Here is a 144,179-nt window from a genome sequence, read left to right as displayed (position 1 = left end):
GCTCACACCACAGCAAAAGGATATGTAACACATCAGCACTCCACCATGAAAAGTGTAACATGTGGGGTGCCTCAGGGAAGTATTCTTGGCCCTCTTTTGTTTCGTATGTACATAAATGATTTACCAAATGTTATACCCGAGGCAAATGCAATATTATATGCCGATGATACAAATATTATAGTAACAGACACTTCCAAAGATGCTCTACAATCTAAGGCTAATAACGTATTAAACAAATTAGATGACTGGTTTTTAAATAATAATCTACTCCTCAACAGCAAAAAAACAAATTACATTACATTTTCTACAATCCAAACCAGAAACCAAATAAGCCTGAATCTAATATCTGGGAATACACAACTAGAGCCTAAAACAAATTCAAAATTTCTGGGTATCATTCTGGATGACTGGATGCAAAAACATGGTGCGAAGTAAAAAAAATCGAATTTTGCTTAATATCCACCATAATAAAACACCGTGAAAGTGTCACGAGATATTTTTGCCGAACCTGTGAAAGGCCAAGACGCCGGAAAAGTATCGGCCGATATCGACAAATAAATTCCAACCAATACTTTTGGAATCCAATGTGTCTCAACCCTTGCTTATACTAAAAGATTGATAAAATATATCTCAAGCAGTTTTCCCTTCCAAAAGCAAAATTGAAAGACCGTCGCTTCTATGACATCACAATAATTCACATATATGGAGATAACACCGAAGGCAGACACCCAAGTAATAACGGTGGGGGTGTGGCAGCAGTGGTTTTCCTGGAATTCCGGTAAAAATTGAAATGTTCTCGGAATTTCTTTTCTCATCTTGTTTACAATTTTATTTAAAGCAAAAATGCCATTTTTTGCCTCCCTGAGTCCATTTGCCTAGTATTTACGGTGGGGGTGTAGCAGCAGTGGTTTCCCCGGAATTCCGGTAAAAATTGAAATCTTCTCGCATTTTGTTTTCTCATCATGTTTAGAATGGTATTTAAAGCCAAGATGCCAATTCTTACCTCCCTGAGTTCATTTGCCTAGTATTTACGGTGGGGGTTTGGCAGCAGTGGTTTTCCCGGAACTCCGGTAAAAATTATAATTTTTCGAATTTTCTTTTCTCGTGTTGTTTAGAATGGTATTTAAAGCCAAAATGCTATCTTTTACCTCTCTGAGTCCATTTGCCTACTATTTACGGTGGGGGTTTCGCAGCAGTGGTTTTCTAGGAATTTCGGTAATAATTGAAATTTTCTCGGATTTTCTTTTCTCATCTTGTTTAGAATGGTATTTAAAGCCAAGATGCCAATTTTTACCTTCCTGAGTTCATTTGCCTAGTATTTACGGTGGGGGTTTGGCAGCAGAATGAATCTGAATCTGCACACCATTCTGCACATAGCCTAAGTTAATTACATTGAATGTTATTGGAATTTCAATTCCTGTGCAATGGTAAAATGACCATTAAGATGGTGTCCAAATGTTATTTTTTTAAAAAATATTTTGAGTTCTTTGAAAGAGACACTTTTCATGAGCTGTAAGTGGATAGTTTGATTACTCAGAACAAGGAATATTAGCCCCATCTAGTTGGCTGCACTTTTTGACTCGATTTGAATCTGTTTGCACCGAAGCATCTAGTTGGTTGCACCGTGCAACACCGAGTCATCTAGTTCATTGATTTGGAGTCAAGTAGTGTATTTGGTGTCTGCACTACCGTCTGGACCAGTGTATGTTTGGCGTATGGTCACGTGGTACATGCTATCTAATAAAATTACCGTTTAAAGTAGCAGACAGGCATTTGTTGAATATTCTGAACTTGAACACCGCTTTCTGTCTAGTTGGTTGAACGTCATATCCTTGCACCACCATTACACCAACCTGACACTGGATACACCTAAACTGCACCGAGTGTCAAAAAGTGCAGCCAACTAGATTGTATGATTCATGTGCCATGTAACAGTTGTTGCTCCTAAAACTACGTAATGTATATTTCGAAGCTACATATGAGCATTTATTTTTGCTCTTGGCGTGACTTCTTTGTTAGGTTAGGCATGTGAGTTTAAATTCTGATTTGGATTTGTTTTGTATTGTACTCCGGTTTCATAGTGTTAGCATTTGTTTGTTGCATGTGTTTGCATATAATGAGATCTTCATGAGTAAAGAAACAGTGGAACTACTCCAGGTTACATGAGGGTTATTTAGGTGACCACATATCAGGACCAAATGTCTTATTTGTGATTTTATGCACCTGTACACAAAGCATTAAGATCTGACAATTAAAGGAAAAAGATAAGAAATGTTAAGTTGTATACTCGGTCACAGGCTCCACTGGAAATGAGTTCCTTGAACTGTAGCAAGATATATTTACATTAAAGACAGTTAGCTACTTCATATCATAGCATTCAACTTTAGGTTTACACATGTGAATGTCCAGGAATACATGAATAAATGCAGTGTGATAGAACTATGGATCATTTTTACCTTATGCACCATTACTGGGTGTACTGTCCGGAGTCACAGGGTACACAACATGATACCCCACGAGGGGACAACTCACAACTCACATGGCACCAGTGGTGCAGCAAAGATTGTATGTATATTACTTTTTATTTGTTTCATGATACTCCTCCTTATATGTACCTCAAAATTTTATTGTTTCGCGCACTGTGTGAATTAAGGGGGGGGAGAGATACCATGGGATTTCCAACCACAAATAATTTTATACCCGACTAAAAACAACAACTTATTTTTATCCCTGCCAGACATGTTTATATCTCCTTAGTTTATTTTAATGGCTTGTAAGGTATACAAATTTGCATACCACCCTCCCCAAATCTACCCTCTAAAGTGAAATTACAAATATGTCGCTGAGTGGCAGGCATATTGATAGTGACATCAAAATTCATACTGAGTTGCATCCCCCCCCCCCCAAAGATTATAGCTTCATTCGCAAAGTGGTTTCTAGTATATATGAAGTTCATCTACTTTTATCAAAATTAGCCATACAAAAGGTTTCACCAGCACTGAAAATGAACCCTCTCTAACTCTTAAAACTGGATTTAATTTTATTATTTGAGCACCTGTAGTGGGTTTGTTGCTCATATATGTGGAGATGAGGCTTTATAGGCACTTTTGAAATGTATACACAGAATTAAATGCCCATTAATGGTAATTTTGTAGTGGTGGTGTATTTCAGGCAGAAATCATGGTATACTTATTGGTTTCTTTCAAGCATGATAATATTTAATAGCGGCACTTATAGTTTTTAAGCACTACCATTCAATATCGCACATCCAATAGTAATTTTATATTCTGCATTATACACCAAGAACTTGTGCTTCTCTTTTTCTTGTCTGCCACACCGACACCTTTTGCGTGGCAGAGAATCAGTATTCAAACATATGTTATTAATTATATTTAATGCATGTCATTTTCAATATTGTGCAAATTATTTAAAATTTTCATAAGTTATGCCATATGAGGCCACAAATTTTGGAAGAAATCCTAGAAGGAATTGTTTTCACATTTCTACAACATAGGCATTTTATTTTGTGTGCAGTTATAATACCATTTATTGGAAATGTGAAAATTAATTCCAAGTGAACATTTTTATCTTTTGCTAGATTGTTTATGATTAATATGAATGTTTCAACTTAATGCCTGCTATCTTCTGCAGGTTTGCATCAATTATGCCTAGACGTTGTAGTGTGGCTGGGTGCAGATCAAATTATCATGGTGAAGGAGAACATGTAACAACATTTGTTGTCCCAAAGACTGAACCACTTCGCAGCCAATGGCTATGGAAAATTCCTACAGACTTAACCAAATTAAAGTATCCAGTAATGTGCTCAAAACATTTCCACGACTCCTGTATTGTGAGGGTAGATAAATTTTTAGTCAACGGTGAAATTAAAGAATTTGAAAGGAAAATACCAAAACTGATAGATGGAGCATTACCTACAATCTTTCCCAATCTACCTTCATATCTCACATCCAACCCAAGTTGTAGTCGCCGGCTTGTTGATGCAGAAGAAGAAAACTTTCAACGAGCAGTTCAAGAGAGTTTGGTTGATTACAGGGTACATATGGAGCAAACCACATTTCATACCCTATCAGACATAGTTTCATATCTTAATTCACAAGAAAACAAGCTGCAACAGAAATGGCTCAGTGTCACACAAAATTCCAAACTGCATGTGTGTTTGTACAAAATTTGTGATACTTATCCAATTATTGTTGGTTGTATAGTTATTGAAACAGGCCTTACATTTGACTTGTATGTCAAGAGTTTTTCTCTTCCATTCTGACATCAATATATGTAATGTATATAGTAATAAAGATTTATATAAAATAATATAATTTTGCATGTTTTCTTTAATGTATTGATACCCTCTTCTACATTCTGTCCAACATTTGAAATCAATAAAACTCTTGGAAATCATTCATGTCAAGTACATCTGCACTATGTGGAAGTAAAGATGTTATTCACTGGAAGTACATGCTTTCATGAATATTAATAGTTTTTATTTTAGTGTGTGTACATGTTCAAACCTCAATAAGTTTGTCATTTACCATTTTGTGTATCCCCTCCCTCAAAAGGCCATACATCATTAGGGGTAAAAATTGAACATTTGCAGAATATATTGCCTAGTATTCATTTACATCTAGGTGTAACAACCTTTCTGTTTCAGGTTCTTATAAATTTCAGCCCCTATCAGATTGAAAATATTTTAAGTGAAAATTCACATGTGGCTCTTAGTCTATGAAAATGTTAATAATGAAGCCAGAGATTTTGCTATAATCTGTATCAACTATCTCTGGAGCAAGGCTGGACATAGCAGTAAAGAAGGGAGTGAGCAGAGCGAAGCAGTACATGCTGCTGGGAAGCCTCGTAACTGCAGCCACTTTCCCCCCTCCATACAATTCTGTTCCTGTCACATGTTCATTGGTGGAGGAGTCTTGCGCATAAATTCGTTTTTCATTTGCCTGCTCCAGAGATAGTTGGGACAGGGTGTAGGTTCAAATATCAGCATGGGTATTCTTTGAGTGTCCCATCATCAAACTCCACATATCACATCGCCATCGACACGATTAGCCAAAAGTTACAGGAAAGTTATGCAAAAAATCAATTGTATGGTTTCAATATTTTTTTTTAAAGTGTACTTTGAAATATTAATCATTCATCCTTAAATTAAATCTCATGCTTTAAAGAAATAACTTTCAAGTAGAATCTCAAATTTAATAGCCACTTTGCAGTCAGAACTTTGACATGACTGTCTTGAGATGTCCATAATTTCAGCACTTGACTTGAAAATTCTGATTTGTGCGTAGAAAATTCCATTTTTTTCCTCAGAGTAGGTAAGTAATTTTGAATTTTACAGATTATATGGAACACTTCCATGACATATTTGCACTTTGATATTTGTATAGATCTTTTACAAGCATATAACTGGCTGGTTCAAAACTACTTTTTATTAATGTTAATTTTCTTCATTTGTGAACATGATTATTTTCCACAAGTCATTTTCCCAAGAATGAGTTCTTACTTGCCTGTGTGTACACCCAACAGCGAAAGAAACAGTAGGCAAATTGTTCACGACCATCTTCATTCGGTATGAATTACACAATATGATGACAATAATAATAATAATAATCCGTTGCGCAACAGCCCATGAAGGGCCTAGGCTTACCTACCGACTGCCGGTCTCCCTCCCACGCTTTCCTTCGTCACCTCTAAGCGTGGAGATCTTCAACCAGTATTGGAATAGTCGGGGGGTCGGCCCGACGTATCCCCAGCCGTTATAGTAGGTCTCCGTGACCGGATTACGCTCACTCACTCGGAGCTCCCCAATTTCCTCACGATGGTGGGTTGCCACCGGCCCTATACGTAGGCCGAATAAATTCCGACCAGAGCCGGATTCGAACCTACGCCGTCCCGCAGCGAACGATCTCAAGACGAGTGAACGCCTTAACCCGCTCGGCTACGGAGGAGGACATATGATGACAATGAATTGAAATAAAGACGTCAATAAACAGAGAACAATGCCTGTTTCGAACCAACATAGTTTCATTCCTTATAACAACACAGGATGTAGAATAAAAAGTAGCAAAAATAGCAGTGGAAAATTTGCCTATCATTATCTTTGCCGTTGACTGTACCAAAGTGCATAGGCTCAAAGTAGATAGTATTTGTACTTCTGAGGCCAACTTTGATTTCTTGACCAAACGACCACAAAAAGTTGAAAAACTCACTTTCTCTCCCCGTTCCGCGCCTCATTTAGTGCGCTGACGATGTTTCACGGGCGCAAAAAGGCAGTGATGAGTGAAAGATGAGCTCTCATTCTCTCATCCTTCTCATCTTTCTCATCTTTCTCATTGTTCTCTCATTCTCTTTTTATTCTCCTCTCATCCTCTCATCTTTTTTTTATTCTCTCATTTTTTTATTCTCTTATTTTCTTATTTTTTGAAAGATGAGTGCACCTTATCGTAATTTTCCAAGTCTGGGACCAAATGTTTATATATCGTGACCTACGTAAACCTCTCCTCTCATTCTCTCATTCTCTCATTCTCTTATTTTTTGAAAGATGAGTGCACTTTATCGTAATTTTCCAAGTTTGGGACCAAATGTTTATATATTGTGATCTTCGTAAACCTCTCTTCTCATCCTCTTATTCTCTCATCCTCTCATTCTCTCATTCTCTCATTCTCTCTACCTTTAGAATATTGTCGTCAACATTAGAGATGAAGTTGGAGTGCTAGAATCAACGGGGCCAAATGTTTATATATATCGTGATCTTCGTAAACCTCTCTCTTGGGGGAACGATGTGGCATATACACACGCGCGCGCTCTCATCCTCTCATCTTCTCATCTTCTCATCTTCTCATCTTCTTATTTTTTGAAAGATGAGTGCACCTTATCGTAATTTTCCAAGTCCGGGACCCAAATGTTTATATATATCGTGACCTTCGTAAACCTCTCTCTCGGGGGAAGAATGTGGCATATACACACGCACGCACGCACGCGCGCGCATATGTATTGTAACACAAACAAACAAACAAAATAATAATTGTTGTTTTTAGGATGCCTGGCCCCTATAACCTCGCCAGGGTGCGTGGTAACGGCGAAATCATCACGAGTTTAGATTTGTACTGCGAATGTTGTCAAAAATTTAATCAATGTTGTTTATTCTCGATGCTAGAATCTTACATAGATTATTCTCTAAAACGAAAATCGATAATCCTATGCCAAGCCCCCAAGCTATTCAGGCAATTTCTAATGTTCGCGTGGATAGCGATGCTCGGTAGAATTTTTCCTGTCCCTGTGGAGAAATTGTGTTTCGTCGCTCAATGTAACATTTTCATCACGGACCAAACTATCCACAGCAACCCCTCCCCGAACCCATTCACCTTACATCCTCTTTCGCCCGAAGAGATTCTATTTTTTTTTCAGCTTTCCCACGGTTCTGAATAAAGAATCTATTACATCCCCGATAACAATAGAATCAGAAGCGGATGCGGCGGAAGCAAACACAGCAGCATCTTCCGCTTTTTGAGTTTTGTGCTGGGAATCGTTTGTTTCACACACCACACCCTGACGGGGCGTGGAATAGAGGCCGAGGGGAAATAATCGACAATACATGCATGGGTGGAACTATCAACGTCCCGTTTATTGTTATTTGTCCCCTACAGGATATTGTGCACATCACAAAAATCTTTTGTTGAAAAAATATGGCATGAATGAATTAGTTAACAAGGGTTTTATTTGCTAGGATATTGACCATAGCCCTTATTGTGTTTTCACCAAAGAGAGTCGCGTGGAGTAGGGAGGAGAGAAGGAGAAAAAAAAAGAGGAGTTCCTATATAACGTACTAGTTTCTTCTTTTGTACATCATTATCATAGTGAACGTCAATCGTGGCAGTTCAGTATTTTTTAATTTGTTTATCTGGCAGTATACATATATATCATCGTGGAAGTTTTAGTGAGCTACAAGTTTTATTTTGAAGTCTCTCTATCTCTCTTGAAAGGTGAACGTCAATCGTGGCAGTTCAGTATTCTTAATTGTTTGTCTGGCAGTATATATATATATATATATATCATCGTGGAAGTTTTAGTGAGCTACAAGTTTTTATTTTGAAGTCTCTCTCCACCTCTCTTGAAAGGTAAGTTTTTATTTTCATGATATATTAATATTTTTGTTTTGCGTCTGACATACACATATTCAGAGGAGCCATAAAAAATTGACACACACTTACATGTCCCATATTTTTAACCTCCTACAACAGTGCACACACACATACATACATACATACTGTTCGCGTCTAATATATATGTGGAAGGAAAAAATATCTAGCATTTTTCAACTTTTTTTCCTTCTGTTTCAGTGCGCTTTCCACTACCATCACCACAACCCCCCCAAAAAAATTTCTCTGTATATATATATATAAATAACAGAGAGAAAAAATGGAACCGCAACCAGGTCCCTCCGGTCTTGGCGAGAAAGTGGCATGTTGCAACTGTGGAAAGTTGATTTCTAAACCTAATATTGCTAGGCATTTGAAAAAATGTCGTTTACCGGATCATGATGACGTAGTCTCGCCGGCAAAAAAACCTCGCATTGATGAGCATGAAGGCGGTGCTTTGAATAAAAGTGCACGCATCATAACGTATAAATCTGGAAGGGATGAAAAATGTGACTCAAGCACCTTCCTCAACAATGCGAAATCTCAGGTAGTCGATAAATTACGTGATTGCCTCCTCAATGTTGCAATTAAAATTCATCTCGTCTTGACCCTGCTGTATGAGAAAGTTGTCTCGTCCGAGTCAAGCACTTTTAGCTTTTACGTAGGGTGTGAAGGCTTACACGATGACAATAACGAGGATCTTGACGAGATAGTGACACGGCTATTTGAGCACTTGACACAAAAACAAGAAGAGTTTGAAGGTAGAGGAAGTGGATGGAGTCTTTGCGGTCACAACCACATGTTAGAACTTCGAGTCTGCAATTTCAAACCATTACGCAGCACTAAAAAAAACAACAAAAAAACAAAAAAAGCAAAATGCAGTGTTGAACATACAAAGTAATGATCAGAAGAGTTTCCTATGGTCTGTCATCGCCGCATTACACCCAGCTAATAATCACCCCCAACGCCTGTCCAATTACAGAGGATATGAGGGGATATACGAGAATATGATGAGAGGAATTTCCTATCCTGTGCCCCTGAATAAGATCAATCAATTTGAAAAAAACTATAGAGAGGAAAAAGAAAAAGATATCAATATTTCTGTGTTTGGGGTTGACGATTGCGACAACATTCGTGTGTTAAGACCTGCGAGAAGCCAGAATAATGTAATTCGACTCTTGCTTGTAGATGGCCGTTACAGTTTGATACGGAATTTCTCAGGATTAGTAGGAAGACAGATCAGCAAGCATCACGATAAGATCGAAATTTGCGATCGGTGTTTGAGAATTTTTCGCGGAGGTAAAAAGATGAGAGAACAGCACAAGTGTTTTGGCTCTGTGAATGCAGAACCCGAAGATGTCATGCCGGAACCCGGAACCAAGATGAAATTTCAGAAACACCAGGCTCTTCTCCACCATCCCGTCGTTCTTTATGCCGACTTTGAAAGCTTCCAAGTTCCCATGACGTTTTGCGACCCTGATCCCTCTACCTCAAGCACGACCCAAATTTTTCACCACGAGCCTTGCAGTTTCTCCATCTACGGAGAAAAATTGAATGATGTCATCTTGTATTGCGGACCCGATGCGGCAAAACATTTTGTTGAGAAGATAGCGGAATGCGCGAGAGAACTTGCACCCAGCCTGAAAGGCTCTTACATTTCTCCACCTGCTCTCACAACAGAACAACAACAGAGACATGACGCGGCGACAAGATGCGAGGAGTGTAACCAGGCTTTCACCGCCGAAAATTACAAGGTCGTCCACCATAACCACCAGAATGGATTATTTCTAAGCACCATCTGTAATTCGTGCAATCTTAAAATTAAGGAGTCGCATTTTGTTGCCGTGTTTCTGCACTACACGGAGAAGTACGACACACATCTCTTCGTCAAAGAGCTCCACAACATAACTTCTCGAATCAGCATCATCCCGAGAACGAGCGAGAAATATATTGTGGTGAGAGTGTGGATCCCTCTCCAAGAAGGAGGAAGTGTGGAAGTGCGAATCCTGGACTCTTACAATTTCCTGTCCTCCAGCCTCGCAAGCCTTGCATCTCAACTTGGCGACGAAGATCTTGTGGCCACCAAGCAAAAATGTTTTTCGGGGAGAGATGAGAATTTGAATCTGTTGCGTCGCAAGGGTGTCTACCCCTACGAGTACGTCAACAATTTCGACAAATTTGACGAGACGGAACTTCCACCCCGGGAGGTATTTTATTCTTCTCTCACGGAGGACGTCTGTTCCGAAGAGGACTACGAACACGCTCGTAGTGTGTGGACGGCATTCAATTGCCAAACTTTTCGCGATTATCACGATCTTTATCTGAAATTGGACGTGACACTTCTGATGGATATTTTCGAATCGTTTCGTAAGAGATGCATCGCGATATACAAGTTGGATCCTGCGTATTTCTTCACCACGCCGGGATTGACTTGGGAATCGATGATGAAATACACCAACGTGGAACTGGGCCTCATCGCAGAGAAGGAACAGTATGCTTTCATGGAGAGTGCGATACGGGGTGGCATCGTCCAATGTCCCCGACGCCATGCTCAAGCAAACAATCCTCATACGCCTGGTTACGATGCATCGAAGCCCAACACCTATATTGTCTACTGGGATGTCAACAACCTGTACGGCCACTCCATGTCCCAGTGTCTTCCCATCAGCGACTACGGGTGGATGACCGAAGAGGAACTCTCCTGCGAAGATTTTCTCAACTGGAGCGAAGATAATGAATGGGGCTGTTTCTTGGAAGTGGATCTCGATTATCCCGAAACGCTTCACGAGAAACATCACGGATTGGCCCTGGCCCCCACCAAGGAGAAGCCACCTGGAGGATCGGAGCCAAAACTCATACTAAGCATGGAGAACAAGCGGAATTACGTTCTGCACTACCGACTCCTCCAATTTTACATAAGTCACGGCTTGCAGTTGAAGAAAGTTCATAGAGGATTGAAGTTCCGACAGAGCAAGTGGCTCGAACCGTACATAGCCGAGAACACGCGCCGCAGAGCGCAATCGACATCGCCTGCAGACAAGGATCTGTACAAACTGTTCAATAACGCCATCTACGGCAAGACGATGGAGAACGTGCGTAATTACATCGACGCAACGTTGGTCACGGACGAAAAGAAATTTGAGAAGATCGTCGCGTCACCCTACTTCAAAAACTTCACTATTTTCGACGAGAATCTAGTATTTGTTGAGAGGAACAAGAAGCAAGTGATGCTCAACAAGCCGATTGCCATAGGTGCCACTGTCCTTGAACTATCAAAATTGCACATGTACCAATCGTACTACGATCAGTTTCAACCCTTTTATGGAGATAACATCCAAATATGCTATATTGATACGGATAGCTTCATTTTTCTAATCCAAACACCAAGCCTCGAACATGATCTGACTAAGATGAAGCATCTGTTTGATTTTAGCAACTTACCATCAGGCCATCACTTGCATTCGACAGAAAACAAAATAACGATTGGAAAGTTCAAAGATGAAGCGGCTGGTAATTACAGCAGGGAATTTGCGGGGCTTCGTGCCAAAATGTACTGTGTAAAGATTACAGAAGAAAAAGAGATCAAGAAAGCGAAGGGGGTGGGAAAAATAAGTACCAGCAAATTTAGCATGCAAGACTACAAGGAATGCCTTTTTCATGGTAAAAGGCAACTCAGCACCGATTATCGCATTGCAAGTAAATTGCATGATTTGCACACGACGCGCGTAAGCAAGGTCGCATTGGATGCAACGGACAACAAGTTACGTGTTCTCGATTGTCAAATCCACACGCGAGAGTGGGGCCACTACAATAAAAGCGATAAATGTGACGTGTGTTAACCGTAACCTCATAGCCATGAAGTCCGCTGTGTCTTTGCCATTCTTCTTCAAAAACAGACGGAGGAAAAGAATAAAAGGGGGAGCCCTCGGGCGATGAAAAATAAGAGTTGAATTTAATGAGCCTCGGTTTGGAGCGGGCTTAACAACATAATAACAGGTTGCAACTTTTCATCGCCCGAGGGCTCCCTCTTTTATTCTTTTCCTCCGTATGTTTTGAAGAATAGCAAAAAGCACGATGTGTTAAATAACTAACAAGGACAATGAATCTCTTTGGTTTTCGCAAACAAAGCAACATGGACGCTGCATCACCAAATTCCAATAACCTCTTACCTTCCGTGTTATCTAAACTCAATGGTCTACTAATTGTACATCTTAATAGTATATGGACGGAAATAAATAACGATGTGGGCAAGATGTTTTATGTTTTTAATAACAATTTACATTTCTATGAAATTCCGATCGACGGGAAACTTCAAATCACCGTGAATCCGGAGAACACAGGCGAAATCAAAATTTCTACCGGCAAGAACATTTTTCGAATGAAGCACGACAAGATACTTTCTAACATGTCGTACGATGTGTCTGCAGGAGATTATCTTTACGTGGAACTCCTCGGAGACTACGACAAACTTATTCCTCTCTTCGTAGAATTACGAATCGTCTATCCTATTATAAATAACCGTTAACCAAAAATGCCTAACGATATTTTCGGCAACACCAAGCGTGTAGACCATGCAGAAGAGATTCTCATGTTGGACGTTCGTGTTAAGAAGTTGAGGACCGATTTGATCGCTTTGCAGGAGACCTTAAACAAAAGTTTAGAGTCTGAGATCGCTACGCTCCAAACACAATGTCTCGATCCCATTCTGAAAATCGATTCCGAACTGAAAACACTGATAAAAAATTATGTTGACGTACCTTCTTACCACAACATTCAAAATATACAGTTGAGCATGGATTCGCTTCAAAATGATTTGGCCAAATTACAGCAATTTCAATCGAAAAATGAAGATTTGGAAAAATTGAAACTCGAAATCGAAGAGCGAACTTCCACAATAGAAAAGAATTTCTCTGAACTTCAAACCGTCGTGAATGATATTGATGTAGAACGCTTGCAGGTCGTTGTTTCCAAATTACAAGAAGAATTCACCGGAACGTTGGAAGAAATTAAATCCAAGTTGCAGATTTTGGAAGATACCATGACGAACCTACCATCGTCGGACGAACTGCAGGTCATCGGTAAAAGCGTCGCGAACATAAAAATTCAATTGGAGGCCTATCAAGATTTCGAACACATTCAAACCACCATCGCTACGCTTCAGGCGTCTCTGGAGTTGATCAACGAAGAAATTAAAAATATTCACGCTGAAGCAAGTGTGTTGACGAGTATTCAGGACACGTTAAGCACGGTTCAGCAGAAGATCCAATATTTGGAAAATTTGAACGTCGAATCCAATCTTACTCATTTTCATCACGTACTGGACAACATACAGGGTGACTTGGAATCGTTACGAACGAGCGTGCCTTCGAGCGAAGATTTGGAAAAATTGAAAACGGCGGTGACGGCACTATCCGATTCGAGCGACATCAAAAGTTCGTTGAGCGATCTCGAGAGTAAAGTGGCCAATCTCCCTACCTCCAAAGAATTACACGCTTTGAAAAGGAACATATCACGTATGCTGAAACGATTGGAAACGGAAACGGCGAACGTGGAACAGATTCGAGACGAACTTGCTTCGCTGGTGTCGACGCTGCCCACTTCGCAGAGCGTCGCCGACCTTCACACGCAGTTTACAGAGATGCGAATCATCGTGAACGATCTTACCGAGAAGAGCTCGAAATTGAATCAAATCGAGAACCTTCAGAACATTGTCGTCAACATCAGAGATCAAGTTGGAGTGCTGGAATCAACGCAGGAATCAACGCTGGCCTCTTTCGGTGCCAAGTTGCAAGAACTCAACGAAAGCTACAAGCAGTTGAACGTGGAAGTGAAAATCAAACCGTTATTTTCTACCGTAACGGATACCATAGTCGAGCATTTGGTGCCCGTACAAAACACACTGGGTCAGCTTCACAGCAACCTCGTTAGCATCGATACTAAATTCGCTAAACTGCATTCTCTGCAAGCTATCGAAATCAACAGCATTCCCAATCAACAGAGAATCTCCACCTTCGTCGAGGGTAACAAACTGTACATGCTACATCCTTATCATCCGTACTACAAGTTTCTCCTCGATGGCACGATTCAGATAAACGAATTTTCGTACTGGTCTCACGGCAGAAAAGCTAGCGTTCCCACCATGACTTTGATATCGAATCGTGGTGTCCAGAAAGCAGGAAACATTCCTCTGGCACGTTGGAACGAAACGCGCAACATATATGAAATACACGAAGACGAAGATCTTACTGTTTTCGACGTGAGTGCCGGCGATAAGCTGATCATTCAAAACACGAGCGAAGTGCCACCCTCTTTGAATCCCATCACGCTTGTGCTTCTTTTGAAACGTAATCTCTAAAAATAATAAAAAATGTCTAGGCAAGCCATCGTCCAAGAATTGCATAAACCTGCACGCCGCAACTACGAACGTTTGGCTGTGGTAACCAAGGGAATCGACGACCTCTGGGAAAGCGACCTCGTCGAAATGAGTAGCGGCAAGTTAAAAAACGTGCATAAATTGAACAATGGCAACAAGTACCTCCTCACCGTCATAGACACATTTTCGAAATTCGCATGGGCTCTACCTTTGAAGGCGAAAACAGGAACGTGCGTCACGGAAGCATTCAAGACAATTTTTCGCGAAAGCGGCGGCAGACGACCTCGGTTTCTGCACACGGACAAAGGGAAGGAATTTTACAATGCCGTATTCCAAAAGTTTATTCGGAAACACAACGTTCATCATTACTCGACCTTCAGTGACGTCAAGGCCAGCATTGTGGAAAGATTCAATCGCACTCTGAAATCGCGCATGTGGTCACGCTTCACGCTTCAGGGAAGCTACAAGTGGGTCATTATTCTTCCGGAACTTGTTAACGACTATAATCACACACGGCACGCAACGATAAGCATGAAGCCAGCTGACGTTACCAAGTCTGACGAGCAACGTTTAATTTCTAGCGTTTACTGTCCAAAGTACACGCCCACGACAAAAAAAGCTAAATACAAAATTGGAGAACAGGTGAGGGTCAGTAAATTGAAGCGAACGTTCGACAGGGGTTTCACACGAAACTGGAGCACTGAACTTTTTACCGTGGTTCGAGTTCTACCCGGGAACCGTCACACGTATATAATAAAAGACAGTGGCGGTGAAATTTTATTGGGGCGCTTCTACGAGGAGGAACTCTCTAAAACTAAATACCCCGACACGTACCTTATCGAAAAAGTTTTGCGCAAGAGAGGCAACAAACTTTTGGTGAAATGGCTGGGACTTCCGGAAACAAGTTGGATCGATTCAAACGAAGTGATTCTATGAGTACGTGGAATGTTGTGAAACGTTTACCTAATTCGGAAAGTCAAACGAAGAAAAAAAACGGTGAATTGCTTCCCGACAGCATCCGCTGTCTGATCGTAGGACCTTCGGGGTGTGGAAAAACGACACTGCTCGTGGACAATTTTCTCCTCGCACCGAATTGGTTAGATTGGAAGAACAGGCACCTGTACGTGTTCTCGAAAAGTTTGGAGCAATCCAAATACCAGCAACTGATGAAACTGTACGATGGCCTGGACATTGCAACGTTTGCTTCGGAAATAAAACCACTCGACGATTGTCGTGAAAATTCAGTCGTTGTGTTCGACGACGCCATCCTGGAAAATCAAAATGAAATTCGCAACTTTTTCACGCAAGGTCGTCACAAAGGAATGGATTGCTTCTACCTAGCTCAAACGTTTTCCAAAATTCCAAAACAGTTAGTACGCGACAACGCTAATTTCATATGTTTGTTTCGTCAAGATCACACCAACCTCAAGCATGCGTACGATGACTACGTAGGCGGAGACATGAACTACAATCAATTTTCGGAAGGCTGCTGCTCTACTTGCTGGAACGGTGACGATTTCGGATTCGCTACGATCGACATGACGAGGAAACCCAACGACGGAAAATACAGAAACAAAATCAACGACTTTCTAAACGTTGCAACGTTGTGAGAAACGACGTATATAAATAACGTCATGACGAAACGAAAAATCGAAGACGAAAATCTCAAGCTTCGCGATTACCTTGCGAAACGCTTCAAAGGTTGGAAATCCGAAAATCGCGGATTCTACGAAGAGAAGAAACGTCAGGATCAACCTGTGATCGATGCCATCAGCGGTCTAGGTAAAGAAATTAAAAGTGTCACGGAACAAAATAAAAATTTGATTAATGAACTCGTACCGCTCGCAGCTAAAAGTTACGCTGTACCCACGCCTATTTCAAGCATTCCTTCGACGCCGTTCGAACTGAAGGATGCACCGGCACGACGTCGAGCCATAGGCAGCACGTCTTCGGATAAGATCGAGTTGGGACCTTTGGCACGAGACTACCTGAGCACGGGGAAATTCGACAAGGATGAAGTGTTCGGATTGTATCCCAGCATGGAAACCAGCGAAGGCGGCGGTGTGGTGTGGAAGATTGGGAAATCGAAGGTGACCTTCGAAGGCAACGACATTAAAGTCAATTTAGGCGACAAGGATAGTTGGAACAGGTATCCGGGTACGGTGGGACTGTGGGAACTCGTTGCCAAAAAGCAGCCGAAAGATTACACCGACGAAGATTACCAGAGTTACAAGGAAATTCTGATCATGACGGATGCCTTGTACCAAAACAACGACGCCTCGCAGAATAGGGTGAAATCGAGCAGCGGCGAGAAGTACAGGAATCTCATCAAACCGATTTGGAACCAGGTCAAAACAGGCAGCGGCGTCAAACGCTACAACACGTTACCCAAAGAATTCGTTTGGGTGGACGACGTGAGGAAGCTCGTGGACCGATTGTTGGTGATAGCCGGCGAAGAGAATGCAGGCAACCGTAATTTCTACAACGAGAAGGTTGGCATCGTGGACATGATCAGCACGAAACTTTCCAACTTCATCGTGAACAACGACAAGGGCATAGGTTACCTCATCAAAATCATCAACACGCTGCCTCCGAAATTCTGGAACGTGGCCGAAGGAAAGGGACTCGTGAACGACATCATCAACAAGTTACCTTTCGAGATGCATCTACCTGGCTACCAGTACTGCGGACCGGGTACCAAACTCGAGAAAAGATTGGAGAGAGGAGACAAGGGTGTGAATCCGTTGGACGCCGCATGCAAAGATCACGACATCGCTTACAACACCACGCAGACGGATCTGGATGCACGTCACGAAGCAGACAGAAAGTTAGAGCACGCAGCTTTCGAAAGGTTCGTGAGCAGAGACGCATCGTTGGGTGAACGGGTCGCCGCACTGGGTACCACCATCGCCATGAACACAAAACAAAAATTGGGGTGGGGTATATAAATAACATCTAGTAAAAAAAAACAACATGGCTTGCATAACTGATTTGCCGCACGAACTACTATCTAAAATATTCAAAAAGGTAGTTAACGGAGATGTTAATAAACTTGTAATCATGGCAAGAACGACGCCGGAATTTCGCATCCCTTGTGAAATGGTTCTCAAGGACCATCTTCGGGAGATCAGCGGCCTGAGGTGTGGTGATCTCAACATTCTGCTTTCGGCTGCAGGGGAAAAATTAAACGAGAGGTTGGACGAATTGCACGAGGCAAGGCAGGGAAGAAGATGGTACACAGTAGATTGGTACAAGTCTATGCAGGAGACGGAAGAAATCATCACGCAAATCATCGCGTTCTCCGAAGCACGAACTTTCTTCCTCTGTTAAAAAATAATAATATATATACGCATCAAAAAAACTTGATATATAAATAACGCACATCGTGAAAAATATAATCTTCGGTATATATAAATAACACACATGGTGAAAAAAAACAATTAAATTTCCCTAACACACACACTGAAAATTTCTCTTCTTCGATATGACAACTGAAAAAATAAGTGATCTCCAAGCATTAAAACAAATGCTAAATTTGTCAGTCGAGTATGTAAAAATTCGGGAATTGGAAGTCGACAAATCTTACACGATAACTTCCGGTTCAATCGTTTCTACCCAGTATGGTCCCAAGGTACGCCTGTTGCTCAACGCACAATACAGTTTATTTTTACCAGATCGATACGCTAACATGTTATCGGACGAGAAGCTATCTATTTTAATCGAGAACAAAACTCGGATCGTGTACAAGGGGACAAAGGAACTTTTTGGCAAGAAAACGAAGCACGTAATAGAATTTGTGTAGCGACTGCGAGGCCTTGAAAATATATAAATAACATACCGTAAAAACTACACAAGAAAAAATCTCAGAATATATATAAATAACATACTGCGAAAATAACGCATAGAGCATCAACATGAAGCCCAAGGGTGTCGTGTACCAGATACCATACTCCAATCTGAAAAATCTAGGTGCCCTCGATGGGTTACTCACCAAGAAACAACGCGAGAAGAAACGTTCTTGCTTGTCGAAAGGACATGGAATGAAATTGCTGCTCAGCACACCTCAATTGAAAAGATTGCAGCGTTCGCGGAAACAGCAAAAGATCGGAGGTTTCATATTCAGCATCCCGGCCATCCTAGCAGCATTGGGGGCCGTTGGAAGTTTGGCTGGCGGAAGTGCCGCCATCGCGAAAACCGTCATCGACTCGAAGAAGAACAAAGCGGAATTGGAAGAACAGAAACGTCACAACCTGGCCATGGAGAAGAAAGGGAAGGGCGTGATGAGAAAATTTAAAAAAAAGAAACAGAAGCACTCACCAACCGAGACATTGAATCTCTGATCGAACCGTTACGAATCAAATACTTCAGAGGAGTTTTTATGTCCGACTCGCTACCTTCAAGCGTTAAAAGAAGAGAATGCGGAGTAGTCAACTTGGACGGTCAAGAAAATCCAGGCACGCATTGGATATGTTACCACAAAAACAACAATGATAAAGCATTCGTTTTCGATTCTTTCGGAGGTGTTCCACCTACAAATTTAATTCATTATCTGAAGACGAACAAAACCTCTATATACTACAACGACGAACGCATTCAAGATTTCGGAGACGTGAACTGCGGTCATCTCTGCCTCTCCGTGCTCGCGTTTCTCTCTAAAATAAATAACCCTACGATCGAGGATTTCCAGAAAGCATTGTGGAACCTCAAACAGCATCACTAGGATGGGCGTGTTCCATCTCACGAGCGAATCTTCAATCTTGAAACTCACGCTGCACGACGACATCGTCTATCCTAAATCCGTGGCTCTGCGTGCATTCTACAGCATGTACCTCATACCTAACGTCACGCAGCACAACAACAAAATTAGCGTAGGAAGCGAACACATCGTCGTCACACCAGGCCAATACAATCTTTCTACTTTGCAAGCTCAATTACCCAAAGGCACGTATCTTTCTCAAAATTCGGTCACGCACAGAGTGGAAATCCTATCCGCGACGGAGACCGTGGACCTGGGCACCATGGGAGAGCTTTTAGGTTTCGAGAACGACACCAAACTCGAGGCTGGCATTAAGCACGTAGCAACCAACATTCCTAAATTCTTGGCCATAGAGACTCTGAACGTACACTGTAACGTGGCGGAAGGCATGATCACGAAATCCTCGGACGGATTACTGGGAAGTCACAAGCAGACGGGAATCATCGCCACGTTCAAACCCAGTTCCGAGTTCATGGAACCGATCATCTACACGCCCTCTTCGCCGATCTATTTTCCAGTATGTCGCAACCGCATAGACGACATAGAGTTGGTGGTGACGAACGAGAAAGGAGACGTGGTGGATTTCGCAGGTGCAACAACTACTGCCATCGTGGAGATCAACCTATAATAAATAACCATACATGTAAAATGGAGCAAATCGAAAGTTACGAATTGCAATCTTTCCCTCCCAACCGTCGCACGTTCGCCAATCTTAACGAGGCAAACAGGGAGATCGAATACGACGTTGACGTAGGCGATGGGTTCATTCATCCTCACAGAGCGGACCTCTACCTTCAATTCGACGTGGTGAAGAAAGAAAGCGGAGACACGTTTCCCGCAGCAGCAAACTTGATACTCGTAGACAACTTCGTGCCTCACCTGTTCTCGCAGGTGGAGGTGAGGAAACACAACACCGTCATCGACAGAATAGATTATCCAGGCATCACGTCGACGGCAGTGGGAACGTTGAAATTATCCAAAACGGATGCAGCATACTATCAGGCGGGAGGATTCGAAGCGGGGACCAAAATATCGACAACAAGTCACACAGTGCTCTTTCCCATGCGTCTGCTTCCGGGATTCTTCTCCGATTACAAGGAGATTATGTGGAAGGGAGGACTGAGAGTAACGTTTCGAAGAGCGGCCAACGATAACAACGCAATAATGCGATACACCAACTTGAATGCCGACGGCACGCCGATAGCCAACACTTTACCCGAAGCGGCCAAGTGCATCATCCGGAGCATGGAATTGAGAATGCCGGTGGTGGAATACGAGACAAACTATGCCCTCAAGTACAAAGCGGAGATCTTGAAAAGTCCGCAGGTACCGATTCACTTTCACGGTTACCAGTGCGTGCAGAAGATGGCGTCGGGAAGTCACATGGAATTCGACGTGACGACGCAGTTCAACAACATACAGTTCGACATGCCAGATTTCGTCGTTGTGCTTTTTCAAACCGGGCGTGATAACAACCAGGAGAAAGATTCCAGCAAGTTCGACGACTGCAAGATCAAGAACGTATATCTCAAGAACGGAAGGAACGAAGTGTTCCCGCGCGAGAATTACAACCTCGACATGACCAAAGATGATTATCTCAAACTTTACGAAGCGTTTTCGGCTTACAAACGCGTGACCGAGGGAAGTGTGGACATGTACTACACGCCCAGCGAGTTCAAAACACGGAGACCCATGACCGTCATCAACACATCTAAGAGAAAGAAGGTTGTGGTCAACGATCGAACCAACATCAAGGTCGTCTGCGAGTTCCACGATGCCTTGCCCGAGGATACCCTATGCAGTGTCATCCTGATTGCAGAGAAGTCCTTCGCCTACGACGTGAAGAATGAGAGGGTCACAGAGCAGTTTTAACAAGTTTTTATCATCTATTTTCTTGCACAATAAGAAATTTTTAGTGCTAGCACAATCAGTTACAATGGCACAATACGAATTTCACTAGTTCAGATCAGTTACAAATGTCAATTTCATTAGTTATAAGTTACAATATCTTTTTTGCACTATAGCACGAGAGACAATCAGAAAATTTGCACAAAAAAATTTGTTGTTGTTTTTACACGTGAAAATTAACAATAAAATTTCTTTCTTATCGTTTCAGATGCTGTCGAAACATCAAAACACATATACACATACACACACTAGAAAAAAAGCATGCAACTTTATTTGTAACACACACACATACATTCTCCATCTTCATCAAGAAAATATTATAATAAACATAATTATTTTTATCTATATCTCACAATAAAACTCTATATCCAAAAATATCACAACATCAAATAACACTAGAGTCGTTAGTACACGTTGCATGCATTACGGAGGTCCTCTGTAGGGTTTCATGGAAGTTTGGGGGAAAAAAAAAAACACGTGAAACTCTACAGAGGTGCGGTAATCTAGAGCCGTAGCCGTTAGAACCTTTTTGGGTTGGGCACCACGCACCCTGGCGAGGTTAGGGACCAGGTATCCTAAAAAACAACAATTATTATTTTGTTTGTTTGTTTGTGTTACAATACGGAAATAATAAGAGGCATACGCGCGCGCGCGCGCGCGCGCGCGCGCGCGTGTGTGTGTGTGTGTGTGTGTGTGTGTGTGTGTGTGTGTGTGTGTGGTACATCGTTCCCTCCCCGAGAGAAGAGGTTTACGAAGATCACGATATATATAAACATTTGGCCCCGTTGATTCCAGCACTCCAACTTCATCTCTAATGTTGACGACAATATTCTAAAGGTAGAGAGAATGAGAGAATGAGAGATTGAGAGATTGAGAGATTGAGAGATTGAGAGAATAAGAGGATAAGAGAAGAGGTTTACGAAGATCACGATATATAAACATTTGGTCCCAAACTTGGAAAATTACGATAAAGTGCACTCATCTTTCAAAAAATAAGAGAATGAGAGAATGAGAGAATGAGAGGAGAGGTTTACGTAGGTCACGATATATAAACATTTGGTCCCAGACTTGGAAAATTACGATAAGGTGCACTCATCTTTCAAAAAATAAGAAAATAAGAGAATAAAAAAATGAGAGAATAAAAAAAAGATGAGAGGATGAGAGGAGAATAAAAAGAGAATGAGAGAACAATGAGAAAGATGAGAAAGATGAGAAGGATGAGAGAATGAGAGCTCATCTTTCACTCATCACTGCCTTTTTGCGCCCGTGAAACATCGTCAGCGCACTAAATGAGGCGCGGAACGGGGAGAGAAAGTGAGTTTTTCAACTTTTTGTGGTCGTTTGGTCAAGAAATCAAAGTTGGCCTCAGAAGTACAAATACTATCTACTGCTCAAGTTGCAAGATGCAATTTGTATTTATTTATTTTTACAAGGGACAGCTAGTGCAAGAAATTAGTGTGTATTCCATAGAATGCAGCAGAATTGAATGTAGCTGACAAGCAGGGCTGGTGTTGAAAGGGTAAATTGCAGCCAAAATGACCAAAATTGGGGGGATGGGTTTCACTGCTGGGTCATTCCATGTCCAATCAACCAATGGTCTGAACTTTGACTTCTCAGAAATGGATATTTTTTGGTGCAGTGATAGTACCCGAAAAGTAAAGAAAAACTAAAATTTCAGATTTTTTGGGCTATTAACTTTCAAACACTCAACAATCGCAAAAATTTAACATTTTGGAATTTTTAAACAGCTGTAGAAAAAAAAAACTATTTGACCTAGACGGCTCAAATTTATGCCATTCTCTTTTGTTTTAATGAGCTTTGACTTGAAATGTAACATGACTGGTATTTGAATTTTGTAGTTTTTCAAAATCTCAAGAACCCCCTTTGAAATTTTTGGAAAAGGATAGAAATTTCAAAGATATTAATTGACTGTGTGTGAAATTTTATAATGGGACGGCAATGGGTTTGTATGGAAATTAATTTTATATTGTGTATTAAATTTCCTAAATTGTTGACTTCCAGGTTAAAACTTTTACTTAAGCCGAGACGTTGATGGAAAAGTCTTTATAATAATTAATTAAACAATTTTTGGACTACAAATAACATGAAAATATCTCATATTTATCAATTTTAATGCTTGGTAAGCAAATTGAAAACTGCATATGTGTGTTGATATATTAGAATAGGTTCTCGATTTCTTGCAATTGTTGAGTTTTTGAAAGTCAATACCTCAAAAACCAAGAGCCGCGAAAATCTATTTTTTTTATCATTGTGATATGTGTAATGTATAAACAAAAAAATCTTTAAAAATCCGAATACTAAAGGTTCAAAATTATTTTTGTATAGGTTGCTTTGACATGGAATGACCTGCGGACTTCTCATTCATATATTCACACTACCATCTCGATTTTCGAGTGTGTTGCAATGCAATTGGAATGAAAAACTATATCTGAAGTTCTTATATTTTATCCAGCCTGAGTGAAAGGATATTTTGACGTTTTCCATGCCCGTTAATAAAGGGTGTACAGAAGAAAATAATGTAATCGTAACGTGGTTTAAAACTGAAAAGTAAATTAATTTTTGAGCATCACATTTAGTCAGTCAACAAGGTCTACAAAGTTCAGGTTTCTACTTTTTAAGAGCACTATTAGTTAGGTTCGTTATCATTGGCGTGTTTTATCGTCAAAAAACCTATTAGAACGTATTTATTTTAACTGACAAAGAATGAAATAATCCTCTCCTTGTGAATTGATTTGTAATTTCGTCCTCCGTCAGTCCCTGGATGAAGAATTTATGTAGCATGTAATAGCACAAGAAGCAATCCTCCCGTCGTCTTGCTTGGGACTCACTTCATGACGTCAGCATCACTGGATGACGTAGCTTCGGGGCCGGTCTTTTACGTCGGCTACGAAGGCGCTGTAGTGACGTCATTCTTATGCCGTCACAACCGCGCACGCGCATTTCGGGTGTGTGGAAGCATTGGTTTCAGACAACCCGTTGCTGCCACACCGGGTGTGGTAGCATTGCCGATCTACAGTGAAATACCTGTAATCTTTGGTTCTTTCTTTCAGTATGCTATGGTTTTTCTCTTCTTTACCCAGCATTTCTTTAACATTTTCTGCAGTGTGTCGACAGGCAAAGGGTAGTACAGCAGCATAATTTTGTCTCAGGTGTTTACTAAAAAATAAATATTATACCTACTGTTATACAACAGAGGAGTAATTGTGCTACATTCAGTTTAACAGGTTAATGTTTTGGCAATATGAATACTCATTGTTTACTGTCATTTTGTGTGACAGGGTGCATCCTGGTTACATAAAAAAGTACCACGGTGACACTGGCAAACTACACCTCTGGGCAAGGCTGTATGTTTTTACAGGTATCTTCTCGCACGTTTGGTTCAGCTTTCCAATGGGACAAAAACAATACTTTATTCATGTTCTGTTAAGCCCGTTCTTTGGTACATATATTGCAAGGAAATAACTTTCGGTTATACTGTTGTAATATCAGAATGGTTACAACAGTGATGAATGAGCCACCACTGATGATCAACAGGTAATAATTTCATTGAATACTCCAAGGAAAGGTAAAGTTTATTTTGTCAAGAATGCTGTTAATATGAGAGGGCATATGAACTTTTCATCTGTCTCCCTTATGACTTGTTACTTTAGCATATTAGTTTCCATACAACGCCTTATTGTTTCACAATATAAGGTGCGTTGCAAAATGATAAGAACGGTATGGTATTTGAACATATCGTGGGAACGAAAAGGAAACAGGAAACTAAAGTGATGTAAACTGACAGAGAGAGGAAAGCATGTTATGAGAAACGTGGTACTGTTCAGGGAGACGTGTATGTGTAACAGCAGGCAAGGTCGAAGTCAAAAGGGCGTTACAAAATGATAAGAACGGAGTGCGGTTACCCCAGTAGATGTCCTTGCCAGTGGCTACAGAGGGCGCTGTTGCAGCTAGCGTGCAGATCGCGAGGTATGCATGCCCTGTTGAGGAGTACGACAGCATTGATGAAGGTGCAGAATGGGCCGTCGAGCAGGATTGTCGGAACGTGAAAAGGGGCAGATATTGGCATATAAGGAAGAGGGAGGGTCTTCGAATGAGATTACACGCCGAATTTGTCGCAGCGCCTGTGTGGAGACAGGTATGGAATGAAGAAAGCACCGGGACGGCCGCGGAAATTGACGCCCCGACAGGAACGTGACGTCCTGAGGAAGCTGGCTGCTGGTGGAACATCCCTCAGGCAGTTGGCTCGTGATCCTCATATTCATGTGCATCAATCAACGCTATCACGGACTCTGAAACGCAGCAATCGTCTCCGATATCGCAAGGCCAAACGACAGCCACGACTCACAGCACAACACAAGGAGTGTCGCTTGTCCTGGGTCAAGATGCACATGGCGTGGAAGGAAGAATGGCGGCGGGTAATTTTCAGTGATGAAAAGAAATTCGATTTGGATGGTCACGATGGCTGGAGAAACTATTGGCATGATCTCTGCAAAGAGGAAAAGATCTTCTCCAAGAGACAACAAGGAGGACAGTCTGTAATGGTGTGGGGTGGGTTTGGTTATCATGGGAAAACGAATCTCGCCTTTCCCACACGCCGTATGAATGCGCTCCGATACCAAAACGTCCTAACGGACAATCTATTGCGTTTTGCCAATGGCATTGGTGGCGATCAGTGGCGTTTTCAGCAAGACAATGCCACTATGCACACTGCTGAGTCTACTATCTTCTGGTTTCTTGACAGGAATGCGCATGTCATTGATTGGCCTGCGATTTCCCCTGACATTAACCCCATGGAAAACCTGTGGGGTCTTCTGTGCCGTTCAGTGTACGTAAATGGATCCCAGTACAACAACGTTCATGATCTGAGGAATGCTATCGTTGCTGCATGGGATCCCCTTGATGCTAATCTATTGAAAACGCTGGTGGACAGCATGTGCGATCGGGTCTTCAAAATGGTGTACTGCCATGGTTCGTGTATTGACTATTAAGGCAGGTCTGGGATGCCGTTCTTATCATTTTGCAACAGTAAACATGGTCACTTTTAAGGTTCGTTGCTTTCTACCTTCTCCTTGCCTGCACATGACTTCTAGTCAACACGTTTTCTCTTTCTGTACAATAGGTGAGCATTGTAATGTGCTGTGTGCTTGTACCTGTAACTAAGTACACGTGTCACACTTACTTTTTGACTCGTTCTTATCATTTTGCAAAGCACCTTAAAAGCTGTTATCACATGGAGAAGGAAAATAATTTCTTGTCTGGTTTTATTTTTGATTGATTGATTGATTTGGTGTTTTAAGTCCACTTTATGCACAGTAAGGCTAATCGGGACTGGACTTAGAATTTAAAGTGGGATCCGAATAAATATGTGCTTCCACCGGGTATCGAACCAGGGACCCCTTAATTACAAGGCAACGACACTACCACTGCGCCATTGGGGAGGCCCTTTGCTTGTTTTTTTATGTAGGCAAACATGTGTTGTATATGCATTGCTAATAAACATATCTCCTGATCATGTAGGATAGGCGCACTGAATTATTCGATAGTGTTTAATGAACTAATATTTAAAAGTAGCAATTCATTTAGGGCCTCTGAATACAAATGCGGATGGCGTAACCCCTGTTCGGGATTTTGCTCATCGCAAGCGACACCTTTGTGTTGTGAGGCAAGTTCAATATGCCATCGTTGTTAGGTTTTTTAATCCTCTTAGCATAAATGCACTGCACATCTTCAGGATTTGTTAGATTTAGTTCTTTCACCATAAATAATACAACGAAGGGAGGGGCCTGATCCAAAAAAGGTGTCAGATTTGCGTGCAATGAACGGGAGAAAGGTGTTTCATTTGCTTGCAATGAGCGGGAGAAAGGTGTCTGACTTGTGTGCAATGAGAGACGCATTCATTGATACGCACTGCCATCACTTGCCTACAGAGAAACACATCGAAATAGTCGGGTGGACTGCTCATAGATAGCGCTAGCATCGTCATTGACGTATTAAGGCCACAGAATATAACACGGAGTTAATAATAGTCTATGGGCCAAGTGGCCAAAATCAAGAATTCGGTATAATACGCGTATGGGGGGTACTAATTTTCCTTTAAACCACAGTCATATGGGTGTGTAAGGATAATAGAAATGGCGGCCAAACCAAGATGGCGGATGCTGATCTTTGAAAAAAATGACTATCTCTGAAATCAAGAGTCCGATCTCAACGAACTTCTTTTTTAACTAAAGCTTAATGTTTAATGTTATCTTTAGTTTTTCGATAGGAGCAACCGTTAAGTAGTTAAACACTTCTTAGTAAACAAAAATCGTATTTTTTACTATTAATTTTATATTTATCATTAATTTATTAATAATCTAGGCATCTGAGAAGAAAATGTTTCAAACAAACATTGTAGCTTATCTTGAATTTGACATATTACACTTGTTGGTTTTCACCTTAGAATTCATATAAAACAAATGAATTATGTAGTGTGTGCATCGAATTCTTCTAGCAGCATGTGTCCTTAGTCATATTTAATTACACGTATTGTAACTGGAATTGACTATTGAATAGCATATTATGGTCATATACATGCAATAACATATAATAATAATCATAATTGATATTAGTATTAATAATAATAATAATAATAATAGTTGTTTTTGTTGTTGTAGTATTAACTAGCCACTAATTTTGTTTAATTTTTACCGATGTTCATGGAAGAATGTTATTGATTGATTGAAATTAACATTTTGTATGCGTCAGCACTTAGGCTATTTTCACCCGCCATTTTATATGAAGCCAAGCCCCTTACAATGTATAAAAAATCACCATGCGTGTCTCTAAAATCTCCTACCCAGGGTAAAAACCGAGGCGGTACTGGAGCACTCAGCACATATATTCCTATGAGCAATACACAGGAGACCATACATACAACCATACAAAGGTAGCCTCCCCGATGGTTTAGTGTAACGTCCGTCGTCTTGTGATCAAGGGGACCCGGGTTCGATACCCTGGGGAGGCACAAAGTGGTTCGGATGGATCCCACTTTAAACTGTAGGTCCACTCCGGATTTTCCTATCTGTGCATAAAGTGTACTTAAAAAGAAAATCTCAAATCAAACAACACTACAAAGGATTGTGCTGGCTGTAGGTTCAGACGCCAGAGCCTCGTTGGTCTCCAAGACTGCAGTTGCTGAGGTGAAGTGCGTGGAAATGAGGTTAACATTTGGGAGTGTACAGAAGAACATCATAACATACGTGTATACTCGTTATGTCTGCTTTCAAGAAAGTAAAAATCTGTAAAAACAGAGGACGGACAAGAGAAGTTATATTATATGTGGTGGAAATGCATTCATCAAAAGACATAGACGGTTTTATACATTGCTGCCGTGAGCAGAAATTTTGATTGAGAATAAAGATGCGTGAATTATCGGCTGAAAAATTTAATCGCATGTGTCTAGCCAATTTTACCAAGATCAGGTCCTTAAGAAGACTAGAAGCAGATGCTTCATCCTCCCATTTGTTTTCTGAAAGTCGTCCTTGCTCATCAAAGAATGCTGAGAAACGCTTGAAACGGACACTCACAGATGAACACATCATATACATCAAGATTTTTCTACTTTTGCTCAGCTTTCCGAGAAGCACTAAGAAGCTCAGCTTTACTGTGAGGGTTGAGGCCCGTTTCCCCAACAAGATTTCACGCTTCGCCATATATTCCATTGCGCGCATAGGATTCCCCGTGTCGGTAGTGTTGCCCACGAGACGAGACTTTGGCCTGTCTCGTCTCGTGGAAATGCTGTGAAATGCTGTCTCGTCTCGAAAATATTCGTTTATTCTCGGGACACATGATCAATCTCGTCTCGTCTTGAATTTTTAAAAGCCTGTCCCGTCTCGTCCCGTGGGCAACACTACGTGTCGGCGGCGCAAGCAGAGAATTTGCTGCTTGCAGCGGGCTGCTGATGGAGTTTGAGGCCGTGAAATCTTGTGAAATCGATTGCGAAGGAAACTAAATAAGGCTAAAACATTAAGTACATTAAATAATATTTTAATAGTGCAAGCAGTGCTTGCATTGCTTGTACTATATCTTCGCCGCTGGTGACTATGTACTCCCTGCAAGAAAGTGGATAATTTTGTTAAATATCCAATATTAATGACATCAATATTGGATATTTATTATAATTTGATGATTCACCACATGTGAAACGAACGGAATGCTCCGTGAAATGCTGGTATGCGACTCAAAAAATGGAATGTATATTTTAAAAATCTTAATAACATACTGCTTTACTTAGGAAAAATAACGTTGAATACACTAGCGAATACAATTTGAGCGAATGAAGTGATTACGGGATGAATAGGCTACATAAAATTATTAGTTTTTTACGTCTGTAAGTTCATTCTCTAGTGTTTTTTTTCCGAGTAACATCGGCCAGCTGATGTCACGGTTTACAAGGTTGCCAAATTGAAGGCTCCGGCCTGTAATGGAGCTGGCCGTGTGCACTGCAAACTGGTCTCCCATCAACCCTTATGACACAATACGATACCAACTTCGTGTTCTGACGTCAGACGCGGAATGCCTATGTTCTTAGGTTATGTTCTCTTAGCATAAATACACTGCAAATGTATTATTTATGCTAAGATAACTAAAACTAACATGCCTAACCTAACAACTAAGCATTTTGCCTAACAATGAAAGCATTCCGCCGTGACGTCAGAACGGAAGGTTGGAATCGCGTTGTGCGAAAAGAAAGACCCGTGCAAAGAAGCCTTGAGCGCGTGCCTGCGAGAAACGCCCTCTACGATTCGCCACGCTACGTAGATCAGTAGACGAGGCAACCAGTCAACAAGAAATAGCCATCCAGTTTGAGGTTAAGATACAAGAGCTTCAGTTAAAATGGTAAGTACAAATAGCTTCGGTATATACGTAATTTAATCTGTAGTCCAACTTCCTCAATTGTATCATTTTGTATCCGTGTGTAAATGTTTTATATTAAATTTTATAGGGCTAAAGTTAGGGCATGTTAGTTTCACCAGTTGTCTTGGACACGAGCTTTGGCAGGAAGACCAGCAACATTGTCGTACCCTGTTTGTAGAAAGACGATAAAATCCACAAATAAGTTGCAAATTATATATGAACGGAAAGTCTAGATAGAAAGGGGATTTCGAAATCCACAAAGGTAATGCAGTAACTCGCATCAATATTCGGACATATAGAAAATTTCCATTTAAAAACTTGTTACGTATATTTTAAATGACACATTAAAAGCCATAAAACATATATTTTCAATATTCTGAACAATAATGCCATGTGAAACTATTGAGGATAATTGACCGACTATCCTCCCTCGAAAATAATGTTCAATTATTTTTTGATAACTTTTATGTTTTATGTAATATAAAATGTGTTTTATGGCGTGGGAACCGCAAATAAGATTTTTTGATCCCAAAATATGCTCGCGTAAGTAAAAACCTGTGGCCTGAGTACTTTTGCCGTCCTTTATTAGTGAAAACCGATTTTATGCAAACAAATAGCGAAATAACACGTGCAAATAATAACGTTGCCCAACATTAGCACTCCTAATGTTTTTTTGAAATATACGAATTAGAATGTAAGGTTTGGTGCCGATAGTATTTTTCTTTTTTGTTAGGGTAATTGGGTTTGATGCTCATAGTAATTTTGTTATCCTTTGAATATGCATATGTTTTGTGTGTGTAGAACGTATTTTACTTTCAAAAAAGTTTATTCTAGGCCGGTGACTTCTGTACACCCACGAGAAAATTGAAAAACAAATTGCGTGAATTGTGAATATTGTGCGTCATATGAATGTCGGAGCGATTTTACAACACCGGGAATTTCTCAATTTTGTTTGAAATTCGGCATACTCACTAAATTAGGGCTCCTAATCACGAATCTGAAGTTAAAATTTGGCGCTCACGTGTCAAACTTGCAAAATAAGAGGGTCAGTCATCGCAACCGATAATGCACAATTGCTCATTATTTATCGCAAGATTTTCCGTTTCGAATACTTAAAGAACGAAATATATATATTCCTGATATTACTACGACCCTAAAATTTAACTGTTTCCTAAACTAACCTAGCCTAACCTAACCACGCGCCAATGGTTCGTGGGGCTAGCGCCAATGGTCCGTGGGGCTAGCCATAATTCAGTAATTTCTATACGTGAGCGCCAAATTTTAAGTGCAGATTCGTGATTAGGAGACCCAAATTAGTAAGTATCCGAAATTTCAAACAAATTGGAGAAATTCCCTGTATTGTTAAATTATACATGAATGTCTACCATTGTTTCTAGCTCGCGGAGATGCATTGTAAGCGGGTAATGAGTGATTTCACATTTGTTGCAGACTCCTTGTGATTACTATATACATGGGGAGTTACTCGTTACGTTTTTTTTCTCGTGTTGTGTGCGAAATGTATCAAAGTTCCTTTGAATGTTGAGACGTAGGAAAGAATAAGCAATGTATTGGAAACAAGTCGCATTTGATTTGGCTTTTTTCACTGTTTATAACATAAGATTATCGTATTAGTCGTTTTGGATTATCACGGCTTGTCGCAAGTCTGTGCGACGTCAGCGACCCAGCTGTAGCTCGTTATCTTTTGGCGTTGCGTGTGTCTTACAGGTGAACCACTGAAGCTGCTCGCAAGGCCAAAATGTCCGATTGTACCAGTATTTTTCAAATCTACGAATTGGAGCGTGATGTTTGATGCCGTTCTTTGCCAGTTAGGAGAAGAATTGGTAAATTTTCCGTATCCGGAAAACTGAGTTCTTAAAACTTACAGGAGAAATTACTTACCGAATGCAGTTTCATTAGACTTGCGGAAGTTCGGGGAAGTGTTTTTTCGCATCGTTCATTGAATTTTGCTGGTAAATCATGTATTTTTCTATATAAATGTGTGACCGATGCACGAAAGCTCTTGCATCCATGTACTTCCAGGTGGATGTAGCCAGTGTGTGATGACGTAATCCGGGTCAGTGTTTCCAAACACGCGTTTAGGTTACTGGTCACACGTTTCAATACGTATGTTCATTTGAACGTGCTGAACGTATTTAAAATGACGTGTGCAGGAAGCGTGGCATAGTTGAAAGGCGTTGAAGATGTAGTAGATTTCGTAGTAGAGCATGGTATTGAATGTTTCGTGATGATTTATCATGATTGTTTGTGATTTTGTATTTCTAACATGCTTTTAACAGGGACTCGATAGAGAAAGCCGGGTAGCCGGAGCGGAGCGGAGGCGGGGCCGCGGTAGCGCTAGGGGGCGGTAGGCCAATTACCCCAGGGGTGGAGCCCGGAATCTGTATGAAATTTGGAGCCAAAAATTTCAAACTAAAATAATTTTTGAGTTCAAATTTCCCACAGATTCCGGGCTCCGGCCCTGGGGTAATTGACCTACCGCCCACTACCGCTCCGGCTACCCGGCTTTCTCTATAGAGTCCGTGTTAAAAGCAAGTTAGAAATTGGCCGGAGTCACCTGGCCCCAAGCAGACTTGTGATCAAGAGGTCCCGGGTTCGATACCCGGTGGAGGCACAAGAGGTTCGGATCCCACTTTAAACTGTAGGTCCAGTTCCGATTAGCCTTACTGTGCATAAAGTGGACTTAAAACAACAATTCAATCAATCACCTGGCCCCAAATGAGCCCCAAACTTCCAACTGCACATTCACTATTAGGAGACCAAATTTAGTAAGTATAACGAATTTCACATTGCCGACATTCCTCTTCACCGGTAAATAATGAGCAATTGTGCCGATCGCGGACCACTCAATTTCGCTTATCTTGCACTTTTACGCGTGGTGGGGTGGAAACATTGCATACCGACTACGGTGGTGAAACTGTGACCGCCATTTCGCGTGTTACGGAAGGGAAGAAACAACTAAGAAAACTTACTCGATAATAGAAATAGAGCTTATTTCCGTGAAATAAGCGAAATGCCACCTTCAACAATGTTTCTCAATGCAGAATACGGAAGCACGAATATTGAAATTGACACAACTAGCTAGTTTCAGCCGTTTTCCGGATACGGAAAATTTACCGGAGAATTAGGTCTGATGCTTGTGAAGGGTGTATACGGCCGGTCACTGGTCCCTTGCACAACTTGGAATAATTTTGGGTAAATTTCTCGTATCGGACAAACTGATTTCTTCAAATTTACAGGAGAATTTACTTACCGAATGCAGTTTCTTTAGACTTGTGGAGGTTCGGGGAAGTGTTTTCTCGCATCGTTCATTGAATTTTGCCGGTAAATCATCTGTTTTTCGATATAAATGTGTGACCGATGCACGAAAGCTCTTGCATCCATTTACTTCCAGGTGGATGTAGCCTGTCTCTGATGACGTAATCCCGGTCAGTGTTTCCAAACACGTGTTTTTGTAACTGAAGAAGGTACGTTTCCGCAAATGGTTTGTGGGGCTATGCGTCAATGGTGTGTGGGGATACGCATATTTTTTTCGAAACCAATTTTTCACTATTGTAACCTATAGTGACCCTACCTAACCTAACCTTACCGGAAATGGTTCGTGGGGCTATGCGTCAATGGTTTGTGGGGCTACGTAGGAATTTTTGGGTGCGGTGGGGTGGAAACACTGCATGCCGAGTACGGTAGTGAAACTGTGACTGCCATTTTGCATGTTACCGATGGCAAAAAGAAACGAAGAAAACTTACTCGATATGTCGCAAATAGAGCTTATTTCTGTGAAATAAGCGAAATGCCACCTTCAGCAATGTTTCTCAATGCAGAATACGTAAGTACGAATATTCAAATTAAATGAACTAGCAAATTTCAGCTGTTTGTCCGATACGAGAAATGTACCTAATTTTGTATTTATTTCGTAATAAATGTCACTTTACACATTTCGCGGGGCCGTTAACCCACTGTTAACCCGCTAAGACAGACGTACTTTATTTCACAATAACACAGCTCTGCAAGCTAGAAACAAACATACGACGTAATCTTCATAAACCACGCAAAATATAGCTCTCTCGAGGAGATAGAGGGTAAAGGGTACGCCCCTGCAACCACGTAGCGTGAAGTGCATATTTTCCACGTATGTCATTTTATTATGATTTTCATGGATATGATGGATATGTGATATTTATTTGGCTAGAAATTTGTGGGGCCTCCTCGATGGCGCAGTGGTAGCGTCATCGACTTGCAATCTAGGGGTCCCGGGTTTGATACCCGGCGAGGCACATAGTGGTTCGGATCCCACTTTAAAAACTGTAGGTCCAGTCCCGATTAGCTTTACTGTGCATGAGTGATTCAATCAATTTGGCAAGAAATGTGGTGCAATTTAAAGGCGGTATTGGTAGTTTACGTGGTAAGGTTAGGAGCGTTGGGATTGAAGGTGATTGTTTGATGGCGTTGGTAATTTAATGTTCTTGTAGCTTAGGAGTGTTGGGTTTGACGCCCATAGTCATTTTTCGTTATTCTTCGAATTTGCACATGTTTTGCGTGTAGAACGAAATTCTTTTAAAAATTGTGGTGAACGTGGTCTGCGATACGAGGAATTTGATGTACTTTAGTCTTGGGCTAAATATCGGACTTGTCTTTCGCATCTTGAAATAAAGTATGTAAAGAATTGGAAGTTGTAACTAAAAACGGAAAGGTCTAAATTTTCGAGTGTCTACGGTATGTCACAGACTGTGCAAAATTAATATTTATTACAAATTTATTGACTTACGTCATTGATAGTTTGTTTAAGAAGCGGCAGACATCCCGTCTGGTGTTTTAGTGTCTGTTTGGTGCTACGTTGATTTTGGGCGAAGCCTTCGGGATGGGCTGCTTCACGCTGAGGTAAAGGGGGTACTTCACTTCACCATAAAGTATCTCTGCGAGCAAGAAACACGAACCATGCACAATGTTTCAATTCAGCAGGGGTACAGAGGGTCAAAGGTAAAACTATTTTGAAAAAAAAACAACTTAATTTTCAGTCTTTATATAAAATTCACAACGTTAGTCTTGATATTTCAGCTACTTAAACATTCGGACATCATCAGTAAAATAAGAGCTAACAATCTGTAAATAGTAACAGGTTAATATTTCGTGTCGTCATATACCTTTGGCTTGATAACTTCAATCAACACTTTCTTCACAAAAAAAAATACAATATTTGTGTTGAAATCTCGCCAAATATTTAACTATTCATGTTACCTTTGAAAATCAGCTTTTGATTGCTTTTTCTCGTCAATTTATCCAATTATTGTAAGTATTTGAGGTTTATATTAGGAAAATGGGGCACAGATTTCAGAGCCTTATGACATTTATGCACCAAAATACTACTTGTGCTTGGGATAATTGAGGACTAAAAGTGGTTAATGTTGTAAGTGCCAAAAGCGAAAGTGTTTGGAAATCGCATCGTTCAGCACATCAACCCGTAAGAACGTGCACACTAGTGACCTCTTTACACGTCCTCTGAACTACTTAGAGGGTTACCAGCCACATTTCACGTTTACCACATTATAAAGCATGGCACATTTCACAGTTTAAGGGGTAAAACGGTGTTTGAATTATTGTGGCACTTACAGCGTTTACCAATTTTAGTCTTCAATTATCTTGGTGGGATTTGAAACCTATTCTTTCAGCACTCCTGTGCAAGATTTCCTTCAAAGCTCCCAGATAATGTCACTTGTTCATAGCAATTAGTACAAAACCAATTTGTCATTCTAGCTGATGCTATGTATCGCCAAATGACATTACCACCTCCATACTAGACATTTTGTTGCAGACTTTTAGAATTTAATTATTAATTTGACGTGCACCATATCACCCTCCTAACATCTGATCTGCAAACATTAAACTTAACTCTCCATCTGCGAAAATAACTCTCTCGCTCCTTTGTCCTTTTGCAGATGGTCTTTTATGAACAACAGCTTTTCGTTCTTTTTCACAACAATATGGGATTGTTTGGAGACCACTCTCCATGTTAGCATGCTTTCCTGAGCAGTAATTGCCATATTTTCGGCTGTATTGAGCACTTAGCTTTCTTTCCCCCTTGATTTTCACATTACAGCTCGTTCATGTCGTCCGTCTTATTTGCTTTGGCCGGCCTTTCGGAGGTATGAAATATATCCTATTTTCCTTGTTTTATTATGGTACACACCAAAGCCGGCTGAATTAAAATTCGTTCCAGGACATTTTTCCGGCTGAATTAAGATTCGTTCCAGGACATTTTTCCGGCTGAATTAAGATTCGTTCCAGGACATTTTTCCGGCTGAATTAAGATTCGTTCCAGGACATTTTTCCGGCTGAATTAAAATTCGGTCCAGGGACATTATTCCGGCTGAATTCGGTCCAGGGACATTATTCCGGCTGAATTCGGTCCAGGGACATTATTCCGGCTGAATTCGGTCCAGGGACATTATTCCGGCTGAATTCGGTCCGGGGACATTATTCCGGCTGAATTCGGTCCGGGGACATTATTCCGGCTGAATTCGGTCCGGGGACATTTTTTCCGGCTGAATTCGGTCCGGGGACATTTTTTCCGGCTGAATTCGGTCCGGGGACATTTTTTCCGGCTGAATTCGGTCCGGGGACATTTTTTCCGGCTGAATTCGGTCCGGGGACATTTTTTCCGGCTGAATTCGGTCCGGGAACATTTTTTCCGGCTGAATTCGGTCCGGGAACATTTTTTCCGGCTGAATTCGGTCCGGGAACATTTTTTCCGGCTGAATTCGGTCCGGGGACATTTTTTCCGGCTGAATTCGGTCCGGGGACATTTTTTCCGGCTGAATTCGGTCCGGGGACATTTTTTCCGGCTGAATTCGGTCCGGGGACATTTTTTCCGGCTGAATTCGGTCCGGGGACATTTTTTTCCAGATTAATTAAAATACCGTCCAGGAATTTTATTACGGATAAGTTTAAATAGTGTCAAAGTTCTGAATTGAAATCAAACAATACGCAACTTGAACCGAATTTAAATTGTGCGAGAAAAAGTTTCCGGTCCTCTTACTGAACCCAATAGAACGCATTAGAATGTATGGATTCATAGATATTAACAATCCCAGGGTTGGTTAAAGGTCCAGGAATTGTGAATAAATTCAATTCCCGTTCGGAAGAGAAAATCGGCAAGCGTAAATGGATTCTAGCCGTAAAGAACATTTTTGTTTAAAGTATTTCAATTTGGACCAGTAACTTCTTCTGGATTAATTTAAATTTGGTCCAGGGACATTTTTCCGGCTGAATTTAAATTCGGTGCAGGGACATTTTTCCGGCTGAATTTAAATTCGGTGCAGGGACATTTTTCCGGCTGAATTTAAATTCTGTCCAGGGACAATTTTTCCGGCTGAATTTAAATTCTGTCCAGGGACAATTTTTCCGGCTGAATTTAAATTCGGTCCAGGGACAATTTTTCCGGCTGAATTTAAATTCGGTCCAGGGACAATTTTTCCGGCTGAATTTAAATTCGGTCCAGGGACATTTTTCCCGGCTGAATTTAAATTCGGTCCAGGGACATTTTTTCCGGCTGAATTTAAATTCGGTCCAGGGACATTTTTTCCGGCTGAATTTAAATTCGGTCCAGGGACATTTTTTCCGGCTGAATTTAAATTCGGTCCAGGGACAATTTTTCCGGCTGAATTTAAATTCGGTCCAGGGACAATTTTTCCGGCTGAATTTAAATTCGGTCCAGGGACAATTTTTCCGGCTGAATTTAAATTCGGTCCAGGGACAATTTTTCCGGCTGAATTTAAATTCGGTCCAGGGACAATTTTTCCGGCTGAATTTAAATTCGGTCCAGGGACAATTTTTCCGGCTGAATTTAAATTCGGTCCAGGGACAATTTTTCCGGCTGAATTTAAATTCGGTCCAGGGACAATTTTTCCGGCTGAATTTAAATTCGGTCCAGGGACAATTTTTCCGGCTGAATTTAAATTCGGTCCAGGGACAATTTTTCCGGCTGAATTTAAATTCGGTCCAGGGACAATTTTTCCGGCTGAATTTAAATTCGGTCCAGGGACAATTTTTCCGGCTGAATTTAAATTCGGTCCAGGGACAATTTTTCCGGCTGAATTTAAATTCGGTCCAGGGACAATTTTTCCGGCTGAATTTAAATTCGGTCCAGGGACAATTTTTCCGGCTGAATTTAAATTCGGTCCAGGGACAATTTTTCCGGCTGAATTTGAATTCGGTCCAGGGACAATTTTTCCGGCTGAATTTGAATTCGGTCCAGGGACAATTTTTCCGGCTGAATTTGAATTCGGTCCAGGGACAATTTTTCCGGCTGAATTTGAATTCGGTCCAGGGACAATTTTTCCGGCTGAATTTGAATTCGGTCCAGGGACAATTTTTCCGGCTGAATTTGAATTCGGTCCAGGGACAATTTTTCCGGCTGAATTTGAATTCGGTCCAGGGACAATTTTTCCGGCTGAATTTGAATTCGGTCCAGGGACAATTTTTCCGGCTGAATTTGAATTCGGTCCAGGGACAATTTTTCCGGCTGAATTTGAATTCGGTCCAGGGACAACTTCTTTTCGGCTGCATTTGAATTCGGTCCAGGGACAACTTCTTTTCGGCTGCATTTGAATTCGGTCCAGGGACAATTTTTCCCGGATGAATTTCAACTCTGTCCAGGGACAATTTTTCCCGGATGAATTTCAACTCGGTCCAGGGACAATTTTTCCCGGATGAATTTCAACTCGGTCCAGGGACAATTTTTCCCGGATGAATTTCAACTCTGTCCAGGGACAATTTTTCCCGGATGAATTTCAACTCTGTCCAGGGACAATTTTTCCCGGATGAATTTCAACTCTGTCCAGGGACAATTTTTCCCGGATGAATTTCAACTCTGTCCAGGGACAAATTTGCAATGATACAATATGCAACATGTACCGAATATAAATTGTACGAAAAAAAGGTTATTTTCCTGCAGCGAAACTCATTAGAATTTATGGGTTCCTGGACCCAATAGATGCCATAGTTTTCACGTAATTCATCTATTAACAAAACTTAGCACGTCATTATCAATTTCTTGCCTCGTGTAATGTGGGTCAGTATCGGATGCGTATCCTTCGAAAGAAATGTATATATATGGAGGAAATTATAGGAAGTATGTAATTTGTTTTAATTATATTTTTCGTACTTCAGTAGTGTTTCTACCTCCTTAGGCCAATTGCAAAAAATAGAATAATAATTGCAATGAATAGAGAGAAATTCTAATGGCCCTACTCCTGTCCGATAAACTAGAAATGTCTTACCCAGGGTTGGTAAAGGTCCAGGAATTTAAAAAAACAAAATATTTCCGGTCCAGGAGAGAAAAGCAGCAAGCGTAAATGGGTTCTGTACCGTAAAGAACCTTTTTCTCTGTAAAGTATTTCAATTCGGTCCAAGAACCTTTATTGCAAGATCAATTTAAATACGGTCCAGGAACTTTTGAATGAATTTAAATACGGTCCAGGAATCTTTTTTCCGAACAAATTTAAATTCGGTCCGGAACCGTATTCCGAACCAATTTAAATTCGGTCTGGGAACCTTTATTCAAAGTTCAATTTCATTACGGTCCAGGAACTTTTTTTTTTCAGGATCAGTTTAAATAGGGTCCAAGTTCCGTATTGAAATGAAACAATACGCAACTTGGATCGATTACCGACCTGACGATAATCAATTATCCATTTGTGAGAATCTAAGGTACAAGATAGAAATGGGAAAAACTCAAACGCTGCAGTCACGTTACCCCTCTCCATGTAGCCCCATTCTCTCGCGCGTGTTCCTTCACTTGGTAGTAGCAACACTACCCGTCCCTGTTGTGATATCTGCTGGGAACACAGCAGCCTGACGTTACCTAATCGACTGCTCCTATTTGCTGCGGTTCCTGGATCGGATGCCGGAGCAACATTTGACGGGTTTGTTTGAACTCCATGTGACGCCACACCCGTATAGTCCATTGCGTTATGTACAGTAACTCTTCGATAAGGGAGTTTTTGAACCTTTTTTCTACAACCGCAGTGTGACATTCCAATATAAAACGCACGTACTCGCGGACATTTTTAGAAGGCAACTTTTAATTGGTCAACCCTAGTCCAGGAATTGTAAATAAGTTCAATCCCGGATTGGAAGAGAAAATCAGCAAACTTAAATGAGTTCTAGACAGTGTAGAACCTTTTCATATTTAAAGCATTTCAATTGGGTCCAGGAACCTTTATTTCGGATTAATTTAAATTCTGTTCAGGAACCTTTTTTTCAGAATGAATTTAAATTCGGCCCAGAAGCTATGAACTTTATACAAAGGCTGTCGCAGAGAAGGTGAGACTAATTCCTGTATAGGAAAACAGCGACCTCCATTGGCTAGCAAATTTACTAGGGTGAAAATTTGGTTCATTAGCTGCCGATTGAGACCAAAATGAGCGCAGTAGGTCAAAAAGTCGTGACTGCGTGGCAGTTAAAAGACAAGCATGTACATGGACGCCTCCAAGAATCATTAAAATGAATCAAAAAAAGTGCAAACCACAAAATTTTTATTCAGAATCAGCCATATCGAGTAGACTTACATCTTTTTCAAAATATGCACCATTGACAGCTAAGTAAGCGTCCACACGCTCCTGCCACTTTGTGAATGTCTTTGAAAATTCGTCGTCAGGTAACGAACTGAAGAAAACTTGCAAAGCGGCGATCACTTCTTTGTTCGTCATGAAATGACGACCACGTAAAGCGGCATTTAAAAGTGGAAATAGCCAAAAGTCGCAGGGTGCAAGGTCCGGGCTGTATGCTGGATGCGGGAAAATTTCTATTTTTCTCTTCGTCGCGTAATCCTGAAAAGCCCGCGCGGTATGCGGGCATGCGTTATCGTGGTGCAATAAGAAGGAGTTCTTCAAATGCGGCCTCTTTTTTGCTACGTGCTGGCGCAGAGTCTCAATGACTCCTTGGTAATACCGTGGCTCTACTCAGTCTGTCTTGATCGGCATATGCCTGTTGAAACATTGCATATGTTTCCGCAGCACTTTTCCCTAAATGCCAACAATTTTTTTTTTTTGGCATGTCGCAAACAGCGATGTTGTACACAAAAACCTGGAGGGGTAAACGAAACACGTTCCACGTAAATCAACACAGCTGCTCACTAAATTGGTTTCGCAACATGTGACAACTTGCTACGGAAACAAAATGAGTCATCCTACACGACGCGACTAGTGCCGAAACCATGCGCAATGTTGCCAAGGCAGGAAAAAATCTCTCACCTTCTCTGCGACAGCCTTTGTACATACAACGTACGAGCATAAGTGAAACTCGATGAAACTCTGATCTGCCACGAAAAGTGAAACCACTTTTCCGAATAGTTAAGGGGAAGAGAACTCAGTCCTATAACTGCACCATGTATTTCATCGCCTCTTTGATTCCGTATAAAGCACAATCAAATACGATGTAGTAATATTTGTGCATTCACAATTCAAATTAATGTTTTCTGAACCATTTGTTAGCCGCATCAATAGATGCCATAGTTTTCACGTAATTCATCTATTAAAAAAACTTAGCACGTCATTATCAATTTCTTGCCTCGTGTAATGTGGGTCAGTATCGGATGCGTATCCTTCGAAAGAAATGTATATATATGGAGGAAATTATAGGAAGTATGTAATTTGTTTTAATTATATTTTTCGTACTTCAGTAGCGTTTCTACCTCTGTACGCTAATTGCAACGAAGAGAATAATGATTGCATGATATCTGTGGAGACACGAAAGACCACTCATTTGAAGGTCAGGCCTCGAACCCGTAACCTGTGATGGTACATCGAGTCGATAGCTCACTCACTCAACGATTCAGCAAAGGAGGTGGCAGGAGAAAGGATTACGAAAGTAAATGAAAGAATAAAGACTAGTGTTATGGGTATAGATCAACTTGACCACTGTTGACATTTACAGTTTTGCACATTGTAGCTGCAAATACAAGTTTGTCGATTTCAAACCGAATGTATATGAATAATCAGTATTCTACTCGTATTTTAATAGCAGACCTCCGTGGCCGAGTGGTCACGGGTTCGAATCCCGGCCTGGGCATGAGTGTTTGTGTCTACTCATCAATTTCATGATATCACCACTCATCCTCATCTTCGCAAATTAGCCAAAAGTGGAACAAAAAGCGAAGTAATATAAACTAAATCAATCCATGGCCGAGTGGTTAGCACAGCGCGCTACGACGCCAGGTGCTCCAAATCCGAAGCTCTACCTGTGCATGGATGTTCTTTGTGATGTCCCTTCATCCATTTCGTCATATCCCAACGCATACTTATCCTCGCAATTAGTCAAAACTGGCAGAAAAGCGAAGTAAATCAACCATATCAATCAATCCCGTTCTCGCAATTCTTTCTTCTTTATTTTCTTCTAATTAATATCAGTGCTGTAACAGACAAGTCAGTCTTTGAAAATCTCTTAAACAATGTATGTACTTAGCACAATTGGCAGGCTTTTTATACAGAAAAATGTACTCTGTGAAGAAACAAACACCAGACTTAAGTTGATCGTACCTTGACGGGAGCGAAACTTGATCGCTAGTGTGGATGGTAACCCCCTGACTGTGAAGTGTTAGGGGACAGTGACCTGAGCGTTGCTTGAGCGTAGATGTGAATCAAGCCTTAGGTGCTTGAGGATATTACCAATCGAACGCTTTTGTGGTTTGTCATGACGCTGCTGTGAAATGTTGCTGTTGATTGGTTCGTTCCAAGCGACGTGTTGATTGATCGAGTGGCGGATGATTGTTGTAGTCTGGGTAAACTGTTTGCTTCTAAACATGCTCCAGTATAGAGGCTTCTTGCTGTCGTAACTCTTGGGTGTCCTGATTTTCTTAGCTTCTTCATACCTCCCCCCTTCCTTTTGAAATCGTTGAATCCAATTCCGCAAGCAATGTTTGTCCGCTGTATTGTCAAAAACAAGAGCCTCACTTCTTATATCTAAAAAAGAAAAGAACGCGATATTGAATTGGAAACACTTAAAAATCACTACACAAACTTCATGCAAGACTGGGGGAGAGTGAGAGCTTCACAGCTATCAAGGTCGCCAGCACCCGAATAGAACAAGCAATGTTATAGTTTTTTCCACTTTTACGGCGGCCGGCCCTAGTTCTGGCAAGGGAAGTGGGGATTACACAGCAGATCAACCAGACAATAGCAGTGGCGCCGAGAGACATGACGCGGCGGAAAAAAGTACTACGTGAACCTCGTTTTGCTGGTTGCTGTGTTTCATATCGTGCTGGATTGGTCGCTTCCCCGCTACTCACTTGCCAGCACTAGGATCGGTCGCCGTAACAGTAGAAAATACCTTTAGTCACGAGTCTTGAAGGAAATAACGTAGTGTTTCGTTCTTCAGCCATTTGGCCTCAGAAGAGATTTGTTGTCATTTTGAGCTCTCAATAAATGTGCTTCTGAGATTGATTTATTCATAAAATATAAATTTCCTCCATTCAGGGGAAACTAAAGGCAATTCTGCAGTAACTTTCCGATAACAGATGGAAGCAGGGGTGCCCACAGGGGGGTTTTAAGGCGCAGGTTGCGCCATTGAGATTTTTTTGGGAAGATTTTTTCCCTTCAAATAATATAAAATTTAACATTTATATCTTTTCCAAAATATATGTAAAAATTTTACACCTTAAATGCACCATATTTAATCCATTAGTAATCCATTAGATGAAGATAGGGCATTATCGAAAGCGGGGGTATCGAACTCGTACATAATAGGCCTTAATTGACACGTGGGTTTTGAGGGGGATTCTGAATTAAACTTTGGGGGGGGGGGGGCAGTGTCCAACTCTAGGTCTTAGGTTATGGCGAGTACTTTAGTTAGAGGGGGATTGAGCATTAAATTGAAGGGTGTATCCAATTCTTGTGTGTTACTATTGTCTTAGACTGTTGCGGAAATTCTGGTGTGGAGACTGAGAATTATTTTTTTGGAGGAGGCAATATCCACTCTTCAATATTAACAGTAGGGTAAACAGACATAATATCGGATACTTTTTGAACTCACCATAATTAACCCACTAAAATTTAACAAATGCATAATTTTTGGTAATATGAACTATTGATATCTTGCATTTTGCCTTGTGATGTGTTTATCTCCCTTATTGTTAAATTATTTGTTGTAAAGTACAAAATAAAAAAACATGCAAATTTGAGGAATGGAAAAAAACTGTCCTAATATCGGATAGTGGGTATGCCTAATATCGGATAGGAATTTAACATTATATATTAACATTATATTTGAAATGAAATTACATATGATAGAAGCAACCTATTATTTATTTTCAAACTAGTGTCAGATTCTTCTGAGTCAGATTGCTCTTGACATGTTTTGTGCCGCAATTTGGGATTGGGGAATGTCAATTAGACCAATTTGATGTCCGATATTTGGCAGGCCTCCCTATCCGGTATTAGGCCGAACGCGACCTCGTGGGAAATATAACCTTAATATCAGACATTTTCCGGAATAGGACTAGCATATCAACATACTCTATTATTCTATCTTTCTATGAAATATAAGTAAGCTTTAGTTTCTCCTCACCTTCAATGTGAAAACCTATGATGAAATGCTTCCAAAAACTCAAACTGAAAATTTCTGTTTTCGTCGATCGTGCACGCGCAGCGTGCTCAACAGCGTTCCCAATCACAATGAATTTGATTTGATTTTAAAATTTTGGGTGCGTCAGCACTTAGGCTATTTTGCACCCGTCACATTATACGGGGTCCAGCCCCTTATCTTTACAAAGAACAACTCTAACGTTGCATAAGTAAAATCTTAAAAGCTTAAAATGTTCTGACTTTCGTTAAAAGTTGAGGCTGTACTCAGCACACATAAGGACAAAAAACAGGACAACACACACAAAATTATACTGGCCAGAGTGCCAGTCGCCAGAGCCTCGTTCGTCTGCAAAACGCAGTCCAGGGTGTACTAACGTGGAAGTGAGGTTGACTACGTGGAAAATCACCCCTTACACCCCCCAATCACAATGAAGTTTTGGCGACAATCGACGAACGTAGTTCAGTGGATTGTTGCAGATGGCAACATCCACGAGCCGAGAAATGATGGTATCCGATATTGGGCGGATATCAGATATTATGTCAGTTTACCTTAAGTCTAAAATTGGCATGGAAATTTTGGTGGTAGGATTGAGTATGAAATTTAAAGTGGGAGATAGAAAGCTCTTGATAAAGTGTTAAATCTTAGATTGTCAAGGGATTTCTGTAGTTAGTGGAACATTACATTTTGGAGACTATATTTAGCGATAAGGCATCCACATGTTTAGTGTTGCCCACGAGACGAGACTTTGGACTGTCTCGTCTCGTGGAAATGCTGTGAAATGCTGTCTCGTCTCGAAAATATTAGTTTGTCAAAGGGACACATGATCAATCTCGTCTCGAATTTTTAAAAGCCTGTCCCGTCTCGTCCCGTGGGCAACACTACACACGTTTTTCGACGCCGAATGTGCCAAAGGAAAAGCTGGAAAAGGAAAGGACTAAATATCTCTGAATCTTAAAGTATTGACACCACATTAAATTAATATTCTTCAAAGCCTGCAAAGGAATGGATGTAAAAATTTTCTTGCTAGCTTCACTCGCAATAATTTGTTGCTACGATGTGTGTTCGGCGTTTTAATGAGCTGAATATGAAGTTTTTATACGTACTAAAGCTGCATTACAAGACAAGCGATATTCTGGATTTATTGATTGTTTTGGTTTTTTAAGCCCACTTTATGGACTCTAAGGCTAATCGGGACTGAACCTACAGTTTAAAGTGGGATCCACGCGATATTCTCGATTATGGTGAACGATTTTAGGGGTGGTCTTGAGTGATGGCACCCCTGTTTAGGGAGGAGGGGCAGATCAATTATAATGTTCAGTAAAGCTAAGAAAAAATATACTTTCGGTATAGGCACGCTGTCGTAATTAAATATTTTGTGGGGATGACGATATGGTTTAAGGGGGATATATATATATATGATATGATTTGGGGGGACGCATGACATGATTTTTTGGGGGATGCGCAATTGGTCTTGGGGGGGGGGGATGGGCACCCCTGGATGGAAGCACAGTTTGTCATGGCAACAGTGCCGTGTTCCAAGATCTACGCATGGATCAAGGGTAGGTACTATTTATCTAGGTCCTCCCGTGGCCGTGCGGTCTAAGGCGTTGTGCTTTGGGCTCAGACTGCAGGACGGCATGCGTTCGAGTCCACTTGGGTTCAGTCTCTGGGTTCTCGGCCTGTGTATAGGGCCGGTGGCAACCCATCATCGTGAGGAAATTTAGGAGCTACGAGTGAGTAGCGTGACCGGTCGCGGATATATCCTATAAAGGCTGGGGGATCGACGTGCTGACCACACGTCACCCCATTACCTGTTGAAGAACTCCACACCTCTAGGTAGGATTGTGGGAGGGAGACTGGCAGTCGGGCCAAGGCCCTTCGAGGGCTGTCCCGCCATGGGTTATATTATCATATTCAGTAGCGTAGGCAGGATTTTATCAAGGAGGGGGGGGTTATTTCTAAAACTTTCTCCAAATTCACAATACCATTATTTTATTATACTTAAATTAAATAATACTGATAATTAATAATACTTATAATTAATTAGCTGAATTACCACTAATAATACTACTACTAATACCACTACTATTACGTTTTCTACGCTTTTCAGACAAAAGATCAGATGGCATGTCTTTATGCTTACTAATATCATAACATAAATTGAAAAATTCGCTATGATGTTTAAGCTGATCAAATCTTTCTCTTATAACTAGAACAATCGTCTAGGACCTGGTAATAAAAAAAATCAACTTTGTACAGTTTTTGTGGATCTTCAACTGTTTCATCATACTGAAACTGCTTCTTTCGATTTCGGTCCTGTACAGTGTTGCCCATCTGTGGATCATCTATATCTAAATTCGATGCTAATTCTCTATCATCAACCGGGACTCACAGAACGCCGCCCCCCACCGCCTCCACGAGTGGAGGGAGGGAGGCCCTGAAGGCTACCTAGTTACGTCTAAGAAACTTTGAAATTTTTAATCACTCCTGCCTTTTTCAAAGCGCTGATATGTTTGCAAGAAATATAACAGCATCTAACAAATCGTAGATTAATGTTTTGAAGACATTTGCACATTACATTACGTGGAGTAAAAAGTCCTACCAGATAACTTGTGAGCACAGGAATGTAAAGCATACAACTGGTTTGCAATACACTGAGCCTCATGTGCGACCATTTGGACAGTTTCATTGTCGCCAATTATTTGAAGGAGCGCACCATAGACCTCTCCTACTTGATATCTCAACGGAGTTAAAGCATCGCATCTGCTTTCCCACCTTGTGGCTCTCGGTGGTTTTCTTGTGAGACTACTGATATGTTCCTTCAAAACGGCGGGTTTGCATATATTAACTTCCAAGTTATATAATAGTATAACTTTCAAATTTCCAATAGGAAATTTAGCGAATTTTAGCGGATGTGTAACGGTTGGCGTTAACTACAACAGATGGCATAACAATAAAAGAATGAAAAAAGGAAAAAAATCTTTCGAATGTTACTGTAGTAATGCAAATGGCATTGTTGTTAGAAGCAAATTGTGTTACTGTTGATGTTTACTGGATGTTTAGGTTTGTATTTCAGTTCAGTGTGAATTCTGTAGCGTTTAGAAATTCATGGCGAACCCACAGGAACGTAGCTGGTGTGTACTGGAATACCATAACACACGGAGTGTAGCGACAGTTCACACACTGTTATGGTATTCCAGTACACACCAACTACGTTCATGTGGGTTCGCCATGAATCTCTAAACGATACAGAATTCACACTGAACTGAAATGCAAACTTAAACATCAACATAGCCCAGTCAATAAAGGTTTCATGTCGGGAATAATTCCGTAAAAGCTGAATTTAGGTCAGTTGTTAGAACACTGCAAAATCCCAAAAGTCCCGCCCCTCCTCGCGGCGCTTCCCCCCCAGCGCCCCCCCCCCCAAACATCAATTTCGCAGACTCTGTTATTGACCTATATCTCCGTAACCAATGGTCGTAGGCAGGTAATTTTTTTTTCAGTCTTAATCCTCATTAGATGGGCTACAAGATTGTTTAATTTTTCGATAATGTTGGTGGTTTTGTCGTAATTTTAAAAAAATATCTTCAAAAATTTCTATTACTTTCTGAAGCTTTTGGCTTTAACTTTTGAACAAATTAAATGACAAGAAATTGTTTCGAATTAAAGTTATAGCCTAATTTATAAGCTATAAAACTATATCCGTTTTAATATATTTTAATGAAAGATGCGCCATAAAATGTCTCCAAATAGAGGACAGCACCAAAAAAGTCTTTATCACAGTCCGGCGTTTAAGTCCGGAATCATTGACTTTTCGATAAAAGCATGAGACTTGGTAGAATCAATTGTTATACCACTTAAGCCATGTTCAGTCGAGTTGCCAATCGCCATCTGCGTGCTTATGGCCGCCATCTTGAAATAGTCCGCCATATTGATATCTCGGGAACGGTGGCACCTGTCAACTTCAGGATTTTTCAGAATTGCTCCAAATAGTGTAAACTTTCATAATATATCAAAAAATCTATTTTAAAAAAATAAAAATAGTGGTCTTGTAGAAAATCTCACTAATACTTTGTGAATAACTGAGTTAAAAGTCTTAATAATTCTCGAACCATACAATAGTATTGTATATTTGGTAACGTTGCGAAATGTTTGTTAGAAGAATTTAGATGAACCGAACCCTTAAAATACTATTTCTTGTATTTATAAATTTACCTCATAACATTTTTAAGAGATTCAATTTATATACAACACAATTTGATTTCTGAAAGTAGAAATAATTGAAATTCTATTAAATTGTTTTATCATTTGATGATACGAAAATACTGACATTTGTTTCACAAAATATTTTATGAATTTCTCATTACATCAGTTCCCTTTTTGATCAGGTTTTTAATTCAAATCCATCACGAATAATATAATACAGACATGATTTCCCATTCAACACCAAACACCTATACCCTTATCCTGGGAATCTCTGGAGCAATCCCGCGCATAACGGAAAAGGGGAGAAAGCGAGCAAAGCAGTACACGCTGATGCAAACAGCTGGTAACTGCAGTCAATTTTGCCCGTCCACGGAATCCAGTTTCCTCACAAAATATCATTGTTCGAGCCCTTCTTGGGCAGAGACTTACTTTCGTTCGTTTGCTCCATAGATTCCCAGGACAGATTATAGTACTCTGTGCTTGGTTGGAATGTTCTTGATCGGAGAAACCCACTGCAGATTACACAAAGTTTTTATGTATAGAAATAAGTTTATTTCATGAAGGTTCTTTCACAGGTGAACAATGTGAAGTTCTCTCTCAATTTAAGTTGTTACACTGAGAGTTTTTGGCTTTTTTAGTTCCTTGCATGCACTAGTCTTCCAAATTTAGATATCCTGAGTCAGGTTGTGTTACAATCGACAAGGTATAAATCCTTATGCAGTTTGTAGAGTACATACGTTGTAGTCTGATGGGCATGTGCTGTTTTCCTCACATGTAAAGCTTTACTAAATGAATCCCTTGTACCAAATAAGAAGGAATTTTGGTTTGCTCCAGAGTTTAAATCTAGGCTCCTTCAGTAAGAACACCGCCATGCATTTTAAGGCAGTCATTTCAAGGTGGAGCCTCCCAACATGATGACTCTTATAGTCTTCATATAGTTGTGGCTCGCTGGGAACTACTGAACGCAGTTCGATATATTGAATACATGTGTACTGTACGTATATTTAATATCAATATGCAAAAGTTGAAACTGTAGTGTTTTCAGAAGTTTTACTGTTTTTTGAGTGACGTCAAACTCATATCACATAATTACGACTTATTTAGTCATTAAGAAACAAACAGCAGTGATTATCACGTGAATGGGTTGAAGTTTGGGTATCCACTAATTGCTATCAACTCATCATAACATGTCAGTGACAGGTGGTTTCTATACTTGCAAGTTCTTAATTCATCAGATCTTGAAGGCTGAAAGGTACTCAGCTTAATAACTCGCTCACTTTATAGGATTTCTAAACCCGAAGGTTTATGGCTGCAGAAACACAAGCCTTCAATCTGTCCCTATCCCGGGCAAAATCAATCCTGACTGATTTCCTTTAGGTCCATCTCAACGTTATCCCTCCATCTTCGTCTTGTTTCTTGGATATTATGTGAGAGGATAAAAGTTTATGAAAAGAGATGTTTTAAGCTTAAGGCTGTCCGGAAATGTGTAGTTACTGGAAAATATCCCAAACGTTTTTACTAGTTTTTACAGGGTTAGAATGGGACATTCTGATCCACTTTTGTCAACATGAGGATGTTAGAATAATAAAATTTCTTTATCATGAAAGAACCTCCAGCACATATAGCCATAGGGTTGGAATCTTTTGTAAGTGCCATTGTTGTCAACCCAGCTCTGCTGATTTCTGATGGAGGAGTACAGAGCGACAGAGGTCCTTGGATACGTCAATGGCTGACAATGTATTTGCTGGTGATAACTAGAGAAATCCTAAAATACGCGACAAGTTAACATTGAACTGGACGTTCCAAGTGTTGAATGGAAAGTCTTGCATACACTACATTATGCGAATGTGAAGGATAAGATTTTGAGATCTGATCAAAGATGGGAAACGAACTTATGGAAAATTCATAGCAAAATATTTTCTAAATAATTTTCACTATTTTCGTATCTTACAATGAAAATGTGTTTTATCATTCATATTTTCAGAAATCAAATTGGTTTTATATATATATATATATATATATATATATATATATATATATATATATATATATATATATATCTATATCTATCTTGTATTTCTCTTCAAAAATGTTATTTGAGGTAAATTTATAAATTCAAAAAAAGTAGTATTTTAAGAGATCAGTTTGTCTAAAGTTTTCTAACAAATATTTCGTAACGTTACCAAATATACAATACTATTGTATGGTTAGAGAATTATTAAGACTTTTAACTCTTGAGTTTTTCACGTAAAGTATTATAGTGAGTTTTTCTACAACACCACTATTTTTATTTTTCAAAAAATAGATTTATTGATATATTATGAAAGTTTCCACTATTTGGAGCATTTCTGAAAAATCCTGAAGTTGACAGGTGATATACCAAATCAAATCAAATCAAAAATATCCAATATGGCGGACTCATTCCAATATGGCGGCCATAAGCACGCAGATGGCGATTGGCAACTCGACTGAACATGGCTTAAGTGGTATAACAATTGATTCTACCAAGTCTCATGCTTTTATCGAAAAGTCAATGATTCCGGACTTAAACGCCGGACTGTGATAAAGAGACACACTTTTTGGTGCTGCCCTTCATTTGGAGACACATTTTATGGCACATCTTTCATTAAAATATATTAAAACTGATATCGTTTCAAAGCTTACAAATTAGGTTATAACTTTAATTCGAAACAATTTCTTGTCATTTAATTTGTTCAAAAGTTAAAGCCAAAAGCTTCAGAAAGTAATAGAAATTTTTGAAGATATTTTTTTAAATTACGGCAAAACCACCAACATTATCGAAATATTAAACAATATTTTTTGTAGCCCATCTAATGAGGATTAACACACAAAAAAAAAATACCTGCCTACGACCATTGGTTACGGAGATACATAACTGAGAGTCTGCGCAATTGATGTTTGGAGGCCGTTGGGGGGAAGCGCCGCGATTAGGGACTTTTGTGATTTTGCGCTACTAGTAGTGTTCTATACCTGCCGCAAAATTAGTTTGGTATTGACGCTTGGGAAGCACGTGGAGAAAGCGGGTCTACTTTACTGCGGCAGGGTGGGTTGCTGGCATGCGAGCCAATCAAAATCGTCCCAGTGCTTCACCCAAGCTCTGGTTACCTAGCAACAGAAAACGTTTATCACGGTGTTGCCGCTTATCGGGCGATTGTTCTTGCGATCAGTTTTCATGTTGTTGGGACAGGACGTGTTGTTTGTTGCGTTGCTGTGATATTTTAACCGGTCCGTTTGTTTAGTGTTTACTGAATTTAGAGTATTCTTTGTTGTATATACCGTGTTGTTTTAGTGTGTTATTTTTTTGTACGTAATTTTCTGCTTGAGTATGTCGTATGCTTGTGTGAAGAATGTCAAGCACAGGAGGCAATACTCGAGGAATTCCTCTCAAAGGCCAAACTCGGGAAAACGTTTGTTCTGTGCGCAAATATTTTGAGCAAGAGAGAAACAATGGGGGTCCAATCATTTCTGTAAATAAAGTTCTGGACAGGACTGCTGCTGCTGACGGCGTGTCTAAGAACACTATTGTTACCATAGGGAAAGAAGAACATAATGTGGTAGAAATAAATCAATGCGAGGCTTCAAAACTAGAAACCCCAGGAAAGTAGAGGAATATCAGTAAACGCGTAACAAATTTAGATACCTTTCAGCAAGACTCTATTCGTCGCCATATTTACTCTTATTATAGGAGGAAAGTTCATCCCACTGTAGGGAAACTGCGCGTTTCGTTGAAAGATTCGGGACTTTTTCAAGGTGGGAAAACATCTTTAAGGACAGTCATAAAATCTCTGGGATTCTCATACAAAAACAAATAATGGACGCAAAATAAAGTATGGAGGCATATGGGGATGTGGAGGTAGGGCTCCACACATTCTCGACCTCGACCATATTATGGAGGTGCTGCGGTGATGTGGTTCACCAACCGCCTTTACCCCAGGTTTGTCCCAGGTACTCATTTGGGCTGAGTCGACTCCGGAGCCGCTAGGGATATTTGATTGATTCATTCATTTGTTGTTTTAAGTCCACTTTATGCACGGGAAGGCTAATCGGGACTGGACCTACAGTTTAAAGTGAGATCCGAACCACTGTGCCATGTGCCTCCACCGGGGATCGAACCTCTTGATTACAAGGTGACGACGTTTCCACTACCCCATCGGTGAGGCCTGCTAAGGATATTTGAAAGAGTTCCCCAAACCACCGCGCCTCACCAACTGGACTTTGTGCATTTCAGTTGCGGTATAATTGATAGTCAGACTTTAACGGTGACTTCGGAAAGAAATGATTATTGAAAGTGTGTATATTCAATATTTTCAGAATGGATTGAAAAGGTAACCTGTAAACAATGCTCGTTTCGTTAATTTGTTCATGTTGTAAGGGAGATGGAAATGAAGAGAGAAAACAATAACACATTCATCATTGTTGTCATCATTGTTATTCAGTTTTCCTCGAAAAACAATAACATATTTCATCATTGTTGTTCTTTTTCATAACACGTTTTCCTCGACACAGCGTCAGAAGGCTGCACTGCGTACCGTACCGCATGATATGGCAACACCGTGACGCGTGTTCCTTCAGCTCTCAATACCAAAATAATTTTGCGGCAGGTATAACAACTGACCAAAATTCAGCATTTACGGAATTATTCCCGACATTGGCCTTTTTTGTCCTTCATTGAATGGGCTAACAGTAACACAATTTGCTTCCAACAACAATGCCATTAACATTCGAAAGATTATTTTACTTTTTTCATTATTTTATTGTTATGCCATCTGTTGTAGTTAAAGCCACCATTACACATGCGCTAAAATTCTTTGAGCTGTTCTTTCGAATGGAATCTGTATAAATTTCGTAATATACATAATTAAAATTTTGTGGTCATTTATAATCACAATGTTTTTGTGGACAGGCTGTATAGTGAAATCAGTTCCATACACAATAATATGCTCGTATCAACTCTCTACGTCTTTTTTGTATTTATGGCTCGTCCACATGCCTTTCCACATTTTCTAAGAGATTTAATGTCAAGTAGTTAAGTTACTCTCAAAACCATTACATCTTCATTAAAAATAGCAGGCGTTTCTAAATGTGTAATTAATTCCATTCTAGACATACACTTGTTAGCACTGCACTGTAAAAAAATCTGCCATTCATGAGAAGCGAACCAGTGACCATTTAGCATGTTGGCAACTTATCATACCGACTTGACTATAAAGTTATATTTCCACAGCATTTTATTTGCACACCTTGACTTCTGTAGATAAAAAATATTAAAAAATATTATTAAAGAGGGCTGGGGGTGATGACGTTCTTTCAATTTTTAAGGAATGTTTGTGCATAGTTAGGGACTGATATATGTAGTGATGCAAAGTCGATATTTTCTTCTCTCATTAGGCATGTACACAATGATTAAAATTACACAATTTTTCAAGGTGTAAAACAACATAAATCATTTATAATTTTCATGGACAGAATATAAATAGCAAACTGCAAGATACATCACTTTATGAAATGAGAGCTTGCCACGAGGTTGCTAACAATTCCAACATTAACGTTTGCGTCTGTGTACAGATTTAGAGACAAGATTCAATAGCATAGCTATAGCCTACTATAAGCAAATAATCTGGCGATATCAATTCCATGCAAAACATTAGATTCAAATGAGAGACTACACTTAGTTTATTTTATTTACGTCTCATTTCATGGCTTCAAATTTATTAAAGTAATTTGGTATTCAGCATTCTAAAAAAACATTTTCAATTTGAATAAAAAGTATGATCATTTGTCATCAAATTTGCAATTAATATTTTGCAGACTTACATTAGTTTGCATTTTATCGTTTAAAATAGTGTTGTAGAGATTCGAACCGGAGACCCTTTGTGTGGGGCGCACACTGGACCACACCATCTTTGTTGATCAAGTGTTTACATGTCCCTATCCAATCAAGCACTCGCAATGATCAAGAAGAAACTGAGCGAAACCACGCAACAGCGTTGGCTAAAATCTCCAACTGTGAGTGTATTGCGACGAAACGCCACTTCAAAAATTTTAATGACAACCACTACTTTCCGAAGGAACGAAATGTTTTCATTTTTTCACAGAGTATTTCAGATACTTGCGGGAAGAGCATGTGATCTTTGTTTCACCACGAAATCTTCCATAGTAGTCATAAAAGAAAAAAAAATGCACCGGTATTGACAAAACTACCACTTCAGCGCCATCTGTACGCAGCAGTTTGAACATGACTGAAACCTTATATTTTCTGTTATTTAAATATCTTCAATCGTAACAAAATTATAAGGATCACAGGTTCTAGTGAATAAAACAACCTTTTATATGGAAACATTTCTTCCTTACCAAATCTATATTAGTTGTACGGTTATCCATTGAAATTTGGGCCTATGTTTTAGCTTAGTTTTAGAACACCCTTAATGCATATTGGGTGTTTCTTCTTTTTTTGTTATTGTGGTTATCATTAGCTCGAAAATAAATATAAAATGAAAAACGAGCAAAGATTGTAGTTGTTTCTGTCGTAGGGATGTGATATATTTTTATATTTTTACGAACATTTTATAATTTTCTTGGTTAATTTCAACGATGAGGACGAATGATGGAGTGACGCAAGAGATGAATAAATAACAAAATATTTCCAAATATTATCCTAGGTTTGAACATAAGAGTTCCTGTTTTCATAGAGCAGTGCACTAACCACTACGCCATGGAGGATAGAACATTTTTTTAAGTGTTAGCAGATTAACAATCCTAACCAATCAAAAACAATAATTCCACCTGTATTGCATGAGATATGATTCTACCCTAGGAACTGAAGTGCTCCTCCTGCCCTCATTATTATCTTTGGTTGCAATAGTTGGACATTGTCATTATGCAACACACAACCTTGACTCGGCACGACATAGGCTTTCCCTTGTCTGTGCACTTTCTTTCAAGTTTGGTTATATTAAGTTTTCCTTCTCGCCTCTTTAGTTAATCGCGGCGACGAGGATGAATAAGCAACTGATGACATGGATGGGATGCACAGATACACATCCGTGCCTTAGTCACTGTTCGAACTAAAGACCTCTGGTTTCGAAGCACGTTACACTTTGGCACGTGTGTCCTTTCATCTTCAGTCACAAGAGGTAGAAAGAGACATTACTCAAGCATATTGTATAACCCCCCTCCCCCCAACACACACACAAAACATTGACACGTCTAAGTTGTATGAAAATGAAAAGGAGCCAGTTTTAATTTGTTCGTTGAAACTTTTATACAAAGATTACACGGAATGTAACATAGAGCATGGCACTCTACAAAAAATTGCGTATGCGCGTCACACATCTTCTGTGGACTGAGAAATGATTGAGTTTTGAGTTTTTAAGTACATATTTTTGCACTTAGAGGCTAATCGCAACTTGGCCTACAGTTTAAAGTGGGATCCGAATCACCATGTGCTTCCACCAAGTATCGAACCCGGGACTGAACAATGTTGATATTCATAACATGATGTTCATTGAGTGGTAGACTTTCCATCTTGCCACTGAAGTTCCCGGGTTAGAGTTTGGGTCCGAGCATGGGTGTTTATTGCCAGCGTTCATCTTTCATCACTCATTCTGATCTTCGTGACTAGCAAAAGTGGCTTAAAGGGCCGCCGTTAAGAAACGCGAGGCGTTGTGCGAACTATACCTGCGAGGCCCCTCTAGTGTGAAAGAGAAAATATATACTCAATCAATACAACGTAACCAATATGGTTATTACTGCTGCATAATTATTACCCTCCCCTTCCCTCCAACACAAGGATTTCTCATGAACCACAGACGAAATTTGTCAGCGTGTAATTACATCAATAAGAAACGCACTTTCTAACTGCTTCCTACTTCAGGCCCTCTTTCGGCTCTACCAGATCTCGAAATACATATTTTAACATGTATGTATGTAGCCATGCACTGCAGAGTATTGCCTATCTCGGTGACAGAGTGGTTAGCACAACGACAGGGGTCCCGGGTTCGAATCTCTTCCTGGGCATGGGTGTTCTTTGCGAGTGTCCCTTCATCAATTTCATCATATAAGTCACTCATCCTCATCGTCGCAATTAGTCAAGAGTGGCAGAAGCTACTCTAAATAAAAAAGATGTAATTACTGTGTTTTATAAATGTAATTTTTTATATTTGCTAATGGAACATGCAGCATTCACCTTCTTTTTAGTGTATTTGTGAGTTTCGTCCCTTGACATAGAGCAATTCGTATGTGTCAAGTAGTTATGGATTTTTTTTTAAAAAAAACTAGAATCTTACAATAACTATTTGTTTGCCTACATATAAACTTTCACACAATTGTCATCGATGACAATCAGAACGGACTGCGCCGAACATTATTACAATTTATGTTAAGAAATAATTAAGCACACAATAATGAGGAACAATGTTTTTCAGTAAGAAAACGTGAAAAACGCAGGGACACAATAACAGGTTGATTTTTTACTTCGTTTTCTGCCAGTTTTGAATATTTGCAAAGTTAAGGATAAGAGATAAGAAGCATTTGGTGAAAGGACAGTCGGTCATAAACACAGATGGACAGAACGCAACACAAGCCCCACATACGATTAGACTGGCTGAGTGTCCAGACGCCAGTGCCTCGTTACTCTACAAAAAGCAGTCCAGGGATCCAATGACGTAGGCATTCCTAGAATAGATTTGTATACAATTCTTTATTCGAATAATAAAACCGAACTAAACTACTGCGCATTCTGTGATCTTATTGGTTCGTTACTTTTCGAACTCCTCGCGGTACAGCCCCATAAACACGGCATCAACTAGTTTTATCTTTCAAGGAACTGTGGATTAGGATGTTAACAGATACTTAGAAGACAATATACGGGGTGTTTTTTTAGAGGGATCATATGGTGATTGAAGATCAGTTTAGTGCCAAAACTAATAGAATTTTTTTTGTGTTCCTAAACTAACGAGGTATTCTGCTTGCATAGTTTACAGGAGGGGGTGTTAGTGTGCCTCCCCGATGGCGCAGTGATAGCGTCTTCGCCTTTTAATCAAGGGGTCCCGGGTTCTATACCCGGTGAAGGCACATTGTGGTTCGGATCCCACTTTATACTGTAGGTCCAGTACCGATTAGCCTTCCTGTGCATAAAGTGGACTTGAAACCAGGGTTGTTAAGTCGAGGAACCCATAAATTCTAATGGGTTTTATTGGGTTCCGCTGCAGGACCAGAACCTTTTTTCCCTCACAATTTAAATTCGGTCCAACTTGCGTATTGTTACATTGAAAAAGGATCCTGGACCGTATTTTAATTGTTCCTGCAAAAGTTTCTGGACCGTATTTAAATTGATGCGGGAAAATAGGTTCCTGATTGAAATTCTTCCGTATAAAAGTTCCTTGACTGAATTGAAATTAATTCTAGAAAAAAGGTTCCTGGACAGAATTTCAATCCATCCGGAAAAATGGTTCCTGGATCGTATTTAAATTGATTCGGAAAAAAGGTTCCTGGACCGAATTGAAATGCTTTAAATATAAAAAGGTTATACACTGTCTAGAACTCATTTACGTTTGCTGATTTTCTCTCCCAGTCCGGGATTGAATTTATTTACAATTACAGACCAGGCTTGACTGATTAAAAGTTGCCTTCTAAAAATGTCCGCGAGTACGTTTTACATTGGAATGTCACACTGCGGTTGTAGAAAACTTAGCACAGGGAATAAATCAAAACGCTGTTCTTCTCTCGTGGGCCAGATTCAAAAACTCCCTTGTCGAAGAGTTACTGTACATAACGCAATGGACTATATGGTTTTACATTAAGTTCAATCAAACCCGTTACGTTTTGCTCCAGCATCCTATCCAGGAACCGTAGCCAATAGGAACCGTCGATGAGATAACGTCAGGCTGCTGTGTTCCCAGCGGATATTACAGCAGGGACAGGCAGTTCTGCTACAACCAAGTGAAGGAACGCGCACGAGAGAATGGGCCTATGTGGAGAGTGGTAACGTGGCTGCAGCGTTTTCGGTTTCGCCCATTTCTACCTTGTACCTTAGATTCTCGAGACAGCCAACACCTGGATTAGTCTTTCATGCTCACAAGTGGATAATTGTTTATCAGGTCCGTATTCGATCCAAGTTGCGTATTGTTTCATTTCAATACGGAACTGACCCTATTTAAATTGATCCTGGAATAAAGGTTCCTGGACCGTATTTAAATACTTAAGATAAAAGGTTCTTTACGGTCCAGAACCCATTTACGCTTGCTGATTTTCTCTCTGGACCGGAATTGAATATAAAATTCCTGGACCTTTAACAACCCTGTTTGAAACACCAACTCAATCAAAGAGTGTGTTCAGAGGGCTGCATATCGGTCAGAATCGCTTACTAGGCCCGCCTGGCTGGCTGGTCGGGCGGGGGAGTAAAACTATGTACCTGAGTTTTGACCCGTCAAGCATCGAAAGCCCACGGGTAACTGGAAGGCCTTGCAAGACGAAGCTCGCTTATCTTCAGCGAACGCTCATTCCGGTTTTGCACAGTCTCAAGATACATGAGTCACGCAGTCACCATTGCCAACTTTTAGATTCTAAAATGGTCAAGGAGCACTTAAAATGTTCATCACTTTTATCAATTTGACATTTGTTCCTTGGTAGAAAACATTTGTATCACTCACACCCAGTGGCGGCGATTGGGTTCCAAAACTAAGGGGCCAAGGTGCAAAAGTGGCATACATACTCTACGTCCCCAAAATCGACAAGGGGGTCAACGGGGGGGGGGTATTTTTCGATTTATTTTCGCTCTCTCACAGTTTTCGGGATATTTGCAATTTTTAACGCTGGACTTGGAAAATTTTCAGAGACTATCCATATCAATTTTGGTATGAGAGGACAGAAACAATGCTCTACGATCATTCCTTGGACGATGATTCTTTTTTTTTTTTTTTTGACCCACCCTTGATTTCCAAATTTCGTACCCGTACTCTACATAACCAAAATCGACAAGGGGGTGAACGGGGGAGACTTCGATTTTATTTTCGCGATCTCTCTCACAGTTTTCGAGTTGCAATTTTTAACGCTGGACTTGGAAAATTTTCAGAGGTTGTGCTTGTGTTATGTTACCCCCACCCCTTTTGAACGCACTTCCGATCAGGGATGACAGTCATCTAGGAGCAAATGTTGGAATGTCTATCGCATGTTATCACGATATCTGAGAGTGCCAAGAGAGACAAAATGGATCTCGAGATTTTAATCACGATCTGCCTAAGCAGGGATGCCCAATCCTATTAACCTCGTGAGAATTTTGTTACTACTCCACTGGACAGTATGATTTCCTTTGTGCCTATTTGTCCCAATCCCAACTCTCTCTCACTCAGTAGCGTACGCAGGATTTCATCAAGGGGGGTGTTATTTCTAAAACTTTTTTTCCAAATTCACATTACCATTGTTTTATTATAATTTAATTAAATAATAATAATCGCATTTAATGAATAATACTTATAATTAATTAATTAGCTGAATTAATACTAATAATAGTACAAATACCACTACTACTACTATTAAGTAGTAGAGATCTACATAAATATAGTATTTATGAAAACAATAGAACGAAATTACTTTCTAGTCATTCGATTTTTATCAAATCCTGGGAGCATTGTTTTGTTTCTTTGTTACGAAATAATTGTCTGGTCAATGAGGTGAGACATTTCAAGGGTGAAGAAGATCCATAAATACAAGAAAATATATTAAAATAAATTGAAATAATCAAAGTATGGAACTCATCCAAGGAGCTGCGGTGATCTGGTCGGTAGAGCGCCTGACAAGTGACAATCACGCGGGAGATCCGGATTCGGGCCGTGTCCGGATTGGCAAGTGCTCCGTCCAGTTCTCTCCCTTTGCTCTCGCGTGCCGGCGAAGTCACGTCCATGTCGTCCGAATCTGCATGTCCCCTTGTAGCACGGTTGTCACTTTTCCCGCCAGGTGTCAGCTCGAACTTCACCCACCGCGCTCTGGGGCGCAGGCGCATCACACGGAAGCAGAAGGCAGAAGCCAAACAAACATGACAATGATTTCCACCTATTTACTACTCATATTAAAAATGTAACACGCTATTTCATCATTTACAATTTTTCTGCACTCAGTATTATCGATAAAATGTTAAAGTATAACTGAGTTTTACATCCTCTAATCAGTAAATGTTGTCTGTACAAAGTGAAAGTTAGAACATGGCTGCCAAGCGCAGCGTCACAGCGAGTTCAAGCGTGCATCTGTCGCTCCTCTCGGCTCTCCCCTCCGACTCCACGTCTGCCGCGAATTCGGACAACGGAGGTTGGCTCAGTCCCCGGATGGAACGGTGCTCTAGGTGACATCTGCTGCCGATTCGGACGCGGCCTCGATTCCCGAAATTGGTTGGAATTTTTCCAGCTTTTTCCCCGCATAAATGTCCCCGATAATTCACATCTGGATTATCTCGCTGTTCTTACCAACAAAACATTTTACAATAGCTAAGCTTATTGTCGTTTGAATAATTGTCTAGTCAACAAGGTGAGACCTGTTAAAGAGAGACATTCAAACGAGCTGTGGTAAACAATATAATGGAAAGGCGAACTGGTGACTATTCTTGTTCGCCTAGCCTTTGTCTATACATTAGCCTCTTACAACGTACCAAGAACTTTATTTAGTTAATTCTTATTGTTCACACACACAAAAAAAAAATACATGTTCGTTGAACACTGGCGTACGTAGAGGGATGGCCGATGGTGTTCCAGCCCCTACCGAAATTTTGATAAAATCAGAATTTTCAAATAAAAATCCGATAAGAACTTTAAAAAATCAAAATGTGTAAACGCGAAACCTCTTTTAAAGTGAATCCCGATTACCATTTTTGTCTTTGAATACACTTTTAATTGACTGAAAAGGTCCAAAAATAAGAAATATTTTATTATGCATCCTGCCCTCCAAATCGAAGCCATTTGCTATCCACATTTACTATTCCAGCCCCTCCCGAAAAAAAATCCTGCGTACTCCAGTGTGTTGAACATTGTTGCAACTGAGATACAAAACAACTTTTTTCTCTTTTAAATCATAGTTACCCTAACCTAACCTCATAAACTCGTGTTTATTTTCAAGGCATCACTCTGAAAGACGCGTGTGTTTGGAATGCTGTGCTTTTCTCCATGCTGCATGGAAATAATAATTCAAATTATATTATTATTATTAGTAGTAGTAGTAGTAGAAGTACTAATAGTAATATTACTGTCCCAGATCTTTGACTGTGAAAAATTGGCCATTTAATTTTTTTCAACAGCGTTTTTCATAATACTATTTCACAAGCTCAAGGGGGGGGGGTTAAACCCCGTAACCCCCCCTCCTTGCGTACGCTACTGCTCTCACTTGACTACCGTGCAGTAGCTTTGGCGTCTATTATGAATCACAATAAGCGAATCCTAACTACCGAAAGGAAGAAGAACTTTAACACTAAATTTATACTAATTAAGAATATATATATATATATATACAGGGTGTTGCAAAATACCTGTTACAACGCTTGGGAGGTGATTCTACAAGTAAAAACAAGGAAAAAATGTCATGTGAAAAAATGTCGAAATCGGCACCGTTTTCGAGTGACAGGCGTGCGAAAATCGCCTCACACCATGTGTAAAGTACAATAACTCAAGAAGGAAGAAAGATATCAATGTCGGAATAAAATAATACAAACAAAATCGTACCTGGTGAATACAATGGTGCATCAATTGAGGCCCAGTGTAAATTGCGCAAGGGGACTCTCAAAGAAAGTGGGGAATCCCCTGATGGAAAATACAAGAAATTTACTACTATCTTCTACATAATGTTGAGATCGGAATGTAGCCAGTAAAAAATGGCGACGTATGTCCACATGTCCCACTACTGCTGGGACACCGTCCCACACCCGGGAAATAGGAAAATAACTGCAAATCTCCTGTTGTACACGGTTCACATTGCGGTTCGAAGAAAAGAAACCAATTTGTCGCATGTCTCACTACTGCTGGGACACCATCCCAAATGGAAAAAAATACTGGAAAATCATAAAAAAAAGTTTTCAATCCCTTAATGTTGACACACTACTTTGCAGTACGAAAAACAAAAGTTAAACAATGGCCACATGTCGTTAGGCTGTACATATACTACAAGAGAGCTCCCCAAAGAAAGTGGGTAATCCTCGAAGGAATGAAGACGGAGAATGGCGAGAAAACGCACACAATGGCATGTAACATTTCCAGGCACAGCACATCTGGAAGGGATTCCACTGAGAAGCGCACAACCTCCGCACATGCAGATCGACGGTATGAAGTACAGCGATATCCAGCATCTTCACTCGTACCTTTCACTAAAGGACACTATGTGGTGCTGATAGGGGCTCACACAAACACCGGTATACTCAGAGACGTTGTTGAAAATGTCCGCCATTGACTTCAAGACAAAGATGGCATCGGCGAAGCACTGATTGTCTGGTACGTGCAAATACCTCTGGCATGTCACCAATTGTCCCAGCAGCGGCACTAACACGAGCAACGAGATCCTCAGCACTTTCCACAGGGGTTTCATACACGAGCCTTTTCATTTCTCCCCACACAAAGAAATCCAGTGGTGTGAGGTCGGGGGAACGAGGTGGCCACGGTAAAGGTCCACCCCTGCCAATCCAACGATCGCCGAAAATATCGTTGAGTAAGGCTCTGGCTCCCCGGTCGAAATGTGCGGGGGCGCCGTCGTGTTGAAACCAGATACGTTGTCTACCTGCCAGTGGCACGTTTTCCAAAAGTTCAGGTAATACGTCATGTAGAAACACCCGATAATTCCCACCACACAAAGTAGATGGCAAAATGTACGGGCCTATCAAGTGGTCACCTACTACGCCACACCACACATTCACTGCGAACCTATGTTGATGATGGCGCACAATGATTGCATGCGGATTGTCCATATCCCAGACGTGGCTGTTGTGGCTATTGAACATGCCGTCCCTGGTGAACATTGCCTCATCGGTCCACAAAACTATTGTTGGGAACTCTGGAATGGAAAGAGTTTGTTGCACGTACCATTGGCAGAAATCCATGCGTAGGGGAAAGTCCGTGGGCAGTATGTGGTGCACCTTATGCAATTTGTATGGGTGCAATCCCTCCTCTCGAAGAACGCGGAACACATTGCTATGGTGGGTTTGTTGAGTACGAGCAATGACACGTGTGCTGGTGTCAGGACGGTCTCGTATCGCGTCCAACACGTCCTCTTCAAATTGCACAGTGCGCACAGTGCGGGGTCTTCCACAATCCCACCTACGGGGTAGTAGAGATCCAGTTTCACGCAGTCGAGCATCAAGTCTTTGAAAGAGTGCATGTGCTGGTAATCGCCTATTGGGAAAACGTTCGTGATACAAACGACGTGCTTCACGGCTGTTTCGGTATGCCTCTCCATAAACGAGATGCATATCAGCAAGCTCGTGGGTAGAGTACTCCACCATTGTCTTGTTCGAGAACTGCCCAGAAACAGGGGCACTTTCCCTCCGAGTGACGGATCACAACTACCGTGATTAGCACCCACGTAATGTCACACAGGTGTCCACGCAGTTGTTGCAAACCGAGAAAGAACACGGGAATACGTACTCTACGTACAGTATTCCTTAGCGCAATTCAACCATACACACACGCCAGACTAAACTCCACGCTGCGAGACGCAGAACAAGACAGGAAAAACAACGGTCGACTACAGTCTCTACGTAGTATCCACCAACACTAATACGTAACAGGTGACCTACACTCACAGCGCCTCTAGTGGAGCTTTCTGTACCAATTAGCTGAAATCAATCTGAGCGTAATTTGACGGCATAGCGTCATTTTCGAGTGAATTTCCTATTTCCCGAGTGTGGGACGGTGTCCCAGCAGTAGTGGGACATGTGGACATACGTCGTCATTTTTTACTGCCTACATTCCGATCTCAACATTATGTAGAAAATAGTAGTAAATTTCCTATATTTTCCATCGGGATTCCCCACTTTCTTTGAGAGTCACCTTGCGCAATTTACACTGGGCCTCAATTGCTGCACCATTGTATTCGTCAGGCACGATTTTGTTTGTATTCTTTTATTCCGACATTGATATCTTTCTTCCTTCTTGAGTTATTGTACTTTACGCATGGTGTGAGGCGATTTTCGCACGCCTGTCACTCGCAAACGGTGCCGATTTCGACATTTTTTCACATGACATTTTTTCCTCGTTTTTACTTGTCGAACCACCTCCCAAGCGTTGTAACAGGTATTTTGCAACACCCTGTATATATATATAATTTAAATTTTGTCTGTTTTTATTATTCACCACCCTGTACCTTAGGTGTTACTCCAGCTGGATGAGGAACATATACAAGTAATTCTGTTTTGACTAAAACCTGATTTCAAACCAGAATTAGACTCCGCAAACATTAAGGTATACCTTCTTTTTTGTGTTTCCTGAGTGGTAATTGACTTTCCATAAAGGGTTCAACCATAACTTATGTTCAAATACTGAAATTCACTAACGGCGAAAGGTGAACCAAATAAAATTCAACCTGATCAATCAAGTATACGAATATGTGTAAATTCCATCCAGCACCTGAAGTTACCCTCACCTGAAAAGGAATCACATGGTTATATCACATGCATAGCTGATGACTAGATACTGTGTTGCAATATTTTGGTGAAATGTAATGCTAACAGACGTTCAAACTATTTATTCTGTCGTGAATATGTTATAATTACATTTAAGCTAAGCACAATATCAAAGATTATTTGATCACCTTGCATTACAACATATATTTGTTATTTTTCGTGAAATTTCACTTCACCTTTCAATACTAATATATAAGTTCCTCATCAGGTTACTTTACCTGGTTGATAAAAGATACCTCCGAGTAGAGGTAATGCTATGTCGGCGGCCATTTATTTGCTATTTATTTATTTTACCCTGATTTCAGCTAATTTTCTAAGGGGGAAGGATCCAAAAAAATCTAATTTTTACCATTTTTATAGTATAAAAAATAATTATACTTTTTTTATCAAAGCTCAACTACTCATTTTTATAGGACAAAATTTACTTTTTGAGCCTATACCAGTATATTTTAAGCATATATTTACAATTATTACATTTTTAAAAGAGATATAGATATATTGATAGTGATTGAGTTATTTTGCAATGCAGTACAGTGCAGTATATAATTATTTTTCAAATGTGTGTATTCTGATAAATTTTACGTTTGAAATGTGTAGAAATGTTCCAGGAATTCTCATATATCCTAGTTTTATTTTTGCTCAGACAAAATCAATAGTTTTGTCATGAGAATTCTTTGCATTCCAAACATTTCTGAGTTTATGTGTAAAGATTGACGTACTTACGGAAGCGTGTGAATATTGAGGCATTGACCTGTTAAGAATGAAATGAATCTAAGTAAGGTCATAGGTTTTCGTAGTGTTTCTTTTTCTAACTTTTTTCATTTAAAAAAAAAACCTTTTTCTTAACCAGTAACTTCAAGCAAATTGACTACTAGTAACAAAAATGTTACAATAATTCTCTTGTAACCTAGTTGTTTTTACTCAGACAAAATCAATAGTTTTGCATTTCAAACATTCCCCGAGTGTGTGTGCGTGTGTGTAGATGTGACGTTGACTTGTTAAGAATGTCACATCAATAATACTAGCTTGGGAATGTCATGACCTTCTCTTTTCTCTATAAAAAAAAGAGCGAGACGATCATGTAATTTGTGGTGATTTGCTTGGCTAGGGGAATTTCCTGAGAATTCTTTCCATTCTAAACATTCCTGTTTGTGAGTGTGTGTGTGTAGAGATTGATGTGCTTATGTATATGTGTAAACATTAAGGCATTGACCTGTTAAGAATGTTACATCAATAATACTGTCTTGGGAATGTTATGCCCTTTTTTTTCTCTATAAAAAAGAGAGAGAGGGTCATGTGATTGAGCTCAACTGCTCAATTTGTACAAAGCAAGAATTTATTGGCTCTGCCTGCTTTTTGACCAATGATGTATTTTCATCCAGTTTTTGATGAGCTAACTCAAGTGATTTACTTAATTCGCGTTCACAATTTATATTTGCTTTCTTCAAATTTTCCATTTCCTGCTTTACAACTTGAAGCAGATTATACATCTCAACAATAGTTGGCATTTTCGTTTTACTTACACCTTCGTCCTGTAAACTAGTACGTCTGATCTTCGCACATTCATTGCACCTCCAAGTTTGTCTCTCTTACCCCATATATTCTGAATCTTCATATTTCAAACGTGCACATTTCAAAAGACACAGCTTCAAACAATCTGAACACTGTATTTTTGAGGAAATGTCCTTCCGAGCCACAGGTTCATGACATGCGATGCAACTACTCATCTTGTCAGATATATAGAACAGTTCGATAATGACAGTTCAACTGCACTCGCTTTTTTTTTTCGAATAGTGAGGTGGCAACACTTGTTTGTTTACATACGACAAGTAGAACTGATAGTGACAGTCTTTAACGTATTTATCGTTTCATTTACAAGATATTTAACTATTTGTTACACAAAAGTAATCTTCAGTACTTATTGCACATTCCTGCAATATAGTTTCACCACCTCGCATCAGAAATACATAGAATAACACACAAAACCACTGTGCGAACATTCACACCGTTGTCCTACCGATCCATCACCACAGACTCAAATTCTGCCTTGTCTGCAACGACTTTCCTTCCATTCACACTCTTATCACAATACAGGAGTATTGAAATGTTTCCAACTCCATTCTGTAAGAGGAGGCCAGTTTCTTTTGATCTTGACAATACCTTGTGCAACTGTTCGCTCTCCAATTATACGACCACGGGTTACACAGCACAACTAGTTATGTTCCAACAGACTTCACACATGCACGGATAGTTTTCTATGGAGTGATGCCTCTCGTTTGCCAGCATCACTAGGACCCGTTGAATCGGACATGGTTTTCTCAACTTGCTTGCAATTGCAAGTGGCCTTTGCATACGGACAGGTATATTGCGGGCCAGTGGAGGGAGAGGGGCATCTCCTATCGTCCCACAGCACACAAAAGTTAGAAACGTAAATGCTCTTTTAGCTCAAAATCTGCATTTTTGTGTCATTTAGTTGTCTGCTGAATGTACGTGTCCCTAGAAAATGCCCTGCGCCTCTTCACTCCTTCTCTGGTGAAGTCATTCCCTGTGCTTTAATTTTAGCAATAGGGCAAATAGTGGTTCAGTACCTGTATAAAATGTAGCAACGCTCTGATTGATATTAACCTACTTGAACACCTGTGGCATCGCTTTGTGCTGAATCCAAGCGGTCAAAATGCAAATAGTCGCATTGGCACCTCGGTGGCCGAGCGCCTTGATCGACCCATTCACAATATTGCCACCGAAAGCTCCGAACTTGCGTCCCAGCTTAAGCATAGTGGGTGTCTTTGTCAGGGTTCCTTAATCATACCTTGTCACCCTTTCCCATAGTTGCAATTAGTCAAATGGCAGAAAAGTCACATAATATAAGTAAAGAAATAGAAATTTAAAAAAAATACCAAATGGTCACGTTGTATGCTGTATTGTATTTTTATTTATTGTAGATTTTCTGCAACTTTTGGCTAATCACGGCGATGAGGATGAGTGATGAGAGGAAATTGAGGAAGAGACACTCGTAAAGAACTCTTGCCCAAGCCGGTATTAGAACTCTGGAACTTCAGGAGCAATAGACTAGTGTCGCGTTGTACACGTTCACATTGTTCATTTCACACAAAATATGTATATATTGCAAACCCATTACTTATTTATTTTGTAGAACTTCCACGACATGTCATATCGCAACGAACGAATGAAATTACCTTTACCTAATTTTCATACAACTTAGACGTAGTAATGTTGTGTGTAATTTGCATGAGGAACATCCTTACCTACTTCTTAGGTTAATCGTGACGGTGAAGATGAAAAGACACCACACGATGCAGATAGGTCAACGTAATGTGCTACAACGCCAGAGGTCTAAGTTCGAACCATGATTAAGCAGTGACGGCGTCAGCCTGAAATAATGGGGAGCTACAGATTTCAAATTCTCGGGAGCTAACTAACTCTGGCTGAAAGGTATTTCCTTAATTCTATGCTATGGTATAATTTTACCAATCATATATTTTAGTCAGAACCAAAGGTAAATCGCTATCTAAGATGATGCATTCGGTTCCATCATACAAAGAAATTACTTTTAGGCACGAATCCTTTATGACAAATAATATACTATAATTATATTTTCTTTTCTAAAAAATTTAGTGAATTAACATCAGAATAACTACTCATATTAACAGTACAAAATACACAAGAAAAATGCATTCACTCTCAACTCTCTGGACGTCAGCGTTGCAGGGACATTTATTTCCTCGTATATTTACAAAATAAAGACATAATACCTAGTCAGTTGTACAGCGTCTCTCAAAAGTCTTAGGACAGCGACATTTGATACTAGGCAAAACCCATCTTACACAGAGCGTTGGTGGATTGCCTATAGAGTTAGGGTCAATTTCAGGGTTGCCACGTGCACAATAGATATTTGTGAAATAAGCGAAAGGAATAAAACCAATTCTAAAGAAATTCAGTATTATATCGCAAATGTCCAAATACTTTATGAAAGAAATAGAGTACCTCAACTTAAAGAAAATTGATTTTCTACTATTTTATCGTTGATGAATCTACACAAAAGGAGAGAAAGAGAACAGGAGAAGTGGCGAAAGGAGAAGATAAATGCAGTGAAGGGAAGAAAACAGGATGCAGTTGGAGAAATGAGAAGAAAGAAAAGAACATGAGAGAGAGAAAAATGAGAAAAGGGGAAAAGGGAAGAAATGGGAAACGAGAGAAGAGGGGACGAGAAGAGGGAGAGTGAAGAGGAGGGGAGGAAACTAGAAAAGGGGAGTGGAAAATAGGGTAAAGAACGAACTAAGACGAGGAAAAAATTTGGAATCTTCATGCGTATGAAAATCAAATTAATGTTTTTTGTGGTGTAATAAAGAGTAAAATCGATAATCTTACGCGGAAGATCTTAATTTGCTCTGAACTCGGCCAAAATACATTTAGCCCCGAGAATGTATAAGATCGCAATTTCAAAATTTTTGATTGTTTCATGTTGATAATTTCATCAATGCATCAGTTTGTGACGCTCAAACGATATTTTATGCAACTACCTCTCATCTCCCCTCTACTACACTCTCCGCTCTTCTTCCTCTCTACCACCTATTCCCTCCTTCTCCTCTGTTTCTATCTCATATTGCTTCCAATTCTCGCCTCTTGTATCCAACACGTTCTTCTCCTCTTATCTAGTCTCCTGTCTTCTATTCCAGACTCCAATGCAAAATTTTCCTTTAATCTCTCTACCCTATTTTTCACTCACTTCCTCTCCTCTTCTCTAGTTTCCCATTTCTTCCTCTTTTCTCCCTTTCCTTCATCTTTCTCATCTCCATTCCTTTCATCTCATTTCTTCTCTCCACGTGTATCCTCTTTCCTTTTCTCCGCTGCTTTTATCTTCTCCTTTCGACACCTCTCCTTTTCCTTCTCTCCTTTCTTCTTTTCTTTTGTGTATTTTCATCAACGATAAAAAATAGAAAATCAATTTTCTTTAAGTAGAGGTACTCTATTTATTTCATAAAATATTTGGTTATTTGCGATATAAAACTGAATTTCATTAGAAATTCAAATGCATAGTTTTTGGTTTTATTCCTTTCGCTTATTTCACACATGTATTGTGCACGTGGCAACCCTGAAATTGGGCCTATCTCTATAGGTAATCCGCCAATGCCCTGCGTAAGTTGGGTTTTGCCTAGTATCAAATGTCGCTGTTCTAAGACACTTGAGGACGCTGTACAACTGACTAACTGATCTTCATAATTATTAGCTTTTGAGTTAGGTTTTTGTGTATTGTGATTATTTTCGTCGGATTTACCTTTCGGATATTTGCAACAATGAAGATAGATATAACGATGAAAAGGATGATCGCTAACACTCATGCCATTGCCTGTACTCGAATGAGGAACTAAAATGAGAAGAAAAACTGACGATTATTTAATGTAACGACTTCACTAACCGAAAACTACCTTCTTTCTTAGTTTTCGTTTTAGAATTGTCTTAGAACGAATCGTAACCACGATAACAAATCCCGAAGAAACGAACAACCAATGTGCACAGATGGAGGAATTTGGATTAATTTTGAAAAAAAAAAATTGTAATGGGGGGAAAACGTTCATGCCAAATTGCTGCAGAATGAAACACTTGAATGTTTGAATTGTGGTTTTAAGTCCACTTTATACTCAAATGGTCTACTCGGGACTGGGCCTACAGTTTAAAGTTTAAAACTTTAAAGTCGAAATCTGCACAAAGTGACAACAAAGCAGGCCAGTATAGCAAACCTCACGCGCAGAAGAGTAACATCACGCACGTCGAAGTCTTGGCGATGTTATAACAGATATGTAATTGTTGTATTTACTTATTTTTGACGAATAATTACAGATAACAACTTTCCATTGATACATTTTACTACACATTCTTTGTTTCTGCTTCATTTGTCGAAATTGATGTTGCTACAGTTCTTCAGTTTGTAAAATATCCATATCAAGGACCACTCTTTGCTTCTGGAATATTCTTGATTGCGCATGTGAATGGGGAGAAGTTCTAATATGTTTGCTTAGATTATTAATTTTGGGCAATATTATACTTTTCTTTTAACGAAATGTCAATAAATATGCCCGAAATCTAAAATCTTGTGCAAATCCAAATATAATATTTTATAGGAAGAACACCTGTGCAGAGGTATATGATCCAGCAAGTGTGGTGGAGCACGTAGTGGCGACTAGTGATGGGCATAATCGAATTAAAACAGTTTAATTCGATAATTTTAATATTTCGAGATATTCGATCTTTATCAATCATCGATTATTGCTGAAAACCTTTCATACTGTTCATCGGTTGATCCGAATAGGTTACGGATTTCACTTACAAATACAATCCAGCCGAACAGATTTGAATACATTTAGAGTGATTTGAGTGAGTGAAATCGTATGTTCTCAATCTACCAGGAACATTAGGTTCATTTTCCATGTAGTAATGTAGTAAAGGAGAGGAATGAACCTAATGGGAACATGGAATGAGGACCAGAAACAGTGGTTATATATAAATGAACATTGTAGAAAAAGCCCTGTAATTTTATATCTATAACTTAATATAATTTAATTATAATTATTGTATATATTGCCAAATATTTATTGTTGGAAAAATGTATTTGCCTTTCGACAAATTGGAAACATTTGATTAATGAAAGTGTCTTCGATTGCAGTGTCAACAATGTTTCATGGAGCGAATTTTGTATGCTGGATATGAAACATTTCATGTTTATTTATTATACTTTTCTTAATTTCAACTCCCATTATTCGAAAAATGTCTTCCATTTAAAAATCAACAATGATTTATAGAATAAAGGTTCTTAATGACTGGTACGAAATCTGCGGTTTGGGGGAGCACCTAGCATTTGTTACGCAAAACGCCTGTTTATTATGATAAAATCGGCTGAGTGCAAGGGGTTCGTGACGTGAGTTAAAGCCCAGGTGAGATCATTTATTTTTTAACAAGACGAAGAATGACATTTTACAGAAACTAGTCTCCAATGTTTTGACGTAATTTTTTCGATCAATGCACAATAGTGCGTTGTGCCTAATTTGTAGTCAAATGATATTCAATAGTAAATAGCAATAGTTGTAAAAACTAGTGTAAAGGAGAAGCTATATTTGTGCGCTCTTGGATGGGATTAGAGGCTTTTTGGCCAAATTTCAATTTAATCTAAATGTATATATTTTCTATATTTATGCAGTGAAACCGTATCCTCTAAATTGAAATGTTTGTCAGTGTAACTGCTCGGAAACTGTCGACACGTCACACCTGATAGACACTGGTTGAGTGTAATGAATAGGGAATTCGAGTTGTTGTGATGATTCTCTATTCCAGCGTGACCCGGCCCGTAACTTTAACATTCATGTCGTCTCTGTTCCATGGTGTTCTGTTCAATGTATGGTGTCACATTCACAGGGAATGCGGCAGAAGTCTTGTATTGGAAGTTTTTGTTTCTTTGACTGGATGGAGTAAGGCCTTGGTCTTCAGTGGAGGTGTACGAATAGTCTTTACCCTGTGCTTGACGATAATCCTACTCAATTTCCAGAGTTTGTGCCCAATTAATAGAACAGAAATTTTAAAGGGACGATGTTTCCTGGGTTTCTACAAACAGCGCTACGGATTCCTCACCACACCGACCATGCAGACAGGTTTGACTAATTGAATGATATACATTTAACACTAATTTAGAGTTTGCTCTACGTCCCGGAATGGTATAATTTGTCCCGCTGTCCCGAAAAGTTTATTTCGGGACCCAATACCGGAATATGGTGGAAAAGCAGAAATGAATAATATTACACGGTCATGAATTTCGTTTTTTATTAATTTCATTCCTATGCATGAATCCATTATATAAGGTATACTTTTTTTCTGAAAATTATTTTTAAGTCTTAGATTTCTGTGACTTCTGTTGCAAAAACGTCTTCTGAAATCCGGCTACAAGACGGTGTATCTATTTCCTTCCGAATACCTGAAAATAGTTTCTTAAACACGTTACCATCTTTGGAACCCTCCCACAGTTTCAATGTGTAGATCATAGTGCACACATACTACTTTGTTGAATACAGGCCCCCCCCCCTCCCTCACAAACAGGCTTCCGGTTAGCGCCGTCCAGGATTTTTACTTACGAAATATAGGAAGCCTGTACTAATTACATCAACCCTGTAACACAAATAAGTCAGACTTCCTACAATGAATTGATTCAACGTATTGATATTTCTTTCAGCGTGAATGTATATCCATCCATGTGGGACAAGCTGGTCTCCAAATGGGCAACTCCTGCTGGGAGTTGTATTGCCTGGAGCATGAAATCCAACCCGACGGTACTCTTGCTTCAGATAAGGTCAGGCCCAGTGATGACAACTCCAATACATTCTTCAGTGAGGCCGGCCCCAATAAGAGAGTTCCTCGGTGCGTTTTTGCGGATCTGGAGCCTACAGTTATTGGTAAGTTGAAATTAAAACCAATTGCTTTCTGAATATGAAACAGATTGTTTAATATTGTCTGACGGCATTTATTATGGATAAATATTCCTATTTTGAAGGTATCGTTGCGTCAAAATTAGGCTTTATTTGCCTTTGTCATTATACGATGCGCAACTGTCTCTCCTGAAAAAAACTTGTAATCGTATAATTAAGCCTAATAGCAAAGTTAAAGAACTGAGCCATGGAAATATTAAAATCTGAGTTTGTGTGAATGTTTTTGTAAGCTTTCGTAATTTTAATTTTGGTTTCTTGCGAGAAATCCCATAATATAGAACATTAAGTATAATTTGCATGATGTAAGGTCGTATCCGCACCAAATCGAACACCTTACCATTTTTTCCCTGTTCCACAGTAAGCATCTTTCTGTCGGACCTTTCAAACGTATCTTGATGTACACTTCTGTTCACAAAAAGTGGCACACTCGTTTTGAGTTGGTCCAGCTTCGTGGCCGGAAGTACAGCCGAAGTAAATGTTCGGAAAGCTACAGTGTTGCTTACTATCAATCAATTTAACCATATGCAGGGAATTTTGTATCTCTGACTCAAAGAAAAGAGCTAACGGAAAGATTGCAGCGTAAATATTAATTGACTGAATTTTCCAACTTTACAATCAAAGTAACATAAATGTGAAATATTCTTGAAATTTATTTTAAAAAGAAACTAGTTTTTTATGCTCGTGACGAAGTAGTTATCACAATTCGTTAGAATGCGAGGGCCCCTGGGTTCGATTTTGGCCTGAGCGTGGGTGTTCATCGTCGCGAGTAGCCGAAAATGGAAGAAAAGCAACACTAAATAACGAGAAGGAAAAACGCAATAAGAATAAGCGAGACAGAAATAGTGCTGTTGAGATTCCTAAAAATGAATGCAAAAAAAATCTTTCGGGAACAGTGTTATCCCAGTCCAGGAGAAGGCTTGAAGAAGAAATAAACCCCTTCCCCATACACGATGGAAAAAATAATAGAAATCCTAAAGGAAGAAGAGTTTGTCACAGCCAGGGGAGCACATGAGCGGAGGTACCCCCCCCCCCCCTTTCAGTCATCCAGGCTATTAAAAAAAAGTCAATTCTGTTCGCAAAAACTGGCACACTCGTTTGAGTTAGATCAGCTTTGGAGCCGATCGAGTGTGGCAGTACAGCCGAAGTAAAGGTTCGGGAAAACAGCACTCTGCAGTGTTGCTTAACACGAAAGATTTTCATCGGACGCAGAGAATTTTCTGACTGCCGAGTGAAAAGAAACTTACAGGCAAATCTTTCATTTTAATTATTAATGCAATCCAATGTCCAATTTTACAAAAGAATGGCGGAAAAAAATGTTAGATACTCAGTATCCCATAACTAATCTAAAAAGAAAAACCTACCTCAATCCCTTTACTTGGGGAAAAGCTGGATTACCTCTATCCTACCTGAGCGAGTTCTTTGCGAGTGTCCCTTCATCAATTTTCCCATATCATTTATCCTCTTCGTCGCGACTAACTAAAAGTGGTGGAAGAAAATCGACGCTATCAAAAAATAAATCAAATTTGACATTCAAAATGTAATTAGACAGAACGGATATTGAAAGTTTTGGAACCAGGCAGATAAAGGTGCAAACTTCAGGAGAAATCACTACAATAGCATGCTTTCCTCAGCGCGGCTTGCGTCTGTGTCGGTAAAACGTCAGCTTCGTATGAAATCCTGGGTCACAGCTTTATACTTTGTTGTTCGTGTGGCAAGAAGAATATAATCATTGAACACACTACGCGTGTGGCATAATTTTGAGTTTTGAATGTATTTTTTTCTATATTGTGTTACTGAAACTCCACTTATGATTTATTTTCTGGTAACAAATCTCACCCGAACCTCTAACGTTTTTCTTCTGTGAAAAGAAATGGCAGAATTTATGTTCGAAACTTTGGGTTACCCCCCCCCCCTTCTCTCTCTCTCTCTCTCTCTCTCTCTCTCTCTCTTTTTCTCTCTCTCTTTTTTTCTCTCTCTCTTTTTCTCTCTCTTTATCTGTCTGTCTGACTAATTCCTGAATATGAGGAGGAATCTACTTTTAAAATTGTAAAGTCGAGAAATTCAGGTCTGTCTGATTGAAGGCGTTTTAATTAAACAATAATAATCTCCAATTACGATTATTGGACGAAAAACATTGATGGGTTTAGAAAACAAACATAAATTCATTTTAATGATAATTAAGATATTAAAATTATTTTCGGCATATATATAATTATTTGCCATATTTTAATGATATTTTCTCATCCCTCTTTCGTTTGGTGGCCGCTCCTTCCTTCAATAAGATTAAATTTACAATTTTTCTAATCTTATCCATTTTTTAATTTCCATATTATATCTGCAGTTCTGCTCCAAAGTTTCAGAGTAACTTTCTTGTTACAAATTTCTTCTCTTCATCTATTATTTCGCAATTTTTCTGTCCATATTTATTCTACCTCACCCCGTGTCTCTTGGTCTCTGTGTTTTGCTTCTAGTATTTCTTTCCTTCTTTCTATCTATCCTACTTTCCTACTTAGGAAAGTAGGGTAGATACTTTCTTACTTTCTTCCCTTGATAAAATCGTTCTCCATTTTTGCAACCCTTGAGCATAAAGAATTTACCGATATTGACTGTTCTTAGAATTTTTTTTAAAAGATACTAGTCCTCTTGAGGTTAATGGATATTTGCCTTGCTTGAAATCTGTACGGACACAAGTACCAAAATATGCACAGAATTAATTCAACGTGCATCTAACAGAGGATGCGATTTAAGATTTTTTTGTGAAGTACACTTTATGCAGATATGCTAATCTTAAGTGATCATATCGTAATGTGGTGAGCAAGTTATTGAAGGCTGCGTACGAGGAAACGATAAATTGATTGAGTTGGTTTATTTTAATTCGTTTTAAGCCACTTGTGACGAATTACCAAGATGGGGATGAGTGATGACTTGATAAATGGACACTGGCAATCATCTATTTCCAGGCCGGGATTTGCATCCAGGACCTCTGGCGTCATAGCGTGTTGTGCTAACCGCGAGCAAATAAAGCAGGGTCCTTATTGCCATAATGTGTGTACGGGTTGTAGGAGGAGCGATAATGGGAAAATGGATCCTCGTGTGTGAGACTAAAAGTTGTTTGTATTTTTAAATTTCACATGGTCAAATTCACACTCAAGCCGCAACGATGAGAATGAATGATGGCCAGACAGAGATCTGACTCGTCGAAATTGGTATCAGTTATTTTAAGATATTGGAACTTAGATTATTTGTTGATAAAGTTAGATATAAGGTTAACCCATTAGTGCATAAAGTTTACTAATAATGTTTTTTGTATTTTTTTCATAATTTTGGTACTCATGGGGTGCAAATGTCAAACAAATACCATAATTTCAGTTTTATTGTTGGTAACAATGGAACTACGGGTGTGCAATATATTGCACGCTATGCATAGTTAACATGTGTACTGTTTATTCACATCACATTTAAGAACTTGGTTTCTTCTCAGAACATTTTTTCACTGAAACCTATGACTTTACTTAATACTACAAATTGTTACAAGCTTTAACCATTTGCACACTTTTACATTTTTTTAACAACAACAACAATAATTATAATCATATATTATAACTGGTTATCAGTTTTCACGTGGTATTGTAGGAAACACTCAGGATGGAGTCCCACGTTACATTTGTTACATACGTATTTAGCTCTCCCTGAACAATTTTCATTTGCACATCTCCTGACTTTAGGCATTTTCACTGGCCAGTGATTCATCCTGTCATACCGCTCATCGACTAATGGAGTTGCTGCTTGCTTTCCCTGGTTTGTAGCTGTTCCAAACATTTTTAACAAAGCAAGAGCTATGTATCTTCGAAAAGATAGAAGAGATTTTGTACTGTTTCTTGAATTCACCTTTTTAGCCAAAATCCAAGTGTTGGAAACAGAAACATCCAAGAAATATGCAAATATGGGCCACCACCACTTTTTCTTCCTAATTCGTGTGCGGAAGGCAGCAACATTTTGGTCTATTTGGTCCACTCCTCCCAACCCTTTATTGTAGCGGAATATAAGAATCGGTTGTGTGACTGTAATTTTTGTTTTTTTTGCCTCAGACCAACGATTGGCTTGGCCAATTGAGAGTTCCTCAAAGTTTGTAGCTAGGGCAACGACGCTATTGTCGTTCCACCGTACAAGAAGTACATCATCACACGAACAATAATCATGCTCTCCTCTATCCTTCTTTCTCATTTCATTGTTCTTCCATCCTGTATTGTCCCTGTAGCGCATATGCCATATGCAGATAGCTCTTTCATAAGAGCTACAGAGGTGAAATAATTGCCAAAAAAAACATTATGACCTGCATTTGGAGGAATATCAGCTGATTTTATAAAAGATAACACAATATGTATAGGCCGCAGACTTCAACAAACCCCAGAGGAAATAGTCCGGCGGAGTGAGTACGGGAGACCTGGGCGGCCATAGTGGCTTCGTAATGATGCGCCCAGGTGACACAGATTCAAACAAATGTTACATGGGTTGAGTGACTTTTTGATCACTCGGTAGAATTTCGTGCACATTCAACCTGAAAAAAGGAAAAAAAAATATTGAGAAAAAAGAACATATGCATGTATTGATAAATTAGTGTTTGAAGTAAAAAACGAGAACAGTATATGCCCTCTTTATGAATAAATTTAATTATTTTCTAACAAAAAAACAATAACAAGCTACATACATTGTTGTATAACAAGGCTCAACAATTACATTAGGAAATCATGAAGGAAAACCTAGTGCAACATTTCAAGCAGAATCATGAAACAATGGCTTTCAAAGAGGTTGCTATTCATAGCGTACAATATATTGTACACCTAACTTTTATTGTTTCCAGATATCTATGTAAACAGATTCTTTGTGCAAATATTGACTGTACACAAACATGCAATACACAGCTTCCGGGTAAACAAAAAATAGTTACATGAAATGTAAAATAAAATTTACAATTTGAAATTTGCTTACCCAGTGCGTGTTACTAGAAAATCTTTGAGCCATTTTTAAAACTACTTCTTCTTCAGCTTCAACAATCACAATTGCCAACGTTATTAAAAATGTGACTTTTGATGTTCCGAAAACCGTCTTATACAAATACAGAATCATTTTAAGAATTTGATAGAAGAATATAAGAATATTAATGAATGTACAATATATTGCACACTATGCACTAATGGGTTAAGATAGACATTTCGTATTTAGAATAGCGCATATTTATCTGGGACCAGTCCTGGTTAACTGCTCGACATGTAATGTAAATGTTTGTCATAATTCAAATGAATAAAATCGTGAATTACCTATTTCAAGTAGGAAATTCTTTCCGGTTCCTAATTTTTGTAACCTGCGGACCCATTACTCTACATAGAAACACACAAGAGAGAAAATTAAATCTTTCACTAAAAAAGAACAGCCCACTAGTTCTGCTGAGATTGAACAACACGACATTTATTTACTTCCGCTTTCGGGTAAGAATGCACGAAGAAATGCCCCTGAATTGTGAATGCAACATAATAACAACAATAATAAGAGAACAGCGTTCTCAGTCTAAGATGATTAACAAATATGTTGTTCTCACCCGACATTTTCCTCTGTGACATCTCTGGTGACTTATACATGTAAATTGATTTACAGGTAATTTCTGATACTTATATTTCGTGGCCGCGGTGACTCAGTCGGTAACGCGTCTGAATACCATGCTCAAGGTCCCGGGTTCGATCTCCGGCCGGTTCAAACCCGAGAACTTTTCTAACGTTGGAAGCGGCCCCGGCACCGAATGACATGGGTACCTTGGGGGTAAAGGCGGTCAGGGGCGTGATGCTGATCACATCACCCCCACTTATGACCGGATCAAGAAAGTGTGGGGCGTTACCCCACACCCCCTATACGCCTTCATGGCGTGGTGCTAAGCACAGGGGAGCACTTTACCTTTTTATATTTCGTGCAATATATTGCTCCTTTCTTAGAAATTATCGGCGTTTAATATACTAATCGAGGCTATGGCTCTGTCCTAAAGATACAAAGTACAGACTTGAAGTATGGTCTTGGCGGAAGTGACGTCACCTAGTACACTTCGAAAGAGCCAAGAACAGATGGTTGGTGACTAAGCTGCTCGTCAAGTCAACCTTGCAGCAGGTTTTATGTATCAATCCGCGTGAGAACTGAGCTCAGAATCTTCCGTGCCAGTCTTTCCTCAACCGCCGAGCTGCTTACATCGCAGACACTGAGAAAATCCACAGTATTGCCAACCGCACAACACATCAAAACCCGCATGCATGTCAAGTGGAATGTATTTTTGCTTCTCTTTGTCTCCTGAAACATAAAATTTTAAAAGTACTTTCTGCGCATAGATTATTTAATAAATGTGTCATTACTTAATATAAATGCGAAATATCTTCGAAACATGAGAGCGTGTGTGTGTATTTCGAGCACGCAAAAATAAAAATGAACAAAGATAAAAGTAAACAACGATAGGCCCTCTTGAATTTAATGACAATTTTTTTTTTTTGGTTTAGAAAGAAATACATTTATGAAAAACTTGGTTGCTTCGTCCGCAATACATCCGTTCCTGTAAGACACACGCAATTCAAGTTATACCACCAAAAAAACATGATTTGTTATTGGTGATATATACAATCAGGTGCATTGTCTGTCGCTATTACTCTGGTTTCAATTTATGAATCACTTCACTAAACCAGGATTCAAATCTTGGTCTGTCCATTTCTTGCGGATAATCACCCTTCCCTTTCTTTGCGCGGAACAGTAAATATCCACCTTCAACAAAGCTTTCATTGCCGCCAGTGGGTGAAACAATAAGCCTCCCCCTTCCCCTCATCGTTGGTTTCTTCAGCCCTGGCGTGGTTTTGCATGCTGGTATCCTTCCATGTTTTATTCCCCCTTCCCCCACCCACCGAGTTGAAGGACGTCTCGTCCAAATAATAAACATGTTTCTTCTCACTGCGATATCTTTTAATACCGCGGAGATTCTTTTGTCGTCAAAAAACAAACAATCGTTTCCTCTTGCTAAACTCAAACAGCAAATCATTCAACACCCGTGATACAATTCGTGCGCACATTGACGGCAAATCACCTCACGCCCTGTTTTACTTTGATCTTGTTGCCGCAAGGAGGATTATGCATTCAAAACAACTTGCTTGTCTTTGAAGAAAATTTCCCTTCGGACGAAGTCCAAAATAACATTCGGGTAAAACCGCGCGCTGAACAGTAGATTCAGCCATTCTCGCCGCTCTACAATAAACATAGGGTTAAAAGAGTGGGATGTGCAACACTGGTATCGCCGATTCCACGCGTTCTGCAACGCATTCAGTCTCGCTCGACTCGCTCTAAAGTTTCAGTGTCTCTTCAACGCACTACACATTGCAGTTGGCGAATCTACGGTTCTAAGTTCGTCTGCACAGTGATTGCAACCAATTAAGTCCATACCTGCTAATGGATGTACTATTTTGTCTGTATATTACAAATTAAATAACTGTTTTCTTGCAAGTATGCAGTTGTGTCGGAATAGAACCCGTCTCAGTGGAACTATGTTCTTGCGCGCACGTTTGGAACTACATATGCGAAAACCTGCTGCAAGGTTGACTTGACGAGCAGCTTAGGTCACGTGGTTTCCGCACTCGTTGTTCATTTGTTTAAAATCGCGGAGGTAGAAAGCCAGCGACACAGGTAGATACAAGTTATGCCCAGCATGTTGCATGTTCTATATGCTTTCAAAGATTAAAATCTTTTTTGAATCACCCTGTACATTTGCTAAATTCTGCTACACCTCATGAATAAAACTTGCTTTCTTGTCTCATAATACAAAAAGTAGTAAGCAAAATCTCATCAGAATACAAACCAAGTAACTGTAAAACTCACAATTCTATCATTTTTAAAATTGTATTATCTATTTCTCAAACAAGAAGACATTTCGACTTGTTCTTCAATTGATTTTACAATTTTTACCAACATGTTTCTCCTCCTATCCAGAAATTACTGATATAAAATCGAGCGTGTAACCAGTCTTTCAGTGTGTGTATGTGTGTGTGGGGGGGGGAGGGGGTGCTGAAAAGAGGGAAGTGGCAAATGAATGACGAAAGACCTTAATATTAACTAATCGATGTAACCAAAAGATTCGAACTTAAATTCTGTGATATTTCTTTTCAAGAAGAATAACGTTTGATTTTTTGGTGACTTAACAACACAATGAAAAATTCGTTCCAAACTCAAAATTATGCCCTCGCGTAGTCGGTTCAATAAATATTTTCTTCTGGCCAACAAACAACAACAACAACAAAGTATAAAGCTGTGACTCGGTGAAATACTTTCGTGTCACCGGTTTGGCAGAAAAAAAATTGACCGCACGGGGAATCCCTCATGTTGAAGATAAACAATAACTTATGTGAATTATTTTAATCTTAGATTTCTGAAATACAGATAATTTATATATTTTTTAGATCAAATCCGAAATGGAACGTACAAGCAACTCTTTCATCCAGAACAACTTATTAGTGGGAATGAAGATGCTGCCAACAACTACGCTAGAGGACACTATACCATAGGAAAAGAAAGGGTGGATATTGTTCTTGATCGCATCCGCAAGTTAACAGAAAGTTGTGAAAGTCTTCAGGGCTTTTTAGCTTTCCATTCTTTTGGAGGAGGCACAGGATCTGGATTCACGTCACTGCTGATGGAGAGGCTCTCTGTGGACTATGGAAAGAAGAGTAAACTGGAATTTGCTGTATATCCAGCTCCTCAGGTGAATTTTATATTAATTCAATATAACACTGAGTAAATATGTGCAAACTTATTATTGTTACTGCTGTCATCACTACAATGTGTTCACTTTTTTAAAAAATAATTTACTTTCATAATAGAGATAGAATTTAATTTTTTCCCTCAACTAAAACAAATAGACTCGACAAATTAATTGAATGAATTCACTTGTCAAGTGATTTAAAGATTTATAAATTTTGTGACAATGCAGTGACCGTGGATTTTATGGCCTCCCCGATTGCGTAGTGGTAATTAAATAGTCTTGTAATCAAGGGGTTTGGAGTTCGTTCCCATTTTAAACTGTAGGCCCACTCAAGATTAGCCTATTTGTGCGTGAAGTGAACTTGAAAGAGGAATTTTAGGGAGCAGCTACTAACATATGGAAACTGTTGTAGATGTTTGACATCAGGTAGACGGCGCTAAATTTTGCCAATTTTTTTCTGCATTTGATGTTCTTTTTGTTGAGCTGGACCAAAGATTGGATAGTATAACCCCCTCAGATATGCCAGTGACAATATATCCTAAGTCTTCAATATTAGTCACATTAGTATTGTATTATTCAAGTACACTTGAACTCGTTAAACAGCGACTAGAAGATATGGATCGGCAAGAAATAATGATGGAAACTGAAACTAAAATATCACTAGACCTCCAGACAGGGGACATTCGGGAATGGGAACAAGCAAATTATATGAAGAAAGTAAGCAAGGAAGCAAGCGAGGGATTATTATGGCTGAGACTGGGGGGGGACAGTACGCTAAAAAAAAAAAAAGAGGGAGGTACATATGAATGTATAATATGACGGGACGGATCACCTGTTTGCATGCCAGGGAACGCGCGCCCTGCAGGACAAATGGCTGGAGGGTGTGGGATAAGAAGAAGCACTCAAATTAGTTGTGGAACAGAGTGCAGCAAGTGTGGAAAAGTTGGAGAAAGTTGAGTGTTTTTGGTGAAAGGGAAGGAAAAGAGAAGTGAGGCAAGGAAGATAGACTGTAAGAAGAACGAGTGGAGTGAATGAGCTGTTAGGGGAGGGGAAAGAATATGTACATAGGGGACACACTAAGAGACAGTATATAAGATAAACTAAATGCAAAAAATATATACATATTGTAGAAAAATCCAAATGTTATGTAGTGCGTACTGCTTATTGCTCGCACATGAAAGAATAAATCTAAATCTACTTTCAAATCTACTATTAAAACACTACATAATTTTGAATTATATTCACAAGAGCAAGAAAGTGCTGGATATCTCCTCATATTAGGACAAAAACATGGACGCCCAGAAGCAGGAGCAAGGGGGCACACCTCCCTGGAAAGTGAACGTCATCCTTATATATAATTCACACACTACTTTAATTTGCAACAGTAATTTAATTATTATAATGGCGTTGCGTTAACGGAAGGAGTGTTTTTGAGAGGACAAAATGGGGGAAAATATGCCTAGTTTGCCCCCCCCTCTCCGAATAATAATACATTGCTTGCCCATCCTTGGAAAAATCCTTCACACATTCATAGGCAAACTTTAGAATTATATATTTCTTTGGTTTCTTCATGGCACTTTGACAAAACTGTAAGCATATTAAAACTAATATGGCAAGCAAAGAGTAGTAAGTTATTGTAACCTGAATCTTATAATTAGGGCTAGGAATTTGATGCAAATGCATCTTTTTTTTTGTAAGGCAGAAACATTGCATAAGTAGATAGGAACGTGTTTTACACGTAAGTGAATAAATTGGGATGCCTTTTTAGGGTATTTGTTTGAATTTTTTGACTCTTTGGAGTAAAGGTAATTTTTTAAACTTTTTAAACAGTTTGTCATTCTTCGGCCTTTTAAAAGTCATATTATGCATTTGCTACATTTTGGTGAAAGAAGGGACATTTTACATGCAAATGTAACCCTTTGAAGGGGAGAGGATCCCGATTCTCGTCTCATTGTCAGTTCTGAACGACTGTGTTTCATGAAACAAATAAATTCTGTGCAGTATTATTGATATAAGCTGTTGTGTAACAATGTTCAAACAATGTGATTTCCCACTCTATCAATAAATACATTGTCGCCAGACGGATTGTTGTTAAAAAAGAAGGGGTACAAGGTTTCGTGCTCTGTATTGAACATTTTGTCAGGGAAGCAATTTGCACTCCACGGAATTGAAAGTGACTTAACAGCAAGTGCTATTGTTCATTTCAAGTACGCTCCTCTTGTCTGTGGAAGTCCAGAGAAGTTTTTCCATGTACAAGGCTCTCTTGTCCGACAATCATTCACTTTTCAAAATTTGCATATGATTTTCATTTTGTACTGCAACTCTGTACTTAAAAGTGTAAAAGATGACAAAAAGTGAACTTTCTTACTTGTACTACCATACGCAATGAACATGTGATACACGTTAATTTGTAATTTGAATTTCTCTTGGTAGTTTATAAATTTGTTTCACAAATCGTTCAGAATTTTTAGATCATTTTTCTAAGTTTATAGGGCATTTTCTTGGATGTATTAGGTCATAAATGCATTTCTTAAAGGTCATTTTTTGACAATATTAAGGTCATCAAAATCTTAGCCCTACTTATAATAATATGGTGCCCTTTCGTGTCGTTGAATACAGGTAAAACTTGCTTATCTACACTTGATGATAAACAGTGCCTTTCACCGCCGAGGTGGCCGTGGAGCGGCGGCTAGCGCGTCAAGAAGTAAGAGCCCGTCTGCCGGCAAACTGGATGCAACATCTGCGTAACTGGAACAGCTAACTATGTGATGAAATAAGCTCGTACAATAGCATTGACAGTTACAAATAAAATGAGCATGTACCTTGTTACAAAAGTTGTTGGAAATTATGTCCTCCAGCATCCACACATATACGGCGTATTTATAGGAAATTTTCACTAACACGTATCAGTTCCTCTTCCGAAATTGCTTCAGTTTCTCTCCTGATATTTTCCTTCAATTCTTCTAATGTATGGCTTCAGATTTAAATGCTTGGTAGCTCGCCACGCAGACGTGATCGAAATGTCTGTTTCTTGTGAAAAGCGCAGGAGAGATTTTTGAGGAGTGTGTTCCATTCGTGCTCCAACGTCGTCTAATTTCTCCTCAGTAAGCACACGCTGTTTTACCTTTCGCTTCTTATCAAGAACAGATTCTGTTTCCCTAAATTTGTTCACAGGTTTTCGAGCACTGTCTGTGTGGAACAGGAACATCTGGGAATTTAGCTGCAAAACACAAAATCTCGTAATGACGCAAGGGTAGGGTGACCAGACATACACATTCAAAAGAGAGGACAGAGCATAGTGAAAAAGGAGGACAAAGCCATAAAAACGAGGACACCGCAAAAAATGGCACCACATTTGCCATTACTCATAATTTTATAAATATAAAAAATCTTACCAACACTTTGCTCAGACACTTTTCAGATGGTCTCTTTCAATAACTTCCTCGTACTTTTAAGCAAAGAAAACAATCTCCTACTCTGTTATTTAACAAATGACAAAGAATATCTACAATTTGAAGATATTATAATGAAATAATCCCACAAGTGAATGCAAATATAACAAGTAATATTCGCTTTAACTTATTTCCAAAAACCGAATTAAAATTTTAGGTAGTTTAGATTGGGTAGAGAAATATGACTTAATTCCACGAACATTCCTAGCAGTCTTTCAATAGCAGGGGAAAGTGACAGCCACCTTACACTTTTCCTCATAGCCTATTCGTTTCTTCCATCCTTTAAAAGCTGGATATTTTATTTCAAGATCATTGTTGAATTTACACTTAGTTCCGTCATTTCATGGAAGTAAATATTACTTAATAATCAAAATTCTCACTACGCGTTTCTGTATCGCGTATGTATAACTCGAAAAGGAACTGGCCGATCTCCGTGGCGGAGTGGTTAGCACACCGTGCCACATCGCCAGAGGTGCCGGGTTTGAATCCCAGCCTGACCATGAGTGTTCTTTGTGAGTGTCCCTTCATCTAAATCATCATATCATCTCTCGTCTCCGCGATTAGCCAAAAGTGACAGAAAAGCGAAGTAAAATAAATCAATAAATCGAAAAGGACCTGCACAGACTACATGCGTTCCAGCCTTCTCAGAAGGTAAAGCAACGAGTTAGAATAATACTACAGTAATGAATAGTTGCGGAATTTTGCCTATTTGTCTCTTGTATTCCTTTGTAGTAAAACACAGGCTTTAATGTTTAAAGTTCGTTTCGTGGTGTTTCTAGTCCGAAAACGCATTTTTATAGTGCCTATAAATGCCTATTTCGAGGGTTAGTGCCTATTTTGCTTAATACTTCATCTTTTTTCTACGTGCCTCTGACTTTCCCTACATTGAAGAAGGCTTTGTTGATGTTGTGATGACTGAAATCTGGTATTCGCCAGATTGGAAATTTTTTTAAAATATTTTTATGTTACAATGGTGCAAATTGTTTTTTCCATTATTTGTTCAAATTCGCGCAGTCGTGAGCAAAAGCTCTTTTTGTGAGAATGACTTTAACTGATGATTCCCCGCAAATGTGAATTTCGATCAAAAGAGTATTAATAGTTTGCTAATCGTTAGCGCACTTTCATGTATAAACCGAAGTGCTAATACAGTATAACTGTGCATTGTAAGAAGAAAATTGAAATAAGTTCACATTAAATACCTATTTTAATGTCTTTTAAATTTTAGTGTCTTTTAAGTGGGGTGACCATACGTCCCGCTTTGACTGGGACAGTCCCGTTTCAGAGGCGTGTGTCGGTCGTCCCGTTGATATGATTAAAATACTCTTATTTGTCCCGTTTTATAAAAGTCTTGGAGTTATCTTGAAAACCAAGTATAAATTTGAGACATTTCATGCTAAAAAGAGATATTGTATTGTTTTGTGTGTGTTCCGTTATTTGTAGAGCAGTGATAAGCATGGCCAATTCAATATGGAATTGCAACAAGAATGTAAATTAATGCGTCTTGAAACAAACTCCAAAAGACAAATTTCGCGTTGTCATGTATGGAAGCTTGATTTTTCGGGGAGTTTTATGAATGGCTGGTGAAGTACAACGTCGTTCTCATTCACTGCTCCACAAATAATCAAATGACAAATACTTCTGACATTTCTCTACTCCAACATAGCGCAAACATCAGGGGCTGTTCAGAAGGGACCAGTTATACCGAGATTATAATTATTAATATATTTTGACAACGGGAGATAATGTTCAATTTTATTGTATGTATCATTCATGAGATACTAACTCTGCTTACCATGCGAGAGACTCGGATTCCATCCCCGGCGGGGGAGAACCGGGATTCTTTCCACCTGTTCAAGCGACTCCGGCGTCCGCCCAGCGTCGTGTGAAGTGGCTACCCGGAGGAGAGACTGGGGGGTAAAGGTGGCCAGGGGCGTGGTGCTGATCACATCACCCCCACCTTCGGCTGTGATCAAGGAAGTGTGGGACCCTAACTTCACACCCCCTGTATGCTTTCATGGCTTGGTGCAAAGCACAGGGTAGAATTTTACTTTTTTATCAATTATGAGATCCATACTTTAATAAATAATAATAATAATACGTTAATGATGATAATAATTTTATAATTAGGCGTAACCAAATTTTTACGAGGGTGTAAACTCACCTCCTTGGGATGTCTCGTTTTTGGGTCAAAATATTATGGTCACATTCCTTTTAAGTGCCTATTTGCTTGCCTTTTCTTAGTTAATAGTGCCTTTTTAAGTGCCTGTTTTCATCATTTTCGTGCCTGACTGTCTATTTGAGGGGTTTTTAGTGCCTATAAATCCGCAACCTATTAATGACTCAGCCGGGAAAATGATCGTGTTTAGCTCCCAGATGCTATTTGAGCATTGCTCGAATACTTAATGCACCCCAAGTGATATGCCTTAAATGATGATCGTTATACGTGGAAGCATTCTCTATGCAGCACATTTGCTATTGTCGATTCGAAAATCTTTCCGAAAAAGGAGGACATTTACAGATTTCTAAAAATCCGCCCGGACGCCGGACAGACACCTAAAAAGGAGGACATGTCCGGATAAAAGAGGACGTCTGGTCACCCTACGCAAGGGTCGTACATAAAATTTCGTTATTTTAAATTGTACGGATAGCGTGGCATTATTAGATTGCAGAAAAGCACCAGCAATACGTAAACTAAAACAAATGAATCTAAAACACTTGTTAACACCTAAACACTTAGCTGGTGTCCAGTTTGCACGTGTTTGTTATCTAGACACTTACGCATCCAGTGCCAAGGTCAGCGTACAGCTGTGGATCTAAATGCCGGCAAATGCGGCACTTCTTTCACCTCGACCGTGAAAGGCACTGTATTTTTAGTATTTGAATCCCAAATATTCTTATTTGGTAGTGTTTAATTTTCTTACAAAAAATCTCTATTGCCAGTTGAGTGTGCATGGAATAAATCCCATAGTTCAGATGAATTCAATGCTTTGTATTGATTTAGGATGGAATTAGGTGTAAATTCATGCATTATGAACACTGTCATCTCTCCTCCTACAGTGCAGTCTGTACGCTGCAACAGTTGCATGCTGATGAGATTTTGGGGACAGCCTGACACTGATTTAATATGGTGGTAGTCTCATTTCAAGGAAAAATACAGTAGGGTAAGGACGGGGCAAACGGACACCCGAAGGATATATTGCAAAATAACTATCAAACTGTTTATTGAAAAATCACATTTATGGTCGATATAGAAAGTGTGAACATTGAGCTTACAAATAGTACAATGTATAATTCAAAATAATGAACGTTGTCCTCCAAATTGTTAAATGAATCAGTGTGTGTAGCAGTGTCCGTTTGCCCCGCCATGGCGGGGCAAACGGACATGTGCGAGGGGCAAATGGACACTAGCTCATTTATGGACTGTCATGTCTCTCAGAAGAACACACAAAGTATGGGTAATTTCTATTTGCAACACACTTTACGTGGAACCAGAGAGAACACACTAAGCACTGCACCCAGTGTTGACCCTGCTTGTACACAACGTTGCATACACGGCACACATCTTTTGCGGTGCGTTTAACATGCTTTCCCAGTCTTGTTGTTTGATTAGCTGCAGTCAGTTTTTCTCTTTGAGGCGAGCGATGAAAGAAGGATGGATCCGTTAATAAGTGCGATTCTTTTTAGTTTCCTGCTCGAGGTCCCAGAAGTTGATGGCAAGAGGTTGAGTTCTTGAAATCTTCCTTGGGATGAGGCATCGTCTGTCGCTAAAGGTTCTGGTGATCGCTGATCTTGACCATTCACTTCATGGACAGTTCCAGGAATAAATGCGTGCTCAGGCAGGCCTTGTGGATTAAATGGATGAATCTCATACGCATGAAACCCATTTACTGCATTCCCCACTGTGGCCGCACGATTCCAAGCCTCTGCAAAAATGCCACCAAAGGCCATTTTATTGATACCTTTCCCCGGATTTCTTCGCACGTAAACTCTACAGCCGTCGTTGTAAAATGTTTTAAGTGGCCCAAAGAACGAAACGTCGAGCGGCTGAAGTTTGTGTGTGCTGTGTGAAGGTAAACACAGAAGGTATACCTCCACTGCATTTGAAAGCGTAGTGTGCTGGCCAAATTTCGGAATTTGCACGTTGCTACTCACCCGTCTCTGTAAAGTGATCCGCGGAACAGACAATGTTCTTTCATCTGTAGCTAGAGGCATGCCATCTTGTACTGCATTAACAGCCCTCTGCATATTGTCATCTGTCCAGGAACAGCGGTCTGTGGATCGTTCACGATGTCGCACTATCCTGTAACAAGGACATTATTTTAGAAGGGCATACATCTGAAGGGTAAAACATGTATTACATACAATTCACACATGTCCTTTCGACTTTGAGTTAAATGTAGATTAGTTGCTGAATTACATAATACCTTATAGTATTTAAATGATATGCACTTTATGCATGTCCGTTTGCCCCAACACAAGCCTGTCCGTTCGCCCCGCCTGTAGCCTTGGGCTTTACATTTTCGAAAAAGCCCACCAGATGGCAGCAGCATGTTGCCACAGGCTGTGTATGTCGAGGAGGCAATGACATATCGACACTACAAAGCGCAACTTTGGCGGGACAATCATAATCCAAGCAATCCTTATGTTCCGCACACAGATTTTTACTGTTTAGGTTTTTGCTAGTACAAATATCCTTACCTGGTCAGGTTTTACGGCTGGATTGGCGTTCTTCTTCAAGATTTCAACCGATGTTCAACACACCTTCTCGCCAACGTTCTGCTTCAAATCACAACGCCAACCGATGCACTGTTGCAAACTTCAAAGCCAAATTATTCGTATTTTTCTTAGGGACTGTCCGTTTGCCCCGGTGTCCGTTTGCCCCGTCCTTACCCTATGGAGAAATGGGCTACATGCAAAATATTAAACAGAATTCGAAGTAGACAAACTAGATTTTTCAGTACTTTAGGCCATAAAATTCTGTTCAAAATTAAATTCTAAGTGTGCTGACACATGATTAAATTCCTATATTTGCCCATGGAAATGTGAGGCGTATAGCCTTCCTTTCAATTTCTTAATCATCTTGTATTAATACTTTTCTTAACTTATTAACAATAATTAAAGTTGAATAGTTAGGAAACAAAATAAATGCTCACGCTAACGTAAATTCGAACAATATTCATGTAACTTCGTTGCTTGTTCTTGTATTATCCAGGATAGCAACAATGGACGTCACATTACATGATTCGTTCTTCTCTGGCATTTAAATTGTAAGGAAGTTGCATTAAGCTTTGATTTATTTAGAATTGATTAAGTATTCTAACTTAAACTGTTAATAAAACTACTTCATAAAAGCGTATTTATTTATCTTTCAATTTCAGGTTTCTACTGCTGTAGTTGAACCATACAACTCCATTTTAACTACACATACGACACTTGAACATACAGATTGTGCCTTCATGGTTGACAATGAAGCCATCTACGATCTGTGCCGAAGAAATCTGGGCATCGAGAGACCTGGCTACACGAACCTCAATCGCCTAATTGGACAAGTGGTGTCATCCATAACAGCATCTCTTAGATTTGATGGTTCTCTTAACGTTGATATAACTGAATTTCAAACTAACTTGGTTCCGTATCCACGAATTCATTTCCCTCTTGTTACGTACGCTCCTGTAATATCTGCAGAAAAAGCATACCATGAACAAATGACTGTGGCCGATATTACAACAGCTTGTTTTGACCCAGCCAACCAGATGGTAAAATGTGATCCACGTCATGGCAAGTACATGGCGTGTTGCATGTTGTACAGGGGTGATATTGTTCCAAAGGATGTTAATGCCGCCATAAGTGCTATCAAGGCAAAGAGGTCGATTCAGTTTGTCGACTGGTGTCCAACAGGTTTCAAGGTTGGGATAAACTACAGAGCACCAACTGCTGTACCAGCGGGGGACTTAGCTAAAGTATTAAGAGCAGTTTGTATGCTTAGCAATACAACTGCAATTGCTCAAGCTTGGAGCAGATTGAATCATAAATTTGATCTGATGTTTGCTAAGAGAGCTTTTGTACATTGGTTTGTAGGTGAAGGAATGGAGGAAGGAGAATTCACTGAAGCTCGTGAAGATATGGCAGCTTTAGAGAAGGATTATGAAGAAGTTGGAATGGACACCGAATTGAGTGAAAATGAGCTGGATGAATACTGACTTCAGGTAAACTGAGTTGATATGGTTTTTGTGTGTGTTGGTGGTTTTAATTCGTTTTTTCATATTCTATAGTACTTGTTAGGTCTTGATCAAAACCGAAATAAATGTTTGTTCTTGAATTGAAAATTAAATAAGTTAAATAAAATTAAATGAAATAAAGTGAAACCTGAGTTTGGTTTGATACTTTAATTGTAACATCACAGTACTGTGTGAGCAAAGCTGCCTAATTGTTAAAACCTTATAATGTTATATTTCTTATGCTAATATTTGCAAAATATATGCCGTAAAAATTTCTCTATGTATATTATTTCATACTCAGTTTGGAATATTTCATCTATCACTGAAATTATGTATTGGTGAAGAAATACAACAAAAATGCAGCATTAATAATCAGGGGCAGGTAACTCCTCGAATATTACGTTGATTTTTTATATGTACGAATATGAAGTTTTACGCAACTTAGGAGAGTCGCCTACATGAGCGTCCGCAGGAAATAAGGAGAAAATGTCTTCTACTTCCTCTGTTTTATTTGTAACTCTTCTCTATTTCTTTTCTTGTATCTCCTTTCTTCCCTCAGATCTGCTTTCAGTTTAAGTACCTATTTCATCGTGTATACTTTCTCTCCGTTGAACATGTTTGTTTTCCCATCCATTTTCTGTTTCGTCCTTTTTCTTTTCTTCCATCCATCTTCTGCAATTCTTCCTTCGGTCTCTTTTTGCTTGCCTTGCTTCTCTATTTCTCTCTCACCCCCCCCCCCCCACACACACATCTCCCACCGTCAATGTGGGTGCCATACATTTGAGAATTGCAATTGAAATTGCAGCCTTGTGCTTACGGATGCCATATATGGATGGGACATCGTTTTCCCTGTATTGCTTTTTTTCCCCTCCTGTGCTTAACATCTTTACAACTTTGCCAATAGATGTCCCTTAGTACCCGCTACCTACTGTATTTCTTTTTCTTTTAAAAAAAGATTCGCAATTGAAAAAAGAAAAATAAAGTTTTCTAGCGTGGTACAGTAATGATCGTAATATGGCAGATATGATATATTTTTTAGTTTAATGATTTGCCACTTGGTTTGCTGAAAGCGCGCCCGTATAATTCTTGGTTCAGTATTGTTTTTATTGTGAACATGAATAAACAAGTATGTTTTCACTTCATCGCGTAACGCGCATCCGTTGAGAAATTGGTAGCCCTGGATCACGAGACCAGCGAAATTGTGTAGGCATTTGCTGAGTACATTGGCCCGGCGGCGAGACTGCTCAGCCCACTGGTTTTATTTTTCTCTCGTCCTCTTCCTACGTTTCCACCTGATGAGCAATGTTATAACAATTATTCTTTTCTTATTTAGTTTGATCCTTGTTAAAGGTTTAATTTTAAGTTACAAAAATATTTTTTCAGTGCAGTGGTTAGTGGTTATCAGGAGCATTGGCAGGATCATTCCTTGGGGGGGGGGGGGGCAAGGTAAATTCATGCGATGCTACGTAAGTCTAAACTAGAAGCAATGTATCATAAAATGAGGCTGTGTGTGTTCAGAGGTACGCTTTACACATCTTGTCCCCAGCCACGACTGGATGTGATGTGGATGGCACCAGACTCGAGCCTAGATAATTCCAAAAAATCCTAAGTTTTTTGAAATAAATATCTCGATTCCAGAGTCGAAATTGGAATATTTTCAGAGTTCCTAAATTTTGGAATTTCAAAATTCACTGTGTGTTGATTTTGAAATTCTGACGACTGTTTATTAAGCCATTAATTCCTGATTTTTCGTTAATATTTGTCGTCTCCCCCTTCAAATGCAGAAGTTTTATGACAATCCTCCTATAAGGTACAATCATGCCTTCATTCCAATGCTCAAAATTTAATGGTGCCTCCCAGATGAAGTCACCTTCTAAGTAAGGTGGTCCATAGTTTCATTGGCCCAGGCCCGTAGCTAGAAGGGGGCAACTGCCTCCCCCCCCTGTGAAAAATACAGAACACATTCCTACCTGAAATTCTCACTAATCTTTACAATTATATCATGTTACTCTAGCAACATAACAGACACTTACTGATTTTGTGATTTATTAGGGTGTATTGGATTGGGGAAAAAAATTCCTTCCAGATTCAGACTTCGGGAAATGATTTCGCAATAGTATCTAGAACAGTTGTGACATTTTGAGTGGTCTTGTATTAAAGGTGCCTAATGTGTTTGGATGTTTTTTTTTTGGATGTGATGCTATGAAGTTGGAACTGCTTAAATATTTGTTTACCAAGTCTTCCTTTTGGTAATAGTGATTCAGGTGGTAGAGAGAGGGAGTGGATATTTGACTTTTGTTACTTAGCGTTGCTTTTCTGCCACTTCTAGCTAATCGCAACAATGAGGGATGGCTTGAAATTGATGACACTCACAAACTGTGCATAACCGCAGGGGGCATTGTCCTCCCCAACCTTGGACGGAAGTCCATTCTAGGGGAAGCAAACGTTGAAGTAAAAAACAAGACTAGGAGAATCTAAGAATAGCAGGACAATTGGATACTCATGATGGAATTAGTTTTTACGTGTTTCTTTCATTTTTCTTCCAGACGGCCAAGGGCACTTGCAAGGGGCACAGAGGCGCAATTGCCTCCTCCTAGATTTCAAATTTTATACAAATAAAAATAAATTAAATTTCGCAAAATGTTCTTGCTCGCTTCGCTCGCAATGTCTGCTATTCTTATGGTCCAACTTCAGATCCATAGCAATGGGGCTGCGGCAGCCGGCCCTGGAAGCCAAACGATCTATATGAAAAATAATGTTAAAGAAAATGCCATGGCGCCCCGTAAAATTATTTGTGCCCTATTAAAACAATTTATTTCTATGATACTTAATATATGAAATATTAATGATACTGTAATCCAAGATGTCATTGATCAATCAAGGGATTCATATTTGTTTGTCAGGTGTCAAAACATGTATTTCAACTATAATATAATAAGAGTACAATTCACACAATATTTTTCAAAATGGTTAACGTAACCAGTAGTCAAACATTGTCTGTAGTGGTGCAAGTCTCTCCCTCCTTAAAGGAAATTGAGTCCGTGGTGGACTAAGGCAGTGTTCCGCAACCTTTTTTTGCTCACGGCAGAGCCCAGACGGGCATAGACCCAACACGGCACACCAAAATGTCTGTCCCCTCAAAATCATATGAATCTTAATATAATTACAAAATATTACGTCGTTATGTAATCAATTATTATTATTACTGTTGTTGTTAAACATGAATAGACTTACGCATTTATTAAAAATTTATTAACTTTAATACACTGTAGAAAATACATTTCTAATACGAATTTTAAAGTAAATAACTAGACTCAAACCTTCAATGTGATAGATACTTGAGCCTGCTTAGCAGCACACGGACGGCTGATTCGTGGCGGAATCGTTGACAAAGCAAGCCTCATTTCTTCATCTATGGATTTGAGTCTCTCTCTCTCTCTCTCTTTGATGTTTTAATTGCAGTCAACGTCGAGAAGCCCAGTTTACACAAATAAGTAGTTGGAAATGGTAATAACATATTAACTGCCATCTCGGAGATAGCCGGGTATTCACCGCTTATTGACAACCAAAATGTATCCAAAGGCACTTCGAAAAATTTTAATTTCAATGTTCTGTCTGCTTTCAAATCTGCCAGTTCCTCTTGTAAGCGTAAATTTTTCGGAAGATATTTCGAATTCATACTGAATGGATCAAAATCTTTAACGCTCTCTCCAAAACATTTTTTGAAAGTCTGCTGCAAGAGTACTAAATGTTCTTTAATTAAGTCGATCAACACCTTGTTATCGTCAGCAAGGGACCATACAGTTTGGAACATCTCACACGATCCATTTTCAATTATCTGTATCCACAAGTTCAACTTATTAATAAATCCTTGAATCTTATCCATACTAGTCAGAATATTTTAGTTTCTACCTTGCATTTTTATGTTTAGTTCATTCAAGTATACGAAAATATCGGAAAGATATGCCAACTTAGATACCCATTCATCATCTGCAAATAAATCCGCATACTCATGTCCCTCAATAGTCAAAAATGAAAGTACCTCCTCTTTAAGTTCAAACATTCGCGTTAACACTTTACCTCGAGATAACCATCGTACTTCTGTATGTAGCAGAAGTGTAGTGTGCTCTGATCCCATTCCTTGACAAAACGTTAAAAAGCCGCATATTTAGGGGCCGCGATTTGATGAAGTTCACGACTTTTACTACTTCGTCCATCACAATTTTCAGAGGAGATGGCAAAGACTTAGCAACAATGGATTCGCGGTGAACGAGACAATGGTCGGTTCATAAGTTAGGATTTACTTCGCGTACTTTACCCACGAATCTTTTCACTCGGCCTGTCATAGAAACGGCTCCGTCGGTACAAACACTAACGCAGTCCTCCCATGTTAATTCATTACGGACCAAATATTCATTAGTCCTACGAAATATTTCTTCACCGGTTGCTCGCTCGGGTAGTTCTTTAAAAAAAAAAAAAATTACTTGCAATTACATCCCCATCAACATACCTTATGTAGGAAAGAAGTTGTGCGTGACCGCCAATATCGGTGGACTCGTCGATCTGAAGTGAGAACTTTCGACTGCTCTTTATTTTCTCCTTCATAATGTCTTCGATGTCACTGGACATGTCACTAACTCGGCGGCTGATTGTGTCAGCAGAGAGGAATTTTTTAAATTTCAGTAGCAGCTTCTGAACCCAGGACTACGTTTACCATTTCTTTACACGCGGGCATTATCAACATTTCTGCTATTGTGTGTGGTTTTTTGGCCTTTACGATAGGTTCGGCTACCTTATAGCTAGCGTCCTGTACTTTTTGCGAAGCACGTACCGACGTAGTCATGAGCGTCACTTGTTTTTTTATTTTGTTCCAACAACCGACGAAAATAATTCACATCTTTACTTAACAGAGAGGAATGTTTTGTTGACAAATGTCGTTTTAATTTATTGGGAACCATAGCAGCATGTTTTGTCACTACACCAAAAAAACCATAAGATAAATAAGTAGTTATCACTATATTGCCGGTGAACTACTTTCTGTTTCTTTTTTTCAGGCTTGATGGTTTCACTACTTGCACTCGAGGACGAACCACTCCGTACAAGGAACTTATCCATATCGAAAAAAGAGAATAGTAAGACTGGTGTAGCAATCCAATATTCGCACTACTGCAGAGCACAGCTGTGATAGAACTGAACTGAAATACTGTAATTGTTGTCTGACAATGTGTGGGTCCTTCGGCGAAGGAAAAAAGCTATAAAGTTTTAGAAGCGCCGACAAACAGGCACAAAACAGCCGGCCGTACACAAAAGATGCAGTGTTACAAACAAAGAACTCGCTTGAATAGCTCTATTGTATGATTGCTGCGGGCAGCTAAGAGGCTTGCTAAAAGTCGTACGCGGCTTTCTTTGCGGTGAACACAAAGCTTGCTGCCTGTAACCCATGAAACCGGCCCAATATTACAGGCGAGAATACATATAAGATGAGCAAACTATAACAATATTGAGTAAATAAATTACATTTAATTTCTACGAAAATATAACAGTTATCAGCAAGAATAAACAAGCACCTTCTTAATTAAAATCGACAATTAATTTCTTACAATATTACAATAGTAGGTAAAAGTTCGCGTCACACCTTTCACCTTGTGACGGCACACAGTGTGCCGCGGCACACCGGTTGCGGAACACTGGACTAAGGCACCCATGTTTTTATGTTTTAGCACGTATAAAGAAATGTGTTTGATAAATTGTGTAAAAATTTGAAATAATGGTTACATATTATCTACACTTTATTATTTAGATTTTTCTTGCATAACAAAACACATTAGTGTTGTTGGATTCTCGTTAGATTCCTTTGTGCGTAAAAATCTTGTATATTGGAAACTAGAGGCATGATTTATAAGAAAATTCCCTTCATTAGTTCTGCAGAAAGGCCCAAATCTGTTGGTACATATTAATCGTCTATTGTATTATTGACCTATAAATATCAATTAGATACAGTCCCCATTAGCCTATTTGTTAAACTTTATATTCTTTGGCAATCTGGAAAGGTCATCGAAATATTGCTATTTGATGTTGCTCGAATTTTTTTTTTTTGTTCGTTGCAGTTTCAACATGATATCCCTTTCCTGTTACTTATCTCTTTTTGGGGGGGGAGGGCAAATGCCTCTGTGTACCCTGCTATATCTGCCAATGCGACACAATATATTAAAAATTTGCCCCCTCTAGGATTGACTTCGCCCCCCCCCCCCCACAAAGAATTCCTGGCTACTAGCCTGCATTGCCCATGGAGCAGGCAAACTTTATACTCGAAATTCAAGTAACAATCTTGACTTTTCTTGGATTTATAACGTATAACCACATAACAGAACTTGGACTGATAACTCTAATAGACAATTCTACCTGTATAATAAGTAATTTTGATACATTGTAAAATAATCTGGAATGAATCCCTATTGTTATCAATAGTTCTGTGTTTCAGTTCTAATGGTGACACATTGGATCTCAATTTAAACTGCAGGTACAGTCTGAAACTGTGGATTAGTTTCTCTGTTCAGAAGAAGGCATAACAGATATTAGGTTTTCAAAGCAGAGAAAAATTATGGAAACTTATGAAATATAAATTTATATTTGCATAAGTGAAACACATTGATTAAATTTAAATCTAAATTCCTGTTATATGTAAGATGAAGTAGTTGGAAGTTTGCAAAGAACCCAGGTAGACCTCAAACGTTTCTTAGTATTCACAAAGGAAGAAAAAAGTTCAATCTCTTAATTCAAAACAAAGTATTTTTTTTAAAAAAAATCACAATGTATATAGCTTCATGTAGAGATGGTGATAAATACAAGCTTTGCTGGCAAAAGCACACATCAAAATAGACCAGGTTTAAAAAATGTTCAAAGTGCAAGCAAAGCTGGAGCTCGTGATTGGTGGCGTAGGCGTTATGCCACATATCCAGGTTCGAGTTAACACCAAGCTTGCATTTTTCACCATCTCTACATAAAGTATTTTTTAATAGAGGAAAGTAAATATTATAGTGATGATGGGGTTTTCTGCCTGAAGGCAGGTCTTTGACCTGAAGGTCGCTGGGGTAGGTGAACCCGTGGTGGTTTGCCATTGCCTTCTATGGGATGATGATGACGTCCTAAGGACGGGACCTACAGTTTAACGTGGGATCCGAACGGGAATCAAACCCGGGACCTTTTCATCACAAGGCAACGAGCTTATCCATTCATCCACCGGGGATTAAAAGACCACTAATGCCTTGCAGAGATCAGAATAACAGTATTCACTTTTGATATAATGCATAATTAACTACCAAGTAAGGGAGTCTGTTATTTCATAGCACTTTTCCATGAATGTTAAAGTTTGAAACCAGTCACTTCTAAAAAGAATATTACAAATTAGAATTACATGCAGAAATGTGACCACCCACATGTTGAGAACTTAATTTTCTACATACATTCTAATAATTTGAAATCTCTTCCTCTTCTTTCCATATTTTCAGTGTTTATTTAAATAAAAATGCAGCATTACTGCGAGATTGTTGCTCACAATTTTTCAGATGCCACCATCTGTAAGCCTTGCTTGTGGTAATAGAATGGCACAAAAAACATTGTTTGCACAGAACCAGCATAATGTTTTTACGAGCTGCTCAGTTTTGGTTAAAGAGTATCCACTGAAAATAACTGGCTGTTCATAAATGGCAGGCAATGCTACGTACCATGACCAAAACAGGTACTCATCCAAAATATGAAAATTTTATACACCGATGGTTTGTTGATGAGCTTTGTCATTTATGTCTTACTTTGAAGTGTTCTTCCTTTTCACCAGAGATACAAAATGCTTAATTAAAATAATGTGGTACACAATGTCAAGTTTGAAAAGTACCTGACCATTCTGCCCGGAAATCAGATATTCTCCTCGGATTTTCCAGCTTGGAGTATTTTTTTCTTCTGTTTCATCCTCATTATTCTGATTATTGAGAGAAGTAAGACAAAATATTGTTGAAGAAAAGAATTGACCGATTCATCTTTGATTTGCTCTTACATTCAGCTCATCTATTTTCATTCCTCTGTTCACACATGCGTGTGTTTTGTTATAAATATACCAGGACAAGTTAAACTTGCAGAATTCTGAAGTATTCTTTTAGGAATACACCTTCTAAATTTTAATTGTTAGGGCACATCTCTTGCAAACAATGACAGCACACTGTTGACATTTGTTATCTCATCAATTAAAAGTTGATACATGTACGGAATTCAAGAGAGTATTATTACAAACATTGTTAAGAAATAGTGTCAAATTATTTCACTAAAGTTGAAAGTACAGCCAATTTAACCCGAAACAATAAAATTTAAATAGTTTTAAAAATTTGAAAATATATCAGGAAGAATAAAGTAAAATTTCATCACAATTGTTTTTCCTTTTGGGCCTGTACAAATTCGCAACGTGCATAATTACATAAAAAAAATAATTTCTGGTATCATTTTTTGCTCTCCCTTAATTCCCTATTGTTGTGTACGTACAACAAAACCTATAAAATTAATTCTGAACTGGAACTCTATAAGAATAATATATTTAATAATGTAATTTACATATCCACTGGCCGCGGTGGCTCAGTCGGTAACGCGTCTGACTACCATGCTAAAGGTCCCGGGTTCGATCCCCGGCCGGTTCAAATCCGGGAACTTTTCTAACGATGGAAGCGGCCCCGGCGCCCACCCAGCGTCGAATAACGTGGGTACCTGGGGGAAACCCTGGGGGGTAAAGGCGGTCAGGGGCGTGATGCTGATCACATCACCCCCACTCACGACCGGATCAAGAAAGTGTGGAGCGTCCTGGACCCCTCTTAAATCTGTCCTTCAAAGCCGTTTGATCCCAATATTATCCTTATCTTCCAATAAGTTCAGAGGAAATTAAGCAACAAATGCTAAACTAGTATATTTTCATTTAATTTTCGTATTTAATGAGTCTTTCGGCTGGGTGGGTGGGGCGGGGGGTCCGGACCCCCAAAATACGTCCTTCCTGTTCGGATTTGATACCCGGTGGAGGCACGCAGTGGTTCGGATCCCACTTTAAACTATAGGTCCAGTCCCGGTGAGCCTTTCTGTGCATAAAGTGGACGTAAAACATCAACCAATCAAATGTCCTTCCTGTTCTTCAAAGCCATTTGATTCAAATATAATCAATGTCTTGCAATAAGTTCAGAGGAAATTATACAACAAAGGCTAAACGAATATATTTTTCATTACTTAATTTTAGTACTTGATAAGTCTTTCGGAGTGGAGGGTTCCGGACTCCCTGGTCCCCCCTAAATACATCCTTGATGTAGACCTATATTTGTTTATAATTTCCATTAAATCCCTAGTAAGTGCAGAACGGGGCCTATGATCTTCAAATATTTCGGAATTATCTGTTTTTAAAATTATGAAAAATCCTCAAAAATTAAGAAATAATAATTATAAATATTCCAGTAAGAAACAGGAAATTCATGTGTGCTGATCTTAAATGGAATTTTCCATGCCCCCAGATTGATAATCTTGTGCCTCCCAAGAAAAATGTTCCTGCGCTGCTGCTTCTTGTCGGAAGAGTTTGTTCAGTTGTTAACAATAAAACAAGGCGTGAAATCTTCCATATTAATCTAAAAATTAATCCACAAGAACAATTTCCCATACAAAGCGGATTTTATGTTCTGTGTGACAGCACTGTGCTCGACCCGCACTAATTATTGGCCAGCGAGACACTGAAAATGTGAACCAATGACGCGGCTCCAGAGATTGAGTAAGGGGGCAGTTGCATGTCACACGTCACGGTAATACATCAATTTAAATTAGTTTAGAATATATGGTGTAGGGGAGCGTGTGTGGGGGTGTACACGCGAGAACGTTTTATACAACCAAAATAATAATTTATTATTTAATTTGAGTTTCAATAAATTAATATAAATCGGTACGAATGTTTGGAACTTTCCCACCTGAAAAGATTCTGTGAGCTCTGAACTTACGAAGTATTTATAACTATATGAAGTAAAAATAATAAAATGTCAAAAATCTGTCCCTTCTTTTCTACAGTTTATTCAGTTCGATTACTGCGTATATTTATTCCCATTATAGTGCTTAAAGTAGATATGTAGAAACAAAATCAAAAAAAAGTTTTAATCACAGAATAATTGAACAACGTAACTTGCCTTCATCCTTCGGATCAGACTCATAAACTGACGTAATTTGTGTGACTATAATAATCTTGACGATTCACTGCTTCGAGCTTCGACTTTCAAAACTGTCTTGTTTTTTGAAAGGAGCCACTGAAGTAATGCAGTTCCCTGATTTCATAAAGGTCTCTGCCTGAACAACACAAACCCAGATGGCAAGAAAAGATAAGCTTAAGAACTGGCGGGTGAAACCTCTCTCCCCCTGCGCTCCGAGGGGCACATCCCGCAGACGCGAGAACCGCACGAGGAGGGTTGCGTGTTGAAAAACTACAGCAGCGCTACAAGCGGAAAATCCTCAAACTTTCAGAAGGCGTGGAAACTAAATACCTGTATAAAATTATATAATTTCTAGTGAAAATATTGCGCAAACGCTTGGAATTATCTATATAAATTCACGACACTAAGATCCACAATATTGAACTTAAACGGTATAGAATTTTAAAACTCTTCAAACGCCCCATTTAAAGCTGCTTTTCAGATCCCGTTAATGCTGCTTTACTATTTTTGTACGCCAAACTAGAACCCCAAATTGATTTTTTAGAATCTACATCACTTCGTGTATCTTACAAGAAAAGCCTTGCAGAGTATCACCGAAATTGGAAGCATATTATAGGAGATTTTATCACTAGGAGAAGCAGTTTTCAGCTGTTGAGAGTCTAGTCTAGAGAATATTCTAAATACTTGCAGCTCATAAACAAAATGAGCGAATATAATAGATACTGTCCATATTCTGTGGATTTATTCTTAAAGTTGTGAGTTGTCTACATTTTCACTCTTCACTGCAAACAAATTATGCAAAATAGTTTACCTAATGTAAAGGGGACTGACTGCAGTTCAGGGGTGCTGAGCCCCCCTGGTTGCACGTTACACGTCATGTTAATAATCAGTTTAAATTGCTGATTTTTATACTAAATGTTGTCTTGAATTGACGGCGTGCAAAGAAAATTAGAATAATTTCCCTGCTCCACACCACGTTCATACTTGAAAGCATTGCAGTCTTAATACCGCAGGTAAAATTTTTGCTGGGATGAACGCAAGAAGGTCTCTCTCTCTCTCTCTCTCTCTCTCTCTCTCTCTCTCTCTCTCTCTCTCTCTCTCTCTCTCTCTCTCTCTCTCTCTCTCTCTCTCTGTGCGTGTGCGCGCGCGCCTGCGTGCGTGCGTGCGTGCGGGTGTGTGTGTGTGTGTGTACACACGCGTTGCTAGTCTTCGAACTAGAAATAGAATATTTTATACAACGAAAGGAATATTTTATTGTTTGTGTTTCAAAAAATTAATATAAATCGGTACAATTTTTGAAGCCTTCCGCCTGAAAAGATTCTGTGAGCTCTGAACTTTCGAAGTATGTATTAACTATATGAAGTAAAAATAACAAAATGTCAAAATAGGAATCTCTGTCCCTTCTAATCTAGATTTTATTCAATTCGATTACTGCGTATATTTATTCCCATTATAGTGCTTAAAGTAGATATGTAGAAACAAAATCAAAAAGTTTTAATCACAGAATAATTGAACAACGTAACTTGCCTTCATTCTTCGGATCAGACTCATAAACTGACGTAATTTGTGTGACTATAATAATCTTGACGATTCACTGCTTCGAGCTTCGACTTTCAAAACTGTCTTGTTTCTTGAATGGAGCCACTGAAGTAATGCAGTTCCCTGATTTCATAAAGGTCTCTGCCTGAACAACACAAACCCAGATGGCAAGAAAAGATAAGCTTACAGCAGTGGCGTGCGGTGACATTTAGACTAGGGTACGCAAGAGAAATACGTAAGTGAAATCCTTAGTGGATAATTTACCAAACTTTGAAAACAATACTAGTGGCTGTATCAAATGCATTCATATGAAGAAAGAAAAGAAAGAAAAAAAAGATTTCTGCCGCATTTTTTGATATGTTAAAGGAAGCAGAATTTAAACTTCTGTTATGCACACTAAAACTGATTGAAGTTAGTTGAATTGAAATGGGATCTAATTCAGGATTTTTTTAATATAAAGATATAACCTTAAAACGCTACCGGAGAGATTCAGATGTAACACGATAAAACATTTGTATGATATTTTATATACCTGCTTCGCAAATATATTCTCAAAAAAACGTGCAGTACAACAATTCAACCTTGATTAGTTTCTTCATGCAGCGCTATGCACATTGAACGGGAACGAAAGGACAGTCAAATGTTTAAATAAGTAATAATTAAGGGTTGTATACATGCATATATAGTACGTATGTATACATACAGGATGTCTTCATACAACACCGACAAACTTTCACAAAGTGTAGAGGACATCAAAATGAATAACATATTTGGTCTCGTTTTAAAACACGTTATTCGTCCCCATGTACTTACTCTACATGTTTTGAAAAAAATGTCGGTATCTTACCCTGTATATCGTGTCATTCTAAAAAATGAGGAGATCTGAACCAGTTGTTTATGCAATTAATTGCTGGGGTGATGTAAATAACTCATCATTCATCCTCTTGATGAGACCACTCGTCATTGGCATGACGAGTTATCGCTTGGCAATGCGAAAGGTACAAAACCACACTAAGGAACTTAACTACAGAAAAGACAATGGTCACTCGTTGGGTTTTATGAACCGTTGAACCTGAATCATGGCTGGGTGTTAGGATAATTACCTGTCTATCTGAAGTCTTTAGCTGAATCAAATAAGCGAAGTTCTCTGTAAGCTTCTCCAATTCGTCGACCAGAGCGTCGTTCCACTTCTGACCTACTGCCTTGCTGACCACCTTGTCTCTCCCAACTCAATCCCAAAAGTCAGTCCCCTCTCAGCTTGTCTCACCTCTATATTACTAGGCCATCGAGCTCTTCCTCTATGCCGAATCGTGTTATTTAATTGCTACCATGCAAACCGCTGACTCTATAACCAGAAGAATTACCTGTTTCCTGAATGCTCAGGAGGTTTGCATGGCACAACACAATGCATTGTAAACATGCCTCAGAGGTTGAGACAACTGAGAAAAACAAGTGAATGCCCTGGTCAACGTGAAGCGTTCAGAGAGACTTTTAATAAAAATAAATATACAATCTTAGGGATTGATACGATATGAAAGAATGTAATTTTGACTACATATTTGAGCATGCATTTTGAGAAATAAAATGCTCACCTGTACGTTTCAATTATCCGTGTTTTTTCTGATTGCCTTATGAGGTTCACCGGTTACTTCATTTATTTGAAAACGAAATCCATTCTTCTTTCCTTCTTCAAAAACTCTTCTATCACTTGATCGTAGAAGGACGGTTTAAGTTTTAGTTCATACAACAGCTCCTTTTCAATTGTAAGTAATGAAAGTTGTGATAACCTCTCCTGGTTCATGGTGTTCCTGAAAATATGTTTTCACACGCTTTAGGGTGGAAAATGACCTTTCCACCGAAGCTGTTGTAGAAGGAATGACTAGAACCAGTTCCACAAGTTTCCTGAATTCCTGTATACACACACCTAAACCACTATTTCTTTTAATTTCATGGCTTTCGTGAGGGTACTTTTGCTGGAATTGAGGTGAAGAATATACTACTTGTAGCTCGTTCTTGAGCCTCGGAAAATCAAAATATTGCCCATATGTTGTCTTCAGTGACAGGAGTGCTTGCTTCTTCCGGAAAAGTTCGCGAATATTGTGGAAACTTGTCTGGGTTCAGCAATTCCACAAACTTAAGACGATGGAAGTTACCAAATCTTTCTCTCAGCTGGGTAGAAATGTTGTCTATAATTTCGTTAAAAATTTGCCTGTAGCGTTGTTTTGCATCGCCCCTCGTATCTGTGGAAATGTGGCGACGTTTTGTAGGTGGTCCTCCAGCTAAAGCCTCTGTACTATTCCAAAAGTTCAGAAATTCCTCCCTCTTCCGTTCAATTGTCTCTTTTGTGCTCTGGCCATGGTTCAAACAGAAGGTAATATCATAACATTTGCTCTGTAATATATTGTATAACACATCAGTATGGGCGAAAATATCAGAAAATAGTAAAAACAGGAAATCAAAATCATTCAGGTCTCGCTCAAATCCCTTTTCTGCATATATGGTTTCATTGTCTCACCTTTTGGGATCTGACAGAATGCTTTGAAACAATTCCGAAAGACTAACAATGTTTTCAAGGACAACGTGAACTAGCCGAGAATGGTAATTCCACCTCGTTGGTGCAACATGTGGCAATCGGCGATGTACAATTGTCTCCAAAAATTCAGTGCGCTTAGATGATCTATTAAAGAATGCAGCCAATCCATCATGTGTAAGGAAAAATACTCTACATTCCTTAATATTTGCGACACTTTGAGACATCAGAATAGAATGGTATTAATCCCAACACACTTCAAAAGCTCAAATAAATGTTGGGCAGGGTTCGAAGTCCTGAGGGGGAAGAGACGGATTTCCCCCACCAATAATCTTGGCCTCAAAAATCCCCACACCAAAATTTCACGGGGGGGAGTTTTTGTTATAACAATGAAAGATGAAGGATAATATTGAAAACATACACTACCTCTTCAAGAGATCTTTAACAGATCTACACCAATAGCAAAATATGCACAATAGAAGTAAAACAAGAATGCAAGACAAATATAAATATGATGTTAATAGAAAGTAAAAACCAAAACAAAAACCATTTTATTTCAACTATTTCATAATAAAACGATTCCAACTATTTTGTAATTTATTGACTTCTTTAACCCGTTAGTAAACGAATTAGTTTGCTACTTTATAAATATCTGATGTATATAAAAGTAACAAATTGATTTCTTTCTATGTATTTATTAATAATGCATTTTTAATTTTTTAGAAATTCATAATTTTTTATATTGAATGACATTATAAATATGTATATCATAATTATATTATGTATATATGTAAAATATGCGCGCGTGTGTGTAGATTGAGATATTCCCCTCCACCACCAATATGATTTTGCACCCTTATGTTGGGCACAATATAACGTCCATGTACATAAACGTAAGGGAGCGGGGGTACATTCGAATCCCATAGTAAGCATTGTGTTTATGTTTTTTCTTTCGTTCATTTATATCGTCGGGTCAACAGTCAACACCCATCCTTATCATAAGCTGAAATGCAAAGTGACACGAATACAATTTTGATCTCTAGAATGTGAAAGATAGATACTGAGAATGGTGTGAAACATGCAAATTGTCCATATAATTTCCCTCTGACACATTGACATGACGACGCCGAAAAGAGTTTCAGGTAAAACGCAATGCTCAGTCGATCACTCCTTTTCCCTCACCTCCCGATAAACATTTTCTTGCCTTCCGCTCCGATTTGTATCTCAGTAATCATTTTTTATAACGCATTTTTATTGCAACCAAAGCACAGGCATTAATTTATCTAAGCGTGTCTGTCCAATGTTAGTAAACTAAACATTAGAGAAAAAATATATGTTGACTACTACAAACACTGCAAACGCTGCCAAAATCTTACGTACCCTGGCTTCTTACAACCATGTGCTTTGAACAGGAAAATGCAGCGTGGGATGAGCGCGGGAAGACCCAAACATATGGTGGGGGCTGATCGGAGCCAATGGGGGATTGCCCTCCGAATTTCTAGGGTACCCAACAGGGGCAGCAGCTTTTGCTCGTGGAAATCGGCAGAAGCCACGGTGGATGGGGTGGGTGCGGGCAACACCGAAGGCACAATCGGGATCATTCGGGCAGACGTCCGGGACTGCCTGGAGGGCCAGGCTACTCGGGCAAGGCAGCAGCGTTCTCGTACGGAAGATAGAATTTCTGGCAGTGGAAGGGGTTTCGGAGAGACGATAGTTGAATTTTCATGCTCCGAGAAGGTGAGGAAAATTATTATTTTTTCTTACGGTGTTGTGGGTACGCAGTGCGTACCTTGCGTACCCAGAATGCACGCACGCCGTTGGCTTAGAGACTGGCGGGTGAAGCCTGCCCCCGCTGCGCTGCGAGGGGCACCTCAGACGCGAGAACCGCACAAGGAGGGCTGTGTGTTGAAAAACGACACCAGCGCTACAGTCGGGAAATCCTTGAACTTTCAGAACGCGAGGAAACCAAATCCTTGTATTTATTGTTATAAAATTATGTAAAATATTGGGTAATCGCTTGGAATTATCTATGTAAATTCACGACATTAAGATGCACAATTTTTTGTACCCCAAACTAGAATCCCAAATTGATTTTTTATTCATTACATCACTTTGTGTATCCTTCTAGAAAAGCCTTGCAGAGTATCACCGAAATTGGAAGTATATGTTGGGAGTGGTTTTTTTTTTCAATAGAATAAGAAGCAGTTTTCAGCTGTTGAGAGAAACATCCAGCCGAGGCTTAAGGAAGAAAACCGGGTATGTAGCAAATTATTAACAATAATCTAAGCCAAGCGTTAGGTTAACTTGGCAGCAGGTTTTGGCATATGTAGATCCAAACGTGCGCGCAGAATAAAGTTCCACTGAGACGGGTTCTATTCCGACACAACTGCATACTTGCAAGAAAACAGTTATTTAATTTGTAAAATACAGACAAAATAATACATCTATTAGCAGGTGTGGACTTGATCGGTTGCAATCACTGTGCAGACGAACTTGGATCCGAAGATTCGCCAACTGGAGTTTGTATTGCGCTGAGGAATCGCTGAAGCCCAAGTGCGAGTCGGGCAAGACTGAGTACGTTGCAGAGCGCGTGGAATCCGTTATACCAGTGTTGCACATCCCACTATTTTAACCCTATGTTTATTGTGATTAATAATCGTCCTATACAGCGGCGAGAATGGCTGAATCGAGGTATATTCAGCGAGTGTTATTGTGTGCTTCATCCGAAGGGAAAAGCTCTTCAAATCAAGCAAGTTGTTTAAAATGCATAATTCTCCTTACGGAAACAAGATCAAAGTAAAACAGGGCGTGAGGTGATTTGCCGTCAATGTGCGCACAAACTGCATCCCGGGTGTTGAATGATTTGCGGTTTGAGTTTAGGAAGAGGAAACGATTGTTTGCAGTTCGACGACAAAAGAATGTCCTCGGTATTAAAAGATATCCCCGTGAGAAGAAACATGTTTATTATTTGGACCAGACGTGCTTTAACTCGGTCAGGGGAGGGGCGGGGGCGTATATTAATTTTTTTATATATACCACCGTGCAAAACCACCACCCACTGGCAGCAATGAAGTCTTTGTTGAAGGCGCATATTTACTGTTCCGTGCAAAGAAAGGGAAGGTGATTAGCAAGAAATGGACAGACAAAGATTTGAATCCTGGTTTAGTGAAGTGATTCATAAATTGAAACCAGAGAAATAGCAGCAGACAATGCACCTGATTGTATATATCACCAATAACAAATCATGCTTTTTTTGCTGGTATAACTTGAAGTGCGTGTGTCTTACAGTAATAAAGTTTTTCATAAATGTATTTTTTTATAAACCAAAAACAATAATTTGTCATTAAATTCAAGAGGGCCTATCGTTGTTTACTTATATCTTTGTTTATTTTTATTTTTGCGGGCTCGAAATATACACACTTGCTCATGGGCGTCCGGAAGGAGGCAAGAGGGCCGTGGCCCCCCTGGAAAATGAAAATCAACAAAAAATTATGTATTTCACACATATAATTTCATTTTAACCACAATAATATGTGTTAATTATTGCATTAACACCATAAATTCAAATTTAAGCAATGTTTTTTTTAGGGAACTACACTCTTTGGGGGAAAATGTGACTTGTTTGCCCCCTGGAAAAAAATACCTTCCTATCCCCTCCCTGAAAAAAATCCTGCGGACGTCCTTGCACATGCTCTCATGTTTCGAAGATATTTCGCATTTATATTAAGTAATGCCACATTTTTAAAATAATTTATGCGCCGAAAGTACTTCTAAAATGTTATGTTTTAGGAGACAAAAACAAACAAAAATACATTCCGCTTGACATGCTTGCGGGTTTTGATGTGTTGTGCGGTTGGCAATACTGTGGACTTTTCAGTGTCTGCGATGTAAGCAGCTCGGCGGTTGAGGCAAGACTGGCACAGAAGATTTTAAGCTCAGTTTTCGCGCGGATTGATACATAAAACATGCTGCAAACTTAGCCTGACGCACGGCTTACACGTTTTAGATACATTAGCTTTTAAAATTCTGCATGACTTTCTTTTTGGTTTTCTTTATTTCCATAGGCACATGTGGCATTTTCAGTTGCAGCTTAGGTGACAAAGTTGCAACTACTATTTAGACATACAAATATAATTAATTCTAAGCTATGTAGCGAATAACAGTTACATAAGCTATAGAGAAACAAATTACTTATGAAGTGCTTCCTGTTATCATTTGTATAACTACTCAAGGAAGATGGCGGAGTGGTTAGCACATCGCGCTATGATGCCAGGGGACCTGGTTTCGAATCCCGGCCTAGGCATGGATGTTTGTGAGTGTCCATTCATCAGTTTCATCATATCACCACTCATCCTCATCGTCGCAAATTAGACTAAAGTGGCACAACAAGCGAAGTAAAATAAGGCAAATCAATCAATCATTATTCACGGAAGCGGAAATCATCTTCCCGTGGGACAGTGTACTCAACTTGTGCAATTTCGAGAGAACGTTTTCTAAATCCATTTCTAGGTTGGTTATTTTTCGTTGCTTTTCTATATCATGGGTTAATCGCGGCGGTGAGGATAAATGATGAACTGAAGAAATGGTGATGGGATAAGCATGATACACCCATGTCTAGCCAGAGTTAGGGCCTGGGGCCTCTGGTTTCATAGCATATTATGCTTACACGTCGGAAGCGGAATCCTTTGTAAAGACTGTAAAAGCGGGCCGAAGGATACCATTGCAGGGTGCACAAAAATCCACGTTCCGCTCACGTATAAAAATAAAATTAACCATTAGCTGTGCGAAATCTGTTACATCCAGTGCCTACAAATATTTAGTTCTGCACTCATAAATAAGATTATGTTTTTAAGAAATTAGACTATAAATGTATGTATAATTTGTTATCCAATGTCATCATTCTTGAAGTCCACAACCAGTTGGAAAACAGACGGGCCTCCGTGAAGTGTAGTGGGTAACAGATAACACGATCGTCTCGAAATAGAAGGTGCTAGGTTCGATTCTCGTATAAACTATATACATGAGATGCCCAGCAGAGGATTTATTGGAGTTATATTCCCATATTAGAAATCGATCGCCGCATTGGAAACCCTAGCATGGAAACGCCAGGGTGAAAGAACGAGGAAGGGAAGTCTGTAGTTCCGCTGTTTCAGTTATCTTGGCGCAAGTATACACCGCTCAACCCTAGCATAATGATGCTAAACCAAGCATAATTTTACCGTCTTTGGCACCTAGCATCCTGTGTTTGGCATAGCAGCCACATAATCTGCAACCATCAGTATACCAAGTTCTATAGAAGTTGACTCAAAGGAAAGCAGTGGTGACATGACAGATTTTTAAAAATCGAGAGATCGTCCCCTGAAAAACCAGGAGATCTGTTTGAAAAATCAGAAGAACAAGTAATAGCGGATTAAGAACGTTCTGGGAGGGGTAGAGCTTAATACTATCTTTATTGAACATTAATTATTAAATTTAGATGTTAAAGGATAAAATTATTACTCTTACGTTAATACAAATTTTATTGTGAATTTGCACTTCAAGGGGTACGATAACCCCATCCCCTTAATTCACCTAAAGTAAATGCACAGTTTCCCTCTACCAGTGTCGGGGATCGGGTGCCAAAACTGAGGGGGGGAGGGTGCAAGGATTACTCCATTACCCCCCTAATCGCCGGCACTGCACCTACACATTGCAAATAGCAGTGACATTCCTGTAAAGAATCCAACCTGAATTTTCTGTTCATATCTCAGAAATATTCTAAAATAAATGCTTGTGGCTGGGCTTGGATTTATGTACTTGGCATTTAAATAGTTTATGGAAACATTTTGTGATTTTTGAGTTAACTGAGACTAGACCTTCAGCCACTACGCATTCGGGGATACTCTACCTGATAACACTTTAGCTTGCTTTTATTCAAAACTAGCCAAAGTTTATAGGATGTAAGAAAACTTTTTTTTTAATCACGGAAGGTAACTAACCAGTACAAGAGAGATTGGTTTGGTTTTATTTTACTTTGAATCTGCCACCTTTGTCTAATCGTGAAGATGTGAAATTGATGAAGGGGCACTCACAAAGAGCACGTATATCCAGTCCGGTATTCGAACCCGGGAGTATCAGACAAATAGCAGTTTCTTTACTTTAATTTTTCAACCGTTACTTCAGACAATGTAAATATTAATTAAATCACCATTTTGCATTCGACGATTACCTGGTATAAAATCGGGAAAGGAAATCTCTACCGCCGCAGTATTGATTGAGTATAAAGCGACAAAAGACAAATTGTAGTAGAGTAGTTGCGCTCAGAAATAGCTTAAAAAACAACGCTATAAAAATATGAACTATTATTTTCTAAGTTAAGAGATGAGTAAGACAGAATAAAACTGCGAGCTATAAACTTGCAACACCAGTTTACTAGGCAGGCCTCAGTGGCTGAGTGGTTAACAAAGAGCTATGAAACCGGGGATCCCATCTCTGGTTCGAATCCCGGTCTGAGCATGGTTGTCCCTTAATCAATTTAATCATATCATCACTCATAGTCGTCTTCGCGATTAACCAAAAGTGGCAGAAATGCGAAGTAAAATAAACCAAATCAATCAATCAACAGTTTATTAAGAGCTTATGTAACCATAACCTTTGCCTGCATTCGTAATGTGGACTCCCTTTTTTTACCAGAGTTAAAAATCTGAACCTCTATCTGTTCCATTTGAAAAAATGTAACTTTTTAAATATATACACGTTCTAATAATTATAAAAATCTTTGTATGGGCTACAATTATGAGCCCTTGGTTACACTTCATTTCTGTGAAAACAGCACATCAATAGCACTTTCCATTTCTGAAGTATTTGGGGTGCACGTTTTAGGTGATTCACCCGGTATATACAGGGTGTTGCAAAACTCTTTCAACAACGCTTGGCTGCTGGTAGATATCATAAAAACAAGTAACTTTTCCCTATAAAGTTTACCTCGAAAGCGCTTTGTTTCTGCGCTATAAGCGCTTAAAATCTATCCTGTACGTATGCAACCCAACACAGCAAACGCTTGTTGTAACATAACTACCAGGGGCGCGTGGCAGGGTTGCCACTAGCGTTCCTCGGTAAGAGAGACGACTTGAAAACAACAACTTGGGAGTCTTGCCTGAGCAAAATCCAAAACATTAATGATACTTGCGTTGTTGTAAGAAGCATTGACACTATTTATAAACTGACCAAGACAAATAATGAGCAGTCTGAAATTCAAGATTACTCATTCTAAAATATCTACATAATTGATTGATTGATTTCGTTTATTTTAATTCGCTTTTCTGCCACCTTTGGCTAATCGCGAAGATGAGGATGATATGATGAAATAACAAATGACACCAATGTCTAGACCAGGATTTAAAACCGAGACACCTGGCACCGTAGCGAGCTGTGCTAACCACATCACCACGGAGTTTCGTGTATCATGCAATATCAACAATTGCAAGGGACACGTGAGATAGGGGAAATCCACGAACGTACAAATGTAAACATGAGATGTTTGCTGCCTCGTTTCGAACACGCAGACTGTAATGTTATTACAATTTATTTGAAAATTATTCCTATCTGTGCTAGCGTTATTGCTAATCGTGTTCATCTCATAAGGAAATAATTGCAAAGCTCTTTTAATTTAATGATTGATTGATTCATTGATTGATTGATTTGCTTTATTTTACTTCGCTTTTTGTGCCACTTTTGGCTAATTTGCGAAGATGGGGATGAGTGATGATATGATGAATGGATACTCACAAACATCCATACCCAAGGGTTTCGAATCCAAGACCCCTGGCATCGTATCGCGAATGTTCTAACCACTCCGCCACGGACCCCGACTTTCAATTTAATGAAAAACGTCTTTTAGGCATGAATAAATTCACACATTAAAACTAGTGCTTATTGAAAACCAAACCCAAGAAATGCATACTTATATCAATCAAGCGCTGAACTGTAAAGGGCACTCGTATTGCACATTTGCGTGTTATTTACATTTGTTCGTTCGTGGATTTCCCCTATCTCACGTGTCACTTGCAATTGTTGATATTGCATGATACACGAAACACTCCGTGGTGCTGTGGTTAGCACAGCTCGCTACGGCGCCAGGTGTCTCAGGTTTAAATCCTGGTCTAGACATTGGTGTCATTTGTTATTTCATCATATCATCCTCATCTTCGCGATTAGCCAAAGGTGGCAGAAAAGCGAATTAAAATAAACCAAATCAATCAATCAATTATGTAGATATTTTAGAATGAGTAATCTTGAATTTCAGTCTGCTCATTATTTGTCTTGGTCGGTTTATAAATACTGTCAATGCTTCTTACAACATCGCAAGTACCATTAATGTTTTGGATTTTGCTCAGGCAAGACTCCCAAGTTGTTTTCAAGTCGTCTTTCTTACCGAGGAACGCTAGTGGGAACCCTGCCACGCGCCCCTGGTAGTTATGTTACAGCAAGCGTTTGCTGTGTTGGGTTGCATACGTACAGGATAGATTTTAAGCGCTTATAGCGCAGAAACAAAGCGCTTTCGAGGTAAACTTTATAGGGAAAAGTTACTTGTTTTTATGATATCTACCAGCAGCCAAGCGTTGTTGAAAGAGTTTTGCGACACCCTGTATATATATAATGTGTCGCAAACCAACTTCAACAACGATTGGGTGCTGGTAGATATCATAAAAACAAGTAACTTTTCCTAATGCACTTTACCTCGAAAGCGCTTAGTTTCTGAGATAAAAGTGCTTAAAATATATCCTGTATGTATGCAACCCAACACAACAAACCACCGCTCTGACATAACTTCCAGGCGCACGCTGTAGGGTTGCCACTAGCGTCACTTGGCAGTCGTACCTGAGCAAAATACAAGATATTGATGATACTTGCTATGTTGTAAGAAGTATTTACAGTACTTACCAAGGCAAAGGATTTCCAGTAAATTAGGACTGAAATTCAAGAGTGTTCATTCTAAAAAGTTTCCATGATGTTTCGACTGTCATGAAATATCAATAATCGCAAGAGAGGCTTGCGACGATTGAAGAACAAATGTTAACATTATGCTCTCGGCCTCGTTTCCAACACGCAAACTGTAACAATTTATTTGGAAATTAACCTTTGGCAATAAGTAGCGTAATTTATAATAGAATCCGTCACATAATACGGGAGCAAGTTCCTTCAGATTACTGAAAACAAAATAATGTTAAGTGCTCTTGGAATAAAATAAAAAACGTCGTTTAGAGATTAATAAAGGGATTAACTCCTCATTAAGAGCTAACTCCATACTTATGTCAAGCTCTGAACTGTATAAAATGATAGTAATATAAAATTAGCATCATCCTGTTGAACGAAATATCTTATTTACATGCAAGTAAAATATTCTGTGTACATTCAGCTAAACAGGTTTCGGAGAAACGGGAGTAATTCGTACGGTACTAAGAAACCTCGGGGTTTGTATCTATGCTCCCTCGTAAGAAATACAGAGCAAAGTGTTATGAGGGCAAAGTCAGAAAATAACAAACGTACGGTAGGTATTCTGGAAAAGAGTGGCAAGGAGGATTCACTAAACACGCACTAACTACAAACATCAGTCACAACTAATAATGCATGTGAGGAAAATTATTTGGTGTTATAAAAGAAGGTTTGAAGAATTTCTATTTTTTCAATACTGTAGTATCAATCTCATTGGAGCATGCGAATTAGAAACTGTGTTACAATAAGTCTCTTGATCGCTCTCTCTCTCTATCTATCTAGGCAAACTGGGTCATCTAAAATGCTCTGTTAATGAGGTTATGTCAAGATTTTCATTTATCGAAACCAATTACAGCGCGTTCGGTGCCTGTGTGTGCAAGTTCATTCAACACTTCACGATATCGGATGATTTTGGTTCATAGACAGACATTTTCGTAATTCATACTGCATTTACATGTGAGAATTAGTTTCCTTTCTTTGTATTTTTGTAGCTGATTCTTTTATCACCGAATGAGAAAGATTGTTAAGCAAAAGAAAACCAAGAACACGTCATAAATTGTCCATGATTTTTCATTATACATTCTAGTGATAGCATGATATTTTCCGAAGGCACCAAAGACGAGCTTCTGATACGCTGATCAGTTTCTAAGGTAATCAACGTGTATTTTTCTATTTTTTCTCATTTTACTTAACCTTCCTGTCTTTCCAGGCAAATCGCAACCATAACGATGAATGACCCAGTGACACCTTTTGTCCATGCAGGAACTCGAATCCGAAACCTTTGGTAGCGAGATTGTGTTCCGATCATCTGAACGTAATCGGCCACTTTAGCGGCTCGAGAATATTCCTTTGCGGAGTTTTATGTTGTCTTATGCTTTCTCATTGTGCATTCCAAGCACCCTATACAGCTCGTCGCTTGACATAAGTATGGATAATTTGGATTTACTTCCTAATAAGAATTGATTGATTGATTTGGTATATTATCCTTCGCATTTTTGTAATTTTTGCTAATCGCGAGGATGAGTGATGACATGATGAAATTGATGAAGGACCACTTACAAGGAACATCCATGCGCAGGCCGGGATTCGAACCCTGGGCCCCTGGCGTCGTAACGTCCTGTGAGGACCACTCCGCAACGGAGACCGGTCTGCTAAACTTCTCTTTAAGTGATGGCTGCACTAAAGCCGATTTTGCGGTAACTTTTCGATAACAGATGGCAGCACCATTTGTCATGGCAACCGAGTGCCATGTTGCCAGATCTCCGCGTAAATATAACCAAGGTAGATACATACAGGTTGGTCCATTAGGGTATTCGATGTGAGATGACGTCATATTGGTTAGAGGTGAGTTAGTGGATTAAAAAAATAGTAGTAAATCATGGAAATTGATAATCATTAGATTTTAGTTATATGTCCCTCTTAGAGAAATAAGCAATATATCATCAGTGGAAGGTAGTAATACTCGAAATATTAATATAAAATCCGTTGTTTTAAATTAAGTATTTATTTTAATATTTAGAACGCAGAGAAGAAAATACAACAATAAGTGTAGTTAATTCAAACACGAAACGGGCCAAGTGAGGACAGTAATTGAAATAATTGAAAACATTTTGTGAATTCGTTTGAAGCAAATGCTGCGTTGACTGTACACTCCTACTTTCTACCTTTGATTGGAGACTTTATACTCTGTCCCGACAATCTCTGCTGTAGCAAGGCTGCACATAGCGGCAGAGAAAGGTGGGGGGGGGGGGGGGCGAATCGAGTGGGCAGAGTAAACCAGTACACGATGCTGCCAAAGCTGGTAACAACAGCTGCTTTCCCCCGTTCCACGCAATCCCGTTTCCTCTCACGTGTTCATTGGTAGAGCCGTCTCGCGTCACTACTTGCGCAGAGACTTGTTTTCGTTCGTTTCCTCCTGCGAAGTTCTTTTCTTGTGTAAGGAGCGATCGTTCAAAATATTCTTGGGTAGAACGCAACGCAATGCACAGTGCTTTTATCGTTGAAACAACATTGCAAGGAATTATTTTCCGTACCCTGTATTAGTAAAATGAACTTAAAGATAAAATAGATTTTAATTTTTTTCAATTATAAACATTGTTGAAAAATGCTTAAAATTAGTAATGTTAATTTTTCCACAAGGCCGTAAATTTCAGTTTCTTAATGTATTTTTCTTGCAGAATTCCAATTGATACAAAAAAGTGTTTAATTTTCTCACAATGACGATAAGACCAAATAATCTTTTAGTTTATAATATTTTTGGGTATATTAAAATCTGCAAAAGTTCTTATTCGCAATACTGGAAGATAACTGAAGATGGCAATTGAAAAAAACACATTAAAATGCTGACCAAGGTAAACTTTATAAAAGTTTGTCTTGGTCAGCATTTTTATGTTTTCATAACATGGAAACAAGGCTTAACAGTGTTACAATTGAAATTAAAGCTCAAATTACTAAACTATAACAATAATATTTAGTTGGGAATTTTGAATTGATGTTTTAAGTCCTTTTCATGCACAGATAGTCTAATGAGGACCCAGCCACTGTGTAATGCGCCTCCACCATGTATCAAACCTCTTGAGTACAAGGCGACCACGTTACCACTACGCCATCGGGGAGGCATTTATTTGAAAAAACAGGAATATAGGTAAACTAGCAGCAGAGTGATTATTTGTTCGTTTCATAATACTTAAGTACAATTTTACTCACGCTGCCTCCGCATAATGTCCAAAGTCCTGTTTCACAGTTTTTCACGAATTATGCTGATTTGTTCTGCAGCTGTCTTTGGAAGTAACAGTAACATTTTCGAGTAACAGTAACTCTAAACTATGTACTTACGTTATGAAATTAGTACCTGAAATTCAGATATTTTCCCACGTAACTAGTAACTAAATTGAAACTTAGTTGTACACTACTGTTCACATAAAGTGTCACTCTTTATAGAGTCAGGGTCCAGGGTTCGATACCCATTGGAGGCACATGGTGGTTCGGGTCCCACTTTAAAACTGTAGGTCCAGTCCCAATTAGCCTTATTGTGCATAAAGTGGACTTAAAACATCAATTCAATCAATCAATCAATCAATCTTTATAGGGTCGAACAGTAGAAGTATGTTCCACTTCATCTAAACAGAAGTGTACAATTACTATTTTTTCGCATAGAAAAGAAATTATCATCTGTTCCATTTTTACAATTTGTTGAATCATATCCTTGGCTGAAAGAATAGTTGAATTAGTGATTATTGAAATAGGGAGACCATGAGAACAATTTTATATATTTCCAAGAACCAGAATGTTTCTATTCCAAGCGTATTTTAATTAGAATAATTTCGATAAGGCTATATAATCTCCGACAATCCTCATTGGTATAACAATAATATATTGAATAATATATTGTTTGCTCAACAAAAATACAATAAAAAATATTTTTTCATCTTTAAGTAAAAGATGTGGATTTTATTGCCTCTGTATTTACATATAAAATATATTAACTTAGTTATAATTATATGGTTGATTGATTTAGTTTATTTTACTACGCTTTTCTGCCATTTTTATCTAATCGCAAAGATGAGAACGAGTGTTAATATGATGAAAATTATGAAGGATCACATACAAAGAATACGCATGCCAGGATTCGAACCAGAGACTCCTAGCGTCGTAACGCGATGTTCTAACCACTCCAACACGGAGACCAGCAGTTATATTTATATATGAAACTTAATGCTAAGTTCTTTGCTGGTCATCTGTGATGAAATGAATAGCACGCTTGCATTTCATGTTCTCAACCACGTCTTACAAGATATAACTAATCTAGAGTAAAGTAATTGTAATAGTAACTATATTAGATACGTTTTAAAGCAACAGTAATTATAACTGAATTAATTTCTCAAGTGATTAACTTTGAATTACTTTTGAAAAGTGGTTAGCACATCTCGCTACGACTCCAGGGGTACCGGGTTCGAATCCCGGTCTGGGCATGGATATTTCTGGGTGTCCATTCATCAATTTCATCATATCATCACTTATCCCCATCTTTGCAAATTAACCAAAAGTGGCACAAAAAGCGAAGTAAAATAAACCAAGTCAATCAATCAATGAAACTTTTGAAAAGAAACTTTCCAAACACTGTTGATATCTTAGAGTTCAGCATTACTCAGATAAGAAGCTTTCTAAGATACAATATGGTAATAATTACAATTAGAATAAAATTCAAGTCATTCAAAAATTATTGCATGAAGGGACTACTAAAACTATACATTCGGGATATACGTATAAATTCACATTGACATTTTTGTTTCAATGTAACTTCATTCTCCTTATTTCTCATCCTGCAAAACATTATGTCATTCTCTCATAGATACGTATGCTTCTTCCTGTCTTGGAATCAACATCCCATTCAGAAAGCAATGAAAATCCTAAGACTTTGGGCAAATACCCTTAAAAATTGGAACTGGAAAAAAATTCAAGGAATGTGTGCTGCAACGTGACAGACAAGACAATAAAGTTATACCATTCACATTATTTTGAGTTTCTCGAATATACCGTTCCCAATGGATGACTACTTGCAACCAGATATTAAGAAGTCTTGCAACATCATTTCTTGAGTATATTTTGGACTCTTGATTTCTTGAAAACCATCACCATTCAACCATGTATCTGCAAATTGTGTACGGTTCAAACAATCAACACAGACGATTTAGATTCCATACAATCATATCCTCAAACTTCCACGGTATTGGGTTGCCATTGTTAGTCAAATCTGTTGTCCTTTTTACAAATTTCAATGTATTCTTAGAAGACACATACAATAGATTCTCAAATGTTTATCTACAAACGTAGCAAATAAAAATATTGTTAATATGGTGTATGAGAATATGAACTGAACAAAGATGAAAAAAAAATTACATTACATTGTTACAACCTCAAACAAGTTGAGCTAATAATAAAATAAAAGCAACTCACAGATTTTGTGTAAGTGGATGTGAATATAATTGATCTAAACTGCATCATAATGGTTAACGAAGTGGTCCTGTTATAACAGAATTATTAAAGATTTGATTCACGGTATCAACTCACTTCAGTGACTCAGATCTATCTTTAAAGGACTTGATCAATTTATTAGTTTTAATCTGACTTAATTTATCTTTAAGCGGGTTCTAAAGCCATGTTAAAGAATAGGCCCAAATTCCCAGAAAAAACCGTAGCATTAAGATAAATTCCGTAAGAAAGAAATTTTCCGATATGAAAGATTGTTTTATTAACTAGAACCTGAAATACCTATAATTTTGTTACGATTAAAGGTATTTAAGTAAATAACAGAAAATATAAGGTCTCTGTCATGTTCAAACTGCTGCGTACAGATGGCGTTGAACTGGTCGTTCTTGTCAAGACCGGTGCATTTCTGTCTTGTTATGACCAGTAAGCAAGATTTTGTTGTGAAACAACGAATCCAGTGTGTAGCCGCTAGTACCTGAAATATCATTTGAAAAGGTGAAAACATTTCGTATCTTCAGAAAGTAGTGGTTATGTTTATGGTTTTTGAAGTGCCGTATCGTCGTGGTGCTAATTTTAGCATACACTGTTACCAGAATTTCACTCCGTGTTTTCTAGGATATGATCATTACAAGTACTTGATTGCCCGAAAGTCAAACCAAGCTACCAGATGATAACTAATGTAACTACTACATATAGGAGAACAAGGGGACAAATATTTCATCGGGGTTGTGAGAAAAATGGAATAACTTGAAAGGTAAGTCTTATACTTAATTGTTTTTTGCTTGATATTATCTATTAAAAGCCAAACGTTTGTAATATAAAACAGATGCAGAATGTATATTTATTTAATGTTGAGAAAATATAATGTAACTTAATTTCTGCATGAATATCGCTTGAACGTATCTGCACGAGGATGTAAAATTTTAGGTTATGCATGATCCAGATATTTATCGTGTTAGGATTCTTATTAGAGCAAGAAATATGCCTCTAATATGGATTACACTGATTACATATGTTATTATATTAAATCAGTATTGCACGAAATGCTCCATCATCATTCTACCCGTTCTATTCACACATACATCGAATCGTTTACAATTACAAATCAGGCGATTGTTTCACAATTTCATTTTGCCCTTGCACATACATGGTTGAAGAAGTCGTTCGGACCTGTTTTCGATAATTTTTTTCTTTCTAGTTAGAAACTAGGAGGCAATTTATACAGCTTGCAAATATTCATGTACATGTTAGTCTAAGTAAGATTGGATTCGAATAGATTTGGTATTAGATATCTGAATGTTCTACAATTTATAGAAACCGTTCTGTTATATTATTTCACTGAAGAACTTCAGAAACCTTTTGTGGCAAGTGTATAATTCTCTGTTCTCTTGACCTTTATACATTTAGGACAGCTCGTAGTAAAAGTTTATCATAACTTCATGCTTTAAGGTTTGTTCTTAAATTGTAAAAGTACGACAGCTAAGAAACTAAAGTCTCACCATCTACCAATCCATAGTTTGCATGTTCATGGAAAATTTACAGATTAGTATACTTGTATATTAGTAAAGATTATTATCTCGCATATTGTGAAAGTACAAGGGCAATCACATAATTGTGGATAGCATAGAGCATCCTGGAAATCATATTTTGTTTTGATCATGTACATTTGATTCAATATCCTATTGAATTTAAGTAGTAGTTAGTACTTACAGTTTGCTTTGAATTACAGTTCTGTGTGAGTATGAAGCTTAACTGCAACATTAAAATAGTTATTATCAAACCAATTTGCGTTGTAAAAATTTTGTATTTCCAACTGTAAGATACTTCTTGTTCTAAATAACAATGTACATATACTTGTGATTTTGAAAACTCGAGTAAAGTGTTGCTAAAATATATTAATACAATTACAAAAAACAGTAAGAACTGAAATTCCATTTCATATTTTTTTTCGTTATTTTACCTCCATTTTCTACCTCTTGCGACAATGAAGATGAATCATTAATTTTTGAATGAATGATGAGGATAAACACAATGAAACCAGGGTTCGAACCTGGACGAACCTGACTCCATAAAGCGTTGTACTTGCCACATAATATGAAAACATTTCCAACGATTATTTTGTATTTTTCTATGAATGTAAAGACCTCCCCGATGGCGCAGTCGTACCATCGTCACCTTGTAATCAAGAGGACTGGGTTCGATACCCGGTGGAGACACATGGTGGTTTCGATTCCAGTTTAAACTGTAGGTCCAGTCACGATTAGCCTTGCATAAAGTGAACTTTTAACACCAAATCAATCAATCTATGAATGTAACAATAGGTAAAGTGCTGTTATTATTTATTACTTCGTGTTCCTGTTAAGTACAAATTAATGTTTAACAAATATTATAAAGTTGGATCTGAGGCACTGAAGTGAACTCCTATCGTGAAGCAAACCAGTAACCCTTTAATTACAAGACGATATCGTCAACCACTGTAATACCATTTAGACCCATTATTTTTACATCAAAGTATTTACAGAAGATACGTAAGTTTTGTATTTCATTATTAATATTTAACTTGTCTAAGGTTGTAACAATATAGTGTAAATATTTTTTAAAATACATTATAAGTTGTCTCATACACGATGTTAACTTTATTTTTATTCTTCTTTTTCAGATAAGCATTTGGAAGGTGAACTTTTGTAAAAGAGGACAACAAAATTGATTGACAGTGGCAGCCGTCCACCATCGCAGCTTGCAGATAAGATGCTATGAAATACAAATCATCAATGAGGATTGTGTGTAATTTACATAACAGAGTAATATACGCTCTGTGGAGTGCATAGGGCTACATTGTTTTTCCTTTCTTCAGACAACTTGGTGCAATGGTGATGATTTAGTAGATATCAAGAGTCCATAATCTGCTCAAGAAATGATGATGTATGACGTATTAATATCAGGCTGCAAGTAGACAGAAATTATGAATTGTATTCTAGAGCAACTAAAAGAAGAAACAGAGCATGTGGTGCAATTTGTTTGTCTTGTGTATTAATGAATGACAAATAATCATTGAGATATTTGTTAATTGCAATTTTGGGGTGTGGGGTGCTCTTTCCACGTAGTGCACTCAATAGTCAACCTCACTTCCACGTAGTACACCCTGGACTGCAGACTAACGAGGCTCTGGCGACTGGCCACATGGCCAGTATAATTTTGTCTGTGTTGTCCTGTGTTTTGTCCTTCTTTGTGCTGAGAGCTCCTTTACAGCCTCAGCTTTTAACGAAAGTCAGAAGATTTTAATATTTTATGATTTTAGTTATGCAACGTTAGAGTTGTTCTGTGAAAAGATAAGGGGCTGGACCGCGTATAATGTGACGAGTGCAAAATAGCCTTTGTGCTGACGCACCCAAATTTTTAAATTCAAATTCAAAATTCAAAGTTAATTGCAATTTTAAGGGATATATTTAACCAAAACCTAGGACATTCAGTTCGTCCTGAACTGGATGAGTCTCGCACAGCAAGATGCATACCTCTCAGAGAACCAGATAATGATTTACAGGTTACGAGGAGAAAAAGTACTAAGATACATTGAAACAAAATATTAACGTAAATTTTGATGATATACTAAGTATCTAATTTTAATAGTCTCGGTAAGCAGAATTTGTTGTACGTACTTTTGACGTTTTAAACTTAGGACTATTGTATTGTATTTGAGAAAACTAGTTAAATATGTTTCACAACAACGATAACACTTTTCACCGATGACCACCTTAAGTCTCATAAAATTATAATTTAGTTAATATATGTTTATACATAAAAATATATGGTTAATGAAGTTTAAATTAATTCTAGGTTACTTAAAAATGAAGATCAGGCTTTTATTTTTGTTTGGAAAAATATATTTTTGTAGGAATGCTGATCAACAAAGAAGTTGTGTATTATATTCCCAATATAATTGTCGGAGATTGCATGTGTATGTACTCATGTCGTAGGTGTACTAATAGTAAATAAGGTATGGACACGTGCAGTTGTTGGTTTTTGGTGATGGAAATTTAAATTGTAGATATAGTTACCTATTAGCCTTTCTTTGCATAAAGTGTACTTAAAACAAAAAATAAAAATAAAAAACATTATTATTATTATTACAATTTTAATAATCATCCTTCTTTCAGTCCGGCATTTGCTTCACAATATTGCGAATTTGCTGTTGAAGAAATTTTTTTTCCATGCAAAACGTAAAATACAAAAACTAACACTTAATTTAGTTACTAGTTATTTGTAGGGTTAACAGAGTTACAGTTACTAATTTCAAGAAGTAACTAGTGTTAATTGAAAATCTTGTCACTTGTTAATGTATTATAGTTAATTCCAAGTAGTGGATATCGGCCAAGGCCGCTAAAAGGATTTTTTCTCAGGGAGGCAGTAGTGCTCAGAGTGGGGAGAACGTGGAGTGATGACATTCTACAATTAAGAAAATACTCATAAATCTTCCTCTTCTAGGATAATTTTCGCGGCATCCCACCACCCACTGCATGTTCTCAATGTTGTCCATACAAGCTTTAGCTCACTTTCCCCCTGGGTGAAGCATCCTCCCCAGATAGGAATTTCCACTTCGTGCTCTTGGGGTGGGGCAGAGTATTTCTTATCTTGCCCTTCAGTTATAAAAACTCACATTTTACGTTTTGTTATTGTTACTATTGTTTTACAAATCAAAGACTTGAAATTAAATTTAATATACCGTGGTGTTGAAATTCAGACATGAGTTCGCTTATCGAACTGCAAACTGAATTCGACTTCCTTTCTTTCCATGAACATCAATAACTTTGTTAATGAACAGTTCTTTGTTCTTTGCACTTTCCTTTAGAGATATTATTTTATAAGATGCCTCTTAATCTTCAGTCTTTCGTGACACTCCTCGATCATGTTTTTACGCTACAATTTCACAATTCGAATTACATGAAGTTTTTCCAGATATCTCAAGGGAACAAGTGCTCCCTGGCCTCATTTATACGGGCCCCCTTGAAAATTAACATTACGAGTGAATTTTAAGCATTTATGCAATAATGTTTTTGTTTCTTTAAAAAGCCGGCCCCCGTGACGGATTGGTTAGCCCATCGCGCTACGACGCCGGTTAGGGGTTCGAATCCTGGCCTAAGCATGGATGTTTGTGAGTGTCCATTCATCAATTTCATCATATCATCACTCATCCCCATCTTCGCAAATTAGCCAAAAGTGGCACAAGAAGCGAAGTAAGATAAAGCAAATCAATCAATCAATTTCTTTAAAATGTAACATCTGTAGAAAATCTATTGTGTCTGTAACTTTATTTATAATTTAAAAACTTTCAAAACAATTAAATTACCTTGATATATTACGAAACTACGAATACATTATGTGGTTTCTAAAATACTCGCCTCTCTTTTGTCTTTCTCTTGGAAAATGGTATCTATTTTGGAAATCATCTAAACCTGAAAAGTCTACCCAATAAAATTTTGAGGTAATACTAACAATCACCATCACATGCAAGCAAAGAAATTCCTAGAACAAACACGTTTTACTGACTTCTATTGTGGACCCAGGACTCTTATGTTTTACTTTTTTCCAAAATTATTGTGTTTCTGTAAATCGTTTTAAGAATGAAACATAACTACAGAAATTGTAAGTCCAAAGAACTCAATCTTTAGTCACTTATAAGGCAAAGGACTGGAGAATGACTAGAGAGTAACTATTAGAAATATTGATATATTGAAGACGGATCCTGCTGCAAATTTATGAAGAAAATATGGTAAAGATTTCTGATAAAAATGATAAATGTCGTCAAGTATTGTTGTATAAAATGGGTTATCTGTAAGTATATTCAATAGGTGGGTTTCATGTGACGTCAGGATGCGCACAGCTGCTATGTTTGCAGCCAATTTTATTTGTCGTTCGTAAGGAAATATCCATCACGTAGCGTTCGTTACATCTCTATGAACTGAACTGCACGTTTGTTTTAAATCACGAATGTCTGTGATCTTCTGCCCGCCGCTTGAATTCCGTGTGCTTACAAGAACTGGCCTCAATCATGGCTGCTCGAAGTCATAATCCAACAGTTTGTGACGTAGGTGAAACACACCTATTATCTCGTAGTCAACTCAGCAGTTGCTTCAAACGTAATTGTATTATACTTACTTGCTCTGTTTGGTGTATGAACTAACCACACGATTGCTTTTATTTTTTGTTAATATTTTGTAATATTTTGAACTCTTACTACTTTCCTACACTCCTTCCTTTTCTGATAAGAGTATCTAACTGATCTCATAAAAATCAATAACATGCTGCACACCTACGAATTTTGTGTAAATTCACTAGTCAATCTGACGTCATCTTCCATCAGTAAATACCCTAATCGACCAACCTGTATGTACTTATCTTGGTTATGCGCGTAGATCTGGCAACATGGCACTTGGTTGCCATGACAAATGTTGCTGCCATCTGTTATTGAAAAATTACAGCAAAATCACTTTTAGTACGGCCTTAAACGACATTTTTTATTTTATTCCAAGAGCTATGTATTATGCTACATAGCTATTGCCAAAGGTTAATTTCCCAAAAAATAGTTACAGTCTGCGTGTTCGAAACGGAGAGTATTTGTTGTTCATTCGTCGATTTCATAATCTGTCACAAGCCTCTCTTGCAATTATTGATATTTCATGACAATCGAAACACCATGGAAACTTTTTAGAATGAACACTCTTGAATTTCAGTCCTAATTTATTGGAAATCCTTTGCCTTGGTAAGTTTGTAAGTACTGTAAATACTTCTTACAAACATCGCAAGTATCATCAACCTCTTGTATTTTGCTCAGATACGACTGCCAAGTGACGCTAGTGACAACCGTACCACGTGCGCCTGGAAGTTATGTCAGAGCGGTCGTTTGCTGTGTTGGGTTGCATACATACAGGATATATTATGAAAGTAAATTATGTGTGTGTGTGTGTGTGGTGGGGGTCATTAAGTTATATAAAATTTATAAATATCATACAAATACTATATTTTTCTCCATCTTTTAAAACATCTTTTGAAGTGTTAATTGACTGATACTGAAATTATTTCTTACACACTCCACACTACTTTAGATGATACAGATATTTATATCACACACAAAAAAATGCACAATATTCAATCACAGTGCGTAGAGTACATTCCATCTCTGGCCGAAGCATTGAAACTCTCCTTCGTTCCTAAAACTTTAAAGCTGTTGGCCTTTGATGCAGAAGCGAAGGGAATTTGCACGATGACATCAAAGTCACAGATTTCTGTCTAAACGGGAGGTCGCAACAGGGACAGTGAAGGTACAGATAAAGAAGCCCCCGCATGAAAGAACTTACAAAGTCTAGATAATCTTCTAAATACTTGCAGCTACTTAGACGTCAGCTCATAAACAAGATGAGCGAATGTAATTGGTGTTGTTCATTTTCTGTGGATACATCCTTATTTAAAGTTGTGAGCTGTCTACATTTCCACTCTTTACTGCAAACAAATTATTAAAAAAATACTTTTTCAAGGGGGCTGATGGCAATTCCAGGGAGCTCAGTCCCCCCCTGGCCCCTGCCTGGCTACGGGCCTGAACACCGGGAGGAAACATCGAGTAGATCACAAGGTCACATGGAGCCCACAACGTGTTCGTCGGAGTGCAAGGGTTGCCAGCGCAGATGAACGGATTCTGCTGCACACCCAAGGATAATGTATTACAGGATGGGACAGTTGACATTTTTTCCATTGACTTGAGCGAACACTCTTGCAAACCACAGGCTACTTTGGTGGTTATTCCTGAGTAAACAAAAAATAATCGATCAGACAATTCGATTATAGATGGCGGGGAAAGAACTTCCGGTTTGGGCAATTTTCCAATGTAAACAAGTGGAATACAGATCGTCACCGAGCTTATTTTCTCATAAAAGATCGGATACAAAATGGATCACTTGAAATTTTTGAGTGATATAGAGAAACAAAGGTACATAGAAAAGATTGGCAATTTCCCGGATCCTTTGGATGAAGATTTACGGAATAATAGTAGTCTTTTCCAAAACAATGTTGATCTTCTACCAACAGTTTCGTGTTAAGACTTCTGCAGGTTGAAATGAAGCTTACATAAATTATAAACATTGAAATACTTCAATTTTACAACAGTAAGATGTATAATTGTGTGGTCAAACACAGCCCCTTTAATTCTATCATATGACTTAGAGAGAGCTTTGTCAGAATTTTTTGTAGGGGGTAAAGACTAGTAATAAAAGTAGAATAGTAGAAATAATAATAATAACAAATTTTATTCTAAATTAATAATTATTTATTTATTAATGCTATTCGAGTGCATATCCAGCAAAATGCACAACAGTTACAATACTGAAATGCACAGTTATTGTATTTTATTATTAACTCTTGCAAGTGTCGTTCAAGATAAGACATTAGAAGTTATTAAAAAAATTACTAATAAAGTTTACATTGATTACATTAAATTATAATTTTTGGAATTCTGGATGTTTATAAACAGTCTCAATTTTTAAATATAGTCAACACATGTGCGTTAGACGATTATGATTTTCGAAACACTTAAACATTTTCATTTGAATTACTACGGTGATGTAGTGTCGACTATAGAGCCTATTTCCTCGTGTTTGTGTCCAATATTGTCGCTTTACTGCCTAAATCCACTGATTTTTCCGTATCGGATCTGTCTGAAAACAATGCATCGATACCCGAGAAAAAATATTTGTTCCCAACCTCGTGTTGTAACGAGAAGCCACACAATGATTGTCGCCTTTTCTTAAGATACTGTCTTTACACCTTTGAACTCCATGTTATTCTATTGAAAACAGGAAGTAAAGTTCCCGCCCGCGCCAAGGAAGCACAGAAATGTAAACATCCGGTGAATAGCCCCCATACCGCAGTACAAGCAGAACCATCTGGTTCGGGAAGACAACACACTCGAATAGAATAAAACTAACGATTAGTAGTGTCCTCCTGCGTGGCGGTCTAAGGCACCTTGCTTTGGACGCCGTCTGCGGAACGGCATGGGTTCGATCCAGGGTTAAGTCTCCGGGAATTTTCGTTGTGTGTATACGTGAGGAAATTTGGTAGCTCCGAGTGAGCGTAATCCGGTCGCGAAGTCCTACAATGGCTGGGGGTTGGTCGGGCCTACCACTCGTCCCCCTAGTCTGGCTGCAGATCTCCACGCCCCCTTGGTGGCTCGCGTGGGAGGGAGGCCAGCAGTCGGTAGGTAAGCCAGGGCCCAATATTGCGCTGTAGAGCTATAGGGTTACTAACGACTAGTAGTATTATGTAGGCTCGATACTCATAATGCGAATATACTATTTGGAACCTGTAATAAAAAAGCCAATAACGTAGGAAAATGTTCCGTTGTATGAAAACGTCCCAATTTCTTACATAGTTACTAATATACATATGGCATTGGGTCATTTTCTGGTTTTCGTCAGATGCAAGCAAGAAACATTTGTAATTCTTACTTTAAAAATCATACCTTTATTGTATTGTAATACATTTTCTGAATCTTCTATTTAAAATTGGAGTTTAATGTTTCCAATCCAATGAGATATGCAATGAGATAAATAAAACTTGAACGGGATTATATTTCCCTAGCACTGTAAATAGCGAACTACTCAGAACGCAGTCTGTATTTACCATAGAAGAAATATTGTACTGTGGATTTACAATGAAAATTCAAATGGAAAAGAGAGGAAGAACATAGCCGTATAATTTTAAATTGTAAGAATTTGTAAGGTTGATAATACACATGTTATGGATTTAGTTTGCCATAGCACTTGCACTTGCATATCTATATAACAGTAAAGAAATTGTTCTATATTCCAAAATTCTCTAAACCTGTCTAGGATTTCATTAAGCAAAAGGAAATATGTAGCTATTTACTTCTACAAGACAGACAGGAAAGACTCATTTGCAGGCTAAAATACACATTTATTTTCTCACTCTACACTAAAATTTAAAGCAAGGGCAATCGCATACAATACTCAAAAGTCGATAATTCACGTAAGACTTTAGTACAGAAATATGTCTACGTGGAGCACGAATATCCAGTTCATAGTTTTTTATACATTATTATGCTTGTCACAAAGCGTAACACATAATGTATCACATGCTATAATAACATAAGGAAGCAATCACGACTTCTCCCTGTGGAATTATTTTGTCCTCCGTAGGTTACTACAAGTTAGTCAATAGCCAACTTTGAGAAAAACGAAATGCATCACAATCTCCCATGACGTCATAATGAAGAAAAGTGTAGCATAAATATATGAATGTTTGCAATATCTTGTTTTTAAACTTCCAAGTTCTTGGATGTGCACGAAGTAACGCAGTACTACCATCTACTACACAAAATGTTATACACATATAGTGCATTACATAAGATGTTACGACCTCACTTCCACGTATGTGCAGTCCCTGGACTGCATTTTGCAGACGAACGAGGCTCTGGCGACTGGCTCTGGCGACTGGCCCTGGCCAGTGTAATTCTGTGTGTCGTCCTGTGTCTTGTCCTTATGTGTGCTGAGTTCCTCTTTACAGCCTCAGCTTTTAACCAAAGGCAGAATATTTTAATATTTTAGTTACGACACGACATTAGTTATATTTATTTTAGTTCTGTTAACCTAAGTCAGAATATTTTAGTCTCCCAACGTTACAGTTATGTTATTAGTTACAGTTTAGTTCAGGTAAGGGGCTGGACCCCGTATAAAGTGACGGGTGCAAAATAGCCTATGTGCTGACGCACCCAAAATTTTAAATTCAAAATCAAATAAGATTTTACCATTATTTTGTTACTATAACTTTGGTGATGGACTTATTGCAAACCTTATCAGGGCAGATCCTATTAATTGTTTATCATTTCTGGACTGGTAGTTTTCGTTCAAGCGGTTTGACGGTGCTAGACACTTCCGTCTCCAACGGAAATGTCATGTAGCAACTTATGTATTCTCCTAGTAAATTCCGCATTCGCCATGGCTTGTGGGACTTTCTTATCATCTTGTATATTTTTCCTTGCCAGGGCCATCAGAAGCCATGGAGTCCATACCAGGGCCTGGCTAGAGGAACGACACCTCCAACCAGCACCCTGCCTCTCGATCCGGAAACCAGAGAAGGAGGAAGGCACCCAGAGAGGTAGCCTGCTCCCGCATGTGTGCTCGTCCACTCTCTCTCATATGTTGCATCTCAAGTGGGATACTTTTCACTTTTGTTTCTAAAACAGGAGACTCCCGAAGACACACAAATGTCAACTTCACTTCCACGTATACTCTGTGAGGGGTGTAAGGGGTGATCCTTGCACCTAGTACGCCCAATTGTCAACCTCACTTCCAAGTAATACACCCTGGACTGTGTTTTGCAAACTAACGAGGCTCTGGCGACTGGACATATGCCCAGTATAATCTTCGTAGGACTGTGTGTGTGTTGTCCTGTGTTTTATCCTTGTTTGTGCTGAGTGCTCCTTTACAGCTTCAGTCTTTAACCGAAGTCAGAATATTATAGTCTCCGACATTGCAGTGGTGTTCTTAGTTATATTTTAGATAAGGTAAGGGCCTGGGTGCAAATTATACTAAGTGCTGACGCACCCAAGTTTGAAATTCAATCAATCAATCACGTGTACTCTGTCTCAGGAATCTCTGCAGTAAGCGAACGATATCAAGTCCCTGCACAAATAGAGTTCAATGAACCCGGGAGAAGGAACGGGGTTGCACGGAAGGCGGGGGACTGCAGGTTTGAAGCGGCGGTACTGTTTCGCTCCGCCTACTCGCTTTCACCCCTTCTATCTCCTCCTGAGCGGCCTTGCTGTAGAGATTCTCGGGATAGAGTACCCAGGACTACGTTTTGCAGACTAGCGAGGATCTGGCGTCTGGACACATTGCCAGTATCATATTGTGTAGGACTTGTGTTGTGAGGTGTCGATTTGTGCTTTTGATTTTGACTTTATTTTTTTCATCGTGTCACCATTCATCCTCATCTTTGCAATTAGACAGATGTGGCAGAGACACGATGTAAAATAATTCAAATAATTCATTCGTACATTCAAGAATAGGAATACACATACACGTATTCCGAACCCTTGCCATTGTAATTTGCTCTACCTCAGACTCACCGCTTATCGGTCTCGGTCAGGTCAACGGCGCCTACCCAGTACCCACCAGGACATGGGATCAAATCAGGTTGGTTAATGTCTCCAAGAAACGAACTTAGTACGTAACAAAAATATGATGGGGTTATACTAAAGTGGATGGAACACTCACAGGCAACAGTGTCTCCTGGACGAGACATAAACCCAGAACATTCGATATCGATATTTTGATGTGACTACTCTGCTCAACATGCTTCCACATTAATTTTTAGATATACCTCTAGTAGAGAGGCAGCACTTCGTTCCTACGCGTCAGCAAAAATTCGATGCGACTGGTGTTATGTTACATCCGGTTGTAGCGGGGTACGAGCTGTTTTATTGTTGAGTCAGCAGAACGTGTCTGATCACGTTGAAGACATCGGAAGCGGTGGGGGAGGGGGTCAATGGATTTGTCACGTTGTTTCTTGATGTATGCTAACCTAACACGTGCGTATGTTTGTGTGTGTGTGTGTGTATTTGTGTGGAGGAAATGCGCGCGCAACCATTGCGTATGATGCAAAGAAGACAAAAAGAAATGATTTAAAGATGGCACCGAAGGTGCTGTACCCCCGAAAGCTTAGCGGCTAAGGTTATTGCTCTGTAAAACAAGAGGCGTCGATGGTTCGATTCCTGGTAGAGTCAATATTGATTGATTGATAGATTGAGTTAGTTTTTTTAAGTCCGTTTTATGCACGGTAAAACTAATCAGGAGTGGACCTACAGTTGAAAAGTGATGATTAGGACCACTATGTGCCTCCACCGAGTATCGAACCTGGGACCCTTTGATTACAAGGCGACGATGTCAATATTGAATGATTTCGATTAGCCTCTGTGTAAATAAAGCCAACAAAATGGTTGAGTTCGAAAATCGAGTTGGGTTAGTGGTTAATGTTGTCACCTGGCAATGAAGAGGTCGCGGGTTCGATTCTCTAGGTAGTTAAATTAAGCCAATTGTTTAATCCCGCCATTATAGGTCGCGATTAGTCCATCTGTGCATAAATAGTGATTGAATAAAATCAATATGGCGGCCTTGGGTTAGTGGTTAATGTTGTCGCCTGGTAATGAAGAGGTCGCGGGTTCGATTCTCTAGGTAGTTAAATGAGGCCAATTGTTTTGCCCGCCATTATAGGTCCCGATTAGTCCATCTGTGCATAAATAGTGTTTGAATAAAATCAATATGGCGGCCGCGTTTTGTGTTTAGCAGCGGCGGCGCGGAGCGGGGAGGCGCGGCGCGGCGCGGGGGTGTTTTTTATTCCGCGAGATGTTTTAACCAAGTCGTTGAGGGTTCGATTCCCAATGTTGGTGAAAATTGGATATTCAATTGTATTTGTTTAAAAGTTCCGATTAGCTTTTTGTGCACAAAGAGAAAATGAACTAATTGGAAATAGGATGTTTATGCTGTAATGAAAAGGTCCCCGGGTTCGATTCACAATGTCAAATTGGTTGATAATGATGTTGTTTTTAAAATAAAAAAAAGAAGTGTGGTGAGTCCCCATTAGTATTTATGCAGGGACAGATATTAAAAATCAAAACAAAATGCCTTTTGATTACAACGCAAACACTTTACCGCTAATGTATAAAGATAAATTAGAATCTGTTTTTTTTTTTGTCGTGTGGGGGGCCCCCAGTACCGATTAGCTTAAATGCATAAAGAGTAGGTAAAATAAGCAAGATGGCCGTCACTATTGTTTTGTGATCAAAGAGGAGTCACAGGTTCGATTCAATCAAAGGAGGCAACATTCTATGTTTCAATTCCATGTAAAAGTCTAAAGTTATGTTTCGATTAACCTCAATGCATAAAGAGGAATTAAACAAAAAACAAAGCAAAATGGCGACAGATGTGATAAAAGAAAAATTGAATTAGTTTTTTTTATAGTGACAAGAAAAATAGCGAATCACTGTTAGAAATAGAATAAAAATAAAGATACTTGCCTTTGCGTGTCCAGCTCTGTGCAGAAAAGCTCTCATGCTTTATCTCCGACAAGTCCGCAATGCAAATTTTTTTTTATTGTATAGTTAATTATTAATGTTGTTATTAACACAGATTCTTACCAGTGTGAAGAAAAGCTCTCATGCTTTATCTCCGACAAGTCTACAATACACACTTTTTCATTATATAGTTAATTATCAATGTTGTTATTAACACCGATTTTTACCAGTGTGAAGAAAAGCTCTCATGCTTTATCTTCGACAAGTCCACAATACACACTTTTTCATTATATAGTGTGACGGTTGATATACTTACATAAATATCATCCCGCCACAGTCACTCTCTTCTCTTTATTTACGAGAGTGAGATATGTCATGCGCCGAAACAATTCATGGATCGTTACGTAATGTATTAAGTTGCGCAGTTTTTCGATAGAGGCCGTTTGCTGCCTCGAGTCGTCACTCGCGCATGCGTAATAGACTCGTCGTTTGACCAGCGGTCGGAGCTGGGAGAGCGAACAGTCACGATAGAGATCTCTTACACGCGTTGCCCAGGACAGACCAGGATTACTCGCCAGCCGGAGCGGAGAGACGAACAGGTATATACAGTAGTTCGCGAAACAGGAGCCCGACCTTTTCTTCCCCTTTGTGGCGTATATGGCATGGCATTGTAGCTAACGTTATACGTTTGAGCAGTCCATTTCGTCCTAGTCATCAGGACTTTTTTGCCATTACGTAACGGGGAAGGAAGAAGGTCGATATGGGGCTTTTGTCAAATTCATTGTATTAACATGCATACGCGAATTGTGTAGTAACCGATTAATCCTTCTAAATTGTTGAGCCACTTATTTTTGAATTGGTTATTACAAAGAAATCAAGTAGTATTAAATCATATTTTTTGGGTGTCTCTCCACTCCGTAACCGGCTGGAACATTGCGAGTACCCCCTTTTATTTGATAACCTGATCAATGACTTGTTTCGGCAACATCTCGAATACTTTTTCCACAATTGTTGAGATGTATTTCATGACAGGGTGTAGGTATTTATATTTGATTGTTTTAATATTTGATGAAGATTTGGGAAGGGATTGAATGCATATATATATATATACAAACTAAATTTTGGGGAGAGATCATTGTTATTTATTGTAAGTTGTTTAAATTGGAACTATAAATAAGAAAGGATAAAGTAGGGAATAAGCGAAGGTGAAAGTAGTACTTGGAGGTTCGTTTAATTCCAATTTGTAAACATTTATAGACTCAGGGAATTTTCATTGAACTGTTACATTTTGCATAATTTAAAATATTAAAAATATTGTTCTGATAAAGTCACTGTTACCCTTTTTACAAAAACTAATCTGTCTATGAATAAAAGTTTGTTTAAATGGAATATTAATTTTGATCAATTCAAAAAATAGACTAAGTGATTATTCTTTTGCAAAAGGACTAGACGTAGCGTAATGTAGTGGATTGGAGAGAATTTATCTGGGTTGTTTAAGGGCGTACGTAATTTTCTTGAGAAGGGGAACTAGACGATTCCCCCACTTCTCAAGAAGTTTACGTTAACCCAGATTGCATGCACTCGGCGATTTAAGTTGTTTTTGTGTCCTGGAGGAAATCAAAAAACGAATCGATCCACGAAGTTCAGGGTCCTACACTGGGCCGGGCGAATTAACAATTTACAGTAGTCGTTTCTACAACGTTGTACGTTTCAATATTGCCTTTTTAAAAATTTTGGGTATCGGGTAGCCACGGTACGTGCAAAATTGAAGCGTAATTAAATAAATAAATAGTATTCGCCACAATAGTTAATTATTAATGTTGTTATTAACGATTGTTACCAGTAAAAATATAAACCATGAGGATTTTTAAAGGGGTGATAAGTGAAAAAAAAAGCCAAGACATATATTTTATCCCTGTTTATTACCAATATTTACAAAATTCAAAAGAGCCGCACACACACACATACATATGTAAAATGTTTATATTGTGTCACCAGTTTATCAGCATGTTATTTAACAAGTTTTTATTCTTGAAGTTTGTTCACTCATCCACATAAGGAATTGTGTCACTATCATATCCATTTTCTGCTGCAACCACTGAATTAAAATGTTTCACTATTTTTTCCACAAGCATGTTCTCGCAAAAAACAAACACTTCTTTGGAAAGTCTTTTTCCGTCGATGTTTTGTATAGACAAAGGCTCAGGTTTTGTACATCCATGTAGATGGGAAAGCACAAACTTATCCTTATTTCATGAATGGACAGGGGAAATATCTGTGCAACCGAAACATTGTTCGCGAAGGTCGAGAATGCAAGATTCCACACAGTTTCCAAAATATGATTTCAGATACGGCGACACTGTTTCACACATAACTTTCGCATGCTCGATGCACACAAATATCTTCATAAAGTTCCGCCACGAACTTTCTGCGATGAACACTATCTCCAGGGAACCGTAAGCTGGTTTTTTCCTTATAATGATCTGACGGCGATTGTACAGTGTGGTTATCAGCAATTCATGTTGCTCACTTAGTGGGTAGGAAACACGAGGCTGCTCACCTGGAATAGCGATGTAATTGTCGATTACTGGAAACAATTCCTGAAGAGCGAGCCACTCCTGCAACTGTAGTTCAACACCGGCCGCCCCGCTTCTGTGTAGTCTGACCACAGGTTGGAAATCCAGATGAGAGGAAAGTCCGATTGAGATAACCTTTGTTTTCGAAGCATTCAAATAGTAGACGTGATCAAATAATATCGACTGGCGTATAAGACTAGTTACTTGTTTTTGTTCTTTAGGTAAATGCTGATCGCTCTCTTTCTGAAGAACCCCCTTGAAATTAGTGTACGGTTGAAATCTTTTTTTCAGCGGCATCGAAATAGAGAATTCCATGACTAAGAACTGCGAGATACTGCATGTCGCAGCGTGCAGATATACATTTGAAGAAATGCGTGGGTGTGTTTTTGAGACGCATGCGCGCGTAGCAAACCAAGCATGTGCTGGACAAAAAAGGTGGAGGGGGCGGGGCGTTACAGAGATCAATGGTGAGAGAAAAATCAGCAGAATATCATAAACGTCATATTGAGGAAATATTGGATAACAAATATTAATTAATTTAATTAAAGCATCAACCGCATTGTCGATCTGAAATTAGGTTTATAGACAGGGGGCAAAATGGAAAATATCGACGATGTTCTAGTATTGGATTGTTTCTGTATTTCCATCGGTATAATCCTCCACCACATTTGAAGCATACTGTTTTATCCTCTTTTTGAATGTAAAATAATCCTGCTTCGGACAGAGCTTCTACAAACGGGAATTCTTTTGATTGCCAGTTTCTGAAAGAGGACAATCTAGCATTGAAAGATCCCATCTCTGGATATTGCGTCATTGTTCTGTAAAGACACAAAACAAGATAAATATTATAAGTAAGCTGTTGTAAACTGTAACGCTACAAAATTATTAATATACTATTAGGACTATATGTAACTTGTATAAAATTTCAAACAGTATTTACTGTCAATATTTTCTAGTATACGTACCGAGTATTATAAATTTAATTTACGAGTCAGCAAATAAGTTGTTATAATATTGTCGTTTTTTATCGGTACTGGGAATAAAATTTGAAATTTATGCATGGGTTTACCAGAGGCTCTATGGAATAAATACAGAAAATTGTAATGCCCACAGTACACAGACCCGTAACTTTGTATCTGATGAGTGTTGTACGTATGGAATTTAGAGTTACTTTCCAAAAATCGCAAATGGTTATACACATGTGGAGGTTTTCCGTAACTATCAAAAAATTCCTCCCGGGAGTTACTGTCTATGTAAATTGCTACCCAGTGCTTCCCGGGGCTATCTTTGGCGTCTGTATTTACAATCAACGCTGCTGGTAGTTCCACATGTACAGGTAATTCATTAGCTGCGAAAACCCCAACATGATGATTGTCAAAGGCTCTATTTGATATTAACCCGTGAAGCAAATTTAAAGTCGACAGCATTGCTGGACACTAAATAGTAATATTTTGAAACTCACCTTGTTATACAATTAATCAAGATGAATATCTCTTTGATTATTAATTTCCATGAGAGCGTCAAATTCAGAGTAGATAACACAAGTCACAGTAGATTCCAAAGCCGATTTGAAGTGGACTTCCAAGCTAACAGCCCCTTGCCGTTGAAGACTGCAGTGGGATATGGCACTTGCAGCTGCGTCTGGTCTTATATCGAAAACAAGTAATGCGTATCCCTGGGGGTATTCCTCACGCGATATATTGTTTCCTTCATCCATATAGTGTATTCCTGTTCCAAAAAATTATGTGTGATATGCTGTTATGTACTTGTTGTTTTCAAAGTCTGGTTGAAGTGGTTTGCCGGGAATTTGGACTCGATCAACATATAAAGTAAAGAAGTTGTAATTGAAATGTTGAAAATTGAATGGGTTTGTAGACAGAGTGCCGTTGAATGCATCGTTGGTAATAAACCCCACAACTAATCGTTTCGGAAGACGTCCAAGTATCACATTGTCAATTGTTTTTGAAACAATATCTTTTGGAATAGTTACAGCTTTAAGTTGTACTCTTGTTAGAGGGTATTTTGCTGTATGTTTTTGCAATATGCGATTGTGACTAAGTTTGATGGATGAACTGACCGATACTTTTCTCACATATAGTGTAGCATCCAGAATTTCCACTTTGCCTTCACTGTCATCTAATCCCATCAAGCAGAAAGTGTTTTTCGAAGGAATCAGTTTTATTCGCATTTCCACTCCATTGATCAAAAATTTCTCTTGATTGAAAATATCAGAATGCAAGTAACCAAACATATCAAATGTTTTACTCTGTTTTGTTAGTTGGTTACGTTTTGTAAAGCCTTTGTTGTCTTCCGAAACGTTATCAAAAGCGCCTGCTTTATCCTTGTACCACAATGCACTTTGGAGATGAGATGATTTTGCAGATATGTCATAGTTCAGTGCTTTTTCAAAATAAGACCTGTATGGGTGCATGTGAGATGGAAACGAGATGAGTTTGTTATTTAAGTAGATTTGTACTTCGCTGAACATTGCATTGAGAAAATCATTGACAGGCCCAATTGTTTTATCTGTGGGTAGCAATAACTGACCATTCGCTTTTACAATTCTGGCATCTATATTCAACATTGTGTGTGCTAAATCCATATAATCATCACCATGTCCAGGTATTACAAACTCGGTGGGGGAATTATCTGCCAGAGAACTAACAGGTTTGTATCCGATGGTGTGGTGTTCTAAGATGCTTGTCTGAGTAGGTTTTACCGAGAAAATATCCAATTCACTTTTAAAACACTCACATGATTTCTCCCTAATTAGCGCCATATCTAATCAAAAATATCTGATGTTATTTGAATTTTCTTACGGTTGCGTTTGGTTGTTTTCTTGGTGTTTGTATTGGCACTGGATCTCTTCTTTCTCTGAGCGGTCCTTCCAGTTCGCTGTCCCGAAGCAGAGTGATTCCTTTTGGAATGTTTATGCCCCTGATAACCTGAACCAATCATTTCCTTTAGCTTTGTTTCAGCTTTTCTTTTAAGATTTGATCTGGCATCCGAAATTCTGGATTGTAGTGACTGTTTTAGGGGTGTTTTGTCTACAACATCACCTAACACATTTACCCCTGTTTTTAACATTTCTTTCCCTGCAGCTTTCGCTCCTTTCTTGATAAGAGGCAAAGCTGAGCGAAAAAATCCTCCAAGAAAACTTCCAATGCCATGTCCTTTTTGATAGGCAGCACCGTAATATGTTACCCACACCAGATCCAGCTTGTTGATGGTAGTATTGAAAATATGGGTCATTCATAATCAGAGCTTTTCACCACAACATCTAAAATGAAGTTTCAAACACACTAGTCCGAAGGAGAATGGGATGTGTGCACCAGTGCTGTCCCTTAAGTCAATTTCTATTTGATCGAAATTATGTTTCTGCACTGGGATGTAATGTGGTGAATCGAAAATTTGCACACTATCACTTCCAAAAGTATGTTCCGTAGGATTAATGTTTATAATACGTAATAGAGGGGCGATAGCATCTCCCACCATATGTGATTCCACAATATCTGTGTAAATATACATCTGGGAAGGAATCTCTCTCACAACATTTTTAGGCGAGCGTCCAATTTTTACTTCTGATAGATCATCGGTCGGTTTAAAACCTAATATCCGTGCCAGTTGAGGTGACAATCGTACATTTATGTTTCTCTGCTTGGTATTTATATCAACAGTCACATGTTTGTACGCAGGATGATTTCGGAGACTAAAATTTAATGTTTCAGAATATTTATTTATTTCTGCAACAATGCTGTTTATAGATGCGTAATAGCCTTCGGATATTCGAAGTTCGTTCCATTTGACATCATCCATAGGTTTATATTGAATATAGTTGTTAAATCTTGTAATGATTAGTATTGAATAAGGATAATGCACTTCTACCAATGCCATCTCCCATTTGTTGGTGTCCAACTCTACACGGTTCTGAAGATTTGTGGTGTAATTAGTTAGAGTATTACTTGGGAAATATTTAATGGAACTGTTACTAGGCAAAGTAAGGTAGAAAGCGTTTGCTTTTCTCATGATGTGTTATGAAGGTTATTTGTACCACTGATGAGAATACCTACAAAAATTTATGCCTCTCTCTGTCTTTTTTTGACTCCAAAAACGATGCGCTAATCCAACTGTCAAATAATCTGGAGTAACCTTTCCAATGAACTAACAACTTTTTAATGGCTCCTTTACCTTTGATCGCAAGGATTTTATCAATTTCATGCATATCCGGTAAGCGGACCAGTTGCAACTCTTCCGTATAAAATGTTCCATCGATTTTATGTCCTTGTAGATCTTTTAATTCATACACTTGAGGATTTCTTTTCAATATACGTTCCACTACAAATATTTCTCTTGTCCAATTTTCCATGCAACCTTTGTCAAAGCGTTTTTTTGTTTTTGTTATTCTCACTGTATCTCCTATTTTGAATGGCATCTTTAATGACAATAGTGGAGATGAATCAGATTTGAGTTTTTTGTCATACATATTGTGCCATACTTTCAAAACCTTCTAGGAGTAACATCTGCTGGTGCCATTTTAATACTCGAGTGAATTTTATGGTTATAAGCTTTCAAAAGCTTTGGGAGTACATTAACATAACAGCTGGTTCTTTGCTTAGTAAAATACTTCCACATGCGTTCCTTTAAAGTTCTGTTGAATCTTTCAACAATACTAGCTTTAATATCAGGATTCTTTGTTGTAAAATAAATTACATTTTGTTTTTTGAGATATTCCTGCACAATACTGTTGGTAAACTCACGCCCTTTGTCAGTTTGTAATTTCAAAGGTTTTCTTTTGCTTTGTTTTAAAATTTGCTGGAAAGCCTTTTTTATACATACACCAGTTTTATTTTTTACAGGGACAGCCCAAGCATGCCTGCTAAAAATATCGATAACTGTGAGTATATATCTGTACCCTTTGTTGTGATTCCGCAAACTCTGCATGTCATTCAAGTCAGCCTGCCATTGGTCATCGATATTATGCACAAAATAAAAGTTTCTCGGAAATCGACGCTTTACAGGTCTATGCAAAGTGTATGCAGTTTGCTTTGTCAACCAATGTTTGATTGTTGACAATGGTATGGATTTTTTTACAGCTTTCCATAGTGTTGAAGCTGTAGAATAGGATGCTGGATGAGATGGATTGTACCAGATATTCTCTAATATTTTTTCGCTCATGGTTTGTATCTTGACCAAACTGGAACAGTACGTTTACGTTTGTGCCCTGGAAATGATGATACAAAAGAAATTGGTTCATTTTCTTCTTCTTCTTCTTCTGCTTCTGTTAATTCTTGTGCCTCTTCTTGGTTAGCTCCGGACAGCGGAACATGGCGTCCGGGGTTGCCAAAAACAATATGTTGAATAAACTCCTGTCTCCGGGGGTTTCCAATATATTCTTGAGGAATATTAGATAACGCCAGAGCTCTATTGAACAGTTGCCACCCAACAGAATTGCTTGTTTTTCGTGGTCGAATTATATCCGATACTAGATCGACAATATTTGAGCCTTCAATTTTATTATTGTTAACAAAAACTGCCCCATATTTATCCCAATCAATATTACTATTATGTAAAAGACGTTCATACAACAGTTCGGCTTTTCTACGATACATGCTAGGTGTAGCAGCTAGAATTTCTTCTTTCATATCAGTCAACTTCTCAGTAGATTCTGTAATCGGTAGCGACACAGGTTCTCTTTGTTTTCGAGTAATAGACAGAAATTTTTGGAGCACAATGCTGTAACGATTCCATTTTTCATCATCCGAAAGACCTTTGAGATTCAAAATTACTTGCATATCCTGATCCAATTGCGATAAGGATGTAGACGGTGCAGACATAACAGGATGTCTCACTAATCCATAAATTCTTGAGGTATTATAACCATTTTTTTGGCATGCTCCATGTTCAGATTTTTTTTCACTTAAATAAACTTGATAACACACCTCCTATTAAAGGGGCTAATAACGCAGGTAGAAATCCTCCGTGTTGCACTAGTATCTGTTTCTTCTGCTTTGTAGAGTGTCCTTTGGCAGAGAGATTACGTATCACCTTCTTGTACCGGCTCAATCTTGTTTTCTGAGGTGTTGAAAGAGGAACATTCCCTTTTAGAACATTGTAACAACACTCACAGATTGAATTAACTAAGGAGGAATCAGCAGCTTGTAATATCGCTGTGCGAAGAGCTGGTTTAGCATCCGACAAAACTTGGAGCACTTTAGCGTGTTTCACTCTTGGAGCCATGATGACAGAATAAACGACTAGTGATTATGCTTGCT

At 38.9% G+C, this 144,179-nt stretch overlaps 1 protein-coding gene across 2 annotated transcripts; it reads left to right on the top strand.

The window, feature by feature from the left end:
- The first annotated feature begins 29,968 nt into the window (after nucleotides 1-29,968).
- On the top strand, nucleotides 29,969-98,172 carry LOC145984128 (tubulin alpha chain-like). 2 transcript variants are annotated; one of them, XM_083117565.1, is made up of 5 exons: nucleotides 29,969-30,094; nucleotides 73,816-74,035; nucleotides 82,540-82,841; nucleotides 91,672-92,499; nucleotides 97,566-98,172. In XM_083117565.1, exons 1-4 carry the CDS (start codon nucleotides 30,092-30,094, stop codon nucleotides 92,491-92,493), a joined length of 1,347 nt encoding a protein of 448 aa, XP_082973691.1. In that variant the 5' UTR covers nucleotides 29,969-30,091; the 3' UTR covers nucleotides 92,494-92,499; nucleotides 97,566-98,172. The 2 variants fall into 2 exon arrangements, with proteins under 2 accessions (XP_082973691.1, XP_082973690.1); XM_083117564.1 differs by lacking the exon at nucleotides 97,566-98,172 and having other exon boundaries at nucleotides 91,672-92,786.
- Nucleotides 98,173-144,179: the final 46,007 nt, after the last annotated feature.

Source organism: Lepisma saccharinum, chromosome 2 (assembly GCF_977018435.1).
Source record: "Lepisma saccharinum chromosome 2, izLepSacc3.1, whole genome shotgun sequence".
Taxonomy (NCBI): Eukaryota; Metazoa; Arthropoda; class Insecta; order Zygentoma; family Lepismatidae; genus Lepisma; species Lepisma saccharinum.
Note: the sequence above shows the minus strand (reverse complement) of the source record. Positions and strands in the feature narration are given on the sequence as shown.

What these genes read in the sequence shown, in the direction of transcription:
- LOC145984128 (XM_083117565.1), top strand. An exon ending in TCTGGAGCCTACAGTTATTG is followed by an intron (nt 74,036 to 82,539) that starts GTAAGTTGAAAT and finishes TATATTTTTTAG; the next exon opens with ATCAAATCCGAAATGGAACG. An exon ending in CTGTATATCCAGCTCCTCAG is followed by an intron (nt 82,842 to 91,671) that starts GTGAATTTTATA and finishes TTTCAATTTCAG; the next exon opens with GTTTCTACTGCTGTAGTTGA.